Source organism: Melopsittacus undulatus, chromosome 21 (assembly GCF_012275295.1).
Source record: "Melopsittacus undulatus isolate bMelUnd1 chromosome 21, bMelUnd1.mat.Z, whole genome shotgun sequence".
NCBI classification, from domain to species: Eukaryota; Metazoa; Chordata; class Aves; order Psittaciformes; family Psittaculidae; genus Melopsittacus; species Melopsittacus undulatus.
Genome location: NC_047547.1, coordinates 929,697 through 1,041,641, shown reverse-complemented (window position 1 = coordinate 1,041,641; position 111,945 = coordinate 929,697). Strand labels below are relative to the sequence as shown.

The window sequence follows — 111,945 nt, the reverse complement described above, 5'->3', positions numbered from 1 at the left end:
TTGTCCTCCCTGAGCACAGGCAAGTTTCAGCTGCTGCTGTACCCTGAGCCAGTGGCTTCTGCATGAGAAGTGCCAATCACAACCCCACAGTCTTGTTGCTGAGTTGCAGCTGGCAGCTCCGAGCTCTGCATTCATTTAAAATGCATTTTCTGGTGGTTTGGTGAGAGGTTGGTGTCAACTGCAGGTACAAAGGGCAACGAGTAGTAAGATACAAACAACCTCTTCTGGGAAACCCATCTTGGGCGTAGCTATTAATGCATTGATGGCCCTTGTTTCTCTCAAGGGGCAGCATCTTTCCTAGTGTTACTCTTAGAGCAACAGAATGCAGCTCTGCTAGGAGATTCATACCAGAGAGGAGAATCCAAAGAGATATCTTCTTAGTCCTCCCTTTTGGCTATTTCATCAAGTGTTTAGCTTATGGTGTAGCAACGCTTCCTGAGGGAGTCTGTGTTCTCCATTGGACTCCAATGGTTGGGGCTGCAGAACTTCTAGAGAAGAGGCCCAGCACTAGCACACAGGGTAAGGCAGCTGCTGAAGGAACACCCAGTGCTATGGACAATACTCAGACACCCACATGGCTTTTTCTTGTTCCTGTGATCTCCACCCAACCCATGCACTGGATGTGACCCCTCCCAACAGCACCACTGGTTTGTTTAATCAGCAGTTAAGCTGGAATTTTACTTCCATTTCTAAACATATTCTGTCAGTCCTTACGTTCCCTTTTTGGGTTTTAATAAAGCCAAGGCAATATTAAAATACAGCAACCACTGACCTATCGTGGGAGAACTTTCCTAAGGTAGCATCAACCATCTGTATTAATGGGGTGACTTTAGGGCTGGAGAGCAGAAGCTTTAGGTCCTATGGAGAGCCCTGTCCCAGGAAGTGAGAAGGTATGACCTGATATCTCTTAGATCCATGTTATTGTGCAAGTGCCCCTGTGAGACTCTGAAGCCCTTTCCAAGCCCTCATTCAGGCACATGGTTAGGACTCCAGAACTCTTGCTTCCAACGGCAAGAACACACTTTAACTCTGCAAGTGAAGGATGATGAAGAACGTGCACAGATACAAGATGAGCACAGGATTTCAGTGCAGGCTTTTCCAATGGGGTGTTCCTCTTACAGAAATACCTCTTGTTTTCTAACCATCAGAGTTGAGTAACTCCTAGCAGTTCCCTGAGCTCCTTCCCGAGTGGCCATAGTGAACTTAGACCCCATTGTTGTCTATAGCTGGGCTTGCTTTGCCCCTACCTCCTTGTATTCATTAGCATTTCATTTTGCCTGCAGTTTGAATGCCATCATGAGATCCTTCTCTGGCTCTTCCCATGCAGTTTGGGTATCCCAGATCATTTGACATCATCAATAAACTTTGATACTTCATTGTTTAGCCCTTTTCCCAGCTCATTGATGACTATATTGTGCAGTTCAGGTCTCGCCACAGATGCTGTGTTACAGTGTTACACATTGGAGGCTTATAAAGCAAAAGCTGCTGTTACTTCATGATGAAAGAATCCCAACCTCCCTCCAGTCCAGACACCATTTCCTAGTGGTGATTCTAGCCTGATCTCTCCCCCACTGTGTTGCAAGCCTCTTTTTGTCTGTAGGTAACTTTAACCACACAGTTGCTCACTGTGAGCTCTTTCATTCTCAGAGTTGCTGCTTCTCTTTGAATTACAGAATTCATTCTGACTCAGCCCTCATGGGGACTGAGAGAGATACTGGATCTACCTGATGAACATAGTTACGGGTTTCTTCCCATTATACACGTTCTGGGTTATTGCAAAGGCAATAAATAGAATGGATGAATAGATTCCCTGCAGGATCCATGTTCTCTGTGGGACAAAGCCAGAACTGCTGAATGCCTCTTGTGGAGCCCTTTCCTGGCAGCTTGGAGCTGTTGTTGGCACTTGGAGCTCCAGCTTTTGCAGCATTTGAGAGGCGCCACTAAGAGGTCATCTAGCAAGTGAGTATTTCATAGCTACTAATGTAGTGATTTGGGTTTGGATCTTCCTAATTAGCACTCATTAGGTGACTCTTGCATTATGAGAAGTTGAGGAAGCACCATCCCCATTTTACAATGGGTGAAGCAAGGAACAACAATCTGAGCTGGCTATTGAGTAACCAGTACCAGAACTGGGATTAAAGTCTAGTGTCCTAGCCCTACCTTTTGGGCATGACATGCTCTTTCTTAACCAAAACAGTCATATAAAGATTTAAATGCCCTTGGGAAGAAGAATGAGAGATGGAGGAAGAGAGGAGAGCAAAAGGCAGGCAGCTCCACAGTGCTCCTTTGGAAAAGCCTTGATGATAATATTTCTCAAACAACAAATCAGCTTTTCCTTATTGATGGTGTCAATCTCTCTTCCTGGGTTGGTGTGCCCAGTGTCAGGCTAGGGAGATGAACAGATTCATGCCATTGCTTTTATCCATCTGTTTTCTGGAGCTTATCACATGTGGGGCCCTTTGGACTTAATTTGCCTTTTGAATGGCCTAATTGCAGGTCTGGCTGTCAGCAGCACAGCTTCTGTGAAGCAAAACCTCTCCTGACAGAAGCTGATGTTTCAGGTGCCTCTTGCTAAATAAGGGACTTTTGGTGGAGTTAAACATTAACATCCCCTCTGTGCAAGCTCCCCTCTGGTCAGGGTTCAGGAGGGAAGCCATGCTGAGTCAGCCTGGCAGCTGTATTTCCTGCTCCAGCTCTCCTGCATGATTCACTTGCTCTTCCTCTCTGCCAGGAAGTCTTAAACCTGGATGAAATGAGAAGGCAGTGGCAGAGGGATGCTCCAGCTCTCTTGCATCACATCATTGGAGTTCAGCTCCCAGTAACTTGGTAGCCTGGCCTCTTTCCTGGCAGGCCTACAATTAATCTTGGTGCAACAAGAAGGCGAACTCATGTGTACCAAAGACCCACCTGAGCTGCAGAGACTTCCCTTTAGCTCTTGGCAGGGCCACATGGTAGGTCCATGCTCCTCCTGGGCAGTGCCAGGCAATGGGCTGTGAGTTCATAGGGCAGCTTATTGTTGTCTTGCTGTTCCCTGTGGGTTGCTTTTATATGGGCGATGTAAATCCTTTGACCTGTGGCTGTTTCAAGAGTGGCTGGTGTCAGGAGGGGGGGGCAGGCCCATGAGAGGAGCTGTTCCGCTTGCTGTTGTTGCTGCAGTGGGTATGGGCCAGCCCTGCCAAGTCTTTGGGTGTAGCCAGAGTCTGACACGGGGAATTGATTGTTCAGTGCTGGCTGCTTCTTGGAGCTGGAGCTCTGTGCTCTGCCTTGTGCTCAAGTGTGTGGAGTGAGCCCCAGCAAGTGCTGCTGCTCAGCCCAAAGGCTGCCCAAGGCACCTATCCCGCACCAGTGGGACTGAATTCTGCCTGGCAAGCAAATCCTCTGCTTCAGCATCGATGCAAGGTTGTGGAAATGCAACTGCATGATCCTGGCTGAGCTCAGGACTGGAAAAAGAGCCAAAAGGTTCGCTGGCTTTGGATAAAACTTCACTGTGGTTACAGGCATCATGAGATCATGTGATGGCACAGCTGATCTTTCCAGCATCCAACATTCCTGCTTCAGGCTTTTTCTGCTGCATAGTAACACATTTAGAGTTCAAAACATCAGCTCCTTGCTAGGGTTGGTGTTTACTGATATTATCAGTCAGGAGTTGTTGAGAGAACTCCTCTGCTTCTGCTTGTGTGCCTGATCCTGCCAAGCTTCTTCCCAGTGTTCCAACCCCTCCACAAAGCCTTTAGCATTCTCAGTTAAGATTCCTAAACAGACACAGCTTCTCCCTCCAGCACAAAGCTCTTTCCTACTCAACATGCCATGTCTATTCCTTAAGTGCTTGGGTTCTCAGCCCAGTGAATTAAGGGGGGAAATCAGGTCTGAGCTGGCCTCTGAGTCCCTTTGAGACATGTTGGCAGAAAACGTGTGCCTTGAACCAGAACAAAAAGAGCTCTTGGGTGGGAGAAGGGCAGGAAAGTGTCAGTTGTGAGCTGCCACCCTCTCCTGAGTTCTTTCCTGCTGTACAGAGCATGATCCTAGCTCTTCTGTGACCTCTTTCTTCCTGCAGGATAATACAGGGTAATGGCAGGCATAAAGTCAGCACTGCCACAGGCTTTAGTTCTCTGGAGAGATGAAAGGAAAGTGGTTTGGTGTCCAAATGAGTGTCCTGGCTTTAAAGAAGAATGAAAGCCAGATGTTTCCAGCAGGCCTGCTGAGACCAGCCTTTTCTGACATACTTACCAAGCCACCAAGGAGGCCCTTCCAGCGCCTGCAGAGCTCCGTGTTGGCAACACCCTGTAATCCCAAAGGCTCCAGGGCAACTGCTGGAGGCATCCTGGCCATCTGGAAGCTGAGCACACAAGAGCTGAGGCAGAGATAGTGCTGCCAGCTCAATATTTATCCAGGGTTTAAAAATACTTCTTCCTGGCTGATAATGGTGATAGCAACCAGACCAAATTTAGCACCTTTGGGCAAAACACTGGGGCTCTAATTTCAGCTGAGGGCTTGCTCATGTTGCATCAATTCATTCTGGTGGGTAACATAAAGAAAAGAAAAGAAAAGAGAAAGAGAGAAAGAAAAGAAAAGAAAAGAAAAGAAAACAGAGTGTCTTGTGGTTAATGGGGTCCAGAACATCGTCCCTATCCCAAGAACTGGGATCAGCTCCCCTTGAAACTCAGTCTGACAGAGAGGCAGTGCTTTTGCTGTGCAGGGACTTCATCAGAAGCAGGGAGAATGTGTTTCCTTCTTGCCTCTCCCATGTGGTCTTTGTATTCAGCTGTGAAGGAAGGCAATGACTGCTCCAGTGAGGGAGAACAAAGGTAAAAGCAGAAAAGGGATAGAGCAGCATTTGCCACTCTGCCAGGGAGTAACCAAAACCTCAGCACTGCTGAGTGTGTGGTTCCAGCTCACACCCAGAAGTAATTAATCTCTTTGCCAACATCACTGCTCCGGGCTTCTGCCTACAATAGGTGTTGCTCCTTTGCATTCCTCAGGCTGCCTGGTGGTTATAACATTCAACTTCTGGCCTCTTAAGGACGAATTCCTGGTGCTGTGCCCTCAGTGCTACCTCGAGGTGGAGTTTCCTCTTGTGAAATCAGCGGGTGCTGAAAAGCATCCCGTTGGCTCTGATGGCTGGGAAAAGCTTTCCTCGCTGTTGTAGATGGACTGCTCCCAGTCCTCATCTTCCTCCTGCCCCATCCTCACTGCTGGAGGGGTGGTACTGCTCTAGAGTAGCAGGTAAGGTGCCCAGGAGGTGCAGTGTGCCACTGGATTGTTGTCTTCTGCTGGGGACCAAGTGAATTCAGGAGGTGGCCCTGAACCAAGAAAGAGTAAATAGAGCAGAGGAAGGCTACGTGGCAGGAAATCCCAGTTTTTACTGGCATCCTGTCATGTGGGATAGTTTGACCTACAACAAAAATCCCTCTCTAGTCTGATTCCACCAAGAATGGCAAATGACTGCCACAAAAAGAGGAACTTTTTGTGTCCTCATGATTTGACATCTCATTTCAGCATCTGCATCAATTCATTCTGCTGGGTAACATCACATTGCTGTGATTCCAAACCTGCCAAAGCCTGCTGGGAATTCTGGAAGGCAGCAGGGGCCATGGATCTAGAGCCAGCCCATGGCAATATCCCCTTGATGAGGACCCTGAGGGCTGAAAGCTGTATCCTCCACTGAAACCCACCACAGAATGTAGGAATTCTTTATCTGGATACTTCCTGGTCATAGAAGATCCCCAAACTTCCCCTTAATGTGCTCTAATATATTCTGTGGCTACTCCTCCTGTTTCTTTAAAGCAGGGCTGTTTCAAAGTGGGTTTTCCTGGTGGGAATCCCCTTGCTGACATCACATTCCACTGCTACCCCACCCTGTGGGGCTGAGGAACATGCAGGATTATTGGGTTTGGTGCGTTATGTAGGTGAGATTTGGGCCTTCCTCTTTCTGTCCAATGCTCTGACCACAGGGATGTCACCTCCAATTCAGAGTCCAGTGGGCTCAGCTCTGTCCTTCCCATGGGCATGGGCCACTGTTACAGCCCAGCTCTACAGACACACTGCAGCTGATTTCTGCCCTTCTGGCTTTGGGGAGCCAAGGCGTCCCTCCAGTTCCCAGCATCCCCTTCCTTGCTGGCAGTGGAAGCCCTGGCAGCTGCCCTGGTTCCTTCCCAGTCTGTGGACACATGGCCTGGGGGCTGCCGGAGGGCAACAGTCCCATCCTGGCTGTGCCGGCAGTGGCCTGGCCTCAGCATCCCTGCCCCTGGGCTCCCTGCTTGATGTTCCTGGGTGCCTGTGGCTCTGGATACAGGCAGCGTGAGGGCAGTGGTACCAGGGAGTGGTGACCAGTTCAGTGGTGATCCCATGGGACTGGGGAAAAACAAGGGAAAACCAGGGAAGATCCTGCTGGTGCCATGGCTGCTGGCACTGAGGAGGGGGATCCGCCTTCCTTTTGGGGCAGAAAACTGTGGTTTGGGGTCTGTAACATAGAAACCAAACCTCACCCCCGGACGCTCCCATCGCCGCCCGCTGGAGGGCGCCTGCGGGGCGGGGCAGTCCACTCGCGCCCGCGGGGGGGGGGGGGGGCGCTCTGCTTCCCCCCGGCCCAGCGCTTCAAGCCGCCGCGCCCCCTGGCGGCGCGGTTCCCCCCGCGCGAAGGGAGTGGTCCGGCCCGGTCCTCCTCCCGTGTCCCGGAAGCGCTCGGCGTGCTCCGGAAGAGGCGGCGGCGGGCGGCGGAGAGGGGCCGGGCGCTGGCGGCGGCAGCGGGAGGCGGAGCCCAGGGGTCCCGGTGGGCGCCGCTGGGCAGCGCGGATCGCGGCGCGGATCGCGGCCCCGCCGGCCTGGGCCCCACGATGCTGCTGTTCGTGGAGGTGAGGCCCGGCGGGCGGTGCGGGCCGGGCCATGTGGCGAGCAGGCCGCGCACGCTGCTCCGCGGCCCGGGGGGGGGGGGGGGGGGGACGGGGCTGACACAGCAAATCCGGCTCCGGCGGGCGGGGGGTGAGGGGGGAGGGTTCGGCCTTCTCGAAGGTTCCGCCGGTGCCGGGGCTCGGCGGGGGGGGGTGGGGGAAGGCTCCGCGGTGACCTTCCCCCGGAGCCGCCGCGCCGCGGCCTGGCCTGAAGGTGACGCGGAGCCGGCGGGCGGGCCTCGCTGCGGGCCCCGCTGCCTCGGTAACGCGAGGCCGGCCCAAGGGGCTCCGCTTCGGGCATGGGCGCGTTGGGAAGCGGGAGCGCGGCCTGGATGCGGCGTCCGCGTTACTGAAACACCGGGAACGGGAGGGGAGGGGATGCGGGCGGCGGCGGGGCTCGGGCTGGGTCCGGTTCGGTTCCATTCGGCCTCCTGCGCCCGATTCCATTGCGAGCAGCGCGGTCGGGCCGTCCCCAGCCGTGGAGGTGACCCTCGGAGGGCGTTGTGCGGGTGGCGCTCGGATCCCTGTGTCCATCCCGGCAGCGGGTTGGGGTCCGCGGCCGCTGCCTTGTCGGTTTACGGCGTTTCAAGGGGTTCCGTGAGGCGGCTCCAGCGTTTGCTGGCCAAACCCAGGGGATTGCGTTGCCGCTTTGGACTTTGCAGTAAGTTTTGGCCTAGAAGTGCGCAGAGCAAACGGCTGCTGGGTGAAGTAGGGAGGAACTGAGAGGGGGCAGTGGGTTGTGTTGTATGTGCGGTAGTGTTGGTGGGTCTTTCACGTGAATGCCGACGTTCCCGTGGTTAGGAACCTCTGAATGTAAAGGTTTGGGAAAGAGCACCTTTCTGCAGCTGTTTGCCTCAGTTCTGACCGTACTCGGAATGATCTGAATGTTACTTAATTCGTATTGAGGGGGGGGGGAAGCACACAATGAGCACGGAGTGACAGGATTTGGTTTTACAGTCGTTATCTTCAAGAGGAACCGTTGGAGCCAAGGGAGCCGCAGCCGACCTCAGCTGCGGTGGAGCAGAGCTGTGCTGGCCCCTCGAGCAAGCGGCTTCTCGAACCGCAGCGGTGGCACGAGCGGTTGGGAGCTGGATGGGGCTCAAAGGGAGCTGGAGCAAATCAAGCAGTGCGTGGCTGTCTGTTCAGTGAACCATTTTAAAGCACAAACTTGACTTCAGTTGCTTTGCTTGGTCTTCTTTCTCTCCCACTAACAACGTGGTGCGTTCGTGCCTGTGATCTCCATTCGAGAAGGTTTAATTATGAGAATTCACACTTTCTGAAGGTGCCTTGTCACTGTCAGGGCAGGGAACATGAGTTCTTACCCGTGTGCTCTGAAACACTGGAGTTGGATGCTTAGAAGCAGATGCAGCTTTTACCTTGGGATCATTGGGGTTGCCTGAAAAGTAAGGACTGTGTTGGAAGTCCTGAAGGAGGATTCTCTGCCTCCCTTTAGCTGTCAGCGTTATGTTTTACACTCAAGTGTACACGTGGTGATGGTGAATTGATTCCTCCATGGGGGAATTCGCTTTTCCTTTGGTATCCCTTGGCAGAAAACACTTACTGCAGTAAGGGGCTGGTGGGAGGCTCATGCTGTTCTTCGTGCATTAACGTTTGGCGTAGGTCTTGTTTCTCACTTCCAGCCAGGAGCAGCGGTGCTGTTAACAATCCATAACTCAGGTGCATTGGGAATATTGGGAAATGCATTGTGAAGAATGGAATTGATAATGGCTGCCTGGGCCTGCTTTGGGCTGTGGTCAGTTGGTACCTGTTCCTAATTCAGTATATTAGGAATTTATTGGGCAAATTGAAATCTTTGTGTTTCAGGTGGGTGAAGCAGTGCTCTGGTTGTTGCCAGTGATGTTTCCTAGCTGGAAAACCAGGCCTGTGGGAGGCACTGGGTGTTGCTGGCTCTATTTTCTGGTAGCTGAGGCTTCCAGCTTCCCTCTAAGTGACCACCCCTGCCCCAAGCTGTCCCTGTTCATACAGGATGGACACCAATGACACAGGTACCATCTCCATACAGCAGAACTGTGTTTGCTTGACTGAGGGGGAAAGGAGGCACCCTCAGTCGTGGGATGCTAATGACAAAACCATGCTGCATTCAGTGGCAGTAACTCTCTTGTAACCACTAAAGTTAATGTGTGTTTTGAGAATTAGCTGGGACCTTCCGAGGGCTGAGCTGTTGTTACCTGATATCCTGTGGTCACTTCCAAAGGAGCTGTTCTTGTTGCTTTTGGGCCGACACCAACTTTCTCTTGGTTTGCCTCACAGCCTGGATAAGCTCTGGGAAGGTGACAGGTAACTGGCACAGGTCCGAGTCCACCTTGGACACACATTTCCCTACCTGTCACATCCCCCAGCCAGCACAAGGCTTCTCTTTGCCATGGATTTGCTGATCCTTGGGGTTTTTTTCCCCTCCCCTTACATTTCCACTTCTGGGAAATGCTTTGATTCTCGCCTTATGAGTTTTATTAACTTCTCTTCTAGATTTTTCCCTTGGATTCCCTGTTAGAGAATCAAGTTTGCTCTGGGAAATCTGTCACAAGCTCAGTGCAGGATCATTTGCTATTTAAATAGGCTGCTTTAAAAGAAACTCCACGTTTCCATTTTTGTTGCCTTAATTGAATCTGTTAAATGTAATTTAGACTTACAGTGAGAAGCTGATTCTTTGCCATCCTTGCACAATGAGATAGATGCTTTACAGTTGCTTTTGAGGAATTGCTGAAGGAGAATATTTGCTCCCCGCTTGCCGAAAGGAGCGACACTGAAGGGCAGCTCTGCTGTGGAGGACGGCTTTGTCAGCTCGTGGGCACCAGCTCCTAACCTTTGTCACTCTGGAAAGCTTTAACCTCATCATGAAAGTTCCCGATAGCTGCTGGGAGGGTTGTTCTGCAGCCAATCAAACGGGCTCAGTGTTTGCTGGCCTCAGTTAAATAAGCAAGAATTGAGATTTTGGCCTCCTCTTCAGAAGAGCCGCGCATGGAGCGGAGCTGCTCCTGGGGCACAGCACGCTGTACTTTCAACAGGCTTATGGAAATGAGGGACTTCTTATCCTCTCGGAGTCATAGGATCATGGAAGAGTTAGGGTTGGGAAGGACTTTAAGATCATCTAGTGCACGGTGTCTTGCTGTTAGCATGCGTGACATCAGGGCTGGGGCTTGGTGAATCGCAGTACATGTCATGAAGTGTTTCTAGAACAAAGAGGAAGCAGCCCACGCTCTGTTCCAGGTGTGTTCCATTGTATTCATGGCTCCAGTCATCACTCTATGAGCCTGCAGTCAGTTTAGTTTCTTCATGCTTTTCACTCAGGTCTGTGATTTCTGAGCTTCCATGTCACTGTGTGTTTCTTCTGGTGTTTGCTAAAGGCAGTAACATCATCTGTCATACTCAGAGTTGCTTTCTCCTTCTGATCCCCTCCCCAAGTGTAGTGAGCTCCCTGAAGTGTTTGAAGTTTCACTTTATCAGACTTATTCCTTAAAATGACTTTCGGCATGAGCCTGCATCCTGACCTCAAAGGCATAAGGCAGTGAGTAAGTTTGTTTTAATAGAATAATGAATCATCTCCTGGTTGTCTCTTGTCTTCCTTGCTTCGATGAAAAGTAAACTCAAGGAAATGGGATGTGCTGGTTCTTGGTTCTGAAGCAAGTGGGTGCAACAGGTTGCTTTCTTCAAAGGTTGTTCTGCTGGGGAACAATTACTCTGAAGCAGAAGGGAGATGGGCATGTGTCCTCTCACATTGAACCACTTCTTTCTGTTTGCAGTGATTCTCTTCGGCCAAGATGAATGAAAGTGGGAAAGTTCCGTTGCTGTGCGGGTTCAATCAGTTGTGCCTGGGGGGGGGGGTTGAATCCCAGAGAGGGCTTTGCAAAAACTGTGCTCTTTGTTTTGCCTTTTCTCATGATTGTCTTGAACCTCTCTGGGGGTGTTTGGAGGTTTTTTGTTGCTGGCTCTGGGCTTGTCCTTGTAGCAAACAGCTTTGGCACGAGGCGTGACCTTGGTAGAGGAATTATCTCTAAAGCTATTGCAACTGCTTCCTTATCCTTTTGCTTTATGTTTGAGGCCTGTAGTAAACCACTCCTTAATTTCAGAATTCAGAGCCTGCTCTCTTAAATATCAAACTACCTTATATTTGAATTTGTGCGATAGGAGCTGGGATTAATGGCTTTCGCCTTTTAAAGTCAAGCCATGGTGTGAGTGCCGTGGGCTGCCCCCTGATGCCTGAAGGAACCTGTTTGGAGCAAACACCATTGCTTGTGGCATGTTTGGAATTCTTGGGAGGCAAATTCTTGCAAAAGCAGAGTTTCTTGTTTATGTGGAAGGAGTTTGTTTTCCCATGGTAGAGCAAAAGCCATCGCAGTGCTTATCCTCTGTGCTGTTGCTGGACTCCTTACCCAAAGGCCCTTGAGCCTCTGAGCAGCTCTTGGAAAGGCACCTTGGAAGGCATCCTGTTTTGCCATGGGAATATTTATCTGTGTCAGATTCCGGGTTGGAATCCAGCAGTTTCTCTTGCCTGTCTCTTTGTTTCCCTTCTAACTATGGACTTTGTTGTGAGACAATTCCCCTCAGCAGCCTGGGATGCTGTGTGTGTACCCCAACACTTCAGACACCTCAGTGGCCGTGGCTACAGGTTGAAGGAAATTATTAGTGTGGAAATTATGAGTAATTATTACTAAATTATTAGTAAACCCACTGATGTGTGTAAGATGCAGGTAAACTCACGGGGAAGGGGGGTAGTCCTCAGGTAAGTTGATGAGGAATCCTGGCACAGCACAGGCGATGCTTGGTTAGTATAGATGTCACTAAGCCATTAGTTTCTTCTCCTTGACATATGTTTTTTTACCGTCCTTTCTAGGAAGGGGTCTGGAGGAGGGAAAGTTTCCCTCTCTGGTGAAAGGGACTGGAGCATTATGACAGTCAAGTCTTTAAAAGCTTGTGAGTTCCCAGAGTCCTTGACGGCTAGCTGCTGCCTCTGCTGCTCTTGTCGGATGTCAATAAAGAGAGGTTGAAGGCAACACTTCTCATGGAGGTAGAAATGAAATACTTGGAAAATACCAAGGATTTTCCTGTTTTGATTAATGAAAAAAAAATCACATAGGTGCTTAATAGCTGGTTAGACACTTGAGATGTGGAGCTAGAGAGAAAAAAAATCACTAAATTCACCTGTATTGTCTGCCTTGACTTCTGAAGCACCTTGGGCTTATTTCTCCTAACGAAAGTGTTCTGGTCTCTCCAGCAGGTAACATCGAAGGGCGCTGGCTTAAACCCCAACGCCAAAGTGTGGCAAGAAGTTCCCCAGGGGAGCGGGGAGGCTGTGCCACCGACGAATGGCACAGAGCACTCGTGGCAAGAACCAGTGGCTGCGCAGGGGACTCCTGCTGAGGGTGAGATGGCATAGCCCCATGTATAGCCACCAGCTCTGTCCCTTGCTGGGTAGCACTGAGGACTTCTGCACTGATAACCAACCTCTGGCTCTTGTCCTTGAAGTTGTTAGTGCTGGTGTAGTGACAAGTGTGGAAGAACCATGAGAAAGCAGTAGGCAGTTTATAGAGATAACAGGCCTGACCAGAATCCCTAAACCACCTCTGGTTTAGTGCCAAGAAGGTGTCCAGAGCTGTGCTAGCCCATGGCAGGTACCAGGATCTAAGGGGCCCAGTGATGACTGAGTAACGCGCGAAGAGGGAGACAGGATGCTAAATGTGTAGAAATGGTGAACAAGCCATGAAACCATTGCTGCACTTTAGTATACACTTGACCCCGTGAACAGGAAAAGAAGATCTGAGGGCACCTATGATCCTGGTAAATCACTGAGGTGGTGCCAAGAACTGTTAGACAGGAGCGTTGTGCTGGAGTAGGAACTGCAAAGCATCTGTGTTAACGCCTTTCAGTTTAGTCTGGTCCTATTTCAGTCCCTGTTTTCCATACTTCCCACATGGCTGTCCAGAATGAAATATTCAAATGGTTTAAGTCCTCTTAGACTGGATCTGAAGCCAGTTGTGTAGCTGATGTACTCAAAGTACAGCAGAGGCCTGTTAAGCAGGAAGCAGAAGTTTCCCTGGAAGAAGGCGTAGGAAAAGTTAGGGACAAAGAAGTGAGGATTCAGTTTGTGTGGTGGCCCTGTAATAGTTTCTGGTAAGTCAGCAGAAGTGAAGAGAGAATTCTGAGTTTGTGACAGAAACTCCTTCCAGATACAGCGTTCTTGCTTTTAAGCAATTCCTAATGCAAGTAGTTGAATAGTATCTCTTCTCCAAAGTGTGTTTTAGTGAATTCATTGTTAGTGTGGAAAAGATCCAGCAGAGGAGTTGATTTTCTTGGAACAACCTCATTTGCCTGATGACACTGAAGTTGTGCTTGGTTTTATCTCGAGCAGCTGTGGTGAGGGCTAAGCTGAGGTGTCCTGAGGAGATTGGCTGATTGCAGTGTGTGTTATAACAGCCGCTAGATGCTTCTGGGTCCTTTATGTAAATAGGAATCATGTAATGCCTTGATGTAAGCTACTTCAGTGCTTTGGGTTTAGGAACTCACGGGAGGTTTTCTGTCACTGGTTGCTCCTCTGCCAGGTAACATAGAGATTGCAGAGGATAGCTGCAAGCAATATGAAGTGATGTATTCCCCATCTTGTGAGGCCACAAGAAATGGGACAGGAGTCGATGAAGCATCTGCAAATGGCATTGTCCTGGCAACAGAAGATCTTGGATACCAAATCTATGAAGTGTCTGGTGAGTATCTGAGTTCAGTACCTCTGTCAGTACGTGTAATCCTCTGAAGTCTGCTGCAATACGATATGACTGAGTAGGAGCTATGTGTGTTCAAGAAGATCCATAGCACTCGGCCAAGTAGGTGAAAACTGGGATCCAAGTCATTTGAGAAGATGTAGTGTGGTGCTATGTAAGCATGTCTCAGATGACCTTTTCCTCTTGGTCTTACCCAAAAGGAGTCCTTCTTTTACTGTACATTGAAACATGTTCTTGTATTGTGTTCTTAGCATGAAACTGGAACTGATGGTCAATGTGGTCAATTTTAGGTGAAGGCAGCTCCACTGTGTCCACAGAAGACATTAGAGAATGTTTGAAAAAGCAACTTGAATTCTGCTTCTCACGGTACAGTGCAGTTAACATAGCTTTATATAAACCCTGTATTAAAATCATTGACAGTGTTTTTTTGGCTTGATATCTATCTTCATCAAATGCCAACAGAAAGGTGGTTGTGATGTAGCACAAGATTTGCTGTAGAAACCCTGTGGTACCTTTTAGCTGCTCAGTCCCATCCATCCTTGTCCTGTAATGAGGATTGAGTAGGATTTCTGTGCTTACAGCTCACAGTTGTCGGGTGCTGAGATGATTGAGGTGTGTGTTACCAAAAGAGGTCTCTGGCAAGATGTTTGTTGAAGACCAACATGCAGAGCACTGTATCTTCCATTCAGCTTCTGAATTACCTTGCTCTGCTTTGTGTTGATCTGCCAGGATTACCTTCCTGGGTACATTCTGGCTAGAGTTACCTATGGATGGTACTGGTGAACGTTTAGGCCTGCACTTATCCTTTTGGTTTGAGCCTTTTGTAAGGGAAGCTCAGCGTTTTCATCAAATAGTGAACTTGTGTCTTTTTAGGGAGAATCTTTCAAAGGATCTCTACTTGATGTCTCAAATGGATAGTGACCAGTTTGTTCCAATATGGACAATTGCCAACATGGAAGGAATAAAGAAGCTGACAACTGATATGGACCTCATCCTTGAAGTTTTGAGATGTAAGTGTGGCTGCTTGGTGTCAGTAGAACAAAGAATCCTTCCTTGCTTTAGAGAAATGTATTAGTCTCTGAGTATATATTTGGGTAAGTGGCTGCTCCATGCTCCTGAATTCTCCTTTTGCTTTGTAATAAACTGCTTACATCTGGCCCACTAAGAGGCTACACAAAGGTACTGCGAGCAGGGAAAGTCTTACTCTGGGAGTAAACCTGGTCTTTTGATTCAGTGCACAAGTTTATTAGAGGTGATAAAACTAGAAAAGGCCTATTAGGAAGAGCTGGTTAGGGTGCATGGCACAGGAATTCTGTCGCAGGATGTTCTTCATGGCTTCAGGAAACAGTTGCAAGTAAACTTCTAAAGTCTTTATTCTGACCTGATTTCCCTACTTGAACCTTCCCTGTCAGGGCTTTGTCTAGGAGTGGTCTTATATCCTCTGACTTGAGTTTGAGCCGGGAGTGAATTGAACTTAGGACTGAGCTTTCTAGATAGTTAAGCTGTAGATGGAGGCAACATCAGACAAACAGCTAAACTGTGCTGAAGACCTAGCAGGATGTAGCAGATCAAACAGTCCTTTACCCCAAATTCCAGAAATCCGGATTCTTAAGCAGCATTTTGTTACAAGTTTGGTAACGGAGTCTGTTACTGCTGAGGTGTTTTGCAGTGCACAATGTCCAGTATTAAGCCAAGTTTCTGTTTTAATTTCAGCTTCTCCTATGGTACAAGTGGATGAGAGAGGGGAGAAAGTAAGACCAAACCACAAGCGATGTATTATCATTCTCCGAGAGATCCCTGAAACAACACCTATAGAGGTAAGTAAATAGAAAAGAAAGAAAGAAGAGCCTGTGGGTTTGGAAGGTCCCTTCAGCACTGCTTCTGACAGCAATAGGAAGCATTGCTTCAAAGGTCAACTGTGATTTCATTTGATTAAGCACTGATATTTTTCTTGTCAATCACATAAGTTATCTTTCCTGCCTGGCTGGCTTATCAAAAGAGCCAAAGTAAAAACTTGCTGGCATTGTTGTCCCTTCTTATTTACTTATATATTAAAATGCTCTCCAGTAAACTTCCCTGTGCCCCAAACCTGAACTAGCTGGGCTTTTTGGGAGGGAAGTTTGGACTGGTTTCTTTTCAAATCCAGAAACAAAACCAGACCAGGGCATAGCTTGGAATTCAGGCTGGATTTTTGTCACAGCAGTAACTTCCCTTGAAGTCAGACGGTTGTTTTGGCAGCAAGAAACGTTACTAAACATTTCTCATTCATTGTGACCCAGTGTGAGCTGAGCTCATTATGTTGAGGGGAGGGAGGATAATAAAATTCCTACTGATATTTGGCGAACAGAATGATTTAGTTCTTTGTTTTCTCGAGTTGTAACACAGGGTGTTTGTCTACCAGCATTTTTAATCAGTTCTTTCAATTCAAATGCTGAACAGCTGCTTTGCCCTCTCTTTAAAATCTGATTATTGCAAAGCTGTCAGGTTGCCTTGACTTAGAAATATTTGCTAGAATCCTTCTTGTCTGGGTGTCTCTCCTGAGCTAAAGCCACATTTGGGCCACCTCTTTCATATAGTAGTATCACCAGTTCTACACAGAGCTCAGGTTTCTTTCCACATGGGCCTACTGCTTTATAGTTGAAGTGCTCAGTAGGGTGGACTGGTGTTGTTGGGTTCAGAAACAGACCTTGAGGGAATGAAAGAACATCCCTGGTTAAGGGAGAGCTGCAGCTGAGGAGCTGGAGTGTAAACTTGTGTTGGTTTGGTGCTCTATTTACACCTTAGAGCTATCTCCCCTTAACTGCCTGACTTCTCTCCCCTAGGAGGTTAAAGCTCTGTTTAAAAATGAGAACTGCCCCAAAGTGATCAGCTGTGAGTTTGCTCACAACAACAACTGGTACGTTACATTCCAGTCGGATACAGATGCCCAACAGGTAAGGCTGCCTTCAGCTCTTAATGACATCTCCGTTTTGTTATTAATACTTGTCCTGCTCGGGAGGATTGCATGTGTGCTTCCTGTGCCTGAAATAAAAGTGTATTTGTTGATCCCCCAGTTGTTATTTCAAGAGGTTATTGGCAAATTTGAGTTAATAGAGAAGAAAGTTGAGAGCCTTTGGGGTTATAACTCCCTTGTCTCCCTCTTGCCTCAGTGTTCTGTGACCGTAACTGACATCCAGTATCCTGAGTTTGATGTGCTAATGAATTTAGCTGGGTTAACAGGGTAGTACCTTGCCACACATTTGTGTTAATCGTGCAGTATCCTTGGAGAAGTACAATTTTATCAAGGTGTCTAATCTCTTTTTTTATCTGCAGGCATTTAAATACCTAAGGGAAGAAGTGAAAACCTTTCAGGGCAAGCCAGTAATGGTAAGGCTGCATTATGAGAGGATTCTGTTTGACTTGCATTGTGTATTCTTTGTGTTTGGATGATAATGTGCATGGGGGTGTTATGACACGGAGGAATTAGTGGGATGGTTCATACTACTTGCTCTGTTGGCTGTGAACTTGAATGAGGTCATGGGTAGCTCTGAGAAATGATAGTCGTGTGGCTGCTGGTTATTCCCAGTGCTGCTTCCCATGAGGTGTGAAATACATTCCTGTTTCATCTTCCCTTCTCCACAGTGCCCAGAATCTGGGTCTGCAGAGCTCAGGTCCCTTGCCATCACAAGTCTCTAGCCCAAGTTAGCTGCTCTGCAGCTAAGGCTGAAGTGATCTGTTTGTGCTGTGAGAGGAACTGTCAGAAATACAGTCCAGACCATTAACTGCTATAGAAAGCAGTGCTTGTCTTGACAGATTCTCTACCTAAAGTGTGTCCTTTCCTTTAGCACGCTGTGAGACTGTAATCTGTATCGATTTTATCAGTGTGCATTCATAAGCAGTACTCTTCCTCTTAGCATCCCCTGTTACAATTTCAGTAGGCCAGAAGGATTTCATGCTCTGCTTCTCCTTTTCTCCCAACCATGTGATGTGATTTGCTATTTTGCAGGCAAGGATAAAAGCCATCAACACGTTTTTTGCTAAGAATGGTTACCGGGTAGTGGATTCCAGTGTCTACACTCAGCCAGTTCAAACACAAGCACAGTTTGCCTCACCACTGTTTATGCAGCCTGTATATAGTCCTCAGCAGTACTCAATTTACAGCATCGTGCCTCAGACTTGGTCTCCAAATCCTGCACCTTACTTTGAAACACCACTGGTGAGTAACGGCGGATGAAAACGTGAGGAGCTAACCCAGAACGTCAGGGATCATTTGGTGAACAGATCAGAAGGGTTAGTGGGCTTCTCAGCTGTAGAATGCACAGGTTTTTTAGGGAGATCCCTCTGTTTTAGGGTACTTTATGTTACATCATAGAATCACATACTGGTTTGGGTTGGAAAGGACTTCAGTATCATCCAGGTCCAACCCCTTCCCATGGGACACCTTGCACTAGCCCAGGTTGCTTGAAGCCCTGTCCAGCCTGGGCTTGAACACTGCCAGGGATGGACCTGCTAGAGCAGTGCTGCCAGAGAGGCTGCAGGGCTCCCCACGGACTGCCACTGACTTCAATGAATTCTGGTGTGAAATTCCATTATCCAGGAGCTGGTGTTACTGGAAAAGCTGCAAAGCAGGAGGGCTCTGATGTGCAGACTGTTAACCTGGTAGGGTTTTCACTTCACAACGTGCTAGATGCAGTAGCCCATGTAAAGTACAGAGTAGAGGAGTAACTGCTGAAGCTGATCTCATGAAACTGCAAACATTTTCCTTTTAGTTGAGCTGCTGAGTTGTTGTGTGTGTGTTGCAGGCCCCCTTTCCTAACGGTGGATTTGTGAATGGCTTTAATACACCAGGATCATATAAAACAAATGCTGCTTCGTTGAGTATAGGTCGCCCATTCCATAGAAATCGGTAAGACAGCTCTGTTTGCTCTCTGAGAACTTCCAGTATTGGGATGCTAAAGTGTTCCTTGCACTTGTAGAATGCAATACCTTGTGATGGGATTGGGTCACTTTATCAAATACGTATGACATCTTCCAATTGGATTTATAAGATAAAATCAAGGTGGCAGCTTAAGATCCTAAAATAGTGGATGCATTTGCTGGAGAGAGCAAAGGTAACTCCTGTAAAAGCCTCAGAGGAATTCCTGCAGACAAATAGCTAACTTCCTCCTAAGGTAACACTTCTAATTATGTTTGTTATACACAGATTATAAACTCCTGCAGCACAAGAGTAAGCTTTTCCTGTTGTGTGATTAGTCTTGCAGGGAGCCATTGAGTTTATGCAGCTGAGAGTTGCATGCCCTGACTGCTGTATGCTAAAACTTCTCGATGCTGAGTCTGGTCCTGTAATTTATTTGCTTTATCCCCATCTTTCCTGTTAACTGTGAGGGCTCAGCTCAGATATAAACACTGTGGGGGGAGGAAACAGCTTTATATGTGCTGAAAGTGTACTCTGTAAATACAATGGAGTTGTAATCTGTTTGTGTGGGTGGAAATTGTTTTATTTGCAAGCTCTTTCACTGTATCCTGTGGGAATGGGAACTGCTTTTTATATCCTTTGAGAAATCGGTTGACAACTGCCAGTACATAAGAGGGCTTGTGATGCAGTTAAAGGTCTGTGGCTGTTGGCAGAAGGTGAACTTCAGAATCTGCTCTGCAGTGACTCAGCAGAGTCTTAATGCAGGCTGTGAAATGGGGAGCATGACTCCACTTGGGAAACAGGGCAGCTGATTCAGTTCCAGCTGCTCTGCTTCCAGTTAAGGTCTTTTTATAAAGGTGTTTGGGTTTTGTTGGGGTGTTTTTTGGCCTTAAATTGTGCCCAAACTTCAAACTCATGTATAGGGATCCCCTCGGAAGTTATGGCTGCTGAAACAATGCAGAATTTGTATACACCCAAACATTAACATCTTGAAATGCCCATATGTTCACTGCTGCCTTGTAGATCACATCTGTGTGATCCTCAAGCTTTTAGAACTCTTCTGGTTACATGAAGGCTGTCATTTATAATACCTGAGTCGTGAAGTTAGGGCTTTAGGGTCAAGCGTGTACAGGTTCTGCTGGTCTGTCTTGGTTGTCTTATCGTTCCTGCCAGTCTTGCTCAGCCTTTGCTCGTACAAAGCTCTGGTTTTGTGCTGATAAATCTTCCTATTGTGACAGCAGCTCCACTTCAGCAGGATTTCTGTGCAGACAGGAGACAGGGAAGGTAACAGCCTCCAAGGTTTGGCCCAGTGATGATCAAGTATCGCGCTAAGAGAGAACAGGTCCGACAGTTGGCTGTCTGGGCAGCCTGCACCTCATGCTTTTCCTTCCTTTTGCTCTCTCACGTCATCTCTCCTTCTCTCTGCTGTTTTTCCTTCCTTATCTTTCCTCGTCTTTTCTGCTTTGCTCTTCTGCCCAGACAAGACTGTGGCCTTCTCAGTGACGGGTAAGATTATGAGATCTGAGGGCTGAAAAATGACTTGAGGATCTTCCCATGTGAGAACAGATTGAACCTCCTCCCTATGGTCTCTGCTGACGGAAAACTTAACCTTACTGGGGCCTTAAACCTGGTACTTAATGCTGCTTGAGTTAATCTTTGCTCGGCACTGCAGACCAGCAGTTCTTGTTCCAGTTCAGTTTTGTTGCTTGTGGCTGGATCAGTTTGTTCCTCAGCATTGAGTTATTTCTCCACGTCGCTGCCAATGCCCTGTGCTGCAGGCCCAGACAAGGGAAGAATCCCTCTTTGGGTTCTTCCAGCTCTTCTACCTCTCCTAGCCCTTTGGGTGGGTTTTTTTCGGTGTTGGTTGAGGTTTTTTTGGAGTGTCCCCCTCTTTGAAATCTGTTGGGCAGCGATTTCAGTGTTTTCTTCAAATGGCAACGCTTGAAAGGAGAGGAGGTTGGAACAAAGCAGTTAACAAAAGGGATAGATGGAGGTAAGGAAGACGGGTGTTTGCTGACCTTTGTCAGCTGTGAATTCACTGTAGCTGGCGGTGATTCTGTGTCTTGCTGTCTAAACTCTGGGTGACTGAGGTCCTGCTCTGTGTCCTGCAGAGTGAAGCCCCACTTCCGATCCTCCAGCAGCTCAGAACACGCTGCAGAGGGTCCAGCTGCCATCGGTACCATGCCAGTGGGGGACGGACCACTGAACAGAGCCAGCTCAAGGAGTTTTGTTATGGAGCGACATAACAGTACATTAACTGGCCACCAAGACCAAGGTTATTCCCAGAAGGATTCTCCTGCCGCACAGATGGAGCAGAATGGTGATTATGGCATTGGCAGGGGCAGGTAAGGAACTGAGTGTGCTGCTTTTTGCTGTAACACCAGGAGGCAGCTGGGACACGGTGCTGTGGGTTCGAATGACTTGTGTTAGCCAAGGATCACTAGTCATTGGCACAATATGTATTTCTATGAAGACTGATAGGAAAACTGGTTTCTAAACAAACCAGGTGTGATAAATACTTAACTGGGTACACGGGTGCTTCCTGCTTGACTGTACAGCTATTGGTTATTCTGACAAACCCCTTGCAGTGAGGCTGTGAGGTGTCTTTATTTCATTGTAACTGCCTGGGTTGTCGCCTGAATTAAAGCAGTTGGTACTTGTGTTGCTGTAAATAAGAAGCAGATCCTCATTTGGAGAATTTAATGCTCCTAAACATTTTAAGGTTAATTAGTTTTATCTTCTGTCTATTAAATCAGGGTTTAGACTCTTAAAAATAAGTGACCAAGAACAATATGTGAGAAATCAGATGACTTCTATAAAATGATGGGATACTTTTCTGTAATGGTACAGTCTAATTGTCACTTGTTCAGATACAGGGCTGTAGAGTACCTCCTCCATGGGGAGAGAAAAGGGAACTTGTTTACTGTACTGGCTATGGTCCAGGAGCATAAGAGCTTTGACTCCTCCTGAAGATGGAGAACATCCCAGAACTGTATCTTGAGAAACATCAGTAGGCTGCTGTAAATTCCCTGCCACAGGCTTCCCTTTGTGCAGATGAGTGTGCACTTCAGCTGGATGAATGCACTGACTGACTCTGCTTTCCCTTTAAAGGAGGAACGTTTTCAGAGGTCGGAGGAGACGAGAAGACGACCGGGTCTCAGTAAGTTCCGCTTCCCTTATCGCAAGGAGTTGCACACAGAGCACTGTGTTGGCTCTGCATTTACTGTGGGAATGGTGTAGTCCTTAAGTTCCCAGATGACAGTGTGGGTTTTCAGTGAGGAAATGCTCTGACACTCCGTGGTTTTAATGCTCCCTGTTATAGCCCCATTAACGGGTATTTTCCTTCTCTAGAGACCACAGCCTTCAGCAGAAACAAAGACTCAGACACCAAAGTTTGATTTGCTAGCATCAAATTTCCCACCTTTGCCTGGCAGCACAGCAAAGATACCAGGAGAGCCTGTGCTGGAGAGCAGGATGTCCGATATCGTTAAAGGAGTCTGCAAAGAAAAGGTACCTGCTCCTCTCTGGCACGTGCACAGGGAGATGCATGTGCTGCCTCTCCCTTCTCCCCTGCTTAAAGAATCAGTTTTAGAGCTGCACGTTAGAATGCTTTAAGCCCAAGCATTGTACTGTGCTTGTTAATCTAATAGCTAAGCTGTTTGCTTTCCCCCTATAAAGAGTACTTGCTTTAGAGACGATGCTCTAAAAGAAGTAAAATTCCTATAACCAGGACTTGAGCAGCCTTTGGAAATAGTGTTCTTCTTAGATGTCTTGAATTGGCGTATTGAGGAGCATTTTAAGCACATTGTGATCTTTGCATCCTTTGCAATTTATGCTTTCTGTGCAGGAAAGCAAAGATTTGCTGCCCAGCTCTCCAGCTCCTGCTCAGGAAGAAGAGACGCACAGCACTGTCCAACAGCCCGTGACAAGTGTGAGTTCACCAAGTCAGACTGAAGCTGTGGTCTTAAGGTATGGAGATTACTTAAGAATATTATAGTTTGCATGTTCTTAGCAAAGGATGGTGGTGTTTCTTCTCCTTCTGAGGCAGGCAGCTTCTCTAGAGGCCACTAGATGGAAGTAACAGATGGTGGTAATGGCCCTAAAAACCCCACAGTTGTGACTTCAAAGAAAGAAAACGCTTTCTCACACATTAATTTCTGTGTTAATAGGTTTTAATGATAAATTGTTCTTGTTGTAACAGCACGGTTCAGCCAGAGAGCAAGCCAGAAGAAGTGTCCCCACAGAAGGAAGTCACAAGCCACGTTTCCCCGCCCGTGTCTGTGTCTCCTACCAGTGCTGCAAAGCCACCAAGGACAAATACCACTTCACCTTCTGCTAATGCAAGTGCAGCTCCTGCTTTGTTGATGCAGGTGAGGCCCAGAGCAGGGAGTGGGTGGGGAATGTGGGGACCTTTCTCTCGGATGTGCTGCTCTAGTGCCTGGGTGCCTGAAACCTCATATGGAATTTGCCACAGCTTGTGGTGTAATGGCTCCTTGTACATGTTCTTGCTGTTGTGCCTGGGGCGGTGTGGAAGAGCACAGTGTGGTTGTTGTGGTACCTAAACCTTGCTCTTCTCCCTTGGTCCCAAAGGAGCCACGCAAGCTAAGTTATGCTGAAGTTTGCCAGAAGCCCCCAAAGGAGCCTCCTCCAGTTCCCGTTCAGCCTCTTCGGGAGCATCGCACCAACATCGTTCCCCCTGCCAAAACTGAAGACAATGGTACACCTGAGAAGGCTTCGGAGAAGGTTCCCGACAAGGCTGAAGGTCGGATGAAGGATTATTCTGGCTTCCGAGGCAATGGGCCTCCAAGGGGAGCTGCTGGGAAAATCAGGGAACAGAGGCGCCAGTTTGGACGCAGATCCTCGCCTCAGGGAGCACCTCGGCGTGTCGGCAAGGAGCAGTACGTGCCACCCCGCTCACCAAAGTAACACTTGGCCAGCCCATTATTTCTCTGTTTCATTTGAGCTGTGGACAGATAAGCAGCGAAAGGAGACTGTGAGGAAGGAGTATTCATGAAGGGGAATACTGAACTGGAGCGTGGCTTGTGCGGAGAAGTTGGGGAGGGTCCCGAAATTCATCTCTCAAAATGATTTCACAAATGCTGGAGGATTCCAATCGATATAAATATAGAGATTATAATTTTTGTATTTTTTTGTTTTTAATTTGCAGAGGGTTTCCTGCTTGAAATCAGTTTGGGGCTTGTGAAAGTAGCGTTTTGACAAAGCGAAAGGATATGCATTGAGAAATTAACCTGTCCCTCGGTGGAGGAGGAAAAGGATAAGAGAATATTATTTTTGAGAAATTTAGCATTTCTGTACAATTAGAACTTTTTTTTTAACCTATTTAACACTTGGCTTTTGGGCTGATGTGTCTGCCCTTGATGGCCTTGCATTGCAGAGCACATCTGCCGTCGAGGTGCTTGGTCAGTGTGAGTGGAGTGACCGCAGCCAGATACCGTTGTCATGGCTTAGTCACTGATGATACAAACTGAATGTACTACTGTAGTAAACCTTGTGTTTCCAGCTTGAACCTTACTAATAATTCATTCAGCAAGCTTTTTAAACTATCGTTTTCAGGATGCTGGACTGTAGATGAGAGCATGTGGACAACAAAACTTGTCTTCAGAAGGAGCCTAAAGGGAGCATGATGGACTTTTTCATTGGCCCTTTTCCTTCGCCTCCTTTTGAAGGCAATTTCTTAGGTTTGGGGTTGGTTTTATTTTTTTCCCTTGCTTGTTACCTTCTCTAATCTCTTTATTACAGACTTCTGTGCATTTCTCTTGGTATGTTTTTCTGAGGCAGGCCCAGTGTAGGATTGATGGGTGGCTACACAGTACTTTCTGAGCGAAGAGCCTGGGATTCCAGTTGCAGATGTGGAATTCTGCCTTGCAGGTGGGAACTGTGGGCACAGAGCTCTGCCTGTTCCACGAGGGTTAGACTGCTGTCTCCTTGGCTAGCAAATCGGAGACGTGGCTGGGTTTTCTATACACTGACAGGCATGTCAGTGTATGTACTGACAGCCTCCCTGTGAAAGGAGGTTGGAACTAGATGATCTTTAAGGTCCCTTCCAAACCATTCTATGATTTGTGTTCTGGAGTAGGGTATTGGATGCTGTATGCTAGAAATCAGGGTTTATATGTACTGGGAACTCACTGTTTACAGCTGATGTAGTAGCAACTGACTTTTTAACTGTTTAAAGTGGAACTAAAGGTAAAGAGTTAAACCCCCTCATGCTTGGAGAAGCTGCGTGGAAGGTAGTGTCTTGCCTAGCTGTATGCTGACTAAATTTGCAACACTATTGTGTAGTAAGTGGTTAAGTTTCAAGGTGATTGCCATAATGACTGAAATAGGACAATTCAGTGCATTAATCGGCCAAAATCAGCATGCCAGGGTTCAAAGTTCTGTATAAAGTGTTAGAGGGAAGTAGCTTCCAGCAGTAAGAATCACACCTTTTTGGGTTTTCTCTATTATTTTTTCTCTTTTTTTCTTTTAGTGAATAGCAAGTGTACAAATTTAAAGTCGTAAGTTGTGAACACTGGAAAACTCAATTGTGATATATACCGTAAACATCTTAGTAATATATTAGTGTTGCCATTAGATTGAATGTAAGTGGCAGTTCAGATAACTGTGAAGACTTTTCATCTTCTGGTTTCTTAGCCAGATAATCCTTGGCGACTTCTTACTCAGTAGGCATTCTCTATCAACTGCTTTGAGAACACTCATATCTATTTTTATAAATATATATATAAAGCCAGAGTTGTCATTTCTCTAACTTATTATTCAGCTTGGCAATTGCTTTGATTTGATTCATAACACGATATAATGTATTTATGCAATTAACTGTTCATTTCTACGCATGTTATATATATACACACACATATATATATATATGAACCCCAAAATCATTATTCACTTTGAAACTACCTGTACTGGGCTTGGGAGGGGTTTTTTTTTGATCTAGTAAAAGAAATCCTTGATCATGTCTACAGTTTAGGGATGCTTAAGAACCCTTTGCCATTTATCTCGATAATGCTACATCTGTTGGAATGACAGAAGAGTTGAAATGCTTACAAATGTTCCAAGTTCTGAAATATAATTAATTCAGCGTTAATTTTGCATCATTTTAGAGGCTATAAAGAATTACTGCAGTCCAACTGGAAAAACAAAGCTGTATGATAGTCACAGATATTTAGGATAGATGTGCACTGTCGTGGCAAAGTGGAGGAAGCATTGGGATACGAGCGGCTGCTGTGAGCTGTTTGCTGCTCCTCTTTGGGAAGAGACTTGTGGAGATCTTCATCTCCAGCCTCTGTGGTGAGGGCATTGAGCTAATCCTGCTCCACGCAGGCATCCGCTTCCAGGGCAGTGCATAGAATAACTGTGTAGTGCTGAAAGTATCTGAGTTGTTAAGGATTGTAAAATGTAATTTCTTCATTTATTAGGTATGGGGGGTGGGAAAACTCCAAACTGCAGTTCAGTCTTGGTTTTGTGAGGTGATTGGAAAAGCTTGACCATGGAAAGGATGCTTTGTATGTCCTGGGTGTGCATTTTCCAGCAGCAGATTTTGGCTCTTGTACAGCTTATGCAAATAAGTCTGTAAACCTGTTGGCTTTTTCCAGCACAGTCAAACTTTGATTAGGACATTCACAATTATTTATTTAATACCTGCGTGCAAGGATTTAACTTTAGCGTTTCCCTTCCTCCCCCAGTGCCATTGATAACTGTGGGTTTGGTTTCTTTCCTTTCTATTCTTTTGTGTGTGTGTGTGTGGGGAATAAGTAAATATAAAGGCTGTGAAAACCATAGTTTTGTGTGCAAGTTCTCCTGCAGTACTTGTATTGCATGGCAAACATAACCTAGATGGCTAGCTGCTACATTCTCCTCCCCACTGGGGACATGAGTAAGTCCTTGTGTCTCTTTACCTGTGTCTGCCCATTGTGACAGACTGGGGGATGCGGGACGGAGCCATCCTTTGGGAGCCAGACTGACTGCCGGCACAGCTCCTCGTGTCCTTGGAGCTGGATCATTTCCTCAGCAGAGGTGAAACTGTCCCTTGGTCAACAGCCACGTTTGGTGTGCGCTTGATGTGACAAGTGACAACAATCTGTGGTTCCTTCTTGGGTGTAAAAGTACCAGAAGGTGCAAATCCCACGTAACTTTTGAGTTTTAGGAGCTGGGAGTTGGTTTCAGCGTTGTTGGCTTTAGCTACAGCAGTACACTTCCCCAAGCTGTGTTCTTTTCCAGGTTGTTGTGCATGGAAGGGATTGGGCCACTCTTGTCCTTCTGCTGGGGAGTGAAAAGTTTCATTGTTTGCATGTGATAGGAAAATTACAAGAGCAAAAAAAAGGTTGGGGTTTATTTCCTTTGGTTTCTACAATTAAGTTAGGTTTCTAGGGTCGTACATTCCTGCTCTCTTTGTTTTGTCTTTTAAAACCCTTAAAAAAGAGGTAGCCTGGCACAGTATGATGGTGCAGTTTTAGCAGTAGGTTAAAAAGAGAAAAAAGTATAAAAAAAGGCAAAAAAAATATAAGTAAGTAACCCACTCTATTAACCAGAAGAGAAAGATGATACTGTGGCAGATCAGTAGCAAATAAGTGACTTAATCGATGCTTTACTGTAGTTAAATAGCTATGGCCTTACTACTTTGTCAATATCAGCTTACTCGTCTTGAAAATGTCTGCTATTTTTACTGTTAACCCGAGTGAATGTTCACCTGGGCTAGAATATCTGCTATGTACAGATGATGATATTTTAAACTTGTAAAATGCGCCATTGTATTACAGACGATGCAACAGAAATGCACTTCGGGGGGAAAACTTGCTTTTTTTTGTAAATCCTTGATTACTACAGATATGCAATAGAAGTTTTGTTTGTTTGTTTCTAATTTTGATATTTCCTTCTTGAAACATTAAGATTGTTGCCATTAATCCGAATGATTTCTCATGCTCTTCTTTGTGTGTGTATATACTACATCTAGTCCGAGCTTCCTTTAGGATGGTACCTAACCTGGGTTTGTTGTAGTGTTTTAGTTGGCTCTTTAAGTGCCTTTAGCAGAGGCACTTCAAGAAGTGAATTGAGTCTGTTTTAATGTACAGTTGGGAGGACTTGAAATGGAGTTAAAGCAGCTTATTGCTGAAAAAGAGAAAATCCATCTGCAACCTAACCTGTAACAACTTTAAAGTTTTATATTTAAGAACCAGAGGTTTATTTTTATGGAGCTTCAGTTATGGATACAGTTTCCAAAAAAAAAAAGGCAAAAAAAAGGCAAAAAAAAGCAATTTCAAATGTAAAGACTGTGCAGAAATGGTTGTTTTTGTTCTAATTTTTATAGAATACAAGATATTCAGATAATATATTGAGCTCACGTTACCGCAGCCTTCTCCTTCCTCCCGGATGAATCCAGCTGCCCCTTGGCATTTATGATCCCTCTCTTCACAGTGGTAGGGCTTCAGTGAAAGGAGAAAAGCAAAGCAACAGCTCTGGCTTCTCTACTTTGGCCGTTCCGGCATCTTCCTGTTGTCAAACCTGTCCCAAACCAGAACGTGTGTGAAGTAGGTTCATGCTTTAAATGTTCCGACGATACTCCGTGTATTTGTATTTGTTTTTGACATTGCCAAGGTGCTATGGGAAATTGAAATAACAGTTAGAAAAATAAAGCTGATTTAAAAAGAAAAAAAACCAAAACAAACTAAAACAAGAAAAAACACACCAAAAAAAACCAAACTCCCACCCAACTCTTGTCATTCCATGTGTTTTGCTCAAAGTGGGTTTTCCTTTGGTTACCTCTGCTTTAGCAAAGTGGGGACCAGACCTTGGGGGCTCAGCCCCATCCTAAAGCCCATGGGGGGGTCTGGGCACCCCTAAGGGGGTGGGGTGGGGGTGACACCAGAGCCCTGCTGTGCTCCCCCCCTCTGGCAGCACAGACCCAAGGCGCTGTTGCCACTGTTGCTCCACGTCCATGGTCGGGTCCTGGGGGGGGGGGTCTCCGATGAAGGGATCATGGGGGGGGGGGGGGGGGAACCGGGGCCCCACTGCCTTGGCCCCCCCCGGGGACGCTCGTTGAGGCTGAGCCGCGGTGAGGGGGCCAGGCCGCTAGGGGGCGCCCTCCGGCGAGGCGAGGTCGAGGCGCGGCGGGCAGCCCCGCCCCGTGACGTGACGTGAGGCTGGGGCTCAGCATGGCGGAGGTGGCGGCCGCTCCCGCTGTGGCCGCGGTCCGGAGCCCCCGGCGCTGAGGCCGGAGCCGGAGCCTGGGCCCTGCCGCTGCCCCTCGTCCCCTCCGCCCGCCATGGCCGAGCCGGCGGCCGCGGGGGTCCCGTCGCTGCCCCGCGAGGTCCGTGAGCAGCTGGCGGAGCTGGAACTGGAGCTCTCCGAAGGTGAGGTCCTGCCCTGGCCTGGCCTCGGGGCGCCGGCTCGGGCATGGGGGGGAGGCTCCGTGTGTGGAGGCCGAGAGGGCTGAGGTGGGCTTGAGGGAGAGGAGGCCCTGGGTGTGTGAAGGGGTTTGGGGGGGGGGCTCCGTGTGAGGAGGCCGGGAATGGGGTTTGGGGGGGGGCCGGAAGGGCCCTGCCATGGGGCCTGGGCTGTGGCTGGGGGGGGGATCGAGTGTTGGGATCCTGTGCTCGGCGGGGGGAGCCTCGATGGGGTTTGCTTCTTGTGGCCCCTTTCCTGTAGTTTCTAAGCTGAAGGATGCAGAGGGGGGGACTGTGGGGGCAGGCGACGGTGCTGGGCTGGGTTGGGGGTGTCAAGGACCTTGGGGTACGGAACGAAGCCGGAGCCGGCGCCGTTTCCACTTCGTGCCCAAGTTGTGTTTTGGGGCCATCACCGGGACAGAGCCTGCGTGTTCCGGTGGGGGTTTTGTGGTGTTTCCTCTTTCGCATGGGTCCGGCTTTGTTTCTCAGGGCTCAAACTGCGGCTCTCGGTATCGCGTTGTTATAACCCCCCCCCCCCGCGGAGCCCGAGGGATGAATCCGAGGTGAAGGTTGCCGAGCAGGTAGCGCTGTTTTGCATAGCTTTGATTTCCCCTCCATCAGGGCATGGAGCTTGGTGCCATCATCCTGGGAGCGCTCGCGATGCGCTCCCATTGAGCAATCAAACTGAAGCCCAGTCCAGCCGTGCTCGCATCCGTCTTTACCCTCTCTGTGCCCCAGCACTTACAGGGTGTACATAGGCTATTGAGTGGGGATTCATTCCCTGAGCTGGGGGCTGGCAACCCCCCATTGATGCTTGGATGTGGTTTATGGGGAGGCCTTGGTGGTGCTTCCTTAACTCGTTTGTAGTCGAACTTTTCACATTAGCTTTTATTTCCCCTTCTGTTGTCAGATGTTTTCAGTTGTGCTTTCTGTAAGCATTGAACCGAAGGGATAACGTTATCTGCTGCTTGGTTCTGGGTACTCCAGGATAACAAAGAGCTGCAGAACATTCCCGTTGCTCGGAATGCGATACGACATGATTTTTGGGGTGTTCTTTACTGTTTGCTGATGGGTTTAAGCATTTGCTTGGATTTATGGAACTGATGATACTGAAAGCCCGTTAAGAGTTTGACCCCGTAAACTCCGTACCAAAAATAGATGTTTTTTGCTAAAATAACTGTGATATGGTGCTGATCTTTAACAAGCTGCTCGAATAGCTTCACCTTCAGTGCTAAAGAGTGAAGTTTTCTGTGTTCTGTAAGGAATTCTTTGAACATTTAATCCACTGCCCCCTTTGTAGGTTTAATCCTCGGGTTTCTTAAGATGCATATTATGGGTTTGTTTGTGCAAATCATGGAATGGATTGGGTTGGAAAGGACCTGAAGCTCATCCAGTTCCAACCCCTGCCATGGGCAGGGACACCTCACACTAAACCAGGGCACCCAAGGCTCTGTCCAGCCTGGCCTTGAACACTGCCAGGGATGGAGCATTCACAACCTCCCTGGGCAACCCATTCCAGTGCCTCAACACCCTCACAGTAAAGAACTTCCTCCTTGGATCCAATCTAAACCTCCCCTGTTTCACTTTGAACCCGTGTTACCCCTTGTCCTGTCACTGCAGTCCCTAATGAAGAGCCCATCCCCAGCATCCCTATAGCCCCCTTCAGACACTGGAAGCTGCTGAACTTCAAATCACTTTTTCTATCAACCCCCCCCTTTGATCCCATAGAACTTTGTGTAACTGTGGCCCCAGCCTCTTGGAAACGTGTTTCATGGTATCTTGGTGCTGAGATAACTGAGGTCTGACCTGTAAAGGAGCCGGATGAGTCAGCGAGGGAACGTCATCGTATAGGTCTTGAAACATACGCCCTAGTTTGAGGCTTAAGCTTCCAGATTCGAAGGCGTGTGTGTGCGCATTGTGCCACTGACTGGAACCAGGGCCTGTTCATAGTAAACAACACTGAATAGGAGCACTTCATTAGGACCAGCAGCAAAGCCTCACACTGAACTGCTTCGTTGTTGCTCCGATAACAACACTTGATCCTTTATTCCCCGCCCTCTCATTGCAGCTTTATTTGTCTCTAGGCTTAACTGTTTCCTGTGTAAATGCTTCTGTCAGGGTTTCTGGGTGAGGAGCTTGCTTTTGGAACAGGACAGGAGCTGCAGGGAGCTCATGCAGGTAGCAAAGTGCTCAGTCCTTCATGTACGATCCTATGGTCGGGATAGGGTTTGGAAGATGCCTTCAGATGCAGAAGGCTGGAGGCTGAGGACATAGGCAACTTGGGTGCTGATCCCAGCAGTGAGTTTTGCTGTGCAGGGTTCTGTTACCATGCCCCACCGCGGTGCAGAGAATTCCTAACAATATAGGGGAAATCCAGTATTCAAATGTTATCTGGCGTTCTGCTTGGGAAAGTTGCTGTGTCAGCAAGTAGGATGCAGAATGGAGCGGGATTAGTTTAATGTCTGCTTAAAATAGGAACTGTACTTTGCAGTGATGAGACTTCCTTCAGGAGCAGTCTGTGCAAACAGAGCAGCAGGACAAATTATACCTCTGCCATTCCTGGCTTATTCCTTTCTGAGCCCTGTGGTCAGCCTGGAAGTACCAGTAGTGTACGTGTAAAGTGTCTGAGCAGAGCAGTGGGATGTGGTTCAAGAAATGGTAACTATTAGTGAAGAGAAACTGCATTATTTCAGTCTGATTGTCTGTCTTTATTTGGCCTCAGTGACTAACTCAGTTATTTCTAAGTGTAGATAAGAATTCCCATTGTCTTCTGTCAATGGGAAGTGTGTCCTACCCAAATCTTACCCATTGCACGTTATGGAGATGTTCCATTCCCTTACGGAAGGGACCAGCATTGTTGTAAGCCTCGAAGTGTTAAAAGAACAAGGCCTGAAGCTGAGCAGTGAATTGGGTCATGGAGCTGTAGATTGGAACCTGCTCATCATTACTCAGGTTTTCCCTCTTTTCCCACTGTGTTTTCTTTCTTTCTGATGCTTTTCTTCATCAGTCAGTACCACCCACATCCTGCATCCCTAATGATGGGAAGGGCTGGGGTTGTATTTGCATCTGCTTCTTGTTCGTGAGCACAACTGCCAGGGATATTAACTTTAAAGAAGACTGACTTCTCCCCCCCCCAGTTTTACATTTCTTTGTGTATGGGAGCTCTGCTCTGTGCCTTTGGGGTTGAGCTGCAGCCGTGTGTCCGGGTGACTTTGCACCCACAGTGTGATGCTGTTCCTTAAAGGCTTTGCCGTGTGTGCTGAGGAGCTCACAGAACAAGGTAAATGCCTCTCTTTGGCCCGTATTCACCTGTAAATACTGGTGTTAAAGCACCCCAGCACCCAGCTTGGGGATCTCTGCGTGCTCTTAGGGTTTTCTCAGGCAGCTCCTCTCACGTTAACCTCATCACAGTGATGTTAATGGAGCTGAGAAGCTCTGGAATAGCCAGGTTCAAAGGCTGTCATTAAGCATGTTCACTGCATCTGGCTTAGTGCATGTTATGAGAGTGCTCTGCTGCTGGTGTGGCAGAGTTTGTTCTCTTGGTGCAGCATCGATGGTGGGGTGCTGAGAGCTTTGCTTTGGAAGCAGGATGTGTATCCCAAGCTGTCTTGTGTCTGAGAGGGTGAAGCACTCTGGTTGACTACAGTTTGCCTTGCCTGATGCTTTTAACAAGTGAAGGGATGTTTGTGGAGCGACCTTCAGGCTGGGATATCTATGGAAGTACAAGGTAAGGGGTGGGGAAAGCTCTGCCTACTCACAAAGAGGAATTGGCCTGGTCGTTGAGGCCTTGAGCATCATTTCAGTGGCACCTGGGTGATGTGGCAGGGTTATCCCATGGGTGCGTGCCAGAGAAGCTGGTTTCTGTTCACTCCTCTGGTTAAACCCATTGGGCCGTCTGCTTTGTGATTTCAGGGGGGTGTTTCTGTCAATGGTGTCATGCCCCTGCTTGTGTTCCTTTTAAAGCTCATTGCCTCCTCCCGAGGCTCTGCCTGCGGAGGAAAGCTTTGTATTGGGGTTCTCAGAGGCTGAAGGAAGAGCAAGGATGGTGGTGCGTGTGGAAAAAGGAGGATCAGCAAAACAGCTGAAACCCAGGCCTGAAGGGCAGCCAAATAGCATAGAACCCAACTGGAAGAGATCACATTGACTCCAGCAAGTGGGTAGAGCCTTTATTTTGTTTGGCTTGAGAATCTCCTATGGAATCGTGGTGTTTCTGTTCTCTCAGTAGCTGCATGTTTCAGTTCCCATTCTTTCCTCGCCAGGCGCCTGTCGAAGGAGGTGCAGATCTTCCCTCCGGATGAAGGAGCTGCAGCTCAGAATGTAAAGAGAGGAGTCAAAGGAAGTGATCGCCTGCCTAAGGCCTGGCTCTGGGGTTTGCTGAGGGAGCAGAAAGGTTTCACTTCAGTTTCTTCCCCACTGTTCAGAGGGGAGCTGAGGCTCCAGCAAGGAAAAGGTTGAAGGAGAGCTCATAAACAGAAGCCAGTTAGATCTGATCATCTCTGTAGCCAGCAGGACTTACAGGGGGCTTCTGTGCGTTTAGGCAGCATCTCAGCCACAAGGCTTGCACTAGGCAAAAGGAATAATGGGGAAGCTTTCATGTTGCTTCCTTAATTTACAGGCAGCTGATGGGTGCTGCATCCACTGAGAGCTCTGTGTGTGGCTTCCACACGGTCCCTCTCCATGTACCCAGCGAAGGGGCAGTTGTGAGGCCATGCTTTGAAATGCACAAAACCCCTTCTGGAGCCTGTCACGGGGAGCAGAGGTGATCCTTCCTGCCTTGTTTGGCTTTACAAAGAGCTTTCACTGCAGAGGATGTTGTGTTGTCTTCAGCCTTACAACCTGCACTGCAAGTGTGGTGGCACATTGGTGCTGTGCAACAGGAAAAGGGAGCACAAGCAGTGATCAAGAGGAGCAGATCTGTCACCAGTGCACCAGGCAAGGCCTGTAAGGTGATCACAGGTTCTACTATGCAGATGGTCAAAGCAGGATGATTTAAGGCATTAATGGCTCGGAGAGAGGGAGTAGGGATTGTACGGGAGTAGAGGGTTGGTACAAGAGCTGTTGGTACAAGGCTGAAGCCTGCAAACATGAGGAAAAGGAGAGGGTTTGGAGCACCCAGGCTGGTATAAGGAAGGAGGAGGAGGGTTAAAGAATGTGCATGTTTCTGTGCTGCTCCTCATTTCCTAAGTATATAAGGGCCAAGTTTGGGGCCATTATGAAAAGCTGCAGCTCTGCCCCTTTGCCTTGGGGAGAGGAGAGAATGAGAGGCTTTAAAGAGAGTCCTTCACCTCCTCCCTGGTTGCTTCTGTGAAGCTTTGCTGGGGTTGGAACCAGTTCTCCTCAGTTGGGTGGAGGGGACATGCGGTAGCAGTGATGCCAGGTCTGTCCTTTATGGTTCCTAGTGCTTCTCTGGGTGGTATTTGCAGTTCCAGCTGGCTACTTAGGCTGGCAACGTTAATCAGATGGGTTAGCCTGCCACATCTGTGCTAAAGCTGCTCTTTGTAGTGTCCTACATAAGTGATCTTCAGGTTTCTATTTTCAATTCTCTAGCATGAAATATTCAGTGGTAAATGTGATGGATGGAGCCGTAGCTGCGTGGAGCCAGATTGCTGCTCTTTCAATCACGCATGCAGCTAGGGCTCCATAGGAAAGTGTGCACCCTCGTGTTTCTGGTTCATGGGGACTGTGGTGGAAAGGGTGATGGGTTCCTTCCTGCTTCCCTCTATCTGAGTAGGTTTTGGTCATGAAGTTTCCTATTCGCTGCATTTATCATGTTTATTCAGTGGCAAGTTTCAGAAGGCAGGGAGTGAACTCATGGTGACAAGTCCCAGAGGTGCAGGCAGATCCTGTTTTCAGTTCTTTCAAATGCACTGTTCAGATAACTGCTTCAAATGGCTTTCATTAAACTGTGTCTCTTTTATAAAGGCATTTCCTGCATCTCTCACTGAGTTGCTCGATTGCTTTTATGGATGTGGCTTAATAGAAGAACTGAAGCATTTCTCTGTTGAGGGCGATCCAATCCAAAACTCTTCCTTGGAGCTTATGGAATCAGGGCAGAGTCTCCAGGCCAGGATGTCTCATTCTATTAATTAGAATGGAAGACTCTTCCATTTGCACCATGTGTGAGGAAGCAGTGATTTGTAGCTAACGGATGCTCTGCAGGCAGCAGCATTCCATCTGCTCCACCGATATTCCCATTACATTTTGATGTGAAGTCTTGGGAAAAGCCTCACACCTGGAATTCTCATTCCGGAGCACGTTTGCCAGGGCTGGGTTGTTCCTCCCACCTTGGATGCTTTTTGCAGCAAAAGGCTTATTTGTATGAACTTGCATTTTCTTTCCAGCTTCAAAGCTGAGGGTTCCTGCTTAGAATAAGCACAGGCAGCAGAGATTAAACCAGAGGCAGGCAGTGGAATAGGGACTTACCTTTCCTTGCTGCTTGTGTGAGCAAGCACCTTGGTTTATTTAGTGTAACTTGAGCTTAAAACTGGAGCTTTCAGTAACTTAAAGATTAAAAGAATGATACAGACAAAGAGCTTGCTTAAGGTTTTAACCCTTCTCTGCCAACTGAAGCCTTTTCTGGTTCATGTTGACTTGAGAACTGCTGATACAAACCAGGTTTTCTGGCCTTTGAATTCCATGGGGATGGAGCCCACCGGGCATACATGAATGCATCTTGTGGACCCAGGATGCGAGCGACTGCCTCAGTGATCAGCAACAGAGTTGTTCCCCAGCCATCAGGCAACCTGCATTCCCCAGCTCTGTGTCCCTAGGGAGCAAAAACCAACCAGGAGAATGCCTGATAAAATTAGGTCTTCCATAATCTCTCTCATGGCTTGCTGCCTTGAAAAACATATGTTTTAATGCAGGAATAATGCATTCCATTTAGGATGGCTGTAGCCGTGGGAGCTGGTTGACTTAGTGAATAAAGCACTCTCATTTTGCCTCTGGGATCAGGACTAATGTCAAACATCAGGTCTAAAGTGCAGCAGTGGGAAAGGATTGTTTGGGATGTTTTTCCTGTCTTTCCTTCTTAAGAGGGGTATTGTTCCTGTTACCTTAGTCCTAAAGGAGTTGGGAAACTAAACCATCTTTTTCTTGGCAAAGCAGAGGTGTTGGAGTCTTGGTAGATTTTAGCTTACTCTGCATGATGAAAACTGACTTGGGAATAGCACCATCGGTGTTCCTCCAAACCAAGTTTATAATGGATTTCTCTGGGAGCACATTGCAGGAGGATGTCCAGCCTTATCCCTGCCTCTCTTGTCACTGCAGCCACATGCATCTCCCCAGTGCAGACAAAGCCCTCTGTTCCGTTGGGAATTGAGCATCATGTGATACCTCCAGCTCCTCCTTCCGAGCTGCTGAATTCCATTACAAGAAGCTAAGAATAAGTCTTTTCCCACTCATGATTTTCCATAGGAGCTGTTGCTGCAGGGATGGGCTGTGGGCTGCAGAGCTGAGCTGCTGGGAGTGGGAAGGGGTGACCATGAGGGCAACCACGACTTGAGAAGTGCTGTGTGGAGCATCCAAACCAGCTTATGATGGGGCATTTCCTTGGCCCTGAACTGGGAGGATGTGGCCTAAAGTGGGAATGATGCAGCAGATAAAGCACCAGATTGAGAGCTGTCCCAGAGTGTGATTTCCTTCCCACCCTTCCAGAAAGGGTAGTCAGATGAGGATGTGTTAGAGAAGGGTTTGTGTTGCCTCCTGTCCCACCTATACCAAATCTTCATTTGGAGTGCTGATTAACCTCTGACATGGAAAAGCATCCCACTCTGAAGCTGGAAAGGCTGTAATTTGCTCACTGACACCAGCAGCAGAGCGTGTATGGCAGCAGGGATGGCCTGATAAAGGCTGCTTGCTTTGCTTAGTGGTTGGCTCTCCATCATCACCATCACTGTAATTACCTGCTGTGGAAGCTTTGGGTGCCTCTCTGGAAGCAGTGATTGTGGATAAGCTGACCGGCCAAAAGAAACCCTAAGGAGGGGAAAGAGGCTTTGGAATTCCGTGCTTCCTGGCTACAGAGAGGTATGAGCAAAGTGAACAGGGTTGGGAAAGGTCCGCCCCCCCCTGCCCTGCTGTCTGGAGGCCAAGCTGTGAGCCTGGTGTGGGTTTGTGCTGATGTTCCTGCTCCCAATGTGCATTGTCACTGTGAGGAATAGGAGAGGTGCTCCGAGGAGCTGGGAGGTGACAGAGCACATTCCAGGCTGGGATTATGATAGAGAGGAGAAGCAGAGTCAGGTGATCCGAGCTGGAGATAAAAGCTCCTTGATCCTCGGTGGCTTTGGGAGAGGAATAAACAGAGCTGCAGCCTGTTAAACCAGGCTGAAAACAGAACCCCCTGTTTGTGGCAGTCCATAGAAGATGGTTCCGTGGCCCATAGGGGTGGTTCTAGCATAGTGCTGATGCTATTTGGTTGGCCAAATGCAGGGCTTCTTGCAGTGCTCTTTGTGCCTTCCAGAGGAGGAGGGAGCTGACTCCATACCATGGCTCTGAGCTGGAGGGAAGCATTTATGTGCCTGTGGTGGGTCCTCGAGGGCTGCAGCCCTGGCTTCATAGCAAAGCCTTTGGTGCTCTCACCTCTTAGCATCTTCTTCTTCCCATCTTAGAGAGTGCAGGCACCTCTGCTCTGTGCAAAGGAGCTGGAGAGGGCTTGACTGAACCATCAGGAGATGGATGTGGAAACGTTGGGATATTGATTGTGCCGTTAGGAATATAAGCTTCGTTTCTTAAACACTGACCCATTTCCTTCAGTTCATGAGCAGTGAAGGTGTTTGTGGGTCATCAGATGAGAAGTGATTTTGGTACAGCTCTAAACGTGGTGGTGGTCCTGAAAAAAGCCCTGAACACCACAAGGCTGAAGCTTGTCTCAGCCAAAAGGAGATCTCGTAATAGTCAAGTCCTCGTGTCAATGCTCTTTTGAGACCAAGACCTGGGTTATTGTTAGGGCAGAAACTGGAAGTGATCCCTTAGGGATTGAAAGGAAGAACAATTCTCATTGTAATTCCATACTGATGGAAGCTGCTGCAGTGAAAAGGGGGAAGTGTTGTGATTGCCAGGTCCCAGGCAGGAAGCCACAGGGGGAGCTGAGCTGGTGCACATCAGATTTGCTCCCGTATCACTTACAAGGAAGGGCTTTGGGGACTCCCACATGGAGTGTGCTGTGGCTTTGCAGGGTCTTCCACATGGGAAGGTAATCTCACACGTACCTGCGATGGTGATGGGAAGATTAGGTTGAACACAATCTGAACCATGTGGATTTGTGGAATTCCTCCTCTCTGCCTGAAATTCCCAAGGGTTTCATGAAATAACCTGACTTCCAAAAGTCAATGATTGAGCCCCAAAGCTTGGATGAAGACAAAGCAAATGACTCAGGTCTAAATCATCCCATTATGGCTGCAGCCACACCTAGAAACCTTGAGCAAACATCACTCTCCTGTGCAGTCCTTCCCCTCTTTGATACTTGTCAAGTCCTGTTTTCAGACTGCAGCCTGTAAAACCATGTAGGGGCCACTCATCAGACGTGGGGCTGGGGCTGTAGCTTGACCAGAGACACAGAGCATGGCTGATTTGCTCTCGTCTTTCCCCCAGATCACACTGAAATCCAAAGGCCTGGAGTTAATGTTTCCTTGGAAGGTTTTCAAGGCAATTCCTGCTGCAATGGCCCTGGCTGGAGCAGCAACCGGGAAGATGCGGTGATCCTTTGGCTTTTGTGTTCATGGGACAGAGCTTTGGGAAGACACTCTTAGTAGTGGCTGCATCTAGCGTGGAAGCCAGAGAGAAAAGCATTTGGAGCTATTAAAATCACACTTGATGCATTATGATTGCTGGCATGTGTCTCGCCGAGCAGCATGTGCCTGTTTCCTCTCTCTTTCATGGTGGATAAGCTGATATTTAACCTGAATGAACCTTGTTTTCAGATGAGATTTAAGAAAATCTGGACCTTTCTCCTTCTTCCCTCTCATTCTAACCCTCCTCTTGGAGCTCCTATAGAGGGGGACTGAAGCCTACTCTGCTGAGCGTGGCTGTCACTGATTCCAAGGGCTTTTTAAGAGGTTAGGGCTTGTTTCTTGGTTCTCATCCAAGCACGTCCCATTTGCTTTGCATTGTTCTTTTGGACTGACTCCTCTCCTTTGGGCTTTGACTGGGCCCTAGGAAATGTGCTCCTCTGGCTTAAAAGAGCTGTAGATTTGTCTCATGCAGCTTAGCTGCAGTCATCCTTCCTGCTTTGAAAGGGTTGCAGTGTGCCCTGTGAAGGCAATTTCTTGTGTTGGACCTGGTGGAGAAAGGCAAAGAGAAATAAAGGCTCATGTGCAGGCAGCTCTGCAGGTGCTGGTTTATGGAGGTTCCCTCTCATCCATCCACATGGAGTCTGCAGCAAAGGTGATGCTTTTCCTTGCTCACCTTGTAGAGAGGATTCAGCGAAGCCCCAAGAGCAGGAGGATGCGAGGTAAGGTAAGTGATGCTGACTGGCTTCTCCATGTCACATAGGATGCTGTAACCTGGCCCCTTCTCAAATGACTGTTGATGTTCTCGTGTTTGAGATAACAGCACCCTCCTGTGAGCCATAAAGCAGTGTGAAGGGCACAGAGGTGTTGTGCAGCACTGCAGGCGCCCTCCTCCTCCAGCACAGACACAGCTAAGCTGGACAAGGAGGCTAAAAGGGAAGACTTGGCATGGAGAACTGTGGAAGGAGTAAATACTCTTCTGTTAGCATTGAATCTGGCTTCAGTTTAGGGAGGATCTGGCAACGATACAGCCCGGAGTGCGTGTGCTGTTTCCTGGTGCTCTGCCATGCAAAGAGACCACCTCTGGCTTGTGCTGGTTCAGGGATCTGGATTGAGGAGCTGACAGGCTTAATAAAGGGAACAGGTTGTGGGGGAACACTTGCCATCACGAGAGGATGCCCTGCGAATGGTCCAAGAAAGGGAGAATGAAAGCAGGGAGATGGAAGAGCTGGTTTTCCTCTGTCATTCTGCTGTCAAGAGCACCTTGGCTTTGCTGTGGGTGCAGTGTGACAAAGGCCTCCCCATTGGAGTGAGCTGGCAGTTATTGGATGCTTTCCACCTCTCAAAGGGATTGTTTGAAGCTGGCTCATAGATTCCTGGTTGAAAGGCAGATTTCTGCTCCTTCAGCACATTCTGCCCCAAGCCATTGCAGGCAGCATCTCTCCTCTTAACTCACTAAACCAGTTAACATGTGAGTGTTGAGTGGTACCTGCTGTTAGATATCGAAATGGCAAAGACCCTGCTGGTTGTTGCAGGGATGGGTTAGGGTTGTGTGGGGATGGAGGCACATCTGAAGAGGAAGAAGGCAGCGAGGCTCGGGCAGCTTGCCAATTGCTTAAAGCCTTTGTTAGAGACTAAAGGAAACCTGTGCCCATTTAGGCACTAGTACAGCCCCGGGGCCTTCCTTGGCCTGCTATGGAAAGAAGATGAAGGCAGCCGCATGGAAATGATTGCACACGTTTGCATGTCAGGCTGCATTAGCTCGTCAGGTCCGGGTGCTTGTGTTTGAATGCTGAGATCTTGGGCTGGATTCCTCGGGTCTGTCACTGCAGCTCTTACCCCATCTGCTGAAACCAAACCACGAGCAAAGGATCTCCTGTGCAAGCACGCTCGCCAAACCGGTCTCTTATTGCAGCCTGTGTGCCGCTTCGTGCTGATCACAAGGAAGGAGATGTCTCCAGTGGTCAGGCTCTGCTGCCTTGCCTCTGGCATGACTGGTTCCTCTGTGGGATCCATTCCTCCTCCTCGGCATTGCCGTGTGCTGGAATAAAGGGGAGATGCAAACTCCAGGAGCAAAATAAACCTCAGTTTGAAACGAAGCAGGTTAGAAATGGGCACTGTCAGATCCGAGCTGCTCTGCCAGGTCCCTTCTGTCTGCAGGGAATGATCTTGGAGTGATTTATAGCCCATAGGCTACAGACACAGCGCTGTCTGTGTAGAGTGCTTGACTCTGACAGGCTGCATTTCTGCACTAGGTTGGGCTTTTCCCCTCTTTTAGAGGTTTTAAATAGTCAATCCTGTCTAGTTTGCTGCTGCAGGTATCGTGCTGCCCCATTGTACAAGGGGTAATGAGGAGAAGAGGTTGCTTTATTTCCCACACATCATCCTGTTACATTGCATGGCACAGATTCTTCTTCTATGAACCATATGGAGTCAGCAGGCAAGCCTTCCCGAACAAATCACAGGGCCGCAGTCCAAACCAGTGCCTCTTGTCTGCACTTCTCCTGTTCCAGAGCTTTTGCTGCTTGCAGGCTCTCTATAACCCTTTAGCTCCTCTTCTTTGGCACAATAGATGGGCTGAAATCAGTGCTGTCAACAGGTCCTGCTCCTCTCCATCCCCTTAAATTGTGTAGCCCTGTCTGGGATGCTTCAGATTGCTCTAGAGGGGCCATTATTGCTGTGGCTGAAAGCAATGCGTGCTGTGACCGTGATATTTTATCACACAGACCCAAGCATCTCCCTGTTAATAATGACATTGATGCTGGGTTTATAAATATTGGAGTGTTCTTTGAAATGCTTGGTACCTGGTGATTATGGCTCCATGAGGCACAGTAACAGATGCTTCACGTACAACTGCTTTTTATCTTGTCATCTACAGCAGAAACGAAAGGGAATGTGAAGTTCTTCCCTCTCCAGTGATGAGCTGAGCAAGTTGGCACGTGCTGGGGTGGAGAATCCCTATTAACCTGACAGTGTGACCAAGGAGGGCATAAACTAGTACCTGGAATGATGCAGAACAGACTGGAGAGGAATCATGCTGGAGCCAGACCATAGAGATCACAGATACTGGAGTGGGTTGTAAGCCAGAGGAGCAAGACTGCAGTTAGGATGCTCTTTGGATGGACAGACCACAGTATGCTGTAGGACTTCGAGGTTTCAGAAGAAATGGGGCTCCTGTGGTTACTGAGCTAAAGGGAAAGGGTTGGAAGTGCCTGCCTTCTCCTTACCAGCCGAAACAGAGGTGGAATTAGGCCATGGCCATGGAATCACTTTGCCAAGGTCACGGTGTGGGGCTGAAGCAGCAGCTTTGCAAGCATCTGCAGTTGCCCCGTGCACCTGCAATCCTTTGTGGCTTCCTCATGGTTTATTACAGCAGGCGTGATGGGGAATCAGAGACCTCTGTGTCCCCACCAATGACTCCAAGGTAACACCCTCTGCAATTCCCAGCTTGCTTTTCCAGGTGATGCTGGGGTGAAGTTTTGTCCTTCTGGATGGTTTAGTGTTGTGTGATGGGCAATGGTGCTCGCTCTGTGCCTGCAGAGAAATGAGCACTTCAGGCTTCTTTGCAGTGAGTAAGCTGGAGGGTTTACCTGGGTTTTTACATAGCCATAAACACAGGCTCATAATGTTAGAATTAAGTGCTAATGAGAAATAAAGCAATAAAGATTAGTTTGTTATTTAAAGTGATTCTGCTTGCACCTTGGAGGGAGATTGGCTCTTGCTGAGAGCAGCTGCAGTCACCTTTGCTTTCACTGTGTTGCAGAATGGAAGCATGAAAATATGATCTCACTCTCATTAAAATGAATGGATGTCATCGGTCAATTAAAAGGGTTTTTGGGAGCTTCTGGCAAGTCATTCCAGGTTGCTATTAAGGCCTGACCAAACATCCTTACAATGGAGGTGATGGGGAGTGACTGAAAGATGAGGGAGCATCTCAAGAAGGCACCAACCCAACCATCCCTAAACTACTGGAAGATGGCACTATGGGGGCATCCCTCCTTGAGGGAGGGACCTCACTTGAAGCTGAGCCTCCTGAACACAACAAAAGGGGGACTTTGGAAGGAGTGATTCCAACTTCAGCACAGGTTTTCTTGCCCAGTGATGATAACCTTGTGTCTCTGCTTTCATTCGCTGCCATTATAACCAATAACTCCTGTTACTGCTTTACTGGGAATGCATTTTGCTGGTTGTTGCTCTTCCAGCCAGTTTGCACTTCCCAACCTTGGGGTTTTTCTGCTTTATTCATAGTTCCATCTGGTCGTCAGTGTTTGCAAGGAATCTTTCATCTCTTGCTCTGGGCTGTGCCGAGCTGGAGTGGCAAAGGAGACCTGTGCTGGCCTCATCATTGTCAGCACATTAATATTTCATTTTGGCTTCTTGAAGCTTTTAGCAGATTTGTCAGCCTTTCTTCCCTCTGGTGGTGTATGTGAGGACAACTGGAGAGAGCATTCTGATTCACTTCCCATGCGGGTTTCTGGATTGTGATTTATGGCTGGAATACTTCTCACGCTGTTCAGTGAGTAACTTTACCATCAACCATACAATGCATCCAGCCGTTCCTCCTTGTTTTCCAGCTAGAGTACAGTCAAGCAAATACTGTGCTACATCCAAGGAATACTTCTTGCCTATAAAGACCGCTCTGTGTTATCACTCTAGAGCAAAGGATATGGATGTGCTTCGCTGTGCTGTGAGCAGGTTCAAAGAGCCTCCACCACTGCTTGTTCTCTCTCTGCTTCATCCATCCCCAGGCTCTGATGCTGGCTTTGTGAAGCTCCAAGTGTTTGTGCCATGATAGAAATCAGTGCTCTCAGCTCCAGCCCTGTGTTGCTTTCACAGGGCTAACATGGGTGGTTTGGAGACAAGGAAATGTTCAATGTTCACTTGGTTAGGGCTGAAATGGGTTTAATATGCATCTGTTGTGTGTTTAGAAGTTCATATGAATGATACTTGATCATTTTGGACCTATTTTTAGGGTAGATTGGATCTTGGAGAGATTGCAGCTTGGTAGTGCAAATACACCAGGAAGTTTTACCTGCAGCCATCAGGCTTCTTCCCTTGTTCAAGTGCAGAGTGCAGGGCACCAGGGCAGATGTGGTGCAGGTACCTTGCCTTTTGGTACATTGGTCTGAAGAACATTTGGAACCAGCTTCGAGGCTGGTTGGTGTTATCTCACTCTCTGCAGCTGCCTTTGGTACCCAAGCTCTCCTGGTTGTGCTTTGTGCCCTAGCATCAGCTTTGGGCTGGGGTTGATGCTGTTAGGCTGACAGCCCCGGGAGCTGTGACTTTGAGCCTCCTGAAATCTGGTGTTGGTGATTCAAGATGGAAACAGCAAAGGGAAAGGGCAGAGGCCACTTGTGTTCCCCAGTTAACGTTTCTCCCTGTTTGGCTGGTGTTTGCTTGGGCAGTTCTTTGCTGTTTAACAGAATTGCTGATAGCTCTGCTGCTGCTGCTTTAGTGCTGAATTCAGCTGCTGAAAGAGGAAAGGCTGTATTTTTCTGCCCTTTTTATTGTAAATAAACCACAGGGAGTTTTATTTCCACTGCATCCAAAGTCCCAGCCCTACCTGGGGACAGAGTGCAGAACTGTCAGAATCCCATAGACCCATGTGTGCGGTGATGCTATTGAGGTGTTTGCTTAGCCAGCTGAGCAGTATTTGCTTGCTGTGCCCGTATTCCAGGTGCCAGCTGAAAACCCATTTCCTCTTTCATTGCTATGCAGCCCCTGTGTGTAGTTAGAGGCCTGACTCATTAATATTACAAGTGTCAGATGCATTGTGGTAGGGCCAGGCCCTATTTCGCAGTCCTCTACAGTGGAGACAGGGCTGTTGGAAGCTGTCCCATCTGTTCTTCCCGAGGCTGCTGTCACTGAGATGATTGGGCTTTAATCTGTCTCCTGGCGGTAGCTTTGCTTTTCCAAGAGGAATTACTTCTGTGTGTCCATCAGCCCACACCACAAGTGGCCATTGCCCTGCTGAGAGGAGTCTGCTGCCTTTGGGAAGGAGAGGAGCAGGGTGCTGAGTCCTGTGGCAACTTTACAGGCCCAGGTAAACCAGGAGGAGGGAGGAATTGGGATGATGGTGTTTGCTCAGCCCCTCTAAACCACTGCAGAGGCTGCAGTTACATAGCAGTGATTGTCCAAAGCTTTGTGGCATCCTGTTTGTGTGGTGCTGAGAGCCTCAATTCCCCCCTCACTGAGGCTCTCCAGCAAGGTGGTTTGGAGTCATTTGTTGTGATTGCTGCACTGGTCCCTTCTGCTTTATTCTGCACTAGTGGGAAATGAACAGGAGAGGCATTTCCTCCTGTGGAGCTTGCTTATGTGGATGCTGGAAGAGAAAACATGATCTCAGGAGCACCTTTACACCAAGGATGCAGTGGCAAGGTCTGTAATGAGCACACAGTACTATGGAAGCGTATGGTAAAGCATCCCGGTCTCAATCTGCTCTCAGAAACTGAAGTTCCCAAACTAAGTCACATTGGTACCTGCAATATCTTTTCTGCAAGCTCTTTTGTTCCTTTTGTTTGCAGTCTTTTGGTCAAGTTGCTGACTGGGTGTTCTTAAATAATCCTGATTTCTCCACACTTCCTTCCCTCCGCAAGTAAGACATTTGAGAGCTCCGTTTGTTTGAGTTGGAAAGGGGGGAGACTTCACCCTTGGAGAGGCCACAGTAGGAAAATGCACTGCAAGTTGTAATTGTGGGTTTGGAGGCAGCTTGTTGAACAAGGTCTTTCTTTCTCTTGTGCCTGTTTGTTTACAAGGTCCACTGGTGCCAGTGTTGAAAGGATTTTTGTCCTGGGGATGGGCTGAGACCAAGCAAGAAGAATCCATGTGTTTTGGAAGGATCAGGAGGGCTGTCTGGTATTGTAATCTCCTGCATCACAAGACCAGCAAACACATTGACTATTCCTTCTCTTACAGAGCATAGCACCGGGTTTCTGCTTGAAGGCAGAGAGTGCAAGGCCCGCTTGGTACCACAAGCTGGATGTCCTCCCCTTCAAAGGGGGCAGAACTGGGAGGCAGTGATTTACTGGGAGAGATGCCTTGAGTGGCTGCATTCAGCAGCTGACCAGTGCTGTGAGGGTCTCATGTTTGCTGCTAACTTTACATTTTGCCCATTATTTTCATCTGCCACACAGCTTAAAGGCTTTCACATCAGGATCTTGGCCACATCCTGCTCTCCAGCCTCAGAACAAAGCGCTTCTGAAGCAGATGCTGCCTCTCCTTTTGCATGCTGAAAGAGCCCTGCACAGAAGTCATTCCTTGCATGATCTTGCTTGTAAAGAGCATTGCAGCTGACACAATAGTGGGGTTTCTTAGGCTTGCTGGTGGCGTGCCAACGTGGTTTCCTTAGCACTGGAATTCCTCAAGAAGCCATGGTTGCTGATGTAAACATAACTGAGAGCTTAACACAGCCTGTACTGAAACCTGCTGCTTGTGCCATGCTGCACAGTGCATTCTTCTTCTGCCCATTCTATTTAAACCTGCTTTGCCAAGCTTGTAACCAGCTTGAATGGGTTGTACCCTACAGTGCAGAAAAGGAAGCCTGGGCTCTGCATAGAGGAGCCTGTGCTAACCTCACATGATGGCAACTCACACTAAACCAGATCACCCAAGGCTTCATCCAACCTGGTGTTGAATACTGCCAGGAATGGAGCATTCATGGCCTCCCTGAGCAACCCATTCCAGTGCCTCAGCACCCTCACAGTAAAGAACTTCCTCCTTAGATCCAATCTAAACCTCCCCTGTTTCACTTTGAACCCGTTACCCCTTGTCCTGTCACTGCAGTCCCTAATGAAGAGTCCATCCCCAGCATCCCTATAGCCCCCTTCAGATACTGGAAGGCTGGTTCTTGTTATGGGTTTTACTTCTCTCACTTTTGTTTGGGGAGCGATCTTTGGAGTGCCAGCACTTTCAGCAAGATCCCTTCCTTTGTTTCATCACGGATAATCATTGGGCTCATCCCACTATGATTTGGAATAGGATTTTCCCATCTGGAAATACATAATTACCGTGCTACTGTGCAGTGTGAGGTGCCAACTAGGTTAGTGCTGTTAACACTCTGTTTAAGGGAAGGTCAGAGCTGCATTTCCCTGCCTGAATCCTTTGTGTGAGCAATGTGCTTGATCAATTGATAAGGGAATAATTGCCCTTAACTCTTTCTTCTCCCATTCTTGCATCTAAGTCAAGAACCTAGGATTTAATTACACAAAGTAACTTCAGGTAGAGTTGGATTGGAACGGGCTGCACATCCCAACTGCTCTTCTGGATGGTTTGCCAAAGGTATTGCCATGGTGCCGGGTTCGGAGGAGTTACCAGCAAGGAACAGTTGGCTTAGGTTAGGAAAATCAAAGCCTTAGGTTAGGAAAATCAAAGTTTCAAGAGAACTACCAAGTTTTGGCATCCGAGAGCCAGGAAGGGGTGAGTGATACGAATCTTGATAAACCCAAGGGAAAACACCATTTGCCTTTGGAGTTGTGGGTGGCTCTCTGCGTGTGCCAGAGCACTCTGCAGCAGGATACGGGGTTCTCCTTGGGTCCCTGCATGGCTCCGGTTTTATGTTGATCCCTGCACTAAAACCAGCCTGCATTTGGAAAACCATCTGCTTGTGCTAGTCTGTCTCCTGGAGGGAATGCTCGCTGTGGGCAGGGTCTTGGAGCTGGGCTGGATGGAAGCTCATCGGCACGCATGGCACTGATACATCAGTCTCTGCCTTACGGAAGGCAGTGATTGAGCTGCCTACAGAGCAAGTGCTGAGTCACGGGGCTGTTTCTCTTGCACAGTTTAGTCATATCTTAGGAAACTTCTGTGTTCAATCCAATGGGAGAGGGGCAGGTTTGTGTGTTTGGTCCGAGGAGTGAAGAGGTGTGATTTCCTGCTGTTATCCAGGGCAGAATCACTTCATCTGGAGGCTGTAAATGGCTTGTGAGGGGTCAAGCTTTACTCAGCACAGGCTGTGGGTATTATGTGGATGTATTACTCCAATGCATTGTTGTGATGCAGGAGTAGTATAAACACTGATCAGTGCTCCTACATCTACATTCATATTCTTCTTATTGACTCCTTATTAAAAATAGATGCAAATATTTCTCTTGCATCGATTCTATAAAATCCTATTGGTGACAAAGCCTTGGGTTTGTGCCCTTTGGAGCATTCAGAATGGAAAATGCCTTTTTTTCCCCTATGCCAAGTTGTTGCTATTTAAAAGATCCCCCCTCCCCAATGGGCTTTCATGCAAGATTTATTATTTTTATAAGGGATTAAGCTATTTATGTGCTTTTCTGGACAACATGTAAAATTTATACGTGTGCACTTAGCAATATCATCTCTTGTATAAAGCTGGTGTTCAGGGGTTGTATTTTGCAGGTATCAGGAGCAGCCAGCAGAGCCTGTGTTTAGCAGGGTTATCAACAGTATTTAGTGATGTATTTCAAGGTTTGAAAGGGGGTTTGGACATTTTCCCTGTTGTAAAGGTGGATGTTACTCACCGAGAGCATGAGTTGATGCACAGATGTGTCATGCATCCTGTTATCCCGGGTGAGCATCTGAAAGGCAAAGTGCTCCTGGCCTTTCAGCTCTTCCATGCAGATGAACTCCAGGTATGGCTCGGAGCGTGGCTCCATGCTCATTGGAGCAGCTCAGCTGGGGAAGTGCTTTGAAGGAGCTGAGAACACCAGGGTCACGTTGATGGGGTGTGAACCCCATCCTCATGTGTGAGGATGCATTGTGTGCAGTTCTGGTGTCCTCAACTTCCAGGGGACCTGGAATTGTCGGAACAAGTCCAGAGGAGGCCACGAGGATGCTCAGGGGCTGGAGCAGCTCCTGTATGGAGCCAGGCTGGGAACACTGGGGCTCTTCAGCCTGGAGCAGAGAAGCTGCATGGAGACCTCAGGGCAGATTCCAGTGTCTATAGGGATGCTGGGGATGGACTCTTCATTAGGGACTGCAGTGACAGGACAAGGGGTAACGGGTTCAAAGTGAAACAGGGGAGGTTTAGACTGGATCTATGGAGGAAGTTCTTTCCTGTGAGGGTGCTGAGGCACTGGAATGGGTTGCCCAGGGAGGTTGTGAATGCTCCATCCCTGGCAGTGTTTAAGGCCAGGTTGGACAGAGCCTTGGGTGCCCTGGTTTAGTGTGAGGTGTTCCTGCCCATGGCAGGGGATTGGAACTGGATGAGCTTCAGGTCCTTTCCAACCCTAACTATTCTATGATTCTATGAAGAGAAGAACCATCACCAGTGCAGTACATGGACAAGAAGCTCTTTTCTTTACAGTGCTCCCATGCGTGTCCCTTTTCTTGTGGAGAAGGGGGCTCTTCAGCTACGATTGATCTGGTGACATCTCCTTGTCTTGGGTCACCCCTTGCCCATGCACACAAAGAAGACTGAATCTGCCCTTAGCTCCCCCGGTTGGTACCTAAGGTTATTACCTCGTCATGCATGGGCCCACACGGGTGACTGGAGGACAGTGGATCATCTGCAGCTCTCAGGTACTGCTCTAAAGAGCTCTTCAGTCTAGTTTCCATAGTTGGGTTGGTTGTTTAAAGGTGAAACAACAAAACATGTCCCAAGGCTTAAGGATGCAGTGATTTGTGATGCTGTGACCTTAAATGACATGGAACAAAACCCAGCCTTGACTCGTGTTCTTCTGAAACAATTCCTGTTGGGACTGCAATAGTTTTAGGTTGGTCAAGCAACATTTATAAGCCTTTCGAAAAGGGGTTTGGGAGTGTTGGAACAGAGTCCCCGCAGTGCTGGAGCCAAGTAGGCTTGTTGTGTGTATAGGAATTAATCTGGAGCTGATCTGTCTGTGAAGCTTTTAGTACTGAAACCGCAGCAGGATAATGCTGGTGCTTAACAAACACAGCTTTGTCAGACTTGCTGGGTGCTTTTCGTGTCCTTAAAGGGAAACTGCAAAGTGCGATCCTGCTCCGTTTCTCTTGGGGTGTTCTGGTGATGTACAGAGGGAGGAAGGCTTTGTTTCAAGGCATCAGTGCCTTGGTTCTGGAGGCCACCACGGTGCAGGCTTTGGTGTTGTCTTCGAGGAGGAAACCTGCCAGGCAGCTTCAGAAGGAAGGAGGAGGGAATCTTTGCAGCTGCATCATCGCTTGGCCTCAGACAGAGCGAGGCAATTGTCTAAACTTGTTCCAAACACGGCCTTTGTGCTGCAGTTCCAGGCAAAGAGCGTGAGGAGCGCGAGGCCATTGAACAGGTAGAGTCTGTTTGAGCAGCCAGCCTTTGCCGAAGGGTTCCACTGTTGGCTTGGGGCTGGCTGAAGCCCATCCTGGGGGAGCACGGGATGCCTGGAAGCTGCCACCCATGCAGGAAACAGGAGAAAGGTGCCATTGGCCTGCAGGTACATGAGTGAGTGGCAACAACGGGTCGTAGCTATGTGCTGTGTTGATTGCTTTTGTGCCTGTTTTCCTGCCTGAGCCATAGCTGAGCCAGGCCTAGGTGTTAAAGTGCGTTCCTTCCCCTTTTTGGACCTCTCAAACGTGTCATCTAATACCCACAGACCCTGTCTGGAAGGGGCATGCGGCAAAAGAGCTCTGGGGACTTCCAGTTGCATTTCCTTCTCAAGAGTTTATTGCTTGCTTCTGGTCAAGGGCAGGAAAGCCAAAGCCAAGCCCTTTTGTGTTGTATTCCTTCAGCAGGAGTTTGGGGTGAGAAAAGTAGGGGGAGATGATGGCTGTTACGTGCCTTGAAGTGAAGCAAGAAGGGCCTTGTCATTATAGGGCTGAGACCTGCAAAGCAGATGCTGTGGGGGTAGCAGAGTTGATTTCCTTCTCTTTGTTGTAATCTTACTGCTGTTAAACACAGAAGCTGCCTGTGTTTGGGGCTGATGGAGCCGTTTCCACCATTCTCTGTCAGTATGAACTCCTGGAAACATCAGCTTTTTGTTTCGTCTTTTAAGCACCCAAACCTTTGTTTTCCCAAAGCTTCCGGATTCGACTCCTTGTGCTTGATCCAGTCAAGTGTTTGGAGGCTTTGCTGGGGAGGTGCTGCACGCTACGTGATCATTTCCCTCAATTCCTCCTCTGTGGTAATGATGGTTTTGTTAGACAGTAAATGATTCAGTGTTCTCCTTCCAGGGGGAGGGAAGGGGAGCAAGGATGTTGAAAGAGGAGCATTGTCTGAGCGTAGCAGGATGAGCTGGTGTTACCACCTTGCACTGATTGAGCACCAAGGGGTTGGAAGGAGATCGTCATCTCTAATTGCTGAAAAGCAGCCTGGCGTCGCAGGGCGACCAGCCTGGAGCTGTCAGCTTCTCCCTGTCCTCATTTGGATGGAGGTGGAACCTCCAAGCTGAGGGCAGCAGCTCCCCAGGCTCCCTCCTGCTCAGGGTAAGCCCATACCCCTCTGTTTGGTGTCATCTCTCGCGCTCCCCATGGTCGGAATGGCCAGATGGGGTTTGCGTGGTGAGGGTCAGTTCTCATTTCCTCTCGAGGACTTGGGGGGGATCCTATGAACCCACTTTGGGCTTCTTCTTCTTTTGTTTCCCAAGGGAATTCTGGTTCTCAAATGGACGTGGAGCTCCTGGATTTCATCACAGAGGTGTCTGCAGGCAGGGTTGTGGTCAGGGCATTCCAAGGGAGGGAAGAGTTGCTCCCCAGTTGAACTTGGCTCTGCAAACCATCAACCTGGACTTGTTTCCTGTGCTGAATCCACACTTGTCTGTTCGCAAGACTGGCTGTGGATTGAGGATGCTTGAAATCCTTCTTTTCAGGCTGTCGAGAGAAAGGATAAAATAGAGGGGAAGAGGATTGAAAGGGGGGGGAATGGCATGGGTGATGCACAGCAAGGTGAGGAATTCCTGAAGCAAAGCAGTGCTGGTGCCAGGAGCATGTTCTGGGAACCTGCTCCATCAAATGAGCAGAAAACCAGAGCAGGAGAACGTTTCTCATGTGTTGGGATGAGTTAACCCCTGTTGGCAGCAGAGCTTTGCATTTGGGATGGCAGAACTATGAGTGGGTAACAGTGAGCAAATGGCAGGGAGCTGATGAGCAGGGTGGTGGTGGTGATGATGGGCTGTGTTAATGTGCAGCCTGCGCTCATGCACCAGGGTCTGTGGCAGCTGAAGATGCTGCTGCACCTGAGCTCTGGTTGCTGTCATTGCCTGGCAGGATGGAAGGGGAGCCTGGTCCTCAGCAGCTTGGCTTTAAAAACACAAACCCAGCCCCCTGAGGATGCCTGAGAACACAGTGGGAGATAGGAGTTAAAACCATGACACACAAGAGTCATGGTGGCAAAAGGGTCTTGGTTGAAGTGATGCTGACGCTTTGCTTCCTTCTGAGGTGAATCCCACTTCCTTAGCAAGGCACAAGCATCACTAGGGTATGGATAAATATAGACTACAAGGGAGCAGAAACAGTTGTAGCTGGGAGAGAGCCAGAAGAGCTCAGCAGTGCTCGCGTTCATCACTTCTTTCCTAGGAAAAGCACCGTTTTCAAGCTGTGTTTGCAGCTCTCCTTTGCTTTGCTCATGCTTTCGTTGCAATGCTGCATCTCGTGGCTGTGCAGAGAGAGGGGTTGTGGTGCTGGGGTTGGTTTTTCAGCTACCTGGAAGAACTCGGCACACCAAGTGTCCCAAGGCATCAATTCATGGCAGCAGGCTTGAGGATTTACTGGGTTTATGTAGTAGGAGGGGAATGGTTCTCGAGGTTGCCAGTCCCATTGTCTTGGTGCTCTTCCTGTCACTGTGATTTATGGTACTTGGTGAGGAAGTCGGCATTTATGCATGGATCTAGGCTTTTCCATTTCCTGGAGATAGGCAGGGAAGGGATAGGGGTGAGAAAAGCTCTCCCGTGGTGATTCTTTGCTTTGAATTGGACTATGTATGAGCAGAGAGAAGAGGCTTTACCCACTAAATTCACCCCATTCGTGCAGTGCATTAAAGGGATGCTCACTTCCAAGACTGGAGGTGTCATTTTTGGGGTGTAACTCTTGTGGTTGTAGTAATCAGACCCTAATTTTAGGGGTCTGTCACCCATACCTACACACGCACTTTCTTAGGGAGAGCCTTCTGTTACCTTTTTGGTTCTCAGCCCTATCTCCCCTCAGCTTTAAGCTCCCCATTGCAAGCCTGTGAGCCAGAATACCTGCACTCCCATGAGGATGGGTTTGCTTTAGTAGGAGATTAGTGTGGAACGAGGGATCAGAGGGAATTCCAGTGTATGGAACAATAGGATGCCATAGCACTTCAATGGAGAGCGATGCTGTTTGTAACATCCTGGTATTCCTTAGTAATTCCAACAGCTCTGTGGCAAGTGTTCCATGTGCATGATGTGTAACCACTGGTGCCAGGAGCCCCATTAAGGTGATGGGGAAACTAACACCAAATAACAAGCTGCAACCAAACCTGTGGCCGGTTCACGAGGCACAGGTTGGGCTTTCCTGCAGTGGCTGCCACCCTAAGGAACAGATGGGGGGGGGCATTAAAGCTGCCTCTGAAGATGGAGAGGCAAAGCTCTCTGAGGATGGATTTGGTGGCTCTGGATGTTACCCTGCTGGTGCTGAGTGCTTGCAGAGCTCTCCTTCTGAAGGTGTGCGTACCTCTCTCCTGAGCTGTGCATTGCAATCGAGCATTACCATTAATGCTTCACTTGGCATTTCAAGTGCTTTGTGGCCAGGCTCATTTTCAGCTGCTGGATTTGTTTGGGCTTGCTGGGGCCTGACTCAAGCTCCGTGTTAAAGGAGAGGGATAAAAGGTTGTGTGCAGGTGCCCTCCCTTCGCTAGTACCCATCCCTTTCAGCTTTGAGGCTCGGCCTGGCGGCTCAAAGGGTGCCCACATCCCTTGTCCAGCACGAAGGAGTGAACTCCATTCCCTTCCCAAGCATTTCAGTGCTGCAGAATCACCTTGATAACTAAAGGGCCCATTGGGTCCAGGGGTTTAGCAGAGATCGTAGGATCATAGAATAGGGTTGGAAAGGACCTGAAGCTCATCCAGTTCCATCCCCCTGCCATGGGCAGGGACATCTCACACTAAACCATATCACCCAAGGCTCTGTCCAACCTGGCCTTGAACACTGGCAAGGATGGAGCATTCACAGCCTCCCTGGGCAACCCATTCCAGTGCCTCAGCACCCTCACAGGAAAGAACTTCCTCCTTAGATCCAATCTAAACCTCCCCTGTTTCAGTTTGAACCCGTTACCCCTTGTCCTATCACTGCAGTCCCTAATGAAGAGTCCCTCCCCAGCATCCCTATAGCCCCCTTCAGACACTGGAAGCTGCTCTGAGATGCTGGTGTTGTTCAGAGCCTTAGAGCCTAAGCCCTTTAATCACCTTTCCTGCTGTGGCCCTCCAGGTCAGGCTGGATGTGTCTGGCAGCAGGATGCTGTATGGCAGCAGCAGATCCAGTGGCCTGGGCTGCTCAGTGTCTAATGCCCCTTTGCCTTGCAGTGATCAGGCTCATAGCAGAGCATGCGTGCTCTTTGTGATCACTAGCTTCTTGTAACACAGATGTAGGCTTAATTGGCAAGGAATACCAAATAATTCATGTGTGATACGTGTATTTGGTGGCTTCCGATCTAAGGGCTGCAAGTGCAGGTCAGGCTGCAGAAAGGCTTGAATCCCTGCAGGGCTTTTTAGTGTAATCCCTTCAGGTTTCAGTCTTTGTCCTGATGTAATGTGAGAAAAGGCAGGAGGGCAGATGGTCCATCTCCAGGATCACATCAGGTTTGTAAGGAAGGGAATTGTTTCCTAACGCTTCTTGTCTTCTTCTGGAGTCTTGGCTTCTATGGAGCATCTGCTGCATGCTTCTCCCAGCAGGCAACAAGTGGGATTACAGCTCCTACCGGGTTCATAAACCCACAACCCCTTCAGTACTCACTGAGTGTCAAACAGACATGATTCAAAGTGTGATGCTCTGGATCATAGGTTGTGCTTTTGGGCAGCGGTCTAGAAGTTGCCTCTGTTCATCCTTGCCTTGGCATTCAGAGGTACCTTCAACAGTTTGATTAGGTTAAGACCAGGCTCTGGATTTGCACCTTCCTTTTGCTTTCTTGTTTGGGAATGACTCCCTTTTGTTAGCATAAACTGGCTTTGTGGTTCCAGAATATTTTCATGCACTCCCTTTTTAGGATTTCATTGCTTTGATATTCCATTTAGATAGCTGTTCTGATTCAAATTACTGCATTTAAATAGTGTCTATCCCTGATCCCAAGGGAAAGTACGGTGTTCCGTAGCACGGAGGCTTTGAAATCGGAATGCGCTTGCATTTCTTTGGTTTCAGGTTTTCTTCTTCAGCTGCATTGCTGTATTTAGGTGGAACTGAAAGGAAAAGCAGAGAAACCTCAACCTGAAAAACGAGGACGTGGCTAAATGGTGTTTTCTTTCCTTGGTTTTAGGGGACATCACACAAAAGGGGTATGAGAAGAAGAGAGCAAAGCTTCTGGCTCCCTATGTGCCACAAACCCAAGGTAAGTGCTTGTTCCAGCTGGCCTAAGAAGTCTGCATAACCTTGGCATTAATGGGATCTATGAACTATTCTGTTTCCTTTGTTGTCTGATCATCACACTATGGAGGCTTCATGGATGCTGTGAAGTCATGGGCAGCATTTTGCCTCTTAGGTGGAATGTCAGGGATTCGTGGCAGTTGCAGAGCTGTTTGGTGGGTCTCTGCAGAGCACTGTGTGTTTCAGCCCCTTGTGTGCCCTCCCTTTATCTCCCACGTAGATAAATCACATCCTACTCCCTTGTCAGCTGAGAGCTCGGGGGCTTTGAATCATTCCTAAAGTGTGAGGTCCTGGAGAATCATTCCTGAAAGCTTCTTCAAGCTGCAGAGCTGGGCTGGAGCGCATCCTGCTTCCAGCCTCTTAATTCCCTGATGGAGGAGCATGAGGATTTTCCTCATTTGGGGGTTTATTAGACCAGAGTGACTGAATTCATCCACTTTGAACCAAAAGAAACGGATGGAAACAAAGATGTTGTTTGTAGGATAATTGTAAATCAAAGGTCATGCTGAAAGTAGACCCAATAATTACTATGGGGATGCTTGCCCAAAATAACTGCATTACTGATACATTGAGATGCTTACCCATTAAAAATTAAGGTGCCTGGCTCTTCTGGGGGGTGAATGGGGATGAGAGGCAGTCGTGACTGGATTGACTGCCATTTACTGACACTGAGCTACTGCCAAAGAGGTTTGAAAGAGTGAAGGATAAAGTGCATCTCTTGACTGTCAGCACTGCATCCCTGTGAAGGGTCCTGCTGAAAGGACAGCACCTCTTCTTCCAGTTGCTGAAGGAACATAAAAGGACTCTGCCACTCCAAAGCACTTGATGGCTGCATTGCTGCTCTCCTCCATCCCAGGTGGATCTCAGCTTTGTCAGTCAAGTGAAGCTGGTGCCTGTTCTCTTGTCCAAGGCTTTTATCCCTATGGTGGGTGCCTTACACACCTGAGAGTGGTGTATTAGTTTGAAGGTAGCAAGACAGCAGAAACTGGTTTTCAGCCTTCAAATGTGAAGTTGTGTGAAGAACAGCAATCTGGGGACTTCCCCCTGAAGGAGGATGTGGTAAGAGCCTAAAGACTGCATTGCTACCTTTGTATTGAAGCAGTTTCTGTTATTTAAAGGCCCCAAAAAGCGATGCACATGAATAACCTCTCCTTAGGGCCTTTAGAAGTAGGGATTTGTTAAGCAGGTTTTACTGTCAGTCCAGCATGTGAGTGTGCACCAATGGACATCCTGAGTCTTAGGAGGGAATGCGGGCTCCTTCCATCCATCCAAGGCTTGCTTTTGTGCTGGAGTCTGATGGAGGCAGGAGCTCTATGAGGTGCTTTGCATCTGACAGCCGGATCTTGTGCCCCTCGTGCCTGTCACTGCACACACGTTTGCCTTGCTGCAGAGGATGGTGTTTAACTGGGAGGAAGGCAGGTGTTTGGGCTGGCTGTAGCCCTGCTGTTTGAAGTGTGGTGCTTCCGAAAGCTGGAGCTTAGGAAGAGCCACAGCCAGCTCCGGGGGCACCAATGAAGATGGGATTTGGATGGCTGTGCTGGCTCAGCCCTCCAGCTGTAGTCTTGCATCCCGTTGCCCTCTACTCTGCTCTTGTGAGACCTCACCTGCAGCATTGTGTGCAGTTCTGGTGCCCTCAACAGCAAAAGGACCTGGAGCTGTTGGAGCAAGTCCAGAGGAGGCCACGAGGATGCTCAGGGGCTGGAGCAGCTCCTGTATGGAGCCAGGCTGAGAAAGCTGGGGCTGTTCAGCCTGGAGCAGAGAAGCTGCGTGGAGACCTCAGAGCAGCTTCCAGTATCTGAAGGGGGCTATAGGGATGCTGGGGATGGACTCTTCATTAGGGACTGCAGTGACAAGACAAGGGGTAACAGGTTCAAACTGAAACAGGGGAGGTTTAGATTGGATCTAAGGAGGAAGTTCTTTCCTGTGAGGGTGCTGAGGGTGCTGGAATGGGTTGCCCAGGGAGGCTGTGAATGCTCCATCCCTGGCAGTGTTCAAGGCCAGGCTGGACAGAGCCTTGGGTGCCCTGGTTTAGTGTGAGATGTCCCTGCCCATGGCAGGGGGTTGGAACTGGATGAGCTTCAGGTCCTTTCCAGCCCTGTTCTATGATTCTATGATCTGGGAATCTCCCATTGTAAATCAAGGAACTCGGCATCGGGTCACTTGGTTAACGAGAAGACAATTAATTTAGTCCACAACAGAGGGGAAATAAATCCAGTGCTGGCATTTGATGCGTTCCAGTTCTCCAAGCACCTTCCTGATGTCAGCTAATGGCCTGTCTCCATTTCAGATGTGAAATGAGGCGAAGGCAGCTGCGGGGATGTGTCAGGGCATGTCAGCATTGTCATTTGGGAGATGCTGATTGCTAAGAGCAGGCTCCATTCACATTGCCTCTGGGAGCTTGCCTCATTATTGGGGAGTGAAGGCAGCGATGTTAATTACCTAAAGATACAAGTTTTCCTGGTGCAGCATCCATTTCTGCACCCGGAGCTCAGGGGATGAGCTGTGATACTGGGGTTGCTGCGTTTCAAGCAGCTTCCCAGGCTTGGATGTTAAGGAATGCTGCTGGTTTCACTGCTGCTGAACCAAACCAGACAGGCTCAATCCACGTTACACCACTAAGTGCTTGTGAGAGCAAACTGCTGGCATCCCATCCCCAATGCTTTCCTGGTATGTATAACTGCAAGAGGTTTAACCCTAAAGCCTTCTGGAGGAGGCTGGGGCTGGGTGCTTTGGGGTGTTGCTTCTATTGGAGCATCACTGACATTGGTGAGGACCAAACGTTTTCTTTCCCTATGGAAAAACGCAGCACAATGGGAGTCGGTGCCTGCTTTGAAAAGTGCTCTTTGAAACCACCTCTTGAAGCTGGTTTGTGCTGCAGGTTGCAGGCAAGCCTCTGCCTAGGGATGCAGCTCCTGTCCGGATCCATTGCTCCATCTCTGGAAAAGCATTCACAGCTTTGTAGCTCCAGCAGTGCAGATGCAGGAACGCCTTTGCTAAAGGAGCAGCCCTTGCACAGAGACCGTGGCAGAGAACGTTTGGGTGCTGTTGAAGATCAAGCATTCGCTTCCTGTGCTGACTGCAAAGGGAATAACGTCCATGGAGCATGGAATCATTGCCAGAACCTTCAGCAGGGCTGCGCTCGCTCCTGTTCTCCTGGTGGTGGGATGTGGGATGCCACGGTTTGCTTTCAGCATCAGGGTCTGTCATCTGGGAGTGGATGTGGGCTCTGAGGCAAAAGAGCTTGGTCTGAACCTGGGAATTATCCTCTCGTGCTCCAGCTGAGTGGGGGAGGGAGTTTCACCCCTTTACAAGGTCAGACCTAAGCTCCCATAGGTGGGGGTTGATTTTCTTCCTTATTCATTGGGAGGGGTATCCCAGCTCTGGGTGAATTCTTCCATCTTTGAGATATACCCAGGGCTAAGCCAATGGAGCCCCTGAATTCCCACTTCATGGCCTGGACAAGGCAGAGCCCAGATCCATGGAACTCCTGCAGCAAGGCCGTGTCCTGTGTGCTGGAGGTGCTGTTCAGGCTGACCTGTGAACCTGAGATCCTCCAGTTGGTTCTTTCCATGCTGTTTACCTGGGGCTTGAAGAAACCCATCCTGTTACAAGTGCAACAGCAGCACTTCTGCTCAGGCCTGTATGCAGACCAGCAGAAGAACAGGTTTGCCTGCTGCTTTGCTTCTCTCCGATGAATCCAGCACCTCCTGTGCCTGTTATTAATGGCAGTGGATACCCCTGTCTCTCGGACGTGATGCTTTTCATCTAAACCCCTTTGTATTAAGGAATAAATCTGAGTCACCGAACCTCTTCAACAAAGCACAAGATCCCAGAGCAGTCAGTTCCGCTTAGCAGCTAAACTATTGCAAGATCCATAGCATCCTTCCAAAGGGAATCTGAGGGTTTCAATGTCTCTCTAGACCCAGCTCCTGCCACAAGGAAACTGCAGAGACAGCAGGGTTATTATAAAGGGAATGCCAAATAAGTCACCTATCACCTGCCAGGTTGAGCTGACTTGTGCTGCTTTGTTGTCTAGCCACTGGTGATGTACTGTAGCTGTACGCTTTTCCCCTCATCTGTGTGTGCTTTGTTAGGCTTCTGGAGCATGTCATTGTGTCAGAGCAAACTGTTCCAACAAAGAGCTCGCTCTTGGTGTGTCATGTCACTTACAGGCACGTTTGATCCCTTTGTAAATGGGATGTCATGTTTGCCTTGCGATGCGCTGCGGAGCAGACGAGATGCTGTGGCAAGACTTCCAGGAGAACTGAGTAGCAATGGAATAATTCAGTTGAAATCGTGGTAAATCTGCTGCTGACATCTAGTGGGTACTTGAATTTGTAAATACTCCTGATCAGAAGGCATCGAGTTCAGTCTGGGAGGTTGCCTTTGGATCAAAATGAAGCTCCCTTGGGTGTGATGAAGGCAGATACGTGCTCCAGAGATGCTCAACTGGTAGTCAATGAAACTTGCTCCAGCATGACAGGAAGGGGACACAGACAGTGGTTCTTTTGCATGTGGGTAAAGAGATTCTGAATTGAACTCCTTGCTCTGAAGTCCAGGTCTTCTCATTACCTACACCACAGGATGTGGCTGCCCCATCCCTGGTAGTGCTCAAGGCCAGGTTGGATGGGGCTTGGAGCACCCTGCTCCAGTGGAAGGGGTCCCTGCCCGTGGCAGGGCTTGGGACTGGAGGAGCTTTAAGGTCCCTTCCAACCCAAACCAGTCTGGGATTCTGTGAAGTCTCTTATCCTTTACTGTTCTACTTCGTATGTTGCTGGCATCTCTGTACAGGTGGTGGTTGTGTTTCGATGTGTGATCACAGAGCTCTATGGCGTGATATCCAAAAAAACCCAGTGAAAATGGGGAATAACATCCTTTGCATTCCTGGCTAGTGGGATATCCTCTTTTTAACTAGAAATAAACGTTCTCATTTTTTGGCATGCTAACTTAAAGAAGAGCTCATACATCAGCGTGGTACCTTGCCTCCATTGAGTGCTGGTATCGCAAACAGATCCACTGAAGATTGGAAGAAGAGGTGAAAATAGTGAAGCCAGGGGTTAGGAGAGCTTTGATCCCCTGTATTCCTGTTTCTTTTCCCAAAGCATTTCTTGCTGGGCTGCTTTGCTGTACCATTCCATTACTGCTCTGCTCTTCCGGATGCTGGGAGCTGTAGGCGATGGTTGAAGATGCCTGCAACTCGTTGGGTGGGATTTGCTGGCGTTGTGAGCTCCCCGAGCTCGAGGCACTTGCCTTAAGCTGTTTACCTAAAACCACACACTACAAAAGTGGCGTAACTGGAATTGGAGCCTGGGATTTGTGGCTTCCTCACCAGTTCTCCAATCCCATGCGGAAGAGGCGCGTATTCAGATGACCCAAGTGCTCTTCTTCCTGCATGACTGGAGGTGGCAGCCTGCAGGTACTTACAGATCAATGAGTTCTTGGGTTGAGTCTTGAAGACATTCCCACTGCTGCACAGCTTCATTTAGGATTGGAAGTGCAGAGGCAATGATTCCCAGTGTTCCTGAATGATGGAAAGTGGGAATTTCTCATCAGATCATTTATTTAGCTCCATGTATTCGTGGTTTTCTCATCAGTGGTCACTGGAACATTGAGGGATGAACCCAGCTTCTCACCATCTTTTTCTATGGGTTCTTCTCAACTCAAACTTCATTTGGGACAATGGGATATTAAGACCTCTTCACTCACTGTGCCCCCACCAGTGATGCCTGCAAGGGGACTGATATAAATGACTGTGACCTCTAAAAGCAGTTCATATACATTGCTCATTCTCTTCCGTCTTCATAGGATGATGAGGGTGTAGTGCAGACCTGTTCCCATTGGAAACGTGGCAAAACAGAGGGGAAACCATACGGATCCCAAATCACAAACCATTGCAAATGGCCCTGTTAGGTGTGTGGATGTGTAGGACTCGCCTGCCTTCACCTCCTGCTTTAATTTCCCAGGGTTTATCTGCATCACATCACCTCTGCTTTTGTATTTTGTGATGGATTCTTTAGGGGTGACTTCATCTCCTTTCTTCATTGATAGCTGGGTTGTGTCACCTGCTGCAGGTTTGCTGTGGGATGTCACTTCCTTCAAGTGCCTGATCACCCCTTAAAAAGAAGAAAGCTGGGAAAAAGCTTAAGACTGAGGTCAAAGAAGGAGCAGGTTTATCAACTGAGAAGGGTATAATTGGGCAGATGTATTGATGTACTAATCAGATCCACTTTACTACCAAAAAAGAGGGGGGAAATCCTGTCATTCTCTGGTCTTTGGTCCACAAAAGCTGCTTCTATTCCCTGCACTCAGGGAGCTGTGCCTGTTTTCTAGGGGCTGAGCCAGCGTTACAGAAGGAATCCAAACCTCAGATGCCTGCTCCGTCTGCCGCACCAGCCTCAGCACCAGCCTCATCTTCAGCATCCAAGTTCCACCGAGCTCGCTCAGGGGGAGCCAGAGATGAACGTTATCGATCGGGTAAGGGCAAAGGATCCCATGGGGATGAACGTGCTGTGTCCTGCCAGGGAATCGAGCCTGTTATTTGTCCACTGGTGTGTTCTGTATAAGGAAACATCAGACCTGTACAAGCGCAGCTGCTGAATCAAGCAGAACGTGAATAGAAGCAGCAGGTAGCTCTTTGCCTCCGTGATTTCCTGCCTGGAATGGAGCTCATCAGTGCAGGTCATTGACAGGATGGAAAGCTTTGAACCATGGCTGTAGGTAACCAGATACAGTGAAGTGAGAGGTTCTGTTCCCAGAGCTGGTGATTGCTGTGCATATCTGCTCCGGGAGCTCAGAGGATGGGAGCTGGCTTTCTCCATGGGTGAGAACATCTTAGCTTCCAAAGAGCAGCAGCAGTGCCTGTCTAGCACCCTGCAGGTCCCTTCTCCACTTAAGGAAAGGAGAAGGTGGCAGCACCTCTTTGTTGGTTCCATCTGGCTTTGGTTTTCACTTTGCTTTAACAAGAGGGAAGTTTTCTGCTCAATGGGGGCAAGCGCAGCAGCTCAGCTCTACCCTCTCCATTGCTATCATTGCAGAAAGCATTAGAAGAGCCTCATTTCCTGGGGTTGGGAAAAGCATAATTAAAATGCAGTAATATGAGAACTTAACGTAAATGGGCTGTTCTTTGTCATAGTATTCTTTTAATAAATACTCTTCCCATCACCTGTGAGGTATCTTCCTTCTGGATGTGCATGGAGGGATGGAAGCCTCATGCCCTAGCCTGCTGCAGTTAGTAATCAGCTCCTATTTACAGCTGCAGTTGGTGCCTTCTAAGAGTTATATGAAATGAATGTGTCCTCAACATCAAAAGGACATGGAGCTGTTGGAACAAGTCCAGAGGAGGCCACGAGGTTGCTCAGGGGCTGGAGCAGCTCCTGTATGGAGCCAGGCTGAGAAAGTTGGGGCTGTTCAGCCTGGAGCAGAGAAGCTGCGTGGAGACCTCGGGGCAGATTCCAGTGTCTATAGGGATGCTGGGGATGGACTCTTCATTAGGGACTGCAGTGACAGGACAAGGGGTAACGGGTTCAAAGTGAAACAGGGGAGGTTTAGATTGGATCTAAGGAGGAAGTTCTTTCCTGTGAGGGTGCTGAGGCACTGGAATGGGTTGCCCAGGGAGGTACCAGGGTTGGGTTGAGGTTTCTATGAAAGATGCCAGAGACACAAGAATACATTGCCTAATCCAGAGGATTCCAGACTAAAAGCCCCGGCCTTGCTGATGGTTTGCTGACATTAGAAACCTCAGTTTCCCTCTTTTGAAAGGGGAAACATTACTCATGGGATGGCAAAAGGCACTGGTGTGCTCAGGTATGGTAAGAGGGGGGGTTCCATGCGCAGGCAGCAGTGGGTGAGCCTGGTGTGGTTTTCTGCCTCCTCTCCTCTTGCAAAGCTGAGTGTGTGACCTCCTGTTCCGCAGATATCCACACGGAAGCAGTCCAGGCAGCGCTGGCAAAGCACAAAGAGCAGAAGATGGCCCTGCCCATGCCAACAAAGAGACGCTCCACCTTTGTGCAGTCTCCAGCTGATGCCTGCACCCCTCCAGGTTAGGCTCTTGCAGGGTGGACGGTGAGAGGAGCACCAGGAGCAGTTTGCAAAGCAAATCCCCCGAGTCCTTCAGCCCCTCCGTGGTCGCGTGTTCCTCCTCTAGTTCTCTTCCTCCATCTGAGCAGCTCCTTGCTGTTGGGGCTGTGAAAATGCCTCCTCTTGCAGAGAATCAATTGGCAGGAGCTGAAGCAGGATTCCCGGACTGAGGCTGCTTCTTTTGCTTCCCTCACACCTATTGCCGGTGCTTAATTCATGTTTTGGTGCTGTGCTGGGGTTGGATGTTTAACGTACAGGTAAAGGATGGGCAGCGATGAGTGTTTTGGGGAAGGACCTTGGAGGGGTCCTGTGGGATTCCACACCTTGCAGGACTTTTCCTTCCTAACCCATCCCATGTAACGGCTGCAGCAGAATTCCTTGGATAACGTGGTGTCTGAATGGTGCATGTGATATTAATAACTCTGTTTTCAAGCAGCTGTATGCATTGCCTTAAACATGAGTATGTGTAATCCTCAGCAGTGACTTCTATGTTGTGTCTCATTGTGCAGAAGCATCACAGTCATTTGGATTGACAAAGACATCTAACGCTATGAATTCATATCCCATTGTGAATTCATACCTCGCTGAAAGTGCTCTGCTAGGCCCCTTCACTCCTTCCTGTACCTCCTCCTTCTCCTCATGCTTTGGTTTTCCTTTCTCCTGGGGGGCTGATGCATGTTCCTGGTGTGCTTTGTACTCATGTGTCCAGGACAACAGCACATTGAGCTCTGGCCCCCACACCTGTAAAGGTTAGCATTTAGAGTGTCTCTGGAATCAGCCTTTCCATCAGCTCCTGCATTCTGCTTCTGCAAGTAGGTGGAACCTGGTTTAATAATGAGTAGAGACAGGCAGTGCCTTTGAAGCCCACACAAGAGTCAGGCCAAAGCCCAACTGAATGTTTGCATGTAACAGCTTCAGACCCCGAGTAGTGAGTGCTTTCCTCATGATGAATGAATAAGGAGCTCCCAGCTTTAGGACAGAGGAGGCATCTGTTCTCTGGGAAGCACAGGATGCAATTCCTCAGTGTAGTTTGCTCCGGTTTGGTTTGGGATTGGGGTTTTTTGGGGCTTGTTTTCTGCTATGGAAAGGGACCCATTTAGAACATGAGACAAAAGCGTTTGCTGCCCTTGGCCCTGGCGTGCTGGGCTTCCAGTACCTGCGTTCTGCTTTGTCCCAGTGAGCTTCCAGTTTGGACACCTGATTCCATTTCGGAATTACCAAAGTCAGGCAAGGCAGCATCTGATGTTATAGAACCACGGACAACGAATGAAAGACGCTCCTAAACATAGGGAACCCAGGGGAAGGATGCTTTGAGGAGGTGAATCTGTTGTGTGCTTGAAACAGGGGGCAAACACTAGGGGTAAATGATGTCTGCTGCTTTAACCTCTCGTTTGGCCACTGTAACCTTGTTTGACACAGCCTGTGGAAAGAGGATCTTCGTGCTCCAAGAAGCCATTGCTCTGTGGATTGGACAGAGAGCATGTTCCATGTGATGTGCTTTTCCCTAAGCAGCTAGATTTTCTTTTCTGCTTCCACACAGACACGTCTTCCGCATCCGAGGATGAGGGCTCGCTAAGGCGCCAAGCTGCTCTTTCTGCTGCATTGCATCAGAGCTTACAGAATGCTGAGTCTTGGATCAACCGATCTATTCAGGGGTCATCCACATCTTCATCAGCATCTTCTACACTTTCCCATGGAGAAGGCAAAGGGACCAGTGGGTCACTAGCTGATGTATTTGCCAATACTCGAATAGGTAGGAGATGGGTACGAACAAGAAAACTGCTTCGAGTTCAGATTGTATTCGTAAAGCTGGAGCTGTCCCTTGCCTAAGGGAAATTCGGATCCAGAGCTCAGTCAGATTTGATGGCACCTGTTAGGATTGTTGCAGTTATACCTTCACAATGGTTTTTGTCCTTAGGAATTTCAGGGTATGGAGTTGGTTGCAAATGGGGAAGTTGGGAGCAGGAGCTTGTGGAAGTAGAGAAGGCTCCAGGCTGTGCTGACAGCCCTGGGAGGATCAGGAGGCACAACTTTCTCTCTGTATACTGTGTTGCTTATGTCTACAGCTGTTGGAAGCTACTGTGTGTACAGAGCTGCTGTATGCAAGTAGCATTCGGCATCTGTGTCCTGATGAATTCCATACAGAGTGGGGGAAATGCTGTGTTTTAACGTTCTCATTTTGCTGTCAGGTTTATTGTTTGTGGTAGGAGAGACAAAAGAACCAAAGGCAGCCATACAATGAGCGTGTTGTGAAGAAATGGTTGTAGCAGAGTCCAGGTGTAGCTCAGATCTCTCATGAGTAGTCCAAGAAAGAATCAGAGCATCCAGGTATTGAGACGACGGAGCAAAAGCGACAGATCTGGATACCCCAGGCTCAGTCTTTTGAGGCTCTGAGGTGCTCCTTGCTGCTGATGCTTCTGTATGAAATGGCAAAGTTTGGTTTTGTTCTGTGTCTGTTTGTCTCCTCTCATTTTTTACCTGCTGATGAGGGTATTACTGCATCTTAGGACGTGTCTATGTCGTGTGCTCTCTGCTTTCGCTTGACTGGGTTGGGGCAAGCAGTGCATAGAAGTGCTGGTGGTTTATAACTCACTTCAGTTATGTTTTATTGCTGTTATTGTTGTTTCTTTGTTTGCTGGGGTGCAATTTGTCTGCTCAAAGGGGGGAAATGGCCCATAAAACGCAGTCAATGTCATGAATGTGTCTTTGAAGCAAAGAGGCTGCTTTTAATTGGAGCATCCCTTTTGTAATGAGTTGAGGTAATGCAGCTTTTCCCTCCACAATAACTACTCCAATGAATACTTGATGCAAAGGAGAAGTTTTAAACCCATATTGGAGTTACATTTGCCACATTCATCCTGTGTTCACCCCTACTTTAAACAAACAGGAACTCTCCTATGGAGTTTTATGCATCTCTAAAAAGTCCTGCAGATGTTTGAGCTTGGGCAAACTCCAGGTTGTTCGTAGTGATCTGAGAAGCTCAATGCATGAGGCACATCCCTGAGCATCTCCAAAGGCTTGCAGAAAGAGGGCTTTTTGTTCTCCTTAGAAAGACCCGCAGAGAATCAACATCCCAACCCCTTTAAGTGGGAATGATTTGGGATCTGACTTCCTTCGGACTGTCTGGGTCTGAGTGTAGTTGTTGGGTTTTATCCTTCATAAGCAGCAATTGCTGGTTCTGCTAAGCTAGAACAGAGCATTCTTGCCCTATCAGATGCTTGAACCTCCTGTGTTGTAGAAAACAATCCCATGTAAGCAAAAAATCCCTTCTTTAAAAGCAAATCCATGAGGAATTACTGGAGGATGCAGCTGCAAAGCTTACAGACTCCTCTGAAAAGCAGAGCAGTGTCTTGCAGCTTAAAGCAGAAGTAAGGCCCAGCTCAGTGTTCACCAGCTTGGATTTAACTGCTGGCTCCATGCTCTTTGGGCACCGACCTGGAATTGGTTTGAACCCCTCCTGATGTTTTGCTGATGTGCTTTGGTCAGGAGCCTGCTGCGTGCTCTGCTTTCCAAAGCCCTTACTGACCAATGGAGCTCAATAGCCTCCTTCTAGCAAGAGGGATGCCTGCCTAAGGTGATGCAGGGTTTTGTGCTGGGGCTTTGGGTGTTGCAGAGCCCCAGCTTGGTTTCATGGTATTGAATGGCAAGAGATGGGGCTTGGTTCGAAGGGTAGACAGCAAGGATGGGAATTCACCTTTGCTGAGCCGTGTTCCTGACACAAAGCCCCTCATCTTGTGCCTTTGTTTGCCAGCACTGATAATAATGGGCACCTCGAGAGCTATCTGACATAGGGAGCAGGGTGTTTAGTTTTAATGAGAGCTCCCATTCAACCTGTTCACATTGTTGGTAACAGGTAACTAACGCTTTGCCTGTGCCACCTGGGAATGAAGGTGTTTGTTAACTGGCATCTCAATTTCCTCCCTTCCTCTAGAAAACCTCTCAGTCCCCCCAGACGTCACAGCAACTACCTCCTCTTCCTCAGCACGCCCCGCAGCCATCGACCTTCCTCCTGCAGGGATCGTGAAGGGCATGCACAAGGGATCTAACCGCTCCAGTCTCATGGATACTGCTGATGGTACGGAGGCTGGAGAGCACCCAGGGATGATGATGCCCTTAAGGAAGGACTCAAGTCAGAGCAGCTTCCAGTGTCTGAAAGGGGCTACAAGGATGCTGCAGAGGGACCTGCAGCAAGGACTGTATCAGGACAAGGGGTGATGGGTTCAGACTGGAACAGGGGGAGTTCAGGGTGGATGTAAGGGGGTTCTTCAGTGTGAGGGTGCTGAGGCGCTGGCACAGGTGCCCAGAGGAGCTGTGGCTGCCCCATCCCTGGCAGTGCTCAAGGCCAGGGCGGGTGACCTGGTTTAGTGTGAGGTGTCCCTGCCCATGGCAGGGGGTTGGAACTGGATGGTCCTTTCCAACCCACCCCATTCTATGTGGATGTTACCAGAGGTGATGAACACCTTTAGCAGTCCAGCTCTTTCCCTCCAGGTGTTCCTGTGAGCAGCAGGGTCTCCACCAAAATCCAGCAGTTGCTCAACACCTTGAAAAGACCCAAAAGACCCCCCCTGAAGGAATTCTTTGTGGATGATTTTGAAGAAATTGTGGAAGGTAACGGCCCCAATAATGCCTTTGTTCAGGGTTTGTTATCCCTGTGCTGGAGTTATTTATGCCACTGGTTCTGAGGTCGCCTCCGGTTCTGTGTTTGCAGCCTTCATGAGGTCTGAGAGCAGAGCAGTGCCTGGAGCCATGTAAGGCTCTGCTGAGCATTACATCTGGGGGGGGGGGGGTCCTCAATGCTCAACTTCAGACAATAAAACTTCATAGAAACCCACTTAAATCTGCTTTTCAAACTGGTTCGTTTGCTTCAGCCCTGAATTCCCCATGGTCTTTACTGCTGGCTTCATTGCAGCCTTAAGGTTGTAGTGTTCCTGTGGGTCCCATTCCTCACTGTTGTCCTGGATACCTGTGGGAGCACATCAGACATCCACGTTCGTGCTGCTTTGGGCAGGGAAATGACACGAGCTGGGGTGATTAAACCTAAAGATCAGGAAGGAAAGCACCTGTGTTCAGTGCAGCTTCCCTGCCTGCTAACAAAGGGATGGAGATAACCTGGGACCCTTCTTGCATCTCCTGCAGTTCCACAGCCTGACCCAAACCAGCCCAAGCCAGAGGGCCGCCAGATGACACCGGTGAAAGGAGAACCCCTGGGAGTGGTTTGTAACTGGCCTCCTGCCTTAGAAGCAGCCCTGCAGCGCTGGGGGACCACCCAGGCTAAATGTCCCTGTCTGACAGCCCTGGATGTTACAGGGAAACCCGTTTACACCCTCACCTATGGTGAGTTGAGCCCTGCCTTCCCTTGCTGACCTGCTCCAAAAGAGGGGATAGAACCCAGGGCTGATGGGCTGAGGGTGGTTGCAAGTCCTTGGCTGCTTGTTGAGAGCTTGGGAGACAAAGCAGTTTAACTTGGGGGATGTGGCTGGAGGTGCTCGTAGCAGTCAAGCATTGATGTGCGTGCTCTGGTGTGTTGGGTTCATTTAGGCTCATGCAAGTCTCTCCTCTTTGTGTTCCAGGCAAACTGTGGAGCAGGAGTCTCAAGCTGGCCTACACCCTGCTTAATAAACTGGGTACCAAGAATGAGCCCGTGTTAAAACCTGGAGACAGGGTAAGGAGTGTGGGACTGGTTCTCCCTCTGGAGGAAAAAGAGAGGTTGGGGGGGCTGTAACTTACCCCAGGCACTGTATTCGTGTTCTGTTAATAGCAAGACTTACCCCAGGGACAGGCTATTTGGGAAGGAAACTGAGGTTTCAGCCCTGCTGGCTCCTCTGTAAGCAGCTTCTTGGCTCTGGACCTTGAAGTGGACCTAAGGAAGAGCATTGGCCCTCCGAGGTTTAGATCCCTGGGGGTTTGCTGTGTGTGCATCCCGATGGGAATGCGGGCATCACTTGGGGAGGAGGCCATGCACACACCCTGTGTTCTGTGGAGCAAGGAGTGGTTGAAGATGCCCCATGAGAAATGCTGGGGTAGGATGTGAACAGCCCGAGGTTTTGTGACTTTGGTCGCTGCAGATGGGAGCAGTTTCCCCTTGTGTTTCAGCCAACACTGTGGGTTTTGTGCATTGCAGGTAGCTCTTGTTTATCCCAACAACGACCCCGTCATGTTCATGGTGGCGTTTTACGGCTGTCTCCTAGCAGAAGTCATACCCGTGCCTATAGAGGTACCTCTTACCAGAAAGGTAACGTTGATGGACCTTGGAGCACTGATGGGCTGATGTGGGGTGAAAGCCAAGTCAGACCATCAGCCTCTGGAAGTGTTGCACAGCCCCAGGCTGCTGCCTTAGCAGCTCAGTACCAGCACAATGAGCAAGACCTTTGGGAACCTGGAATAGCTGTTTAGAAATGGAAAACCCTATTGACCAGAGAGCTGTGCTGAGCAGCTGGGAAGGGTCGATCCAGCTCAATGCTGTCGTCTCCATTCTGTTATTGCACATAATTTGTATGGTACAGATAATATTGTGATAATATACAAATGTATATCACCATGATGTACATGGTGCACAGATGTATATTATCATGATATACATGATGCACAGATGTATATTATCATGATATATATGATGCACAGATGTATACTATCATGGTATACATTATGCACAGATGTATATTACCATGATGTACATGATGCACAGATGTATATTCTCAGATGTATATGATATACAGATAATACTGTGACTATATCCTCTGATCCATGGGAAGGGGGTCTCATTTCCACCCATACTTGGCATCTGCCGGTCTTTTGACTCTGCTGGAGACTGCAGGTGCTGTTTCTGAAGACATAAGGCAAATTCTTTGCTCAACAAAGTGTTCTCTTTACCCTTAACCAGAATTCTTTCAATATTGCCATATTACTGCCTAAACCTGTAGAATTCCATAAGAGAACATAAAGGCTACAGGATAATGGCAAACACATGGCAAGAGAGGTGGTAATGGAATGGACCCTAGTCTGGTGATACCATGGCAGTCGCAGAGCTTGGCTTCCATTTGTCTGCACTGTGACAACTGCTATAGCAACCAAACACAAAGTTAAAGCTTCTCCCAGTATTAGCATCTTCGTGAGCAGCCTCATCAGTGGTGTTATCCCTGTGCATTAGAAATGAGTTCCTGGGTAAAGAGAGGTCTCTATTTCAGTGTAATGATAGGGTTTGCTTTGTTTTTTGTCTCATGATTCCTCTTTGGAGCATCTGGGCTTCCATTAATGAAAAGAAATGGGGTGTGCTCGATGCCTGGGTGCTGGGTTTGGTGGTTTTCACATCCAGTGCATTTTAGTGTTGCCAATGCAATATTTGATGTGTAAAGAGCTCCACGTGAGAAGCACCAAATCCCTCTGCAGTCTGTCCCCAGTTACATAACCACTTCAGTGCTGAGGAAAATGAGTTCAGGAGCAGTTGTATTCATGCCATCCATCCTCATTTCGGTTTCAAACCATTGCCAGACACTGGATGTAGGCAGAGAAGGGCAAACCAAAGGAAAGAGGCTTTGGGGACCTGGGTTGGTTCTTCTTTTAGCTCCTCATGGGATCCATAATGTTCCATCCAGGGAGCAGGGCATTACCAAACCTTGGGGCTTTGGTGAGGGGAAAGGTGACTTCGGTCATCAGGAAACAGGAATGACTTCTTCCCTCTCTTCCCACAGGATGCTGGTGGTCAGCAGATCGGTTTCCTGCTGGGAAGCTGTGGTATTGCCTTGGCCCTCACCACCGAAGTCTGTCTGAAAGGGCTTCCGAAAACCCAGAATGGAGAAATTGTGCAGTTTAAAGGTGAGATCAGTTGGGTCCTTGCTTCGGGTTGTACTTCTGAGCTGTCTGAAGGCAGCTGTCAGAAGTCTCGAGTGCATCCTGAGGGGCAAAGGGAGCAGCTTTGCTGGTAGCATCACTCAGCTATTGTGGGTTTATGCATATGGATCGATCCACATTGATCCATGTGTCTGACAGTTGCTTTGTTGCTCTGGAGATCACAATGAATCCACCTTTACAAGTAAGCAGGGTTGTCCTCAGATCCCTTCTGTGGCATTTGGCAGGTTCAGGAGCAGTTTTATTAGCAATACAACAAGCTATACTTAGCAATACAGCAGGGATCTTTCCTCAGCTGAGGATGTACATTGCTGCCCACTGGACTCCCTGAGGAGAGACAGAATGAGCCTTCTGCCTTGGTATTTTGCTTGTGGAACTGAACTTGCACGAACGATGGGGGCTCAGCGTGTTTTGCAGCATAGAAAGCCCTCAGTAAATACACTGATGTTGATGTACCCCTTGATTTTGGCTCCTAGGTTGGCCCAGACTCAAATGGGTTGTGACAGATTCAAAGTATCTCTCCAAATCTCCTAAGGATTGGCAGCCCAACATCTCGGCTGCAGGAACTGAGCCAGCATACATTGAGGTGAGTATTGAATGGGGAATAGAAAGTAGCTCCCATGAGCTGGATTTAATGCTCTGCTCACCAGGGAGAGAATCCCTTCACCTCACTGCCTTAAACTTCTCAGTTTTGAGCCACTGAATCAAGTCTTTCACTGGGCACTGTGAAGCTTATTTGAGGTTTGAATACCTCTGGGGCCTTGAGCACTGCTCAGGATGAGTTGGAGAGTGCTGGTCTGACTCCACAAAGCCCTAATGGAGACAACTGAGCTCTCTGAGTACTTCCAAACAGAGATCTCTGCAGCATCCTGGCTTTCCTGTTCTCCCTATCAAAGCTTGTTTTCCTTCGCACACCTTAGTAAGGGATTCGAGGCATTGCACTGATTTGAGGAGGAACAGAAATCCACTTCCCAAATGACCAACATGGCTCTTTTGTCTCTTGTGCAGTACAAGACCAGCAAAGAGGGCAGCGTTATGGGTGTTACAGTGTCCCGCATTGCCATGCTGTCTCACTGTCAAGCCCTGTCTCAGGCCTGCAACTACTCTGAAGGTGGGTGATGCTGCAGGAAGGTCAAGGGGATGAAGGCTCAGCAGCATGAAGTGTTTGCCTCTGTTTTAATGCCTATGAGCATAAGCAGGCAAACAAGGCTCTGGACAGGTTCCAGTGCCAGATTCAGATTTCACTTCAAAGCCTCAACTTTCCCTTTTCAGGTGAAACCATAGTGAATGTTCTGGATTTTAAGAAGGATGCAGGCTTGTGGCACGGCATTCTTACGGTGAGTTGAGCCTGGAAGCCCTTTCTGAAGCATTTCATAGCTCTTTGTGATGGCAGCATCTGAGGAGATGGTTGAGGACCCTTTACCTATTAAATCAACCATTTAGACCTGCAGTTCTCTGGATGAAGAGTGGGAGCATCCTCAGTTATGTCAGCTCATGGTGGGGTAGGGGTTGATGTGGACTGAAGGTGATCTCTGTTTCTGCTTGAGAATAGGGTTTATGAGTCCCTTCCTAAAAGTCTTTCTTTCTACCTTGCAGAATGTAATGAACAAGCTGCACACGATCAGTGTGCCCTATTCTGTGATGAAAACCTGCCCGCTCTCGTGGGTGCAGAGAGTTCATGCTCACAAAGGTAACTGTGTGTGTTAAAGCAGCTCCAGCTGGAAGCTCTTGGGATGAATGGGCACTTAACATTTAACACCTCGCATGCTTTAGATGCTGTTCTCTTGTTCTCCCATGGCAAATCTCAAGGACCAAACCTCCTCATTCCTTTCTAAACATGCACAAAGTCCTCATGCCATGTGAACGTCAGCAAACTTGATGGGGACCTCGTAACCTGTGTCCTTGGAGCCAGTGCCTGTTATAACAGCAAGTAAACAGTTGAGCACTGCAAGATCTGTTGGTGCCCAGGCCTCACTGAGGACATTCAGATGGTGACAGTGATTTAGGCACTCTGGAGGAGGGGCTCTGATAGTGACAGACCCTGGCTCAGGTGGTGGGCAAATGGCCTGTATGCCACAGCAGATGCTGTTGTAGGCTGGGACTTGCTGTTACTGCAGGCTCATTTGGGAGTGTTGGAGTGCATATTCATGTGACAGTGACTCATGGAAAGCTTTTCTTTGTCCTTACACGGGGGGTTTTGTCTTGATTTGCAGCAAAAGTTGCTTTAGTCAAGTGTCGAGACTTGCACTGGGCTATGATGGCCCATCGAGACCAAAGAGACGTCACTTTGAGTTCTCTGCGCATGCTGATTGTAACCGATGGTGCAAATCCTTGTGAGTATCCACATCCTGCTCTTTCCAGGAGGGATTTCCCAGCTCATTGTCTCTCAGGCTCAAGCTTAACTCCTCTAAGCAAAGAGCATCCCCATCCGAGCCAGTTTTTGCAGCAGAATGCCATGGATGCTGGTGTTAAAGGCTTTCCAGCATCCACAGCCTTCCCTCATCCATTGAGTGGCTCACCTTGTCCTAGAAGGAGATCAGATCAATCAAACAGGACCTGCCTTTCATAAACCCCTTCTGAGCAGGCCTGATCCTGTGGTTGTCCAGGATGTGCCCAGTGATGGTACCCAACGTGATCAGCTCCATAACCTTCCCCAGCACCGCGGTTGGACTGACAGGGCCGTAGTTCCCCCACATCTTCCTCCTTGTAGCTGAGCATCAACTCGAACCATGCGAAGTCACAGCAGTGTGTTCTCTGCCTTCCCAGGGTCTGTTTCCTCATGTGATGCCTTCCTGAGCTTGTTTCAGAGCCATGGGCTTAAACCAGAGGCAATTTGCCCATGTGCCACATCTCCAGAAGCGATGACCATTGCGATACGGAGGTAATGGGCGCACAGCATTGCAGGCTGGAGTTCAGGCACAGTTGCCTTAAGTATGTGCTAAGATCCAGTGCCACTGTTCATGCTGAGGTGTTCCAGTAGCTGTTAGACATTATCTTCTAAGATACAAGTGCTTTTTCCCCCCTCTGAGACGTGTGACCGCACAGCAGTGCCTACAAGGAGGTGCATGCGTTTTCCTGCTCTCCCTTTACGAAGCTGAGGGGGTATTCTTGGATCTGAGATTCAATTTGATGTCCCTTTGGATGCTCATTTCCATAGCCTGTTTCTGTCCATTGCTGCCTTCTGTAATAAAGAGCCCCGCAGTCGTTTGGCCTGGGCGCTGGTGTTTAACATGGGGTCAGCTGAAGAGCTGGAACAAGAATTGCACTTGCCCAAGAATCATAGAATCATAGAATAGTTTGGGTTGGAAAGGACCTGAAGCTCATCCAGTTCCAACCCCCTGCCATGGGCAGGGACACCTCACACTGAACCAGGGCACCCAAGGCTCTGTCCAACCTGGCCTTGAACACTGCCAAGGATGGAGCATTCACAACCTCCCTGGGCAACCCATTCCAGTGCCTCAGCCCCCTCACAGGAAAGAACTTCCTCCTTAGATCCAATCTAAACCTCCCCTGTTTCAGTTCCAACCCGTTACCCCCTGTCCTATCACTACAGTCCCTAATGAAGAGTCCCATATCAGCATCCCTGTGGGGGTTCCTTATGTGTTGGTGGATGTGGCTCTTCCTCTGCTGCCACCTCACAGGTTTCCTTAGGCAGAGAAGAGAGACTGAAATCTGTGTGTTTGTGTTGCTGTGATAGCTTCATCTGAGCACAGTCACAGCCTCTCTGCCTCACTGAGTGCATTGATTTTGTGTCCTTTGCAGGCCTGGTGTCCCCGGGGCACCTCTGCCTGGCAGGGCCATCCTGTCCATGAATGGGCTGAGCTTTGGGGTGATTCGTGTCAACACTGAAGACAAAAACTCTGCTCTCACTGTCCAGGACGTTGGCCACGTGATGCCAGGAGGTAAAAACAGGCAGGAATCTCCCCTAAGACCTTTTACTGTGCATGGGCTGCAGTGGTTTTGAAGTCCCCCGTGCAGGGAGGTTGGACTGTGGTGTTTGGCCCAGTCAAATATGTCAGACCCTGATGCCTGATGTAACCCTGTGTGATTCGTCCTAGGAATGATGTGTATAGTGAAACCTGATGGACCACCTCAGCTCTGCAAAACAGATGAGATTGGTGAAATCTGTGTTAGCTCCAGAGCAGGAGGAATGATGTATTATGGGCTGGCAGGGGTGACAAAGAATACATTTGAGGTGTGTGTAGCAGAACGCATCTTTCTTTCCCTGTTTCCTGTGTAGAATTCATAGAATCATAGAACAGGGCTGGAAAGGACCTGAAGCTCATCCAGTTCCAACCCCCCCCATGCCATGGGCAGGAACACCTCACACTAAACCATATCACCCAAGGCTCTGTCCAACCTGGCCTTGAACAGTGCCAGGGATGGAGCATTCACAACCTCCCTGGGCAACCCATTCCAGTGCCTCAGCACCCTCACAGGAAAGAACTTCCTCCTTAGATCCAATCTAAACCTCCCCTGTTTCACTTTGAACCCGTTACCCCTTGTCCTGTCACTGCAGTCCCTAATGAAGAGTCCATCCCCAGCATCCCTATAGCCCCCTTCAGACACTGGAAGCTGCTCTGAGGTCTCCATGCAGCTTCTCTGCTCCAGGCTGAAGAGCCCCAGTGTTCCCAGCCTGGCTTCATACAGGAGCTGCTCCAGCCCCTGAGCATCCTCGTGGCCTCCTCTGGGCTTGTTCCAAAGCCTTGTATAATCTCTTGGGTTTGTACCTTAGGTGTTAATGTTGCTCTTTAGCAAGATACCCTGCAAATCCCCTGACAGTCCAGTGCATTCAGTGTTTCAGAAAGGTCTCCAGCAGTGCTAAAACAATGCCTGTACCAGGGATTCCCTCATCACTCTCATCCATTGCAGTTCTTGATGTGCAGTGCTCTCCTCTCCTTTGTCTCCAGTGTCCTCCCTTCCATTGCAGGTTATCCCTGTGAACTCAGCTGGCTCTCCCGTGGGTGATGTGCCGTTTGTCCGCTCCGGCTTGCTGGGATTTGTTGGACCTGTATGTAATACACTTTGTGAGCTCTCATTGCTGTATTCTTGTTCACGTTGGTAACCTTCAGTGTCTGAAGGAAAAGCATTTGTGTGCAGAGATCTGTGGCTGGAACGCTTCTGGTTTGGTCCTCAGTGATGTCATTTGAAGAGAAAGAAAATGTGTTTCATGCCAGTCGCATCCGGCCGTAGTTAGGGAATATGGAAGTCAGCAAAGACATTCAGATGTCCTCTTGTTTCAGTTACTCACAGGCACCTTTTGGTCCTGCAGGGCAGTTTGGTGTTTGTGGTGGGGAAGATGGATGGATTGCTGACAGTTAGCGGCCGCAGGCACAACGCCGATGACATCGTCGCAACGGGGCTGGCAGTGGAGTCAATCAAGACAGTTTACAGAGGAAGGTCAGCACCATAAACCTTGCCTCTCCTTGTAAGCTTCTGCATGAGGCAGGGTCCTTAGGGTGATCTTTGATGTCTCTTCAAGTTAGTGGTGGCTTTGGGTAGCTCCGTTGCTGTCTAAACCAAGGCATATTTGCTTTACTTGGCCTGGTCCTGCCCAACACGGGTCTGGTTTCCCCCCTTTTGCCTGGCTTCTCCTCAAGTCTTTGGACTTAAGGGGAAGGAATCAGGTGACAAGATTGAGTCAGGAACATAGGGAATTCCGTGCTCCATAGAACTTACTCCTTAGCCTCTGTAGTCATCAGCTGCTGGCTGATGCTCTGCAGGAAGGAAGGGTTTCATCAGCATCCAAAGACACTTTATTTTGTGGAGCAGTTGTGGTATATTATGGTTATTATATATATATATTATACCATATATATTATAAGCATATCATATTATGGTTATTATATATTGTACCATATATATTATATTATAACCATATTATATTATGGTTATTCTATAATGTGGTTCATTTTGTGGGGCAGGTTAGGGTGTAATTCCTCAGACTCTCAGGCAGGGTTGGAGCTTGTGTCTTGGGAGGTTTTAAGCCCCCTGCATTGTGTAGATGCTTTTAAAGCTTTTATGGCACTGGGGATTTGTCCCATGTTGGAACAGCAATGCGAGAGCAGGTTGGGAGGACAGGGGAAATAGCAGCCGAAGGTGGAATGAATCCCTCAGTTCACAAAGTATTTCCTTTTTTACTTAGTTTTGGTTGTTTAATGTTAGTTTGGGGTTTTTTCCCCTCTGTATTTGCCCCATCAGGGCTTTTCTGAATGAGTTTTGTATCTGGCTCCATATTCCTGAGGAGCCCAACTGGAATTTGTGCCAATGCGGCTCTCCCTTTTCCCCCAGGATTGCTGTCTTCTCCGTATCTGTCTTCTATGATGAGAGGATCGTGGTGGTTGCAGAGCAGAGGCCGGATGCATCTGAAGAGGACAGTTTCCAGTGGATGAGTCGAGTGCTGCAGGTGGGTCTACGTACACGGGTGGATGGGGAGCGTTTGTGCAGCCTTCCAGTGTGTGAGCAGATCCGGGGCCATCAGCAGGCCCCAGATGGAAGGAGCACAGGCTCATTGCTTCCTCTTGGCACAAGCGTGGGTACATCTGCTCCATACAGGCTGTTCTGGTCAGTCCTGAAGGTCTGACCACAGAGGTGTCAGCATTAGGCTGGCACAGTGACTGTAGAGCAGCACAGTTGCCTCTCAGCACTGCAAAGCAGAGCCAGTGCTTGGGCTTAGGAGCTCTGCTTTAGCTTTGGTCATGGTGATGCTCAAAGTTAGGCTTTAAAGCCACCCTTATCTTTGGAGATGCATTTTCAGCAGGGAGCCAGGAAGCAGAGGAAGCTTCAAGCAGCTGAACAAGGGGAGTCATGAGGAGAATGAGTAGGAAATACACACAGTGAGAGCTGCCTGCATTGTGTGTGTGTCAGTGTTGAGAATGCTGGTTCAGGTTGTGAAGCATGCAAACTGGGAGAGAAATCAGGGGAGTACCTGGTGGGCTGAATAATGCATGAGATGCCTGAATGCTAAAGCAGCCAGAAAGCAGCAGTGGGATGGCTCAGAGGAGACAGATGAGTAAAGCCCTGAGCTCCACAGTGTGGGATTCATCAAGCAGCTGTGTGTATTTGGGGCATGAGAAGTTGAAAACTGGATTTCTTGTCTATGAAATGACGAAAGGCAGGGATGCTGCAAGCACTTAACCCTAACCATAAGGCTCGCTGATGTTACAGAGGGGAAATGAAATCACAGCGACTGACTCACTCCTCCAGCACCTTATACATGCAGGGATTTGTCTTGCGGATGTCAGTGCAGCCAGGGTAGTGCCAGGAATCCCAGTGACCACCTTTCCTTCCTCTAGGCAATCGACAGCATTCACCAAGTGGGGGTGTATTGCCTTGCTCTTGTGCCAGCCAACACGTTGCCAAAAACACCCTTGGGAGGGATCCACATCTCACAAACTAAACAGCACTTTCTGGAGGGCTCCCTGCATCCCTGCAACATCCTCATGTGCCCGCACACGTGTGTGACCAACTTGCCCAAACCCAGGCAGAAACAACCAGGTAACGGTGGTGGTTGATGCTGTCAACTGAAGTTCACCCCCTCAGCAGAGCTGGGTGATGCCTCTGAGCATCCTGCGTGCTGGGGACCAGAGCTTGGGGCCTGTGGTTGGGGTCTGTGGGAGGCCTCTCTGCATGTGTCAGTCCAGGAATTCTGGTTCCTACCTTTGGACTCGTTGGGATTCTCTCTGCTGGTGAACAGGAGCCTTCTGAACTCTTATCAGTGAGGTTAGGGATGCTGCTGGCATCTGTGGCCAGGAGCAGTGGGATCCTACAGGGAATCTTGGTACCTTTGTCCCTGCAGATTGCAGTTCTAGGCCAGTTGGTTCCCATTTGCATGGAAAGTCCCCATTTCAGGTGGCTGTTCTTTACCAACAGGCGTTGGCCCTGCCTCTGTGATGGTGGGGAACCTGGTTGCTGGGAAGCGCATTGCTCAAGCCTCTGGAAGAGATCTTGGTCAACTAGAAGACAATGACTTAGTTAAAAAGGTAAATCAGGCTTCTTTACAGCTAGAGGATGGGAAGGACTTTACCCTGCAGCTCAATGGGGAAGCACTTAAACCCCACCTCTGAAACAGAAGCACTGATGGTAAATTGCTGCCTCTTTGTTTCAGCACCAGTTCCTGACAGAGGTGTTGCAGTGGAGAGCTCAAGCAACTCCTGACCACCCGCTCTTCCTTTTGTTAAATGCCAAGGTACAGTGGGTGCTGAGTTGTTGGGGCTTAGCACAAGCTCAAGACTCCTTCAGATCCTTTTGCCCATCCAGTGTCTCAGGCTTAGTCTCTGGATCAGATTTTGCCCATGTTATAACCTTTGAACCTCTCGGTCACGTCAGCTCAGTGGCTGTGTCCTGGTTCAGTGCTTGCTTTTCAAACTGAGCCTGTTTGTAGGTCCCTCTGGTTCCTGTATCCTTTAATGATGTATCCCTCTTGAGTACGTTCTGACAAGGTTCTGGTGCAGGAATCATAGAATCATAGAATAGTTAGGGTTGAAAGGACCTTAAGATCATCTAGTTCCAACCCCCTGCCATGGGCAGGGACACCTCACACTAAACCAGGGCACCCAAGGCTCTGTCCAGCCTGGCCTTGAACACTGCCAGGGATGGAGCATTCACAACCTCCCTGGGCAACCCATTCCAGTGCTTCAGCACCCTCACGGTAAAGAACTTCCTCCTTAGATCCAATCTAAACCTCCCTTGTTTCACTTTGAACCCGTTACCCCTTGTCCTGTCACTGCAGTCCTTAATGAAGAGTCCATCCCCAGCATCCCTATAGCCCCCTTCAGACACTGGAAGCTGCTCTGAGGTCTCCACGCAGCTTCTCTGCTCCAGGCTGAACAGCCCCAGTGTTCCCAGCCTGGCTTCATACAGGAGCTGCTCCAGCCCCTGAGCATCCTCGTGGCCTCCTCTGGACTTGTTCCAACCTTTCCATGTCCTGAACTGACTCCCTGGGAGGTAGAATTTTCTAGAGCAGATCTAACTCCTTCTCTTTTTGCTATGGTAGTGAGTAAATGGCTCATTGGATGCCAGCAGCCTATAGGTATAGATGACGTGGAGCTATAGACTTGACACATAGTAAGCAGGTTTGGAGGGGTTTTCCTGCCCTGACACTTGTGTTGTGCCAGGCTCTGTTTCGAGCACCTTTGTCTCCTTTCAAGGGAACCACTGTGTGCACAGCCACCTGCCTCCAGCTGCACAAAAAGGCAGAGAGAATCGCATCGGTGCTGTGCGACAAAGGACACCTCAATGCAGGAGACAATGTGGTGCTTCTGTATCCTCCTGGTAAGCGAGGTTCAACTGATGGCTGCAGCGTGGGCTTTCCTGGGAATCTCACTGGGACCTGGGATTACAGGAGAGGTCATTGGAACAGCAATACCATAGGGACTGCAAGAATGGGCTGGTTTAGTATGGGCTTTGTGCAGGGCTAGAACTTGCTGTGTCATCAAAGGCTTCTGGGGTTATAAAGACCCTGTGGTACAATGCGTTCACCACAAGGTCCATAGACACTTGTGACCGTGCTGCAGGGGCTGGAAAGCTGTGCTACCAGAGACTCCTCAGCTCCTGGTCTGCTCAGCTCTTGGTTTCCTGAAGGCACATTGCCTGTTTCAGCAGCTTCTCATACTTTGCCATGAGGAATGGCTGGGTGGCATCTGGTAGAGACCAGTGCCATCATCCTCCAGCTGTGCGGGAACTGGGTGCTTCCTGTGGGACATTGTACAGCAGCAGGTTGGGAACAATGGGAAGTGCAGCGTGGGCAGCAGCACGCAGCTTTAGCACTTGGGGTGTGCAGGATGCTCACTGCTGGTGAGAGGTGCTCTCTGGTGTGTGTACTCCTTGCCCTGCCACACGGTTGTTTTTGTGCTGACTGACTCTGGAGTCGTTTGATACTTGGGATGTTGCTCTCCTGTGAGACGGATGTGGTTTTCCATGGGGTCTCTCCTTTGCCAAGCTTTCTTAGCTTCCCTGTTGTGCTGCCCTCCGTGTTTGGAGTGCTTATGTTGCACATTCCTGCTGTGGAAATGACCGGTGTGTGTGCCACCTTCTAATGAGAGATAGCAGCGGATGCTTGGAGTAAAACCACTTACCTGGTACCCCCAGGGCATGCACCCCACTGCAGCCTCTTGTGTCCTTGCAGGCATTGAGCTAATCACCGCCTTCTATGGCTGTTTGTACGCTGGCTGCATCCCTGTGACCGTGAGACCACCCCATGCTCAGAGCCTCACTGCTACTCTGCCCACTGTGCGAATGATCGTGGAAGTGAGTAACGGGGGGGGGGGGTACCTGAGAGCGGGGCTGCCTGGGCCTCCAGGGGTGAACAAAGCCCCCCAGGCTCCCGTGCCCTTGACACAGGCCAGCAGTGAGTGAAGTGCATCCTGCACAAGGGGTCCCCTTGGTAAAACGCAAAGGACCCACCTCTCCCTTTGTGGCAAGTTGAATTGCTGTGAAACGAGTGCTTCCTAATGTGATGCTGCCACTGCAAATGGCCCATTGATGCTCCTCACTGCTGGGCAAGCACAAATCCTGCTGTTAGTTACTTCCCAGGCCCAGTAACCAGGACAGGACCATGGGAGAGGAAGGCAGATGTAGCCAGTGGAATGTTCTCCCCTGCTCTAAACCTCCTGACATGGCTGTTTGCACTTTAGGCTGCATTTGGGGTCTTAGGGAAGGGAATGGATGCAGGTTTGAAGAGGGAAGCTGGCTGCAGGTGGCAGAAGGGTCTCTGAACATAAAACCTCCCATGGGCAGTGCCGCTGGGATGCGCGGTTTCTCCTTCCCATGTTTCCTAATGGGTGTTCCTGGTTTTAGGTCAGCAAAGCCGCCTGTATCCTCACAACCCAGACCTTAATGAGGCTCCTGAGATCCAGGGAGGCAGCTGCTGCTGTGGACGTGAAAACCTGGCCAACCATCATTGACACAGGTGGGCTCATGGGCTAAAAGGCTCCTTTAATGCGGTGTAGGGGGTTGATAGCCCTGGGGACCCTCCCCTATTGCAGGTACGAACTGCATGGCTCTAAAGGATTGGAATGTTTAGGGAAACCGACCCAAGGTCTAAGCTAGGTCTGCCCTTGTTTGCTGACATCTCTGCTGCCTTTGTTGAGCTATGCATGGAAAATAACTGTACTGAAAAGTCACCTTGCAGGCAGCTCTTCACGTCCTGGAGACGAGCGTGAGTCTTTCCTCCCTTTTCCTGCCAACCATTTCCTCCATGGGAGCCTTGGCACGAGTCTTGTCGTGCCTTCAGTCTAAAGGGAATGAATTGAAAGCTTCCTCATCCATCCCTGGCTGTTTGAAAGCTGTGTTCTCCTTTCAAATACCAGCTCAGTAACCCAAATGAACCACGGTTGTGCCTTGCCTTCACAGATGACTTGCCCAGGAAGCGGCTGGCTCAGCTCTATAAGCCACCTACGCCTGAAATGTTAGCATACCTCGATTTTAGTGTCTCCACAACAGGGATGCTTACAGGAGTAAAGGTACAGTAAAAGGGGGTTAGGAGATGGGGGGGTTGGTGCCTTGTCTTTGCCTGATATCCTGAACCACCTCCCCCTTTGACCTCCACCAAAGCTGGCTCTTGTAGCTTGAAGCCCATTAAGCTTGCAGTAAAGCTGTGGATTCACTGCAGGCAACGCAGTGGGACTTTGTGCTCAAAAATCACTTCTGCAGCCTAGGAAGGGAGGAGCAGAGGTGTGAGCTTTCCCCTGCCAGGAGCAGAACAGGAACACAGTTGATAGAAAGGAGGATGAGAACCTAAAACATTAAAGCCTTGGACTGTCATTAGTGATTGGAGCCTGAGATGCCCAAAGCCTTTTAAGCAATAGCTGTTGTTATCACTGGTCCTGGTTTACTGGGGCTCAGAGGTTCCTGCTGTGGAAGAGGAGGGAATGAAAGGCATCGTTCCTGGAGCAGTGTTAAGGAGTCAAACCCATCTCTGTCTTGATGAACTCCTGGGTTGATGCCCTTCAATTTGAGCATGGTTCCTCTGTCTCTGTGTTGCAGATGTCCCACGCAGCAGTGAGTGGCCTTTGCAGGGCCATCAAGCTGCAGTGTGAGCTCTACTCCTCCCGGCAGATCGCAATTTGTCTTGACCCCTATTGTGGACTGGGGTTTGTGCTCTGGTGCCTTTGCAGGTAGGACGTTGGAGGGCAAAAGGGGAAGGTTGACTCTTGGCTGGTTATAAATGGGAAATGGCATCAAAAAGTGTTTTCTTCCTTAATGTTCCTCACAGTGTGTACTCTGGACACCAGTCAATCTTAATTCCTCCTATGGAGCTGGAATCCAATCTTTTCCTCTGGTTATCTACTGTCAGCCAGTATAAAATAAGGGACACTTTCTGTTCCTATTCAGTCATGGAACTGTGCACAAAGGGACTTGGAAACCAAGTTGAAATGTTAAAGGTAAGGACTGTTCCCCCAGTGCTGTTCCAGAAATGAAGCTGTGGCATGAAAGCAAAGCGATGTGATTGAAGAGGAAAACTGTTGTATTTGAGCAAGTCCACAGCTTGCTCAAAAAGCAAAAGCATTTTGCTTTTGCAGCCCCAGGAAAGGAAAAGGATTGGGATGGATCAGGTGTACGTATTGCAATGCAGGTAGCACATCACCAATGAGTATCAGGGACTGCTGGGCAAACCTTAAGAGAGGATGCCAGCAGCAGGATGCTATGCGGAAGAGCTGCTTATGTAAGAGTCTGCAGTGAAGGCTCAGAGCAGCACATGATGCAAAGCACACATGTCAGGGGATTTGCTAAATAGAGGTGTTTGCTCCTTGGAGATGAGAGGAAGGGAAAACAAAATAGCTCCATAAAGCACTCGAGGTGCCTTTTTTGCAGGAGGTTTACTGAAATAGCGCACTGCATCTGTGAGACTGAGGATTAGCCTTGTTCTGTTGGGGGCAGGAGGGTGTCTGCTCTGGGGTGGATCACCAGTTCAGCAGCACAAGGCACGTGTTTGAGCCACTGGTGAACGCTGTTTAGTGCATTTGTGATCATGTCCAGAAATAAGAATGGATTCTGGACCCAGTTTGGTTGAAGGTTCAATGTGTTTAGAGGAGGCCACAAGGATGCCAGGGGCTGGAGCAGCTCCTGTATGGAGCCAGGCTGAGAAAGCTGGGGCTCTTCAGCCTGGAGAAGCTGCGTGGAGACTTCAGAGCACCTTCCAGTATCTGAAGGGGGCTATAGGGATGCTGGGGATGGACTCTTCATTAGGGACTGCAGTGACAGGACAAGGGGTAACGGGTTCAAAGTGAAACAAGGGAGGTTTAGATTGAATCTAAGGAGGAAGTTCTTTCCTGCGAGGGTGTTGAGGCACTGGAATGGGTTGCCCAGGGAGGCTGTGAATGCTCCATCCCTGGCAGTGATCAAGGCCAGGTTGGACAGGGCCTTGGGTGATATGGTTTAGTGTGAGGTGTCCCTGCCCATGGCAGGGGGGTGGAACTGGATGAGCTTCAGGTCCTTTCCAACCCACCACATTCTAGGTGAGGGTTCAGGCCTGGTGCAGTGTGGCACTCACAGACCTGTGCCCTCCTTCGTGCCTGTTCCAGGCCCGTGGCATCAACCTGTCCTGTGTCCGGACCTGTGTGGTGGTTGCAGAGGAACGGCCCCGGGTTTCCCTCACTCAGTCCTTCTCCAAACTCTTCAAGGACATTGGCCTGTCCTCGCGTGCTGTCAGCACCACCTTCGGGTCAAGAGTCAACGTTGCCATCTGCTTACAGGTAACACAAGGGCAGATGTTGTGTCTGCTGTTGTCATTCCCAGATCCAGTGGTATACCAAGCTGCGCGTGCCTTATGGAGCCCAACATCTGCTTGGTAGAGAGCAGCTGGCACAAGGTTTAAACAGCTTCTTTTTGGCTGCCAGGTTCTATCAGAGATGCTCAAAGCAACTATGCCATTGGAAAGCTGTTTTGTTTCCACTGAAACAAAGGGCTGAGAGCTGAGAGCACTTGGGCTGTATCCATAGCAGCTTCCCCCTCCCCAAAGGTGCATCTCCCACTGGTGTTCCACTGGGAGAGCAAACAGCCTGTTTGGTGGGGTGTTTCCTTTGGTGCAGCTGCAGAGCTGGGGAAATGGGAATATGGAGTTTGCCACCAGTAAGGACCCCCTAGAAACATTCATGAGCTCAGGCAGGAGTTCCCTTGGCTCTGCAGCTGCATTCATTCCTCACTGTTCACTCCTCAGGGAACATCTGGACCTGATCCCACCACGGTTTACGTAGATCTGAAATCCTTGAGACATGACAGGTACCGTGATTTACTTAATAACACTATGGAAAGCGATGGGATGGTCCCGAGCCATCACCTCTCAGGACATTGCAGCTCCTTTTCCCCCTCCCCCAACAATGTCTTCTTTACCTTCAGAGTACGTCTGGTGGAAAGGGGAGCTCCTCAGAGCCTGCTGCTTTCAGAATCTGGGAAGGTAATTCCATGATCATAGAATAGAGAATGTACTACCTGGATATGATAGCACCTAGAGGCCTGGCACGCAGCATCTGCTGACCACACGTTTCTTGTCCCCCCACTCTGATGTGGATGTGTTGCTAGGAGAGGTGGCATGGCATGAGAAGAGGTGGTAATTGGTTACAGCATTCCTTGGGGAAGTGAGTTTGATTTATGATGAAGCATCCATTGGTTCAGGAGCATGCTTTGGTGAAACAAATCAAAGAGTTGGTAAAATGAACCCCACCAAAGGGACTGCTGTCCTGTCCTTGAAATGAGCATTTCAGAGGCTTTCTGTATTATTTAATATAGCTCTTACTCCCTTCTTTAAATGCATGAATAAAAAGGTATTTCCAGTAGTTTTTAACATTGAATTCTACAAAATCAAGATTTGCAAGTCCAGAATGCCTTACCTGGGTGCCTTTTGAGTTATGAAATCCATTCATGCCATTAGCTTCCACCCCATCCTCAGCGTGCGTGTCCTCGCATGTTTGATACCTGGTTGTCAGTGCTGTGGGTGAGATCACACCTTTCCGGAGGTAAAGGAACAGCCTTTGTGTTCCAGTTGGGCATGAAGGTGATTCCCACAGGGATCACGTATTCCTTCTTGTGCTATTTAGATCTTACCTGGAGTCAAAGTGGTCATTGTCAACCCCGAGACCAAAGGGCCCCTTGGAGATTCTCACCTTGGGGAGGTAAGTGCAGGTTTCACCATTTGGGCAGCTTCTGCTGTCTCTGAGCTCTATTCTCCCTTTGCAGTTAGGCAAGCTGCTGTTGACAGGCTGTGAGCTGGATTAGTGCTGTGCAGTGTTTGAGGGGGGTGATTTTACTGTCGGGTGTCAAGGCAAGAAAGCCTCCTAGAAAGGAAAGCTGATTCCACCCTAAACCTTGAATAACTGGCTTCCAAATAATCTCATTTACATTTTGCTTTCTTTACCTTGATTACACACCAGTATATTTGATCTTAGTAGGTTATAATCCATTTTTGGACTTGATGTGTTATAAAACCCCACAGTTTTATTTGCTCAATCCTCAGCTTACAGTTATTAAGAGACTCAATCTGCAAGATGCGTCTTTAAGATTCTTCCAGGATATTTGAAGGCTTGAGCTAAATGCAGACCAGTTTTGGATCTGGAAAACCTTAGATAAAAAGAGAATCTTCTTGTTACAGTTTAATATCTTCCCCATTGTAATACTCTGTGATGCTCTGGCTTTGTAGTGGGTAAGGCCTGACTGGTTTTCCACTCCCTGCACAGATTTGGGTCAATAGTCCACACACAGCCAGTGGCTATTACACTATCTACGACAATGAAACCCTTCAAGCTGATCATTTCAACACTCGCCTGAGTTTTGGTGATGCTGCTCAGACGCTTTGGGCTCGGACCGGTTACCTTGGCTTTGTTCGTCGCACAGAGCTCACAGCTGCCAGTGGAGGTATGGCATGGATTCAGCTGCAGCTTTGACATGAAGGTGATGAGTTTCCATTCACACTGTGTAGATGGAATGAATGGTTTGGCTTGGAAGGGACCTTAGAGATCTAGTTCCACCTTCCACTAGACCAGGCTGCTCCAAGCCCCATCCAGGGAGGCCTTGATCCGCATGATCTTGATCCAAGAGACACTTGATTTATCTTTTGATGATTCCATGTATTATCTGCCGTTCCCTGTTTCCATAGTACAATACACTCCATGTCGCACCTCTCCTCTCTAGAGCGCCACGATGCACTGTACGTTGTTGGAGCACTGGATGAGACTTTGGAGCTGAGGGGGCTGCGCTACCATCCGATTGACATTGAGACCTCGGTATCTCGGACACACAGAAGCATTGCTGAATGGTAAAACAGCCATGAGAACTGGATTCATCCTGACCTAGCTGAAATGTAACAATGGTCAAGCAAAGACACAGGGTTTAGTAGAAAAACAGCGGGCAAACTGAGGTATTTTTTTGTCATCAGCAAGACATGAACCTCGCTTTCTCTCTGCGGGCCAGAGTAATACTGGGGCTGACTGACTCAGTGTTCTCTCCCAGGCCTTAATTCAAAACAGAAATGATCATTTCCTGCTTTGTGCTGTAAAAACCCATATATATTTGAGTTGGGGAAAGCAGCACTTTGTTCTTACCTCACACTAAGCAGTACTGAGATAGATTTAACTGAGCTTTGATACGTCAGGACTAGGTTGTCTTGGAGTTAGGTGGCTTGGAAATGCAGCCCAAAGCAAGTACTAAACTCCATCTGAGCCTAAAGAATGTTGGATCTTTGTGAGCATAACTGGGTTTTCTGTCTGTTTGTTCTTTCTGACTTTCAGTGCTGTGTTCACATGGACCAACTTGCTCGTGGTTGTCGTGGAGCTGTGTGGCTGTGAACAGGAAGCCCTGGATTTAGTCCCTCTGGTTACCAACGTGGTCCTAGAAGAACATTACCTGATTGTGGGAGTGGTGGTGGTGGTGGATCCTGGAGTTATCCCCATCAATTCCAGAGGAGAGAAACAACGGATGCATCTTCGTGACAGCTTCCTAGCTGATCAGTTAGACCCCATATATGTAGCATACAACATGTGATGTGTATGGGCAGGGGGGAGTGATGTTCAGCGACTTTGTGGGACCACTAAATGACAGGAGGTGGAATGAGAACTGAAGCTGGTGAAAGTTACTAATACTTGATATCAAGTTTGAGATTGCTGCCACATTCCCTTCATCTCATGCTCTGCTGTTGAGACCCCCATTTAACTCCCAAGGGGCAGAAGGAGATGTGGTAGGCAATGGAGAACTTCTGTAACAGTTTACTGCAATATTAGCTTTATAGCAAATGCAAAGTGTGTGAGCTGCAAAATCCCTTAAGGCCTTTACAGTAGTGCTACTTTTTTCATCTGTTGTACATATTTGTATTTTTATCTAATACTGGTTTAGGATTCTATAAGGGGAGGGTTTATTTAGTTAAGATAATAAACTATTAAGACAAGGGTCATCAGAGTTCTGCAGTTCCCTGCTCTATAATGTCCTTTGCATCTGGACTGGAGCTGTTCATCCCATGGGATCACACAACCTGGTTAAAATTGTGCCATGACCAAACCAGTAACGCCCGGAATCGAAGAGTTACTTATTCCTATAGATATTTCTTGAATTTAAAGAAGAATTTTGCCTATATTTTAAATATGTAAATATTATTATACATAATTCACTTAGAAAATTAACTTGGATAATGATGACAGCTGAAGGTAGACATTTTTAAGGACGAGTAACTTTTGTGGTCCTTGGAATTCCATTTGGTTAGACAACTAATGTGAGCTAAACACCCCTTTCACAAGCTTCCTTATTTCAGTGTGTAGTCTTTTATTGCTGGCCAGATGTGTGTCACAGCATGCAGAAACCTTTGATTCCAAGGCACATCTTCCTAAAAGAGGCTGAATTGAAACAGTGACGTGGAATTGGGTTGAAATCGCAGTGCAAGTCTTAGATGCTTAACAGAAAGGATGCACCCGATGCCTCTGCCTCATCCTGCATCACCTTGTGTTTGAAGGGAAGAAAGTCCATTAGACTGACACAGTTAAACTCCCTGTTCATGCAGTTCAGCCACCGCTCCATGTAGTTCCCTCTGGGAAGAGCAAGAAATACTGTAAATAGGCTTCAGTGTGGGAGGCAGCAACCTGGGTTCCCTCAAAGCAATCACTAGAAAGAATGAGATGGTGCTGGGGTTTAAGTTGAATTCATTTTTATCTCTTACAGGAGGAGGCCCAAAAACAAGACAGAGCAATTCTATTAAAGACATTGTTAAATAAATGTAGTGCATCATATCCCAGCCTTCAAACACTTTCCACATTCCTAAAGGTCAAGAAACAGAAGCCTTAGAGTAGCGTGTGTAAGCTCTTACAGTGAGGAAGCAATTGCACAGTGGGCTGAGGTGTTTAAGCTTTGACTCAAAAATCACCTTTCTTGCATTTAATACTTCATCGTCTTCTAAGAACAATTAAATTCCTGTGCATGTTGAGGGAATCAGATTCTGGAAGCAATGGGAGCTGATACCAGATACTGCAACAGGGGGGGTTTTGAGTCAGAAGTGGTCTCCAGTGTAAGTGAACTTGTTGAGATGTTCCAAATGACCTTGTTTGAAGTTTGGGGGCAGTTTGGCATCGCTTTATAGGCTGAACTCTGAAGACCCTGTGGCAGCTGGAGCAGAACTCAGTGTATCTGTAAGCAAACCAGAGCTCCGGATGCACTGTTAGTTCTTTGCCGAAGGCAGGAGTGTTCCAAATGCTATTCCTGAAACCCCTTTGGTGGGAGAATAGATTCAGGCACTGGAAGTTATTATGGCAAGCGTAGAGTTGAGTTGCTTGCAAACACTTCACTTTACCTCTCTGAACCATGTCTGGATCCACCACAGCGGTCAGGCAACGTGGGAGATGCTGTTTTCATGGGGAGGGAGGTGGCCCTGTGACCTGGTGCTGCTGGTGGTGCTATGGTTTAGGGTGCGAAGTGCACAAAAGAGGTTCTCCCTCTTCAGCCAGCAAAGTCATCTTGTTCCATTGACCATCACTCTTTGTATGTGTTTTGCAGTGCAGCTTCACTTCGTTGCCTGTTCCTGGTGGTCGTCACCTTTTTCTTCCTCAAAGTGAAGCCTTTGGTGACTTGTTTCCACGACTCTGTTGTCCATTGAAGGGGATTTTATGTGCAGTTTTAGGATTGTCTTTTGTTTTAACTCGTGATATTTCAGCTATAAGGAAAACGCATGTATTAATTCAATCCAAGAGCCCCAGTATGGGGCAGACTGACTTTCCAAAATGGCTTTTTAAAGACATACTGGATTATTTTGGGTTTCTTTTTTTTTCCCTTGTTTTTATTGGCATAGGTATTAATGGCTTCTCTTGGTTTGGGGATTTCTCTTGCAAGTTTACTGGGTGCTCTTAACCTCTCTTCTGGCATGTTCCATTTCTCTGCCTTGGAGAACTGCAAGTTTACAGTCCTGCCCCTTGAAGGAGAGCACATTCCATCCCTGATCTCCAGTAAGTGACACACAGCAGCTGGCCAGCTTGGGCTTTGCTTCTGTCCATGTTTGGCACAGTGAAGAGCAATGGCCTGGAGAGGAGGAAGTACGGAGCTGTGACTCTGGAAACCATGCATTCCAGCTCCAGCTCTGCTAATGACTTACTACAAGGCCTTCCACGGGTCATTTCACTCACTCCTTCCGTTTCTTCCTCTGTAAAGGAGGATCTTATCTAATCCTTACAACATCCCTGTGAGGTAACTAACTGTACAGCACTAAGTGCTAGCTATTTCTCATTGCAAGCCTCTTTGAGGCTGGGCTCGGTTTGTTCTTCCGAACTGGTTAAGTGATCATTTGGTTGTCAGGGCAAAGCTGTCACAAGATGCAGCTGTGGTGCTTTAGAGAACAAACTCAGTCACTTGGCAGGGCCACTGGGTTCAGAGCTGGATGCTTTCCCCTAAGTGCTGACTCAAGCCTGGAATCCCAAGCAGCAGACTCTCCACACCAGTTTGACTTTGCAGCTTGTGCAGAAGGCAAAAGTATTCCCTGCCATGGCCCATCCGATTCCATGCTAACAGCTGCAGTGAAACTTACCAAGCTAGGAATTCCTAATGCTTTGAACTAAAGGATTTTGTATGTCTTGCTGTTCACGAATATTCCTGAAGCAAAAGATGTGGGTACAGGTAACTTCAAGCCCTGTCTTGTTAGAATTTGCACTGCATTTCTGCTCTAAATGTAATTCAGATGTGTCACGCTAACTGTCCTACAGATAAGGTTGTAAAAACGAGATGCATTTTAGCCCTAGATGGAGTTTTGCTTTCATTTCTGTCAAGCTCTCTGCCATTGTCAGATTCAGGCTGCAGCATTATGTAATTATGTATAAAGGTTTTATTTATTTCAGATTAGATTAGCTCTATGTTTTTAACACCTGGCTGGACAGTGTTCCATTAACGCATTGATTGTGTTTCCTTTGTCTTGTGTTAATAAATATTGATGCCTGATTTGCTTGCTTAGTGCTTCATCTGCTCTTTCTCTTCAAGGATTGTTATTGTAAGGAAGCAACCATGGGGTAAGGAAGGGGACAAGCTCTAAGGATTGTGAGAAATATTTTATGGCACTTGTATGAAGAGATGTTGTGAGATGTATCTGAAGGGGGCTACAGGGATGCTGGGGATGGACTCTTCATTAGGGACTGCAGTGGCAGGACAAGGGGTAACGGGTTCAAACTGAAACAGGGGAGATTTAGATTGGATCTAAGGAGGAAGTTCTTTACTGTGAGGGTGCTGAGGCACTGGAATGGGTTGCCCAGGGAGGTTGTGAATGCTCCATCCCTGGCAGTGTTCAAGGCCAGGTTGGACAGAGCCTTGGGTGCCCTGGTTTAGTGTGAGATGTCCCTGCCCATGGCAGGGGGTTGGAACTGAATGACCTTCAGGGCCTTTCCAGCCCTGACTGTTCTGTGGTTCTATGATCAACCAAGTCACTTAACACAGCCAATAAATCCTTCCATAAACGTACTGAGCAGCGCTCAGGTACCCCGAACGGCACCGATTCCTGCTCCCGTTGTCACGGCTCCGGCCCAGGCAACTTCAGTGGTCTCACAACGTGAGACAGAGCGACTTTAACACCCTTTGTGTATGGGAAGCCGCAAATACGAACCTGTGGAAGCAGAAACCATCACTGAACCCCGTTAGGATCCATCACCGCAGTGCTGCTGTGCCCAATACACGGCAACCAACGCTGGGAGCTGCGAAGGCCGCAGAGGAACGCAGTAAAGCTTTAACCGGACCCTTCCTAACGCGCTATAGGTGAGGGCAGGAGACGCGCTAAGGCCTGGGTCCGGTTTCCCCTCACGCTGCGCTTGGAACCGGACGCTCCTGAGCTCCTTCCCGATCCAAACCGGTCCCTGTGGCTCCAGGCTGAGGCCGGGCCTGGTTACCGGTGCCTCGTGGAGGCCGCAGCGATGCCGGCTCCGGGAGGGGCCTGGATCCAGCGGGAAGGATCCGGTTTTCCCGGCCGCGGAGCCAAGGAATGCTCCGCTTCCCCGGGAATAGGCCCAGGCCTGGGCGGTCCGCCAGAGGCGCCATCGCGCTCCCGGGTGCCGGTGGCTACGCTCTATCACCGCCTCTCTATGGTACCCGTGGCTGGAAAGCGCCGTGCGGAGGCGGGGCCGCCAGTAGACGCTCTAGCCTCCGCCTAGCGGGGCTTTACGCTGAGGGAAACTCTATGGTGGGCCTCTCTAGGCTGGGTCTCCGCGGGGACTCTATGGTCGCAGTCCGCCCACCGCGAGCGTCCCGCACGGCCCCGTGTTTACGATGCCGCCGGCGCCGCTTTCCTGAGGCCGGGACGGGCTCGGCTCCGGTTGCTCCGGTTGCTCCGGTTCCTCCTCTCCCGACGCGCGGCCACCGGCGGGGCCCGGCGGGGCTCTGAGGTAAGAGCGGCCTCCGCCGCCCCCTTCCCCTCGGCCCGCCCGCCCCTTCCCACCCCCCTCGGCCCGGCCAGGCCCGGCCAGGCCGCGCCGCTCCCGTGAGGCCGGGCCGAGCCCCGCACCCGCTGCCTGCGGGGGTTCCGGACGGGAGCAGCGGGCAGGGCCCGGCGCGGAGCTGTCAGGGACCGGGAGCGAGCGGTGGGGAGCGGAGCGGCTCCGGCTGGGTCCCTAAACGGGGCCATGGGTGTCCCTGGTCGGTAACGGCACCCCAGGGCCGTGCCCGTCCGTTTCCAAGCGGTGGGTGGGAGCTGTGGGGTGTAAACGGTACCGGTGTCTCCGTCTGACAGAGGCCGGGACCCCTCATGTCCTGCGTTCCGCACCGGGGCTCCTCCTGCTCAGGCTGCCGGGGAAGGGAGCGCTCTTCGGGCTTCATTGCCCTGCAGGAGGCTGGGGCTTGGGGGGAGAGGAAGGGGAAGCGCTCCCGAAGTGTTCGGGAGTGAATGAGACCCAAAGCAGCCACCGGGTGCTGGGACTGGGGTCCCCCCGCCTGCTGCCTGCCCGCAGTGGGGGGGATGCGCTGGCTTTGGCTTGCGCCTGTTCCTGGAAGGAAACGGGAATCCCGACAGAAGAAACTTTCCCCCCGTCCCTTCACTGCACAATGAAGCAAACGGGCGGGGATGTGCCCGGATTTCCCCCCCCGGAATGCTCTATTTGTGCGGGGCAGAATCTGGCTCTTGGTATTTAAGGATCGAATTCAGTGTCCGGTGGGCCTTGGGGGTGCTTTAAGGCTTTATAAATATCTATATTTGATCATATTTAATAGTGTGGAATATATAATAAACATATAAATGGTAAAACACGTTATAGAAAATAGAATAAATACTTTTATAATTTTTAAGAGTTTATAAATACATTTTATAATATTTAATAATAGATAATAATTATTAAACAGAAATTATATAAAATGTATTTATAATACTTTAAGACTTGACAAATACCTCTTTTATAACATTTAATAATATATAATGTATAAAAACAAATTATGAAATATAGAAATTATATGAAAAAAGTAAATATAGTACTTTTAAGATGTAAATATAGATTTTATAAGGTTTAATAATATATAATATGTGAATAACATCAAGTATAAAATATAAAAATTGTATAAAAATAATACATAGAATATTTATAATGCTTTGAGACTTTATAAATATATATTCTATAATAATATCTAAATAAGATAAATTATAAAATATAGAAGTTATATCAAAATTAATAAAGGTAATATTTCTAATACTTTCAGACTTTCTCAAGTCCTAAAAAGAAACCCCCAACCCCAGCTGCCTCTTGCTGTGTCTCAGCACCCAAACACCATTGAGGCCTTTCCTCTGCTAGGTTGAAAGGGCAGAAGAGGCCTTAGTGCTTTCCTTTGGTGCTCTTGCACCCCACCTCGCTTCTCTTTGCCTTCCTCTTAGATCCCACTCTTGTTCTTTGCCTCCTGGGGCAGGGGCTCACCAGGCAGGGCAGGAGAGCAGGGGCCTCTTTGGTTTCTTCTCTTTAATGGAGCTTCCTCAGCTGTTTAGGTTTGGCTTTGTGGTCCTTGAGGGGTAGTTCAAGCGGAGGAGCATCACATCAGGAGGGTGCATGGGGACTTCAGCTTGCCCACAGTGAACGGCAAGGTTCCTGTTCCTGCTTACAGGGAAGACGTGTTTGAAGCACCAGCGTTTCTGTGGCTGGAGAGAGGTGATTCAGAGTCCTTCAGAGCACGCTTCCTGATGCTGCTCCTGCAGAATCCTTTCATGTCATCATGGAATGGGTTGGGTTGGAAAGGACCTGAAGCTCATCCAGTTCCATCCCCCTGCCATGGGCAGGGACACCTCACACTAAACCATATCACCCAAGGCTCTGCCCAACCTGGCCTTGAACACTGCCAGGGATGGAGCATTCACAACCTCCCTGGGCAACCCATTCCAGTGCCTCAACACCCTCACAGTAAAGAACTTCCTCCTTAGATCCAATCTAAACCTCCCCTGTTTCACTTTGAACCCGTTACCCCTTGTCCTGTCACTGCAGTCCCTAATGAAGAGTCCCTCCCCAGCATCCCTATAGCCCCTTTCATTTCAGTTGAGTTACTTTGGAGCACTGATTTTATTCTGAAAAGCACCATCCTCACCTATCTGCCTACTAAGTGATTTTCCTGCAGGTTGGAACCACGGTTATTCCCTGGCTAGTAAATCATCGGGTCCTGCTTTTATGAATTCCCCCTTGCCTGTGCTCCGTGACATGGGAAACTCTTCCTTCACCCCCAAACTATGCAGCTGGTTTCAGCTAAACATGGTCTGGTGCTTGTAACTGCAAAATGATGAAACCCCACTGCAGTTCTCATCTTTGGTGCTGAGAACTTGCAGGTTGAAGTTCTCCATTGGCACTATCCAGTGGAGGGTGTTCACAGGCGGCCATTCCAATGGGAAATCCGTGGTTTTCCAGGTAAAGGGGTTATTTTAGCAGGGTAGAAGCATGTGGAGTCTTCTTGTGTGACTGTCACACAAGGCCAGAGCGGGCATTTCACCTCCTTTACTCGCTGGAGGATGAGATGCAGTTGTCATTGACACCTTGTTATAATCACTTGCTAACCCTTAGTACCTTATTAATACCCTTTCACTGAATCAATAGGTGTTGAGTTAATGTTTAGCCAAATATTACAGAGGAAGCAAGGATGAAGGAAACTTGAGCAGCAAGTTTACCATGGGAGATGCTTTACCTTTGATTCCTGTAAGCAGGACTTCACGCCTCCGAGAGGAAGAGCACAAACCCCTTTGTGCTTTGCCCCTGCTTTGTTTCCTTTGGGTGGTTTCATATCTGTTGGTTTCATTGTTTCTTGCAGTCGATTTTGCTGCTGGTTTGAGTCGTTCCTGGGACAAGAAGGCAGAGCAAACCAGTAAGAGAGGGGAAGGCGGTGTGTGGTTTAGCACTACAGAAATGAATGGGGTGTTTCTGTCGCACTGGAAATGTATGTTCATTTCTGCTGTTGACTGGATTTCATTTTGACAGTGCCCTGTTTACTTGTGACACTTGCCAGCTCTCCCCTTGCAGGGGTACAAAAGGTAGATTGTCCTTTATATGAAGCTAAAGCAGCTTAGAGGGGATGATAAGGACTGTATCCCTTCTTGCTTCTTGTTGATTCTGCTCTTTATCCTCTATAGCTTCAGTATATTTAAATGGCAGGCGGAGAGAGCTGGGCTGGGGCAGCCTGGACAAGAGAAGGCTCCTGAAGGGGAGACCTGAGAGCAGCTCCAGGGCCTAAAGGGGCTGCAGGAAACCTGGAGAGGGGCTTGGGACAAGGGATGCAGGGACAGGCCAAGGGGAATGGCTTTAACCTGCCCGAGGGGAAACTGAGCTGAGCTCTGAGGCAGAAGCTGTTCCCTGTGAGGGTGCTGAGGCGCTGGCACAGGGTGCCCAGAGAAGCTGTGGCTGCCCCATCCCTGGCAGTGCTCAAGGCCAGGTTGGACACAGGGGCTTGGAGCAGCTGCTCCAGTGGAAGGGGTCCCTGCCCATGGCAGGGGTTGGAGCTGGAGGAGCTTTAAGCTCATTTCAACCCAAACCAGCCTGGGATTGTGTGGAATTACTTTAGATCTCAATTCCCTTTCCTTAACAAACAAATGTACAAGTAAAAAGCCCCAGTTGGATTTCCTGATGTTCAGGTGAGCTCTGCAGCAGCAGCAGCTGGAAAAAAGGAACTGTTGGAATCACGTTGCTCCACTCCCCATGGAGCTGGGTGTCAGGTGGGATCCTCAGCTCTGATTCATGCTCCTGACCATGCAGAGGGGAATGTGCTGTTGCATTAGCACCAGCAGCAATGTGATAATCCTAGCTAAGGCAGTCAGGATAGTTTTGATTAAGCAGAGGGATTCCAGAAGCTGGGAACAGCTGAAGCGCTGCCTGGCTCCTGTGAGCTCTTATTGCAGAGTGAAGCCTTCATTTTTGCTATGGACAAACTGGTTTATGTGCATGGACATAAGTATATTGGGAAGCTGGATCATGTGCTGGAGGATGCTTATTCCATGCTATAAGGGTTCTGGCTTCATGTGTCACTCAGCCATCAGTTTTGATCCAGAGTTTGGGATTAGTAACTTCCTAGAGTGGGAGATGAGGGAGGATTCCAAGAACGAGGTTCTGCTCTTGGTGTCCATTGACTTTTTACCCCCCCAGTCGACGTCAAGGCTGCGAGAGCTGTGGTTGATCTCAGTGGGGAAAAAGCAATGACTCACATTTCCACAGAAAGAGCTGTAATTTCCAGTCTCATAGCAACTGTCCCTTCAAGAGCTTCAAACCTCCTATGACAGAAAGATGAACACTCACCCATCATCTCATAATGCTCTAGGCTGGTCCCCCCCCTCCGCCAGCCCAAAGCATGCGTTCAACATCCCCAAATCCCCCACTGTCAGAGAGGGGATGATGCCAAGATGTTGAACAGGTACATATGAAGTCATTGACATGACAGAAGTGTGACTGGATTGCATGGAGACCCAGTGATTTCTGCAGGGTTTAGAACTCGAACCTGTGTGCTCTCTGCTTTGATTGGAATCCCTGGTCTGGCTTTGCACACCTTCAGATAGTTTCAGATAGGTTTGGCTGGTAGCTTGGATAACATAGTTTGGGGAACTCTCTTTCTTAGAGCAAGGGAGTCAGTAGCAATGCTGTGTCTCGGTTGTCTTCCTAAGCCTCATGACTTGACTTTATTTTTAGGAAGAAAACAGGAAATTCAGTCAATGCATGTGACAGCAGACAGCTGCCCCCCGGTGCTGACAGAGGCTTGGCTGCAGGTGGTGGTCAGGGGAGCCCGGTTCCCTGTTCCAAGCAGGGATTTGTGCTGCTCTGAGGCCTCAGGGCGAGTCCATGGAAAGGACCCACCGTGGCCTTCCCCTCGTGCTGCCAGAAGTACATGAAATGCGCTGGGTGTCACAGGGGAAGTGACAAAAACTGCCCCAGTATGACTCAAAGCTTTATGCACGGAGAGCCTATAAAGTAACCCTGGGAGCTGGGCACCCCTCTGGGGCTCACATTTCTCATGAGGTGAATTTAACTCCTTGCTTTTCTTGCAGTTGATTATGGAAGAGGTGCACAAGAGCAGCAGTAACAGTTCAGTGTCTCCTTCGCAACCATCAGCTGTACAAGGTACAACACTACAGGCAGCTCAGCTCTCTCATATTGCTCAACAGGTAAAGCCTGGGCCAAATCTCAGCACACATTTGAGGTAGCTAAGAGCCATTTTTTATGTAGTGATTCTTGACTTCTAGAAACACACAGCGAAGAAAGAACAAAAGAAAGTTGGGAGAAATGGAGCTGGTTGTTGATGGATGACCCAAAATTAATAAACTGGCTTGTGTTCAAAAGGCCAAAATGAAGCGTGCTTGCACAAAATGAATTGTGCATCCTTTCAAAGCGTTGTGGACCCAGCATAAGGGAGCTGCTCGGTGATGAATCGAGGATCTGATTTTCGTTTCTTTCTGAAGAAGTATTTATAGCTCCTTTTGTAGTAATGGCAATCCGGGGTGCTCAGCACCATGGAAACACTTGGATTTTAGCCCAACATGAATACATTCCATGCAATAGATCTTGCAAAGTCGGAAATGTGACATAAAAGTAACATCACTTTCAAAGCTTTAACCTGAATTCCTCCTTTCTGCATTGGAAAGAGCATCTCTGTCCAGGCGCTCTGCTCCCAGCCCTGAGGAACGCTTTTCAGCTCATCCCCTGGTCACCCTGCGGAGGCAGTTTGGATTTTGAGGCAGAATTTAGGTACTTCCTGAGTCGAATACCAGCAAACATCCTGTTGTTTGCTCCAAGGCTGGTTTTCTGCTCTGCTTTGGTAGAAAGATGCCAATGTGTAACAGTGTATGGTACAAAACGTAATATTACACGGAGGGTTAGCAGGGTGAGTTGTAATGATCCCTTCATCTTGTCTTCTATTTCAGATTAATAATAGTGAAGACAGTTGGGGAGGAAAAGGGTTGTTCCTTCATGCGTCAACGTGTATGAACTTGAATCAGTTTTTAAGTGCAAAGTTCAACATCAGAAATGCAGATCTGGAATGGAAGAAGCATTTTCTATGGGGGTAGCAGTGATGCTCAGCTTTTTTTGCCAGTTAAACTTAGATCTCAGCCACAGCATTTATTGAAAGGGATAGTTTTAAACCATGAAAGAGCAGATGCTGTTGGTGTGATTTGCAAAACCCTGCTCTTTGTTCTTCCTTGTCCAGAGCCTGCACACCTTATCTCCTCCAGTTGCCTCTTATCTTCCTTTAGTTACAGCCCCTGTGCCTTGAACTTTCTAAGTAGCTGGGTCAGCTTTTGCTATGCTTCACTCTTGTGATTTCTTTGCTGTGAAATCTTTGAACCATGGCCTCATACTGCTTGCTTTAAAAACAGTAACTCCAAGAACACCAAATCTGTGCGTTATTCAGGCTGCCTTCTGCATCACTGCAGTGCTGTATGGCTGACCTGTCCTAAGCCCTCCATCTTGGGGGTGATTTAACCTCCATTTAGGTGTTAGTGCCCTGAATTCCCATTAACTTTTGTGAGAATTAAGGCTACTTATTAGGCACTTTTGTACCTGCTTGTCTAAGTTGTGGTTCATTTACAACTGCACATATTAAAAGCTGCAGCATTTGAATCATCTGCACATAGTGCTGTGTATGTGATTTCCCCCCTAAGGCAAACGTGTAACTGATGAAACAGCCTTTTTTGTATGCAGATATGTATCTCAGAAATGTGCATCTTGGAAGGATATCTTTATGACTTAGACTTGAAAGAAGCTTCTGCTAATGCATGTTCTCCCCTGGTTTTCCTACATGTAGATGTGATTCTACATGTGTAGATTGTGAATCCTGTGGCACAAACGCTTGTGTTAATGGTTCTTTGCTTTGTTGTAGATGTCTCTAAGAGGTCCTGCACCCCTCACAGTCGTTCAGCTTCCTGGAGAGCAAGTCCAGGTCCAGGGAGTCATTCAGACAGCTCAGTCCTCTTCTGTAATCCACTCACCTCAGGTGCAAACAGTGCAGGTAGGTACAGAATGTCTGTTAAATAACCAAGAATCCTGTTTTCTGTAGTTGAGAGGACTTGTAAAGGCTTGTCTGCCTTGGCTGGCTCTGCCACGGTGCAGCCTGGCTGGCTCTACTGTAAGAGACAGTGAGTAGGCAAGTGACAGAATTTAGGGGATATGTTGTGCTTAATGATTTATTTAGGCCTGAAATGGCTTGTGATGCTCAAATTGCCTTTGGAGTGGAAATGAAACTTATTTGACATCACCTCCCTTTGTAAAAAAACCCCAAAACAAAACCCCAGTCCTGTTCTTGGTGCTCGTAACAGACATGCAACCAGTGTGTTGTAATACCCAAGCGAGGAGAGTGTGGAATAAGCAAGTGAATTAAACTGTCTGTTAGGCAAAGGGGGACCTGAATTGTGGTGCATGAGCTGATGCTTGCTCACCTCCTCTACACCTGAGCTCCCTTTCTGTGGTACTGAAGATCCTGCTTGTTTCTCTTGCTCGTGTGCCTTGGGGAGTTCACAGTCGAGTCTGTTACTGCTTCATGCAGTTCTTGGCTGCAGACAGCCCTCAGGACAGCCCAGCATTGGAGTGAAAGTGTTCAGTGACTGCACTGCTCAGCCAAATGCCTGCAAGAACTGGGCTAAAAGGCCTTCAGTCGTCCCTGATCCTTTTGTACTGTGCTTATCTCTTCGTACAACATGAACATGATAAACCATGGCAAGGAAACCTGTAGTGCATTTTCAGCCCTCATTGTTCCCCTAACATCAGAGCATGGAAAACACCTTCCACTTTGCTTAGAACAGCCAAATGTCCACTGTAGGAGGTTGTGCTTCCTCGAGTCTCCATTCACCCCTCTCCTGTTAACAGGTTCTAGTGGCAGGGTCCCCACTGACTGAGCTCCTTCCATTCTTCCCTGCATTTATGAACACTTTGACCTTGTTGCCCAAAGGTGGGGAGGAAAAATGGCACAGGAGGAGCCTTATTGAATCGCTGCTGGGAGCTTGCTCTTGCCTCTGTAGCAGCAGCTCAGGGTTGCTTTTCCCAGAGCTGTTTGCATTCTTCCTGACTTCTTGTTGCTGACACACACACATAAGTACAAGTAAATGTTTTGTTGGCTTGTATTTAGTATGGAGCATCAGAGAAAAGAGAGCTCTTGCCAGCTGGCTGAGGACACAGCGGAGTAAAGCCATAGATAACACTTTGCACTTTTACTCCCTGCTGCCTTAAATAGTCTTTTCAGTTGACTCTTACATTCCCAGCAGCAAAATACACTGCTCTTCTGTCTGCACAAAGATTTCAGGTACCTTATATGTTTGTCTCCCTACATAAATGCTGTTCTTCCCTTTCCCACCAGTGCCTCAGACAAATTGATGGGTGGGAGCGGCTCACCTATTCAGCAGCTGATAAGATAGTTTGGCTTGTATGATGTGTATGGAAAGAAACCATTCCTGTTTCTTCACTCTGCTGTGTGTGGGTTGATTAATCCCACAGTTTGATCCAGCTAAAACAGCTGCCTTCAAATAGTGGGCATTTACCAGCTTTTAATGGGATAAAAGAGTTTGGGAGCTTTCTTTTTTGGGGGGAAGAGAGGGGTTTTGTTTCATTAGGACCTCACTAGTGATAATTGCTGCAAATAGTGGAAAACACTGAAACTGGAAACCCCCTTTTTTAGTTTCTCTTTGCAATCAGCTGCAGTTGTGTAGTTTGCAGGCAGCTTTAGCTCATACACAAGTACAATGTGTAGCCTCCTGCGGGCGTTTCAGTTGCAGTGTACCAGATAACCCCATTTCATGTATTTTTTAGGTCTCTTCTTTGTCTGAGAGTGAAGATTCTCAGGATTCCTCAGATAGCATAGGCTCTTCACAGAAAGCTCGAGGCATCTTAGCTCGTCGTCCTTCCTACCGGTAAGTGCTACAGGGCTACAAGTGCTTTTGTACCTTTTATTTGAGACCAAAATAGCAACTTCATTCAATGGCTTCCTATATTCTGTTTTCTTTCTCTTGCAACATGCACTGGACCTGTTGCATGCAGTAAACATCCTGTCTGTGTTTCCCAATCCTGCTTCTGCTGCTGCTTTTCAGCTCTTGGATGTTCTATTTGCTCTTCTTAGTACTTTCTGATGGTTTGGTTTCCTGTTGAACTGTGCATCAAAACAAATAGTTTCTGAGGGATTTTAATATTTTGCCTGCAGTAAAAAACAGTGAGGAAAAGGGCAATTCTGACTCCACAGGATAGGAAACCAGGAGCTGTAAGCAGAGCTTCCAAGGAAGAGCTGTTGAGCCCTGCAGGTTTGGGATCAGGAGTTCTCAGTTCTGCTTTCCTCTTCATGGACTTGCCACTAAATCAGGATTTGGCCTGGGGTAAAACACATAAAATTCACGCTTCCCTTGGTGGTTCTTTGAAAGAGAGATGTATCTGTTTTTATAGGGTATTGTTACATAGGACATGGGTTGTGTGAGGAGCTGTGCAAGAGCTGCATTAAATGCAGGGAAAAGTAAAGTTACTGTGTACTGAAAGAGTAATTGACCCTTTTTAGCTTATTCTGACACCAGACAGAGCAAACTGGGTTTCACTGGATACAGAAAGCCTGTTCTTGAGAGAATTAAAGACCAAGTTGTAAATCAAAAGACACCACTCAACAGCCCACTTATATATCCCTGGAAAAGGTTTATGGTGGAAACTGATGCAGCTTTCCCACCAGTGCCATGATGCAGCTGCAGTGCTGGTTTTCAGCACCCAGCTTGCTGGAGGTGACTGAAATCTGCTGTAAATGGGGCAGGTTTGTAACCCTGCAGTGATTTTGTTTCCTGGGTTTAGAACTGAGAAACTTCTCTTTCATAGGAAAATCCTGAAGGATCTTTCTTCTGAAGATACACGTGACAGAAAAGGAGATGAGGAGAGTCCTGGTGTCTCTACTGTTACATCTATGTCCGTTCCCACACCCATCTACCAGACAAGCACTGGACAGTACAGTAAGTTACATGAAACATGTGCCTAACTCGACACATTTTATTCAGCTTGCTTCAAAATACAGATTCTCTTTGTGGTGTATATTTGAGCAAGATGAAACTCAAAAGGTTTGGTTATGTGTTTAACAGTTAGTAACAGTCCTGTGAATGGAAACAGACTGGTATCTTAAGGCTCCAGATAAACTCAGGGCTTTATCTTTGTGTTTGCACATGAGGACGTTCAGAGGATGTTGTTATGAAACACATGGCAGTGTTCTAGTGTTAGAGCTAGTCCCAAACCTAAGATAAGTGAACATACCATTATACATATCACAAGGCCACACCAAACGTTGTCCCTGTGCTATCAGTAAGGTAGCAATTTGTTCCTTTGATTTTATCCCCAAGCAGCAGCCTGCTCTGGGAACTGGAGCACGTCCTCTCCATCCCTGTTCCCTGAGCTGGATGCTCCTCCAGCTCCAGCCCCTGCCATGGGCAGGGACCCCTTCCACTGGAGCAGCTGCTCCAATCCCTGTGTCCAACCTGGCCTTGAGCACTGCCAGGGATGGGGCAGCCACAGCTTCTCTGGGCACCCTGTGCCAGCGCCTCAGCACCCTCACAGAGAAGAGCTTCTGCCTAAGAGCTCATCTCAGTCTCCCCTCGGGCAGGTTCAAGCCATTCCCCTTGGCCTGTCCCTGCATCCCTTGTCCCAAGCCCCTCTCCAGGTTTCCTGCAGCCCCTTTAGGCACTGGAGCTGCTCTCAGGTCTCCCCTTCAGGAGCCTTCTGTTCTCCATGCTGCCCTGCCTTTGTATTTCCCACTGTACAAAGATTGTTGAGCGTGTCCCGTTTCCTTGAAGTTGCCATTGCTGCCAATGGCTTGCAGCTGGCCAGCCCGGGTGCTGACGGCGTGCAGGGTCTGCAGACACTGACAATGGCCAATGCTGGTGGTGCTCAGCCTGGGACGACGATACTGCAGTACGCACAGACATCAGATGGTCAACAGATCCTTGTCCCCAGCAACCAGGTGGTAGTGCAGAGTGAGTACAGCCTCTGGAAGTGATGTGACATGAGCACTAAGGCCAGTGTGACCCTGCCACGTTCTGATGTCTTGTGCTGTTCTCACTCCAGCTGCCTCAGGGGACATGCAGACCTACCAGATCCGCACCACCCCGACCACCACCTCCCTTCCCCAGACCGTGGTGATGACATCTCCTGTCACCCTGACGTCGCAGACCAGTAAGACCGATGATCCCCAGCTGAAACGAGAGATACGGCTCATGAAGAACAGGTAGGGAACTGCACGGGGGCTGCTGGGGTTTGGGATTTCATGTGCTGAAATGCATCCTCAAAGGGCAGACTGCATCCTGCAGACCAACGTTACTGACTGTGCTGTCCCTGAAGAGTGAATTGTCCACTGAAAAGTGGGGGATCCAGGCCAAAACATGCCCCAGGTTCTGTCCTACACGGCTTGGAGAAAACAAATTGGGTTTCCCTGTGGATTGGCTGCCACATGTGGTTCCTACTTCATGCTGTCTACCTATAGAATAGGATCATGGAATCATGGAATGCTTTGGGTTGGAAAGGACGCAAAGCTCATCCAGTTCCATCCCCCTGCCATGGGCAGGGATACCTCACACTAAACCATATCACCCAAGGCTCTGTCGAACCTGGCCTTGAACACTGCCAGGGATGGAGCATTCACAACCTCCCTGGGCAACCCATTCCAGTGCCTCAGCACCCTCACAGTAAAGAACTTTCTCCCTAGATCCAATCTAAACCTCCCTTGTTTCACTTTGAACCCGTTACCCCTTGTCCTGTCACTACAGTCCCTAATGAAGAGTCCCTCCCCAGCATCCCTATAGCCCCCTTCAGATACTGGAAGCAGCTCTGAGGTCTCCACACAGCTTCTTTTCTCCAGGCTGAAGAGCCCCAACTTTCTCAGCCTGGCTCCATACCGGAGCTGCTCCAGTCCCTGAGCATCCTCGTGGCCTCCTCTGGACTTGTTCTAACAGCTCCATGTCCTTTTGATGCTGAGGACACCAGAACTGCACACAATGCTGCAGGCGAGGTCTCACGAGAGCAGAGCAGAGGGGCAGGATCACCTCCTTTGACGTGCTGTCACACTCCTTTGGATGCAGCCCAGGATACATTTTGCACTTTCCAGCCCGTGCTGTTCACGATGGCACTGCCAGCTCCCTCCTGTCATAGTGGTCAGCATCGTCCCATGCAGGAAGCAGAAACATCTCAGCTGTAAACTCAGCAATCCCTTCTGCTTGTGTGTTCCAGAGAAGCTGCTCGAGAATGCCGTCGAAAGAAGAAGGAGTATGTGAAATGCCTGGAAAATCGAGTTGCGGTCCTGGAAAACCAGAACAAAACTCTCATTGAAGAGTTAAAAACTTTGAAAGATCTTTACTGTCATAAAAGCGTGTAAGGAAAGGAGGTAAAACTTTGGACTCTTGACATTTCAGAGGAGAAATTCTTTTTTTTTATACGGGATTTTTTAAACTCTATAGACGAAGGGTCAAAAATTGAAACTTTTCTACCTAGATTTCACAACTTAAGAGACTCTTGAGATTTTATTTGGTGACAAAGTACAAGAAAGGAAACAGGAAAACCTCACCCCAAATTCCTGCTGGCACAACTGGAAACGTTCTAAAGTCACGATTGCACCGACAGGAAAGGACCATCCCGTTTTACAGGGCAGGTGGTTAGAGTTTCTTCCCATACCTCTTGTAACGGAGGCAATGGTTGGTTACAGTTAAAACGTGGATGACATGGAATCCTTGCCATAATAGATGTTAGTAGGAACATTTATAACCAGTTTATGTTTTGATTTCTTACTCTTTTATTCTTCCCCAGTTCTTTTGCTTTCAGCTCTTTGTATGTAAATAGGTTTGGTTTAACCTGGCAGTTGTTTGTTACAGGCGCAGATGCTAACCAGGAGCTCCTACTTTGCTCGAGGTATAAATCATGTTCCCTCTTTCTCAGCTGAGTTACAAAAGTTGGGGTTTTTCTTGTCAACGTTTGCTGTGTTGGTCAGATTTGGGAAGGGGATGCAGAAAGCTGCCAGAGGCCGAATCCTGACGATGTCTGAGGCACGTGAAAGGTGTTGGCTTTCCCTAAGAGAACTCAACACATCCAGGCATTCCCTAGTGCAGCGTGGAAGAACAAGTACTGGTGAAAAAGAGCTCCTGAAGGATGATTTCACAATAGGGTTGCTCTTAGTTGCTGGGCATGGGAAACACCTAGGATTGAGAAACCACCATGTGCTGCCTATAAACACAATGAAATACGCGTTGCTGCTTCTGTCTGGAGGCTCTGCTGTGCTTTGGGATGTTGAAACCAAAATGCTAAAACACAAAAGTGGAAGATATATACCAAAGGGTTACTGAGGTTCTAATATAGGGTTTCTATGCTGAAAGCAGTGCAACATTGCCAGGCTGATTTTGTAAGGTAGGTGATATTTTGCAAAGTAATGGTATCTTTGTAAGCAAATACTCTATTGCAAACAGGTAGATGGGTGGTATATTTTGTAGCTAAATTGTGATCTTTACAGATGCCGAAATTGAGTTTATATATGTATTTTGACAGTTTCTATATTTCATTTTAGTAAGCAAATGAAATATTTTGTGAAGAAGCAGATTTTCAAGCATATATTTTTATGGATAGTACAAAGTCAAAGGAGATCCTCTTTGGTGTAGGAGATATTTGAATTAATTTTGTATGTCTGTAGGCAACTTGCAAAAAAAAAAAAAAGAAAAAAAGGGATCCTAGGGAATATTGGGGGGAAAAAAAAGAGTTAAAAAAACCCCAACCCCAAGAGATCAGGGTTTTTGATTCCCCACAGTTGCTGATATCTGCATGTTCGATCCGGTCGCTATCAGAGATTTGGATTTTCACCAGTTTCAGGTGGCAATGAAATACTGGACGTGATCAGGACTCTTTTGGGTGTGGACTCTCCATTCTTGGAGATACCCAAAAGCTGCCTGGACGAGGTCCTGGGCCGCTGGCTCGAGCAGGGGGTGGGAGGCAGTGACCTCCCAAGGTGCCCTCCCACCTCCCCTCTCCTGTGATCCTGTGAGATGTGTATGCAGTGCTTATTGCATGAATAATAACTACACTGTTTTCCATAGTTAGGATCGAATCCTGCTTTCCAGTTATGTCAGTGGGAATTGCACTATGGACTATGCTACTCAAAAGGTGTTCGAGCTCCGTGTGTGTGTGTTGTGCTAGCTCCCAGCTGAACGCAGCCCAGAGGTCTGCTCACTCCCCAGCTGTGTACTGCTTCTCATACAGTCAGTCAATGTGTTTTATTTGCCTCATCTTTGGCTTAATGGACTTCTTGGCAAGCAGAGCTCTTTGCAAGCGGGATGAGGAAGACAGCATTCCACAATCATGGTGTTAAGTGAGCTGTAAACCCACCTTTCTCTCTGCAGTTTGTAATTGAGGGGTTGTTACAGCCGTTTCCTTTACGCCAAACTGGAGAACCCATTTCTGTTCATGATCATGGCAAGAAAAGGGGGTGCTTTCCTTGCACATCAGTGAGTGAGCAGGGTGGAGGGGTTTGTAGGGAACTGCTCCAAACAGAGGTGTTCAGTGCCTCCTGGTTCTGTCAGTGGGATTGCAGGAAGAAGGAAGCCATGGGACATGCTTGGCACCTCTGGGAACTGGGACCCTCTCAGGTCTGTGCGTATGGTGAAGAGGGTTTGACGCTACAGTACTGCATCCAATGGGAACTCCTGTGTATGGTTTGTGATCCTCATCATGTGCTGTTGTTCCTTTACCTTCTTTTTGTAATACAGGATAACAAGAATAATTAAAGCTATCAAGTGTTAAGACTGTAACAAAATGGTGGCCCATTCTTTCTGTTTTCAGCCAGTAAAACCTGTTGTGCTGCCAGACATCATGGTGGTACCTTTTTATCCTCTTAAAATAAGTGGGTTTTGGAAAGAGCAGCTTCTTTTTCATCATGGAAGTATTAAACAGCAACATGAGTTTGCTCTTTGAGTCATCACTTACGAAGTACTTACTTTGGCTTTACTTCACAGTCTAGATTGTAAGGGAGTGAAATCTGCATCCTGAGAGGAAGAGCTGTAGTCCCTCCTACCGTGGTGGTTATTTCCAAGCAGAAGTCCATGACATGCTTTCTATGACTTGTACATATTTGTTGAAGCAATTAGATGGTTGCAGATTTTGACCTTGGTAAATAAAGTCGCCAGAACCTAATCCCCGATGGTCCTGATTGATTCTTCATGAGCGTAGCACTGAGCAAGCATGGGTGCATTGGGTGTCATTGGGTCCTTCAGTGGCCAGGCAGCACCAGCACCCAGAGCTGTGCCACTCAGCGCTCAGAGAACGAAGTTACTTGGGCATAAATGGTGTTGATCACTGAAAGTAATGAGTGGAGAAACCTTGTCTCTTCCTGCAGGTTCTTTATCCCCTGTTTGCCTGTTGGGCACGGTCCTGCTCTGCCAGCATTCACCCAGCAGAGGGGGCAGTTGCCATGTACCAAAGTCGTGGTAGTCATCACTAAGTTTTGATGGCTGGAAAAGCAGAGAAAAAGGGTAAGAAAAAAGTATTATCAGTTGCTAACATTTCTATATTCAGTTTCATCGTCAGGGTTAAGGCTGTTACCGATCCCTCTACCGGTAATGTGGCCATCAAAAGCAGAAAGGAAAGCACTAACACAAGTGCAGACATGGCTTGAAAAGCCCCGTGTGTGTCCCTTGGCTCTCAGGTTTATTCTGAAGCAGGAGCTAGGTCTCTTCCCAAAGGTTTTCCAGGCAGAATGAACCTCTCCAGCGATGGTTTATCCCTTCAGAGACCCCACACAAGCACTGTGGGTGTCAGGCTCAGGAGGACGGTGAGTGGAGCACTCATGGGGCTCCCAGCCTTGTTATTCAGCTCCAGTTCAGCTTGTAACCATCTTCTGTATTGAGACAAACGGACGTAGATCCCAGGGAATAGTGGTCGGCCACAGCCAACTCCAAAGCTGGCGATCCCCAGGAGGTAGAACCTGTTGGTAGGGGGGTGATAGCACGCCAAAGGTCCTCCACTGTCTCCCTATAGAGAAATAGAAACCCCACTAGTAAAGATGCTCCCTTCCAGGAAACGCTGCAGAATAAGGTCAGTAATACATCAGCTAAGTTAACTGGAGAGTGGCAACGATGCTAATACATAGACAGCACAATGCAGACCAGATCTGGTGATGCTGGGTGACCAGAACACCAACCCTGCATCAGTTTCAGTGTCCTTAACTAAAGTTTGGTTGGTTTTCTTGCTGCACCTTTTCCTTCTAAGGCTTTTCTCCCTGAACACATTGTATAAATCTGCTTGTGTTCTTTATCTTTTTGCTTTGTTATCAATCTGTAGGTTTGAGATGCGTCAGCTTAGGAATCACCATCTCATGCTTTTATTCCTGATGCTTCTTTAGCATTTGGATATGTTTTCTGCTTCCTATTTGTGCCATTGGAATGAATGATGCTACAAATGCTGATCATCACCATGGCCCTGACGCTCTGCCTTGAGTGTAATGTTCCTTCTTACCTGGCAGGTATCGGTGCCTCCCCATAGAGAGCCAGCGCAGATCATGTTGTCGTTCACCAGCCCTCTGTAGGCATCATCACTGTTACAGACCTCAGAAGGAATGATTTCCACTTGTGCTTCTTGTAACACAGCTGATACTTTACCTTCAGTGGAAAACAGCATACAAAAAGGTGATGTATTCATGCCATAGCAATACCTACTGTGCTTCCCCTGCCCCGCTCGGGCTTAAGCTCAGGCTTAAGCTCAGGCTTAAGCTCAGGCTTAAGCTCACTTCTGCATGTCCTTAGGTGTGTAACAGATTGTGCCTGCTTCTAGCAGAGACAAACTTCAGTGCAGGCTTCAGAGGTGATGTAGTGTTTGTGCTTACCCCTCTGCTCCCTCGCATTTCTCAGAGCCTTTAGGGTTCTTGGTTTGCAATAACACTAAGCCATGGATGAAGCCTTGGGTGCCCTGGTTTAGTGGGAGGTGTCCTGCCCATGGCAGGGGGTTGGAACTGGATGAGCTCCAGGTCCTTTCCAACCCACCCCATTCCATGATTCCCTGTTCCACTTGGAAGAAGGGCAAAGGACTGTGTGCCTTTGATGGATGGAATCTGCTCGAAACAGAAACCAACCCTTGGTGATGTACAACAACCCCAGAACCTCACCAAACTTGAGCTCAAGCTTGAGGGCCTGGCCCCTGCTGTGAGCTGCAGAGCTCAGGACCCGCTCAGCACCACCAAGCCCCTTCTTTACCTTGCTCTTTCGTGCGTCCCCAGCCTTGTTGCCCACGGCAACGGCCCTGGGGGCCGGGGGCAGGGAGTGAGGGGCGGGCGGGGGGCAGCGTTGCGAAGCCAGGCGTGCGCTGAACAGGCGCAGCACCAGTGCCCCCTCCTGGCCCTCCGGCCCCGGGGCCCGGCGTTCGGGCGGGTTGGCAGGATGGTGATGCCAGCCCTGCCCTGGGCAGCCTGTTCCAATGCTGAGCACCCCATGGGGCAGGAATTGGTCCTCAGCTCCATCTAAACCTGCCCTGGTGCAGCTTGAGGCTGGTTCCTCTTGTCCCATCCCTTGTTCCTTGGGAGCAGAGCCCTCCTGGCTCCATCCTCCTGCAGGCACTTGGAGGGATGGATAAGGTCACCAGTGCCCAGTGCAAGGGCACAATCCTGCCCTGCACTGGTGCTGAGCTCCAGGATGCTGGGAGCTGCCTGGGCACAAGCTCATGAGGATGATTCAGGATGAGTATTTCCACGTTCATTCAATGGGGTTTTCCCCCTATTGGGACCTTAAAGGAGGTGATCAGCAATGAAAATACAACTGAAACCAATCCTAAGGGATGTGAATGCAGAGGCCTCCCAAAGAGCTCCATGGAATACAAACCCTTTCCCACCTCACAGGGCGTTTCATGCTCCTTTACAGGGAAGTTTTCCATGTAAGGACAAAGGGATAGTGGGAAAAAGCCATTTGTGGGAATAACCCAGGGTGAGAAGCCAGGAGCTGCTGCAGGGGCTCCATCCTGAGCAGTTCCTATGAGCCCTGGGGCTGGGTTTGGGAACACATCACTAACATTGCTCACACTTTACACCCCCCATTCCATGCTTCCGAGGGCAGAATTCCAGGCACCTCCTTTCCCCTTTTCAAGGGTAATTTTCCAATTATCCCTATGATTTTGTGCAGTTCCTGCACAGCTGCAAGGTGAAGGACGTCTCCAGGCATGAATTATTGATGGAGGCACACCAGGCAGCGTGCATATTCATGAGGCAGGCGGTACATTATTCATGAGGAGGTCACTTAAATAGGGAAGAGAACAATGATCTTCTTGATGGAGATGCCTGGAAATGAGCTTGGCAAAGGGATGTGCCCTTCAACACTGCCCCAAATGCAGGCAGCAAGTTCATCATGGGGGGGGGGTTACACTTCATTGTGCTCTTTCTATGGCTGTTGATGTACATCACTGCTTTGCACAAGGCTTCACATAGAACCAGGCTCCCCCTTACCTTCTATGTGCAGCTCTGCTCCTCCTACAGCATCTTCTGCCATCAGGTCAGCACCTGCAACAGGTTTGGGATGGGTTTAAGCCCCATAACTCACCCCAGCATCACTAAAGGCCATCAGTAGGAGCCTCCATCCCCTCCTTTCACCCCATGGTGTCTTTAAGCCAAACAGATGCCAGAGCTTTGTTGAACAGGAATCATGGAATGGTTTGGGTTGGAAAGGACCTGGAGTTCATCCAGTTCCAACCCCAATGCCATGGGCAGGGACACCTCCCATTAAACCAAAGGCTTCATCCAACCTGGCCTTGGACACCAACAGGGATGGAGCATTCACAGCTCCCTGGTACCCCATCCCAGTGCTTAAGCATCCTATAAACCCCACAACCTGTTGAAGTTGTATGGTAGGTAATGCGTTTATTGAGCTGCAGACACATGGGGGATGCTCCAGCTCCGTTCTCCCTCCACATTGATCCTCTAACCTCATACATATGTATTTAGTCGCACAATACCCTATACATATTCATGTTCTAGCCCCGCTTCATATTCTAATGAGCTCAAAGGCTATCCACGCATGCGCAGTGCCTCCTGGTGGTGTTGGGCAGGGGTCTTCTT

At 48.5% G+C, this 111,945-nt stretch overlaps 3 protein-coding genes across 13 annotated transcripts; all 3 read left to right on the top strand.

The window, feature by feature from the left end:
- Window positions 1-6,721: 6,721 nt before the first annotated feature.
- LARP4 (La ribonucleoprotein 4) lies at window positions 6,722-28,193 on the top strand. 5 transcript variants are annotated; one of them, XM_034071413.1, is made up of 16 exons: window positions 6,722-6,851; window positions 12,121-12,268; window positions 13,445-13,603; window positions 13,909-13,984; window positions 14,492-14,628; window positions 15,332-15,435; window positions 16,441-16,551; window positions 16,931-16,984; window positions 17,604-17,813; window positions 18,400-18,503; window positions 20,624-20,857; window positions 21,624-21,672; window positions 21,864-22,022; window positions 22,360-22,481; window positions 22,714-22,882; window positions 23,103-27,772. In XM_034071413.1, exons 1-16 carry the CDS (start codon window positions 6,834-6,836, stop codon window positions 23,436-23,438), a joined length of 2,190 nt encoding a protein of 729 aa, XP_033927304.1. In that variant the 5' UTR covers window positions 6,722-6,833; the 3' UTR covers window positions 23,439-27,772. The 5 variants fall into 5 exon arrangements, with proteins under 5 accessions (XP_033927304.1, XP_033927305.1, XP_033927308.1 ...); XM_034071417.1 differs by having other exon boundaries at window positions 6,738-6,851; window positions 12,124-12,268; XM_031042555.2 differs by lacking the exon at window positions 6,722-6,851 and adding an exon at window positions 11,744-11,913.
- Window positions 28,194-28,699: 506 nt separating this feature from the next.
- Window positions 28,700-91,401, top strand: DIP2B (disco interacting protein 2 homolog B). Of its 5 annotated transcripts, none has more exons than XM_034071656.1 (38): window positions 28,700-28,882; window positions 54,980-55,051; window positions 61,417-61,560; window positions 62,999-63,124; window positions 64,703-64,915; window positions 67,094-67,237; window positions 67,651-67,770; window positions 68,299-68,496; window positions 68,733-68,824; window positions 69,284-69,376; window positions 70,851-70,974; window positions 71,484-71,593; window positions 72,016-72,118; window positions 72,280-72,344; window positions 72,604-72,697; window positions 73,221-73,340; window positions 73,774-73,888; window positions 74,770-74,909; window positions 75,066-75,202; window positions 75,938-76,018; window positions 76,280-76,407; window positions 77,299-77,413; window positions 78,303-78,504; window positions 78,880-78,989; window positions 79,115-79,195; window positions 80,157-80,280; window positions 81,134-81,255; window positions 81,805-81,916; window positions 82,360-82,469; window positions 82,993-83,123; window positions 83,222-83,390; window positions 84,531-84,701; window positions 85,166-85,227; window positions 85,345-85,402; window positions 86,043-86,117; window positions 86,679-86,856; window positions 87,133-87,256; window positions 87,729-91,401. In XM_034071656.1, the coding sequence occupies exons 1-38, from the start codon at window positions 28,795-28,797 to the stop codon at window positions 87,979-87,981; spliced, it is 4,704 nt and encodes a 1,567-aa protein (XP_033927547.1). In that variant the 5' UTR covers window positions 28,700-28,794; the 3' UTR covers window positions 87,982-91,401. The 5 variants fall into 5 exon arrangements, with proteins under 5 accessions (XP_033927547.1, XP_033927546.1, XP_033927551.1 ...); XM_034071655.1 differs by having other exon boundaries at window positions 69,284-69,394; XM_034071657.1 differs by lacking the exon at window positions 28,700-28,882 and adding an exon at window positions 49,870-49,988 and having other exon boundaries at window positions 69,284-69,394.
- Window positions 91,402-92,579: 1,178 nt separating this feature from the next.
- Window positions 92,580-108,044, top strand: ATF1 (activating transcription factor 1). 3 transcript variants are annotated; one of them, XM_034071444.1, is made up of 8 exons: window positions 92,580-92,828; window positions 97,928-98,044; window positions 99,757-99,885; window positions 101,676-101,776; window positions 102,714-102,844; window positions 103,676-103,855; window positions 103,947-104,106; window positions 105,105-108,044. In XM_034071444.1, the coding sequence occupies exons 2-8, from the start codon at window positions 97,934-97,936 to the stop codon at window positions 105,247-105,249; spliced, it is 957 nt and encodes a 318-aa protein (XP_033927335.1). In that variant the 5' UTR covers window positions 92,580-92,828; window positions 97,928-97,933; the 3' UTR covers window positions 105,250-108,044. The 3 variants fall into 3 exon arrangements, with proteins under 3 accessions (XP_033927335.1, XP_033927336.1, XP_033927337.1); XM_034071445.1 differs by having other exon boundaries at window positions 92,581-92,828; window positions 97,928-98,000; XM_034071446.1 differs by lacking the exon at window positions 97,928-98,044 and having other exon boundaries at window positions 92,581-92,828.
- Window positions 108,045-111,945: the final 3,901 nt, after the last annotated feature.

Coding starts and splice junctions, on each gene's coding strand:
- ATF1 (XM_034071444.1), top strand. CDS start 97,934: ATGGAAGAGGTGCACAAGAGCAGCAGTAACAGTTCAGTGTCTCCTTCG. Junction 99,886..101,675: donor CTCAGGTGCAAACAGTGCAG/GTAGGTACAGAA, acceptor TGTATTTTTTAG/GTCTCTTCTTTGTCTGAGAG. Junction 102,845..103,675: donor GACAAGCACTGGACAGTACA/GTAAGTTACATG, acceptor GTTTCCTTGAAG/TTGCCATTGCTGCCAATGGC.
- DIP2B (XM_034071655.1), top strand. CDS start 28,795: ATGGCCGAGCCGGCGGCCGCGGGGGTCCCGTCGCTGCCCCGCGAGGTC. Junction 78,505..78,879: donor ACCCAGGCAGAAACAACCAG/GTAACGGTGGTG, acceptor CTTTACCAACAG/GCGTTGGCCCTGCCTCTGTG. Junction 85,403..86,042: donor TGCTTTCAGAATCTGGGAAG/GTAATTCCATGA, acceptor TGTGCTATTTAG/ATCTTACCTGGAGTCAAAGT.
- LARP4 (XM_034071413.1), top strand. Junction 16,552..16,930: donor CGGATACAGATGCCCAACAG/GTAAGGCTGCCT, acceptor TTTTATCTGCAG/GCATTTAAATACCTAAGGGA. Junction 20,858..21,623: donor TATGGCATTGGCAGGGGCAG/GTAAGGAACTGA, acceptor TTCCCTTTAAAG/GAGGAACGTTTTCAGAGGTC.